Source organism: Protopterus annectens, chromosome 2.part0 (genome assembly GCF_019279795.1).
Source record: "Protopterus annectens isolate FY-2018-M chromosome 2.part0, PAN1.0, whole genome shotgun sequence".
In the NCBI taxonomy this organism is placed as follows: domain Eukaryota; kingdom Metazoa; phylum Chordata; order Ceratodontiformes; family Protopteridae; genus Protopterus; species Protopterus annectens.
This window is the reverse complement of record NC_056728.1, coordinates 1,257,810,428-1,257,954,606: the sequence shown is the minus strand read 5'-3', so window position 1 is coordinate 1,257,954,606 and position 144,179 is coordinate 1,257,810,428. Positions and strand designations below refer to the sequence as shown.

Here is a 144,179-nt window from a genome sequence, read left to right as displayed (position 1 = left end):
CTCAAAGCTACCTTTCCATTTAGCATAGAGGTATGTGCTACTCATTACTTAGTGATCTTACAACCGTGCTGCTCACTACCAAATGTCGTTACAAGCATGATGCTCACTATCGAATATTCTTACAACCGTGCTGCTCACTACCGAGTGTTGTTACAAGCAGCCTGCTCACTATCAAGTATTCTTACAGTGTTCCTCATTATTGAGTGTTGTTACAAGTGTTTTGCTCACTACCGAGTGTTGTTACAAGCATGTTGTTCACTACATATAAGTGTACTGCCCACTATCATGTATTCTTACAAGCATATCATCAAGCTGTCTGGATGCTAGCAAACACGGGGAGTTTTGGTCTGACCTGACTGTCAGTTCAACAGTGTATTAAATAGCAGCACCATAATTTTGAAATGCTTTGCCCTCATATTACTTCACTTTTACGGTGTCACCCTTATCCATGGTGCTTATACCAGTGACTTGTTATCTGAACACATTATCACTATCCAGCACTGCTATGATTCTCCTGTAGAATACAGTTCCCCTTCTACTCCCTGTTACTATCCTGCATGATTTATTTTATTTTAGAATAGCATTCAGTGGAGTTCTTCTTCCTTTCTACTAGCCATGGCCTAAGGTTTTGGCTCTCACAGTGTAATTTAACCCCTCGATGGTTCTGTTCAAGTCTTTCTTCCTGCAATAACTGTTGGTGTTTTAGCTTATTACACCAGTTTATCCTTCCATTTGCAACACATGACTTTCTGTATAGTCTGCACGGATGCCAGAGTACTCTGGTGAGATGGTAAATATCTGGTTCTGTTACTAATACCCAATTGCAACCCTGTTTTGTGACATCCTTCAAGGAAGGCAGGATACTGCACAGATATGGTTTCACAGTCTCAGAGACAGGGAGAATCTTGTAGAGTCACATTCTATACTTGGCAAGACTTTGGCATAGACTGTCCATTTTCACACCAACCCTCACATCTTTTGTCACACAGCATGTTTGAGACCATCTTGTCACATTTCACTGCTGCACATTATTCATGACAGAGAAACTGATTTTCAGTTTTAATTCAGTTTTCTTCTCAGCTGTAAATCTCCATGTCAGCTATTATGGAAGTCTTAATTCCAGTTTTTATTACTCTATCCCTGCTGCTACCTGAGTATTTTGAACTTAGTCCTGGTCCACTGCACCATGTCAGGATGTATGATATCACTGGAGCAACTCTGAGTGCTGTCAGCATTAGAAATGCAATTAAATTCCCTTCTTTCTGGACTTGTAGAAAAACAAGGAAAACCATATGCTGTTTAGAATACCTGCATCATGGTAAAAATATTTAGTGTCATTCTAATTAATATACTGACTGACTTTCAAGTGTTTCAAAGCCAAATAACTGTCTGAAACAATGCTCTCTTAGTCTCCAAAGCAATATCAAGCCAATTTATTTGTACTTCACCTAAACCGAAAACTGATTCAAGCTGCGTGGCTTTTGAATGTCTCAATAGGAACACACTAAAATAATAGGTTAGTTTGCATTCCTTCTCTGTGTACCACATTAATGGTCTTTACCACCCTCCAGTAAATATGTCCACACAATCAAATGCAATGAATGCCATAATCTCAGGTGACTTCAAACTAGATACTTGATAGCAAAGTAAATGTTCCCCTGTGTATCATGCTATGCAATTTGCCATGCTACAATCTGTGGATTGTTCTACAAGACCTAATAACTGATGTAGAATAAAGAGCACTGGTTAGTAGTGCACCTGCTCTTCCTGAACCCATTCTTAATGACCACTGTATTTCAACAGTCCACTTCAGGCCAAGCATCACAAAGCCAGGGCTCATACAGCTGCATCACACTCACTTGAATGCTATGGCCACATGTCAATGATACTTAAGCTTACAGACACAGTCGGTCCTCCTCTGCGATCACTTGCATTAAGTGCAATAATGCATTGCAGTAGTTTGTAGATATGCAAGAAAAGTTGTACCCAAAAGGACTAGAGAAATCAGAGTCAATCATTCTCCATGAATAATTAGTGAAATACATCAATCCAGTGTTAAAAGGAAGCAGAGTTGGTACACTTAAACATCTCTGTCTGTCTGTCTTCATGACTGCACCTCATGGAAGCAGCATTTCAAATTAAGAACTGTAAAACATCATGTAGAAAAGTCAAGACTGTTTAACTATCACATTGCCAGGCCTGATTGTTCCACAACATGGCATTGTTCTGGAGCAAAAATTAGCTAGCGGGTCACATTCAAAGAAGCACTGTTATAACACTGGAAAACAACAACCAGAAATTGACCTTTATATTGGCAATCAAATGCTAAGGCTACTCATTTTAGTTTCACCTTGACATTTGCCACCCCAACCCACAACACCAAATGTCTTTTAACAGACATACTAGACTAGTTTGGATAGTTTTCCTTCAAGGATGACACATTACAACAGGTTAGTCAATGGCTTAAAATATTTTAAGCTACGCACGACTTGGGTCAAGTGATGTGCATTCCAAGTGACACGGGGATTATATACTACATCTATTAGTACACCTCTCCAGCATTTTTTTGCAGTTTGATAAACTGGTAAGTTGGTTAGTCAGCAGACCCTTTTCAGCAGCCCCTCACTACAGAGAAGACACTCCTTTATCTCAGACAGGAAGTTCCTTTATCACTTTGACGCTATTCTCATCATTCCTCGCCCAAATGAAGGTTGACAATACCTCTTGAAGTCACAGTGGCCAATCCCACTGCTCTCTTCATTTGGATAAAATTCTTCTGGAAGGAGATCCATACAATTAAAGAAACATCTGAAAAACATAAAAGAGCACAGCCCCAGAAGTGAGCATAGCCCCTCTACAGCATTACTCTCCCTCTGTGATAATGATACTACATGTCCAGACATTGAGCAGGACCACCTTAAGTCAAACTGCTTATGTATTGATATTTAAAATACCTCCCTACTGCTTTTCATACCGTCTCCCTGTCTGAACTACTGGAGTATAATGCTGACTTGAATGTTGTTGACTGGTTTCAGCATTATTTTAAAAAGCAGCACCTACTGGTTCAGTTTGATGAATCCCTATTAAAACACTACTCATCACATCAAGAGTCCCATATGGTTACTGTAAAGGTCCCCACCCTTTTCTATTTTGCATTTGTTAACCACCATCTACTTATCCTTTCCAAAAATCAGCATGATGCTCAATATCAATGACTTGATCTTTGGAACTTGGTTAAGAAAAAGGGGCCTTTGAACAATCTACAACCACTATTGTATGCCTGTTTTTTTTTTTTTTTGGTTAAAGTAAAACATGTCTCATGTTAACACCTAGAGGACAAGGCACTGCTATTTAGTACACACAAAAGGCAATCTTCCATGGACCAGGAACTCAGCACTGTAGCCCCTTCAGGAAACTGCTGTGTGGCTGGTTTATTTTCTAAATACCTCACTATACATATTAACAGAATAATAAGTCAGAGTCCCTTCTGAGGACAATTTACACTGTCTCCAGTTTTTTGTCCATAGAAGTCGGCAATAGTTGGTAAGTACAGTCTTCTTACTATCCTGGAATATGGACTTCCAATAGTTGTTGGAGTAGCTGCATACAACTACAGGCACTTCAGATTACCCTGCACAAAACCTGTTTGTGCACTACCCTTCCACACAGAGGAGAATATTCCTGCCTCACAAAGTACATTTTCCATCTATCATTCTCAAGGCAGTGTTACATTGCCTGCCTCATTCACAATCTTATACATAAACCATTGTTCGCCCCTTCCAAAAGCACTGCATTTCAGAACTTGCCGCAGACCATTCCGCTCTTCTTCTTCCTCTTCTATAAGCCATGACAACTATGAACTAACTCTTATTTGCATAAGGCTGGCCTTTTATTTTACTGGACCTAAAATCTTGAATTCAATCTATCCCTTCATCAGAGTTTAAACCACTAAAAGCTTTTCACTCCCAACAAAAGTCCCATCCTCCATCTCTTCTCATAACCAAACTGTCAGTGTTGCGGCTTAGACTTTGGCATAGACTGTTAATAATGGGTTATAAAACATTTCTTGTAATAAAAGGAGGATGCTGATTATGCCAAAATTACCAAAAAAATAAGCTTGTTACGTTCTTTCTGATGTATGAAGTTCACTATAACAAGCCAGTTAACGTTAAGTTTATATGACACAGCCTTGTTGTTACTCAGGCTCATGCTGTCAGAGATCAGCCTCCTGACAACTGCACTGAAGAAACCTGACAGCTTTGAAAGCTGTACCACACCTTGTGGTGCCCCTCACAAAAATCAAAAAAGGGTTAGAGTGAAGGGTTTGCTAAACTGAGGTATTCTTTTCTTCTGGCTGTTTGGCAGTGCTAAGTGTGCTACATATTTCTCTCTCTTGCCATCAAGGCATTAGGGCAGCTGAAACTCCTCATGTATTGCAACCAATTATGAGTGAGTCACTGATCTTAATTCTAAATGATATGCCCCTGAAATGGATTCCAATGCCCACTTCTTGAGTGTTGCTTTCAAGGTGAAGTTGCTGGAATCCATTTCTCAAACACAGAATTAAGTGGTTATAATCAGGTACCCATCACAATGCTCTGTGCTTTAATCAAACCAGTGGACGTATTCTTTATTTATTTGTTTTTGTTTACCAGGAAAATCAGATTGGGTTACATTGCCCATTTTCAGACAAGGTCAATGAAGAAAAGCAACAAAAAAATAAAGTTTACACAAAATAACAAAGTTTACACAAAATAAAGTTTACACAAACTCTAAATAAAGGACAGTGTACACAAATAATGAAATTCATTACATATTTGTATGATAATTCCTGTTTATTCTGTTTTAAAGAGTACAGCATTCTAAGAAGTGACATTAAGGCACATTGCAGAATGCCACTCTGACAGGAAATTATCAGCATAAATTTAGCAACATTACAAAGCAGTAAAAAATATCAAAACTGTGGGATTCTGTATTCATCCTATTGTGTTGATAGAACAATCATACATTTCTCACGGGAGGAGTGTAATAAACTCATAAAAAAGACAATTTAAAAAAATATTTAGTAGGTAAGTATGCAGAGGAAATCTGGAGTATCTGAATATTTCTATCCTACAGATTCAGAACAGTTGCAGATTCTAGTATGATTCAGATGTAGTTTGTGGTTGATTTTAAAAGCAAGGAGGTTGTTTATCTGATGGTGAAGGGAACAATGTTCCATAATTTAGTTTGCTTATGGTTTAAAGAATCCCCACCTTAGTTTTTGAATTTTGGGGATTCTATTCAGTGTTGATCCTTTGATCAATTATTCCTTTTTAAGTTTTCATTTTATGTGAGGCATACTGTGCTATTTTATGTGCCATTGTTAGCTGTATATATATATATATATATCTGGAGTGGTAGTTCTGATCACTTCAAGCTCTGTGGGGGAATACAGTGATGGGTTTAGTTTCGAAGGTTGTATATAAATTTACTTATTATATAATAGTACTGTTCAAACTTGTTCATTAGTATATTTGAAGATTTGTGAAAACTGAAGATGCAGGAAGGCCAGTATTCATAGTCCGGATCTTTACAAGAACATAACAGTCATGTACGAACAAAGATACTATCCGGATATGCAAATGAAATAAGGTCAGCGAAATGTATTTGTGATGAATATAGAAAAGTGAAGCAATTTCTAAAAACATGTCCACTTTTTTGCAAAAGATTAAAGGGTATAAAGATTTCAAAACTGTGACTCAGTTCGTAAAATTGTAAGTTTATATGCCTTGGCATATTGCAGACAAGCATGGATGAACCCAGTCACACTCAAAACATTTTAGAAAAGCTGAGGACTGAGCAGCAGCTAAGAGAGTTTTTTTTTTTTTAAAGAAAAGGGGTTATAACTTTTTATATAGGAATATCATTTTGTGGGCACCCTAATTGTTTCATTAAAGAATAGATAGGGGATGATAGGGCAGATTGAAAAACAGGGAGACAAAACAAAGGGGAACACACAAGGGAAACATCAAGATGGTTTGTGCTGGAGGACCTGGGAGAGGGTGGTCACTATATTTATGTCAGGTTATAGACTCCCCCCCCCATTTTTTCATTTTTTTTTTCTCATATGAAGACAGAGTAGGTGGGAATAGGAAAGATTTTGAAGGAAAAATGTTAAGAGAAGAAGGGTTGAAGAAGTGCTAACTGGAATCCCAGTCCACAGAGGCACAAACACATCCACTGCCAGATGGTGTTGCAATGGAGGACCCCGATGTTGAGGAGTAGGGGGCCTGTGTTGGTGCAGTGCTCAGCACTAACTTGAAGAGCATGTCTTCTACATGTTGAGGAGAGGCTTCAACTGGCTGAATTGTCTTATCTACTACCTGTAGTAGTACGTCCTCAACCAAACTCCAAAGCCCCATTTCTGTGAGGCTTGCCAGGCTGCCATGTGCCAGAGTGCCTGCAGGGCAGGTGCTTCCACTCCAGCCCTGTGAGGATGTCTCCAGACATGCAGAGGGTGATCTGTCCCTAACCTGGGAGGTATGTGCCTGGTCTCCTCCTGAGGGATTTGAACCTGTATATAAAAAGAAAGAAAATGGGAGATAAGCAAAACAACAAAAGCAGAAAGAGTTACATAAGCATTAAGCACAACAAATCCACATAATGCTGTTTTAATGCAATTTAACAAGACACTGTTGAAATAGCACTGTAAAACTTCTTTATTGAAGTAAAACTTGTGTGTGGGAAGTGTTTATTCTTACAAGTGGGGTTAGTGATTTGGGATGGGCTTCTGTACTTGTGAAGAATGTAAGAGTAGTGCTTAACGATGAATTAAAGTGGCAAGTGCATTTGTATTTCTGAAGGGTTGTTTGTTTAAATTATGTACTTTCAATAGAGAGTATACAGTACCCAAAAAACATACCAAAAAGAAATCAAGTTATTGCAAGTTAACAAACCAGGTTATTAAGACACTTGATTTAAGTCTTCAGATGAATTTCTTTCAGCTGTGAAGCTATAACAGCATTGTCTACAGGAGTAGCCCAGAAATCAAATTTCAAAAGCATTGCTTTATCGATTTTCCTGCTAGAGATACTGTTATATAATAATCTCTACTACACACTGTTAAAAAAGAAATATCTTTTAGACACTTCCAGAAGACTCAGCCATACAATGCATTCGTCTATTTGCTTGTTAGCGATTGTACTGTATTTCTTCCTCCGCTATCAGTGAAAGACAAAAGGATGATCTTGTTTATTTGTATTTGAATTTCTTCCACATATAAACATAAGTATCTTTTATATTCTCTGTGAACATTTAATTTTTTTTCTTTTCCATTTTATGCATACTCATGAATTATTGCAATACAATATCCCATTGAATTCTGGAGGATACTAGACAAATACGAAACGAGTCTTCAGTTTTGTTTCAAAAAATGCATGAAACTCTTTTCGTCTGGTACAGCTGAAGTGCACAGTCTGAAATATGTAAATTCAAGGAAGTGTGCCTTTCCTTTTCTGCAGAATTGTGTCTGATTTATTGTAATACTGAAGGAAAACAGCATGTTGTCTGAAAACTTCTCTGCTGGTCATTGTCTTAACAAAGTATCCCCCATTCGCCTCCCCCAATATGCAATCTAACTAGAGTCTGTTGAGTGTAATTTCAGTCATGTCGTACATGCAGATAGAAATACGAGTAAGCAAACAGCTAAGTTAAGCAATTGTTTTTAGTTATATTTATGCGTCTCTCACAAAACTGGCTTCAGGTACACATACTAAGCCTAGAGAACTTGATAATAGTTTTCACTCTTACAAACACTGGCTAATGTACAATGTATGTACTGTACCTGTGTACTATGTATGTATTCTACCTATGTTCCAAGCTCTACACCACAAATCTATTAATTACCTTTATTTTTAAATTAATGTTTTCTTGTTTCTTCTCTCCACTATAACTGTTGATGTGCTGCATACCACTGTAAAAACATGTCTATTGTAATTTGTGTGTATACTGATCATGTCTAAATATCGCAATGTATCTGTAATTATTTTTCTGTGTGGAGCTTTTCTCCCCGGGCCTCTGCTGAAAAAGGGCCTCTTCAGATCAGTCAGACACCCCCGGTTAACAATTGTAAATTAAAATAAAATAAAAAAAAATAAATGTAGTATTTGTTAAACTTTTTTCACTGCACTGGTAAAGGAATATAAATCTGCAACTGGAACTTGTATTTCATAACTTTATTAATCAGCATTACTGACACTTGAGCAGTAGTAAGATTTACATAGTTATCTATACAGATTATTATGTTAATACTCTTAAGTAACATTCCTATTTATTATTGTAACCTGTTAACACAGCACCAGTATTCCTCTTCCTTCAAAAGATGGGCATCTGATTACAGATATGTTAGTCATTTTTTATGAATTTCATAATGTCAGTACAAGTAAATATTTTCAGGTGCAGATACCTGAGTCTGCAAGTACACGTAGCTATGTATTTTTTTTTATCCAACTGTTTTATTTTTATATATATATATATATATATATATATATATATATATATATATATATATATATATATCTACCTGAAAACACTGAAAGCGTAAAACACCAATGACATGGCCAACACCACAACACCAATAACCTAAATCTCGACAACGGAATAAAATCATTGAAAAGGAACATAAAATTCCCTTTCTACTGCCCACCCCCCCTCACTACCCCCGTAACTTTAATATACCAACTCCGAGATTGCACTACAGTGCAGGAATGGAAATCTTTCCATTCCGCACTATAGTGAGATGCCAGTTCCACATTGTCAGCATTCCGAATGTCGATCATATGGTGTCTGCATTCTGGAGTGTCGACAATGTCAGGTAGACATATATATATATATATATATATATATATATATATATATATATATATATATATAAATTAAGAAAATAATTTTACTTACTTTAAAACTCTGGTCTTCTCGGCATAAACAAGTAAACCCATTTGGCCAGTTGGTCAGCACTACACTTCTGCAAATTGTCGTACTTATGATGGCACTGCTGACCAGAGCAGGTTATATCTGTCAAAGTTGACAGGTAGTCATGCAACTCCTGCCAAGATATCAATTTTGTTCCATGTACTGTGATGCATGCACACCTGGATCTTCTCCAAATATGTCATGCAGAAGGCAGAGCATGATTAAGGTCTCTTTGTCAGACCAGCTAAAAGTGCAGCCTCGTGCCTTCACAGGTGCTGTCATTATTCGAAGAGCCACAACCAGAATGAGGAAAGTATGGTGATGGATGTATTAAACAGGGTTAGAACCACGCCATGTTGGGTGTGCATCACCTGAATAAACCCTTTTTTGCTAGCATTCTCATTAGAGCAGGTTATTTATACTATTGTAATCAGAACTGCTTTGTCACGTGTCATAAATTATTTTTAAATATATGGAAAGTAACTGTCATTACTGATGCTTATTGATTGAAGTAATTCCGTTTTTTGTTTACTCTAACAATAGTATATGTCATGTAGTGAAGTGGGCCATTTTTTTTTCTATTATTTAATTAAGGTGGGGAAAATAAATGTCAACAGTAATGTGAAAAATCATGTTTATGGCTTTATATGTATCACATGTTAGGGTATGACAGACAATGATGGATGGGCAGACATTAACCTTCAGATTGTTTTCATCCTGACATTCAGATGACTCCATTTTTAATTTTACATCTATATTCTCATTTTGGTTAGTTTAGGGCAGTCTTTGAACCCTCGCAGACATCTTGGCTTGGCTGCAGAGTGCCGTGGAGTTTTCAGTCATCTTCAGTCTGTCTATGTGTCTTTGAAATATGTTCATGTACTCTGGGACATGCATTCACAATGGCAAAATGTAGAAATGTGCCAGTATACCTTGTGACATGTTTGTGTAACAGCATGATTCCTAGACATGCATACAAATAATTTTTTATGTAGTATTATTGTTATTATTACAAATCAGCCTAATTTGCATACTGAATGTGTAGATCAGCCTGAATTTATGCCAATAATTTGAGTATCACCATACTGATTCATAAATAGCTGAGACAGGCAGCAAGTGTCTAAGGATTTCGCAGTTATCTCAAAACCTTAGCAGTTTTATTGGCAACATTTTTGAAAGGGTCATACTAAATATACTAGATGTTCCATTTGGAGGAAAGTATTGTGACATCTGCCAACATAGATTCACTAAAGGAATGTCAACTAAAATTAACCTTGTAAACTTCCATACAGACAGGCATTGATATTAATATACCTACTGATGTATATACTGAGACCTAACAAAAGAGTTTGGCTCTGTACTACTTCAGACAATACTACAGGCCCTGAGAAGCTTGGGAGTTAACTAGTATGCTATCCAATGATTAGTAAATTATTTGGACAATGGATCACAAGAGTTTGTGTACATGGAACCAAGTTAAAACATTTTATTAGTAACAGAGTGGGTACCACAAGGCTCCGTGTTGGGCACACTCTTTTTTCATGCTTTTATATCAACATTCACAGTGATAAGTACGTTTGCTGATGATGAAAAAATAGCTGCCATAGTATCTTCAATAGAAGATCAAATAATCCTTTCAAATGATTTAGTTTGTTTGAATGAACAAAATCAAATAAGGTAGATTTTAACAGCTGAAAATGTAGAATTCTACTTTTAGGATAAAGGAAATCCAGAGTACCCCTATAGTTTGATTTCCACTATTACTGGGGAATGTGCAGCAGATGGTGATTTCGTGGGATAAAATAAATGGTAGGTTAGGTTTTGAAGGTCAAGGAAATAAAATCTTGAGAATGTATTATGTTGTAAGAAGAACACTAGTAAAGACAGTTTCCTCTTGGGATGTCTATGCATTGAGAATACTTTTTAAATATATAATTAGACCAATATTACAACATGTAGTTAGAGTCCATATGCACTCTAAGTCTGATTTCACCAAACTTTAAAAGTGCAAAAATATTTTTCTAGGAAGTTGAAAGGTGTAAGGAATTCAAACTAAGAAGAAATACTTGAAAGTATCTAGTTATTTTTAGCATGCTATAGAATTATGAGGAGGGGTTAATCTTGGATTACAAAAGTCTGAAGAGCTAGACAATGGAATGCATACTGAGTATTTTTTGAGACATGAAAGTAATACTCAAAATTTCCGATTATTGATAAATTTAAATAGTGTGAACATGAAACTAGGTGTAAACTATTTTAGCTTAGGGCTAGACAGAGATATAATTTATTGTCTTTTGTAGTGAGATTAGCTGCTAATTTAAAGTCTTAAAGAAAATTTGGATCAGTTTTGTGGGGATAGGTTCTACTGGACCAAGGCTTCTTGGAGAATGGCTCTTTATGATCATGTAAGAGGCTTCTTTGCCATTCCATAAACATTCTAACACTAAAACGTCATAACAATATATTCAGCAGGCTTGGAAATAAAAGGGATGTTGCAGTTAGTTTGATGTCTTACTCAAATTTAATCTGTCATCTGTGATGACACCCAGGAACTTGGTAGGGATGACTTGTTTTACTCGGGTGTTGCTAGGTAGTACAGTGCTAGGTGACTGGAGGTTGCTGGAAGTAAAGGTGATTAATGTTTTTTTCTGATATACAAAAGTCATCGATTGTTCTAGTCAGGTCTTGCTTGATCATTTGTAATTGGGATAGTGTTGAGAGTGAACAAACTAGTTAGTTATCAGTATATTGTATGATTGTTACATGTTTGGCTGCATTACACGTCATTTATTTAAATAACTGGTATCCTAGAAATGACCCTTGTTTGCACTGGCAGGTGAATAGAGCAGGAGTCCTGACATCTGACAGATTTTGAACAATTGCTGAAGTAACTAAAGAAACATTCAGTGATGGTGCTGCCTAATCCTAGTTGTGAGACCTTGTAGAAGAAATGACGGTGAGACATGGTATCAAATGTTTTACAGAGTTATAGAAATGCATTTCATTTTTGGTTCACTTTGTTTTCAAAATGAAGTAAAGCAGTTTCAGTGCTGTGCTAAGGCCAGGAGCAATGCCGTGAGGAGGAAGTAAATATTTGTCTAATAGCAAATATACAATTTGATGATGAGTACATTGTTCTAGTACTTTAGAGAGTGGAGGAAGTGTTATGATAGGTTTGTCGACACTTGAAACTTTTCAGGCGTGACCCAGGAGCACTGTTCTGTTAACTGACTTGCTCAGTCACACAGTAGGCAAATGAAGGTAGAAGGAATCAAACCATGTAACCTGGCTACAGGAAGCAGTTCATTAACAGTCCAGAGCTTTAGTCCTCTGCATTAACTGCCAGACAGTTCAATGTTCTCTTTTATGTACTGGTATAGTGTAAGAGGTTTTCCATATTGTTGGAATGTATGATTGTTTTAAGGATCTGCTGATTAATATAGAGAATGGCTAGATTACTCTATCTGTCCCTACTTTAAGAAACTCTGACAGAACATTATCTGCTGCTAATATAGTGACTTTTAGCTTGTCCAAGAAATTCTTTGCCAGATTAGTACTATAGTTTTAAGTGAAAGGGGAGTATGTGTACATTCTGCTGGGAGATGTGGGAGGTAGTAGCTGTAAAGTGGTTATTGAACTTACAAGCTATGGTGGCTTTAGTTTGGGAGGGAAAAGGATTATGGATGGGCCTGGCACTTGGCACTAGGAAATTGTTTATAGAAGAACAGAACCATTTAGCACTACTGAAGTATTTTGTCTGTGCTGCTGTGTAATAGTTTTTTTTAACTCCAAAACAACCTGTTTTTCTGTGAGATTTCTTAGGTGTCAATAGTTTTGATACCAGTTTTTTTTTGTCTTTGTTTTACTTTATCTAGTTTTCATTACTTGTTTTGTGTGTGTGTGTGTGTGTGTGTGTGTGTGTTTGTGTGTGTGTTTTAACTGTGTTACAGTTGTCACTATGACCTGTTTATGTCATAGAAGTGCCTGCTGGTTTAAGACTTGTACAAAGTTTGTATTGAAGTATGAGACAGCATCATCTAGTGGGACTGTTTTAGTGGAGTCCATTTCCATTTTTTTCTCAGTGAAAGTGTCCTTGTTAAAGTTGGTATTTGTCAGATTTCTTATAGAGTTTAGATGCTGGTCCTTGATGATTTGTTAAGAAGTCTCTGATTATGTAGGTTGGATAGTGGTTGTTGCTAAGTGTATCACAAAGGAGCAAGAAGGATTTCAGTCTGTTTTATTACTGTCAGTGTTAATAGACAGTATGCAATCCAATAACTTTGCTGGAAGTTTTATCATATCTTGTTGGACATTCAGATTACTTGGTTTAGACCAAACAGATTCATGTTAGTATAAGGATCAGACCAAGCTATGTGAGGTCACCAAGAAGAAAGGCTGCCTGCTTAACATTGCTAGTTATTCAGTTGACTATATTTTAGTTGTATTAATATTGTTTCTGTTTGGAGGTATATATGCAGCTTTTATGCTTATTGTCTTATATGAATTTAACTTAAGATAGGTTATTATTAGCTCTTCACTGTCAATATTGTGGGCTTCTTACAGGGTATGTTGATATTTCTAGGGTGTTACGTGACTTGATACATTAGTCAATATGACCAAATGTCTTCAAGCCAATGTTTACATCACTGAGTGGCTAGCCTTGGCATGGCACGCAGTCTATGATCCATATTATCCTATCCAGAGAATACTATGCACCACAAATTATGCCTAAAGCAGTTGATCCATACAACTCTTCCCCCAATAGGCACCATCTAGAATCTGTATTGCTGCCTTTAATTTTTTTCAATTTGGGGTGAGTTTGAGGTTGAAACATGTAGTTTGCTTTTTGGGAGATGGGAGGAACCCCACCTCTTACCAATGAGTTATAAAAAGTGTAAAATGCAAGAAATCTTAATTAGTCAGTGGGCTATACAATGGTGTTAAAGGTCTTTCTGGGTGATAGGATATACACATTGGGTCAGATGGAGAAATGAGGACATCAGAACAACAGAAAGCAGAATCTGGTGAAGAAGATTTGGGAGAGACATCAAGAAGGCAAGGGGAAATGGGGCTGTCCTTGTCATTGTGCATCCATTGTAAGGCCATTGGCAAGTAAAGAGGTGGATGGACAGCATGAGAGAAGCCTGTGACAGAGAGGTATGACCATCAGAGAAGATAGAGGAGTGGCACTGAATCAAGAAAGATGGTCACAGTTGACACGACACCCTGACTTAATGTCGAAAAGTGGAAAAGGGGGGGTTGATGATTATGAAGGGACACGATATCTACTCCTGCACGTTTAGAGTTTTAGTCCATTCTTATCATGTCATATCCTGGTGGTAATATTTCTTCGTCTTTGCTAGAGGATTCTAACCATGTCCCAGTGAGCAATTTCAGTAATTTTATTGCAGACGCTGTGTGCATTTATGTCAAGTATGTTAAGGCCTGAGCAAGCTACTCTGGTAGGATATTGTTTGTCATCTTTTAGAAGGTCTATTGTAAACAGTAGATGGATGATAACACTGTTGTACATTAACAGTTGAGTTTAGATGGATGGGCTTTGGACTGCTATTTGTAATGAAAGATGTTGGGTCTGGGTGTATACCAGCACATATTGTTAACAGTTGGTGCTGTAGATGTTTTGGATAAATCAGGCATAGAGTTGCTTTTAAAATCTATCTCAAGGTTTATTATAGCTGTCTGGTTGTTTTAAAGGAATAAATTATTTTAAGAGTAAATAGTGGGAGGCACACATTTGATGCTTATAGATGTCAAGTGTAAATCTGAAATCAGTAATGTATTCTTTGCAAACAGCTAAGAGTTATTTTGACAGCTGGTAGGTTGTTATGGTTAACAGTAGGGCAAAGGTGAAGAGTGTGGTTAAGAGATAAGGCAGAGTATTGTGGTTGAAATCTAAAGGATTGACATTTGGTTTTCAAAATTATAAGAGGCTGAATATATTAGTGAGTTTAGAATCTGTTTATAGAGGGTTATTCTAGTAAGGGTGTGTGTTAAGCTTGATTATACAATGACCCCCCATTAATATTCAAAAATGTGCACACTGATTGGTCACCGTGCACGTTGTAAATCAGAGTTATAGCAATGGGAAAAGGTCCAGTCGCCCGGACTTTTTCCATTACTATAACTCTTTTTTTTACAGGAATGGAGAATGCAAGATCTCCGTTGCTTCACACTGTCTCGCTATGTTAAAGGATTTTAACATAGCGAAACAGCTTTAAAAAAAGCAACGGAGATTCTCCATTGCTTTTTTTAAAGCTATCTCGCTATGTTAAACCCATTTAACATAGCGAAACAGTTTGTAAAAACTAACGGAGATCTTGCTTTCTCCATTGCTTTTGCCCACAGTTCTGATGTACTGCGTAGGCATACACATGCGCAGTATATCAGAACTGCCGCAGAATACCAGACATCTGCGCAAGGGCAGCAAGGAAGCATTATACAATGCCATTATTTAAGAAAAGTAATTTTTTTTTCTAAAATAATGTCATTGTATAATAGCAATAACCCACTTCTGGGTGTGGGTAATGCTGGATTTACCCATGGTTGGCTTTGTTTGGCCACTTGGGCTTCGCCCTCGTGACCAAACCACACCAACCAACGGTAAATCCAGCATTATCCACACCCAGGCATGGGTTATTGCTATATTAAACTTAGTTCTATTAGTTGTAGTGCAATGCTTACGGGTAGAATAGGTTAGTAGTCTTAAAAAGGGCTGGTCAAGAGGTATACTAGTTGGGTGAGTTGAATAGGGTGGGATTTTTATAAGAGGAATTACAATTGGCTGGCTGGGGGAGTTAGGAAACAATTACGTATAAAGGAAATGAGCATGGGGGCGGTGAGGGATGGGGTACATTATGGAGGAAAGTGCTGCCAAGCACAGGCTGATAGCATGGAGCAGTCTTACCTTTGGTCAGCAGTCAGATGTTACAAAAAAGGGCTATGGAACAGGTGAGTAAGTGACTGCATTTGTCGATCTATGTGCAACAAATGGAGAGAGTGGACAGCACTGTAAACAAAGGTTAAGGTAGATAAAACATACTGAATAACACTACCTAGCAACTAAAAATATGTCAATATGGTTTGTTTTCATTCATATAAATATATGATTGCCCATTTCGTAAGTGATAATGTTTGTATTTTGTTTAAAAAGCATTACACATATATTTGTGTACTCCGTCCATTTTCTTAAGGTAAACCAGGATTCCTTATTGATTAGAACTGGCGTTGTTTTTTCCTTTCAGTTCTGCCTAATAGTCCAGTACTGCTCCTGTTATTTCCCTTTGGTTTTATTTCAGTTACTTTCCATTCTCTGGCATTAACTATGCAGGACTACGTCTATGCTAGTAGAAGGCTGAGAGGGTGGTTGTAATGGCTGACCCTGAGAGAAATAGAAAAACAGGACACAATTCAGTTCATGTACTGTATCAAACTACTTATTAATTATAGATTTAGTCAAAAGGGCAACAAATGGAAGGCACAAAAGGAAACCCCTGAACTGCCAGACCCTCACACTGTCTCAATTATATTGACATGAGCAGTGCAACGTTCAACTAGTAAAGGAAAAAGTGGATTAGAATTTGAACAGATTCCCCAAATACAGAATTATGTTTGTGCTTTATGTTCACTACTAGAGCTGCAAGGACATGTAAACAGAGCTCTGTAAATAATCACACTCGCATATACTCACAGACTATAGATTCCGGATTTTACAGCTACATTGTTTTTCCTAAGATTTAATAAGAGGAATTTCAGCTTATAAGCATTTTAAAGGTCAACAAGTGACTCCTTCGTGTAGAGCTGACACTGACAGATGACTAAGCAGAAAGTCCATAATTTCCTTTTGAAGTAACAGGACTCCAGTACTGAAATATGGCTATATATTGGCTTAAGAGGTTACTATCCACTTTTTCTCGGGAACCAGAATATAGTCTAAATCAACCTTAGATTAGATAGAGAATGTACATAAAAGACAGATTGTTGGCTTGGATTTGTTAATGTTGGATTTTTTTTTTATTATTTTCCTTTTGATTGTTAGTGCTGTACCTTTGATCAATACATGAGGTTGATATATATGTGAAATTAACCAATGGAAGCATTTTGTATATATTGTATATAATGTGTGAATTTGTAATATGGTTGTGAAAAATAATAAAAAATGATTATTGAAAAAAAAAAAAAAAAGAAATATGGCTATATTAAATTATTACTTTTAAAATACATAGATGACGGTTTTGTCATGCTCCAGGACCACATCTAGCTTGCAGGTTGCAGTTTGACCTCCATGATATAGCACAATACCATTAAGAGTTCATTTACTCCAAGAGCAGTAAGAGTGGTTTGTTTTATTTATTTTTTGATTGACATTTGATTACCAGAAAAAGACCGACTGGGTAGGAGCCCATTTTCAGTGGAGGCCTAGGGAGAAAAGCTCCAATGGTTTAACACTATTAACCAAAAAAGCTGCAGTCTCCAAAATAATTTACACACAGGAAGAAGGTTGCAATGTTGTCACTATTCAGCAATGATTTGTGCACAGTAATAAAAACAGAGTCATCACAATAAAAAGAAAGAAAAAATATAAGTTTTGCTTTAGAATCACATCACATCCTACAGGGAATTATTTTCCCTTTCTCCTGTCATTAGGACAAGTCCATCTAAAAATAAAAATATAAATATAAAAGAACACTGACACAAAAACTTAATGGCATTTCATGATTGAAATGGTTGGTCCAATTATAACTGCTTGGGATTTTTTAAATTATCCGATGCAGATACACATCATTTGTTACTTGATTTTGTCATATCAGTTTCCTGTTTGTTTATAATGAAGTAAGTTAGTGCAAACTGTGTAGGAAGCTGAAATAAAATTCTGTATTTGCTGGTTGTGAGTAATACTGTATTTCTTTAGCAAGTTAAGGGTGTGCACGTGTGCATTTAATGGCAGATAGGGAGAGCTGCTGCTTCAAATTTCTATGACTGGGTCTATATCAGAACATCGAAGTATTAAAACTTCGAATGTTCTGATACTGAACACTATTCAGCAAACACTAAGAATGGCGAAGCTGCCAAACAGCGAATTCTTTCCTCAGGAAAGAATTTGGTTGGCCATTTCTGTGGCTTCACTAGTCTTAGCATTGTGGTGGAAAGTTACGGGTTGGGTTCAGGTAAGTGTACGATTGTTTGTACATTAGGGTTAGGGGCGGGTTAAGTGAGTTAGGGTTAGGGCACAGGTTAGGCGTGTGTGCGATAGTGACAGACTTTAGGGTTAGGGGCAGTTTAAGTGGGTTAGGGCACTGGTTAGGTGAGTGTGCAATAGTGACGGACCTTAGGTTTAGGGTTTGGGTTAAGGTAAGTGGGTAGATAGTAGTGTATGTTTAGTGTAGCGTTAGATGTAGGAATTTAAGTGTATGTGTGTGGTTGCTGTTTGTTTGATGTGCTTGTGTTGTGTGTGTAGTTAGAGCAGCAAATTTTTTCCATGGGAAAAAATTTGCTGTTCTGAATGTTCGATATTTTCATATTTAGATGTTTTGAGGCCGATGAAATAGCGTTCGCTATTTTCATCTTTCGATAACATGATATAAACACCTATGACCTGGGCTTATTTAATGACATGGAATCTAAATGATCAGTGAAGACCATCTCTGGCATACCACCTCCATGTGATTAGCACATGACCCCCTAAACTGGTTCACTAAAATATTAATGTTGCACTTACAGTTAACTTATCTAGGTTAGGTTTATGATTACACTGTGTTTTTCTTTGCTTTTCTCTCGATGTACTCCAAATGGATGTTCTTGAGCTTACCCTATCTGCATAGAATGAATCATTATGTACAGAATTTTACAATTTACTCATTCTATATATATTGGTACGATCCTAATGTATGCTAAAATAGTTCTAAAGTTCGGGTGTTTAAAAGGTGTAAGCTCATGAAAACGTGCACTCTGCATCGGCATCAAGCAAATATAATCAAATACGGAGGGGAAGAAGAAGGTACAATATCATGATCAGAGCATACTGTCCAGTTTTCTTCCCAGTATGGAATAAATGTATCGTACAGACAATTGACAAGCACCAGTCCTGCAGTAAGTGTATGTGCACATGTTGGGATGGGGGCAAATTCTTTCATTAAGTTGTGAATACACTCAAAACATGCTATGCAAGTGACTTGATTCTGTGAATTACAGGGATAGAACCATGCCTATGGCCTTCATAACCTGAGATTAATTAGCATTTTATACACTGAAATCGATGAAGAAGGGAGGATGGAAGTGAGGAGCTTACATCATCTCAGGCACCCTGAGAGGGAGAGTTGGGGGTTCACGTCACTCAATTACACCCATGACAGAGGAAGCTTGAGTGTTTACTGTGGCATTAAGACCAGGAGATATACGTTTGTTGATTCCAAGCCAGAGATGGTAGCTGTCAGGTGATGTGTGTGGGAGTACAGACAAGCTAAGAGAAAAATATAGGTGATATGTGTGCCTTGTTCAGCGATCAAAGCAGGTACCATGCAAAACAGCAAAACTCAATGTAAGTATACATGATGGTTCCACAAGTTTTCAGCTAAGAGATGGAGTGCTGCTCAGTAATGAAGTTGGAATTCTATAGGCACCAGGGAGAAAAAAAACATGCTGTATTTGTCAGATTCCATGCTAGAAGTTTGTCATAATGGTTTCCAGCAAGTAAACATTTGAAATGCCAATACACACTAGTTCAAGCTCCAGAATGCCATGAGTGAATGACAGAATATGCAAACTTACATATATTAAGTCTGAGACTGCTGATCCTTAGAATATTCCCTTTTCTTCAAGGTATGGCAATCTCAGAGTTGGTATAAATAATTTTTGTGGTTGTAATGGCTTGCCCCCAGAATGGGGCATGCTGGGGGACTTGCTCACCTGTGAAAAACTTTAAAGGAGCAAAGCAGTGTTTGACATTCACTGTTCTTCTATGTTTTTAATCTTTTGTTCTGCATTTTGAGGCTTAGGTTCATAGGTGTATACTAGGCTAATGGCCCTGGGGCCTTTACAGCCTTAGCCCATAGGATTACCCTGGCATCGTGCCACCCAACCTTAGTTCCCAATGCCTCTGTAGAGCAGAGCCACTGGAGTGATCCCCATGGTGAATTTTCCATTTCCCATCTACTCATCAAGATTTCTCTTGAAGAGGGCCAGTGAGGTGCTCTGCTTGACATGTATGGAAAGTCTGTTCCATAGCATGGGCAGTCTCTGTGTTATAAACCTGTCCCTCCAGCATGTTCTGTTGATTGTAGTAATGAGGTTGAGGTCTTGGGAGCGTCTGGTGCAGAGGGATTTGGATTTCTTTATATGTAGCATTTCTAACAGAGCTGAGTCAGACATGGCTTTGTAAGTCAAGCAGAGATCGCCTCTAAGTAGGTGATATAAGACAGAGAATAGTTGGAGTTTTTTGCGTCTGTCCATATAGGACAAGTGTTTAGGATACTCTTTGTGAGGCACTTTTGTGGCCTCTCCAGTTGTTGCGGGTGTCTGGTGAGGTGCATGCCAAATGGAGCATTGTACTCGATGATTGGTATGAGTATCACAATTTCAATAGCAAGCCCTTTCAGCATTATCAGATGCTATAAATCTGTATCAAATGACAGCTTCACCAATTAGCAACCATTTTAGCTTTGCATATGCTGTCAAATGGTCGTTGAAAAATATTTTTTCTGTGATTTTAATATATAGTACTGCCATATGATTACAAGCTTCAACACCAAGGTAAATTGCATCAGGTTAATGTCTAATATCTCAGTAGTACCACTTATTGTCCGATTTGCTTTTGACCATATTTTTTTCCATGCCAGAGATCCCCTGAATCTGCTATGCAGCTCATGAATGCTGATACGGCCTTATGACTCTTTTTTGCTGTAGTCTGGACTGGGCTTAAAGAAGATGGCAGCTGCAACTCAGATATTATGTGATTGTCAGGTTCATTTTCAAAATAAGAATGGTAAAGTATAATGGGATCTTAACCTTATTAACCTTTAAACTTTAACCTTAAGAACTACCTTCATCTTAACCAGGAGTTATTATGACTACCTTTACAGCCTGTTTTAATTCCATTTTGTTCCACTTCTGAATGTCATCTGTGACATCTTTCATGGGTTCCAGTAACTACATTGTAGACTCTTCATTGTTCTGCACTGAAGGCCAGCCACCACATTGAGGTCATTTAGCCTTTTTTTAATTCTTCCTTCAACTGTCTGTCTCTCATCCCTTTCAGTCCATTGCAGCTTCTACCACATGCTCTCTACAAACACAGTAATCTAGGTAAACACACCTTGTGTCACATTTCAGATAAAGACATCAAACTACAACACCTCTAATTCTGAGACTTGCAGTATGTTTCTTTTGAATGTTGTACTTCCAGACATGACTCTACCCCTTTGTGATATATATATATACACACACACACACAATAAATATATATATATATATATATATATATATATATATATATATATATATATATATATATATATATGTGTGTGTCTACTTCTCTTGTTCAAAATTACACTTGTTCGAACAAGAGAAGATCGAGACCCAGTTTAGTGAAAGTACACTCAATCTAAAGTGCACTTCCATGAAACTCACTTTACCAATCTCAGACTGCATTCTCGCACTTAGTATATATAAGTAGCAAGAGTCTGGTCTGGAAAACAAAAACACATTTTTAGCAGGGGGACTGCAGCCCCCTGCACCACCCATGTGTGGGGCTGTACCCCCCCACACCCTCATTACTTATATATACAAGATCACACTACAGTGGGGAAAAGGTATATTTCCTTGTCCCCACTCTACTGTGGCTCAGTAAAGTGAGTTTCGCGAAAGTGCACTTTCACTAATTTGGGTTTTGATCTTCCCTTGTTTGAATGAGTGTAATTTCGAATAAAAGAAGTAGACACATATGTGTGTGTACATGTACGTGTATGTATATGGTCCAGGAACTCGAACACCAGGACCATGAAACATCACTGATAAAAGCCAGCTGCATGATATCATAGATGACTACAACCAATATTATTTTTTCAGTACATTTTACAATAATACCCAGCCGCATGTTGCTCTTATAGGAACTGCATTCATGATAGAGTGGTTCCAATTGCATTTCCTGCTGGAAAACTCTTCAGTTAAAACAAATGCTTTCTGAAGTGCTTAGAAAACCCCAGGCTTCCCTTTTTATAGTCCGTATTTTTATCCTGTGTTAAGTGACATTACATCATCTCTGCCTCATAACAGAGGCATCAAATAAATGACCAAGTTAACATAATTACAAGAGTAGCATTCCCGAAATGTTTTCCTGACAATAATTAACATGTTGTTTGCATCATTCCAGCTCTAAAATAGAATTAAAAAAATTCAGCAAATGAATCTGAGCTGCATGCTTCTTTTGCTACAGACAGTTAATAATGTAAGATTATTTATAATAATAATATTATTTATAATTACTTATAATATTATTTACATAGTATTTACAACACTTAAAAATAAGTAGTAGCACATTTACAGATCTGGCAGTCTGGGCATACCATACAGTGTGTTGTTCTCTTATGGAATATTTAAGCAATAACCCATGCCTGGGTGTGGGTAATGCTGGATTTACCCACGGTTGGTGTGGTTTGGTCACGAGGGCGAAGTCCAAGTGGCAAAACAAAGACAACCGTGGGTAAATCCAGCATTACCCACACCCAGAAGTGGGTTGTTGCTATTATACAATGACATTATTTAAGAAAATACTTACTTTTCTTAAATAATGGCATTGTATAATGCCTCTGTGCTGCCCTTCCGCAGCTGTCTGGTATTCTGCGGCAGTTCTGATGTATTGTGCATGCATATGCTTACGCAGTACATCAGAGCTGTGGGTGGAAGCAACTGAGAAAGCAAGATTTCTGTTGCTTTTTACAAAGTGTCTCGCTATGTTAAAGGAGTTTAACATTGTGAGACAGCTTTAAAAAAAGCAATGGAGAAAGGAAGATCTCAGTTACTTTTTTAAAGCTGTCTCGCTATGTTAAACTCCTTTAAATAGCGAGACAGTGTCTTGCATTCTCCATTGCTGTAAAAAAAGACATACTAATGGAAAAAGTCCGAGCGACCAGACCTTTTTCCATTAGTATAAGTCTGATTTACAACGTGCATGCTGACCAATCAGCATGCACGTCTTGGAATATTAATGGGGGGTCATTGCATAATGTGTATATTTTCATTATACTCTTAATTTACTTTTATTAACAAACTAAAAAAAAAACATCTTTATTGGCTGCACAGTACCTCAATGTTAAGCTCTCTCTCTCTCCTGTCTTTAGAGACAATGGTTTTCCATTCCCTGACTTCAAGTCACTGTTTAGAGTTTGCATACTCTTCCCATGTCTGAGTGGGTTTTCTGACAATACTCTAGTTTAAGCCCACCTTCCAAAAGCATGACAGTTAATTAACTACACTAAGCTATCTCAGTCTCTCTTTATATATATATATATATATATATATATATATATATATATATATATATATATATTTATGCATGTGTACACATACACAAACATGTATACACATATCTAACAAAACATCTTTTACAAATGTTTACATTTACAGATTTAAGAAGTGACAGTAGAAAAAAAAAACAGAGGCAGCCATTTAACCCTAAGGACTATTTACCAGACAGATGGTCAGATGCAGAGTATAAGTACGGCTGATAGTATTTTGGTGAGAAAAATACATTTTTGCTATGCAGCAACATCATGCTGAGAGCAATTGAAGAAGTACATGGATGAAATTAAAGTATTGTCATTCCTCTGTGTAATAATTTATTGTCTCAGTGTTTATTTTTACTTGCTGAACAGCTAATTGACTCAACTGTTTTAACTTTAGATACCTTATTTATCCTCATTAGTGGCAAACACCCACCAGTGATGTAACTGAGTACAATTTTCTATCCATTACTTAGAATAACCATGGCTTTTTTAGCCCATACTATGTCCACAACTGTTTAAATTAATGCCTCCAATCAGAGTTTCATACATTGAAAAAATATCTTTTTAACGGTTTTAGAGGGAAAGTGATAGACATTTTTTAAGTGCTGGGAGGTGTTTCAACTATTTTAACTAACAGGTGGGTTGGCAGGCAGCAGTAGGAGCACATAATTGCAAAATTATATTTTCTAGCTACATACCGGGCACCCACTAAAATTTCACTCCTCACTTTCATGATGTTTCTGAAGAAAGAACCCTCCGAGTTGCAATACGCATTCCAACAATATTTTGAAAGCTATATAAGTTGCCTAATGACATTTTCACTCCCTGGCTATGAAATTAATCACAGTTATTAGAGCATTCTTAAAACAAACATTAACACATATTGTTGTATAGCAGTAATTTATATATCAAAGAGCTGAGTAACATGTCTCTATAACTTAGCTTAGAGGTTCACTTAACTTTCTTACTGGCCATCTAATCTCTTGTTAATGAATACATTATGTCCGTTGACTGTGACGTATAACCTTAGGAGCTGTGTGTTTTGCGCCCATTTCCCTCTAGGGTCACCAACAGTGAGCAGGCATGAGCTGAGTTTCCAGACTTACAGACTTTACCTGAAGGAACTTCCACTTTTGCAGCAGAAGAAAGAAGATAATACAGTTTGTTACATGAGGGCACTGCTCATCTGTCACTGGATGTCTATGGCTGCATCCTGGGAAGTGGAAGTTAGTGCATAAAAATGAAAAACAACTCTTGGCAACAATATGATGTCACTCCAGGTATCTCAGTCTCCCCACTGGTCCCAAACTTGGGTTAGAATTATAAGCCTGGGGGGCTGCTTGGAAGGAGAGCCCATTAGACTCCGTGGATGAGGAGACATCCGGGTACAGCTGAATAATTGCTTAACCAAAGCCATTTCAACCAAGATGAATGCAATAAATTAACTAATGTCAAATTGTCATGTAATGCCAAAGTTCCTACACTCAATAAAGGGAGCTATGCCCTCATACCCCCTAAATATTATAACTAAATCCAAAATCATGAAACATCAAAATAAGTTAAACATTTTTCTCAATAGCCTATTTAATTTATTCATATTTAAAAATGGGCTACAGTGAACTAGTCAGTGCCCATAAACAGATACCATAAAAGTCAATTTTGTACTACAGAGGATGTCTCTAACTGTGACTCAGACATCCCAGTATCATCTAGCAACTGAGGAGCTGAAGGAGTCTAAGGAGAAGATTCCGACTGTGCGGTCACACAGGCTTGGCTATAATGCGGAGGTGACAAGTGTGCACAGTGGCCGGTGGTGGTTCAGGTAGGATAGAAAATCTATGCCTCTTACAGATGATATATAGAAAATGGAAACCAGCAGAGGTTGCCACTAACCTGTCCACCCATATAGGACCAACAGTGTGATCCAGTGGAAAATTCAGCTTCTGTGGAAGGAGAAGACCCTGGATGGGATGAGTTGGAACACTAACAGCTGAGGCAGTGGGAGACAATGAATAGGTTAGTAGGGCACAGGTGATGCTGAAGGTCAGGCAGGAGCAGAGAACACAAAATTAAAACAAACAGATGGCATGACATAAATCATGCTCGGTTAAAACAAGTCTCTGTGGTTTTATGCAATGCATATGCTACCTAGGTCTGCTACTATGTTTTTATGTAGTATTCCCTACTACTATTTTTTTTTTGTGCACAAACGTAATAATATTTCCATGGAAAATGTGTTGCTCAAATACATGTCAAGAAGACTGTATTTATATGGGTCATCTATCTTAAGGGATCAGAAAATGATTGGCTTTTGAGCACAAGTAGTAATGCTTATAGCCTTACATAGGGCATGCACTTGCATTTACTACTTAGAATGCTTATTGATCCAGTATTTTCATGAACAACCAGGAAAAATTACAATTAAATAAAACCGGCAACTCCATACTTTATTTTATTTATGATGGAGCTAATCATTTGTAGAGATATACTCAATTAAATGATTACTAGTGAGTAATGGTTGTAATGACAGCAGTTGAAAAGTTTCTTTCTGATATGATTTGTTGCACCGTTGGTGTTGAAATGCTCTATTAAACACAGCACTGATAATTTAAAAGATTTTATTGCAAGAGTTGAATGACGTTGTATGAAGTAATAGCTACAAGTGTCTTATGAAGCATTGGCTAGAATGGATTCAGTACTGTATTATCTCATTAGGTAAATGGGATAAATATTTGTACTAATACGTTTTTAGATCTCCACAAGCACTTCAACACCATTTGGTATGAGGTGGATATATTTAATTTGATCTTGCTATCTCTAACTCTGCGGGATAATTCTTGACAAAAAGCTGAAACTACTTGGCATTTTGAAAAACAACACATTTTGCTAACAACTGGGGAAATCTTCATGTGATAGGGGAAACCTACTTTTCATTTCAAACTGTTTTTCAGTCAGTCTACAATAATGAAGTGTTGATGCACAGACTCATGCAGTAATGTCTTGTTCATTTTATTAACCACCATCATCTCAGTGTCATATCATTTGCTGGCTCCTAAACATGTACTGCTGAATCCCTCTTAGCTCAATTTACAAATATTTGAATCAGCCATCAACCTCCAAAAAAACAGTTATTACTTATGTAGAAATTATGACCACCTAATACCTATTACTGACTAGATATTTGATCATAGAAGTCTAACAGAATTGCATATACTACTGTCAAGTCAGTATCACCGTACATATTGACATGGCACAACCATATTAACAGGCTAATGTGCTTAACAACTAAATTAATTAACATCTATGTTATGAAGCCAGTGCTTAACAGAATGTCCCTCATTTTGGCCCCTTGGTTTTAGCACTTTTGACATGCTTAGATAGGAGCCCATGCATTGCTGATTGCGCTTGTTTAAGATCAGTTCACTAATCCTTTTGTCATTCCTGCATGTCTACCTACCACCTAGCCGCTATCACTATTATCCATTTGCTGTCCATCATTGAAATGAAAGTCATTCTTGTGAAGCTCCCAGCCAATCAGCTTTAATGCGTATTTCTGTATTTGGGCCTAAGTCCTCTCCTTGTGGCTGATGTGAGGATCTGCTATTCCTTACCTGAAGGTCTGTGCATTCCAGCTCATGCCCCATGAAGCCTGCTGTACAGACACTGCTTTGTAGACCCAGGCCCACTTCTTTTACTTAAAGTACTACAAGTCACACACTTTAACCTCCTGTGCCTGACAGCACTACATTTGGCGGGACTACATCTTTATCCCACCTAGATGCTGGCCGCTTACCATCACAATGTTCCAGTTGGCTCCTGCAGCCCTCGAGTCACTAAACAATCCTAGGTTATCTAGGACATAGTCATGGATTCATCCCTCAATGCCATGGAGCTGGGATGTAACTGCTCAGTTTCCTCCTCTGCCTTTACTTAATATGCCCACTGAACCTGGTCAGTCCATCTTTAGTCCCTGCTAATATATCTTATCTGCTGCACTAATATATCTTATCTGCTGCCTAATTTCTACTCAAAACTTACTACTAATTACAATCCTCCCACCTCTCCTAGACCACTAAGCACCTTTTACTTAGCCTTTCTCTAACTTCAATTCTACCTCTACATATTTTTGATAGTATAACTCATCACTAATGTTCAGCCTGTATTTACTTCATAGTCCATGTATTCCTTGTATTTGTTTAATGCCTGATGGATGGTGCTCAAACCAATACTTCATTGTTGTAAACACTAGACCTAGTCACTTGTAATTATGATCCTTATGCATCTATTGATTATTATTTTTTTGTATAATTTTCATGGAACTTTACTTGGATAAATCTTGTAAACTGTCATTTTAAAAAAATTGTTATGTCTGTTTTATGTATAACTTGGAGCTTTTCTCCCCGGGCCTCCACCAAAAATGGGCTTTCACTGGCCCAGTGGAATTTTCCAGTAATCAAATGCCAATCTTCTTCTTTTGGCTTTTCCTGGTTAGGGGTTGCCACATCGGATCACCTTTCCGCTCATGATTGGCAGTGGAGTTTTACGGTGTCAAGTTGCCAGCCCAGCGCCTAACCTTCCACAGAAGGCACACACATGGGCAAAAAAAAAAAAACATGCCTAGGGCAATGGGACTTGATATCTTATGATCATTGTTGTCATTATCTTAGTAAGATAGAATAATGACTTTGGCACAGGTAGTGGACATTCATGGCCTTGGTGACTGTTTCAAGAAGTCGACCAAGTTCAAAAGGCATGATCTTCCCTTGACAAAGCCAAACTGGGTCGGGTCCAATGTCTGCAAGTCCCTATATCTTTGTTTATGAGCTCCATTATGATCCTCTCCATAGCTTTGCAGACTAGACTTGTTAAGCTTATGGGGCGGTAATTACCAGGGTCCGTGAGGCGCCTTTGTGGAGTGGGACCACAGTTGCCGTCGCCACTCCTTGGGCACGTATCCTGTGGTAAGGCTGGATTAACAATCTAGTCAATTTAATCCTCTTTAGCCTGACACATGCGGGGACACCATCCGGTCCCATTGATGCTTGAGCTTTGAAGCACTATACCTCCATTGGCTGCGCCCTGTACACTAGCAGATAGTTTCCTTTAGGAGAGAGATGATTCCTAACCTGGCGGATTTGGCAATGTCTTGGCTCTGATTTTTTATCCTTGGACTGATCTGCCTATTTAGGGCTTTCCACCAGTTCCTAACATAGCTGAAAAATCTTATCTGTGCATTAATCCAAAATTTCTAATTAAAATCCCCTACTGTTTGAGATTAGACTTTTTTAATATGCAGGTATTCCCTTAGATTTTGTCTATATGTCATACTATCCTCCTGTAATATTGTATGCTGGATCCCCTGATTGGTTAATGCCTTTGGAGGAGTCAATATCTTGTTGCTGAACCACAGCCTGGAGGTTTCATTGAAGATCGTAGATCTTTGTATTGGGTTTGAATTCATGGTCGGGGCTTGAAGATCCAAACAGTCTTTAAATAAGTTATGTCTTTATGTACATGGGCTTTTTCCGGCTCACAAAAGGTTATCTCCAGTGAGATTAGTTTCCATAAAAATGCCAATGTCTTTGCTGTCCTGGGAGGGGTCCCCATTTGTACAATTGCTCATATTGCGTCACTTTGGAGTACTTGCTGTTCCATGCTAACCTTCAAGAAGCCAGGAACTGCTGCCAAGTACCGATTAGATGTTCCCATCTAATCGGGTCTTGAAGTCCATAAACGGCTGGAGACATTATACCCAGTGTTCAGAAGCTGTGGGTTCCTGACCTTCGAGGGTACAAGAGCAACTACAATTGTGAGGCAGATCCTAACTGCACCTGGCGTTCAATCAAATGACAATCAAATAACCAGAGATTGAATTCCTTTGACACTGAATACGTTCCATTTGATGTGTCCGTAAGTCAATACACGAATGGGTAAAACCTAATAGTGCCAAGTATCTCAGCTAACCGGGGCAGTAAAGACTGACATCATGTTCTATATTAGAAAGGCTCGAGTTCTGCTTGATTTGACTTATGCATGAGCAAGGCCCTCAGTGTCCCATTTTTGGTTCAGGGAGCTTAGGAAAACTTTGTTCTTAATAGCTTGCGGTGAGAGCTTAAAATATCCGAATTCAAGGGTAAAATGCAAGCCAGTCTCTCAAGACTCCTTGAACACATCCAGCGTAACAAAGTCCATATGAACGACCTTAAACCAATGTAAAGCGACACTTGTCATTACCCATATACTAGTAAAGAGTTCAGAGACTGACTCCCCCTGGGCTTAATAATATGAGAGAACCTCAAGTTCTTCCCTGTAGTCAGGGAGTATTTCCACTGTACACTGAAGTTGCATTGACTTTTGTGGTCGCTTTCTTGTGTCAATTTGGGTTCCTGAGTTGCCATCTGACATCTAGGAAATGCAATGTTTATGAACCATGTATTATTGCAGTACAACTATTTAAAATTTTGATCCTGGGTTAAGGAGAAGCTTACAGAATTTTTAGATTTTATGTAAGGGAGATCTTATCATTTGTTTGGGAATACTACATAGAGTCTGATGACTCTAATGCATTTAGACAATCTGGAATATCAACTGTTGTACGCTAATTTAAGTGAGGTATTATCATATAGCACCATAAGTATTTATTCTAATTTACTGTCTGCTTGATTGTCTACAGTACTCAAAGCCATTCTGATAACTTAATTTATATGACAGCCTGACAGAGCATACGCATACACCTATACTATTCTCTGATGATGATGCAATTACTTAAATCACCTTTAAAAAAATAAAATGCTTGGGTTGTGGTTTCGACTGGCTCAGGGGCCTTGAAGGATACCACACCAGTCTTGAGTAGTGTGAAGTTTGCTTTAGGGAAGGTCTTTACTGTGGTCTTTTGTTTGGGGTGGGGCGGGATATGGATTTCAAGTGAGATTAGTTTATGATCAGATCTCACCAATGAGGACATACCTCCAGTGTGGAGCATTTCTGTCCCCATGTTTGTGACAATGAGATCCAGTATATTTTCTCCTCTCATGGGAACAGTGACTAGCTGTTCCATGGCATTTGAATTTATGAACTCCAGGAAACGTTGGGCTAGAAAGTTAGGCTTGAGTAATGTTCCAGTCCATATTCGGTAGTTGAAGTCACCCAATATGATGGTGTTTGGAGATATATTTATACCTTCCAGTGTCTTCAGGAAGGCTGTGTGGGGTTCCTGAGTTTGAGAGGGTGGCCTGTAGCATGCTACAATTTGTAGAGCAGTTTTGCCTATGGTTAGTTGCACCTGGATGGTTTCCGAGCTTGCGTTGCCATCAACCTGGAGGTGTGGGTATCCTTTATGAATATGGATACACCTCCTTTTGTGGTGTGGTCCGGGTTTTGGGGCCGGAACGCATGATATGAGGTAAAACCTAATAGTGCCGGGGTGCTCTCAGGAGCCTTGAACCAGGTTTCAGTTACAGCACAGACATCGATGTTCTCCATACTGAGAAGGGCCTCGAAAAGCGTGCATTTTGAGATTTAGACTTCTGGCATTGAGCAGCATTACCCTCAGTTTCTTCCCATTTTGTTTTCTAGGGTGGTAGGTTTAGAATTTGAGCCTTGCCTAAAAAGGCACTATGGGGTGGCAAGAGCCTTAGCCAATATCCGGAATCCCAGGGTGACAGGTGCAAGCCGTCCCTTGAAGCAGCGTGGCTTGTCAAGCATGTCATCCCAGGCAGACAGACACTGATCCCCTTTGAATGGCACCAGACATTAAGCCAATTGTTAAAGCTGTTCATCTTGTCTCTATATTGTGGCATCATTCTTGGTGGAGGAAGGATACTGCTCAGGGTCAGGGTCATACCTGCCTGGGCTACATAATCAGAGAGCCCTCATGTCTCTTTTCATGTAGTCCAGGGAGGCACGTCTCAGGTCGTTCACACCAGCATGGACAATGACTGTGTCATATTTGTACTTGCCATGGAGTGACCCGAGTGCTTGTGTTATGTGGTGGATTCTAGCCCGATAGGCAGCTTACTGTGACCCTCTCCTTGTTCAGCCTGGTGAGTGGGACGTCAGTGTGTTTGACTATGGGTCACCTATGACAAGTATATTTGGTGTTGTATTTGGCCTTAAGGGCTGTGACTGCTTTGCACACTGCTTTTGTGGTTTATGTGTTGCTTGTGGGGTGTCTTGAGGTAGCAGTTGTTTGGGTGTCTGCTTTGGAGGCCTCTGCTGTTTAGGTGAATTTTACTCAGAGCCTCCAAGTATGTCTTTGTGTGTTTATGTGTTTGATTCAGTGGAGTGGTAGCATTATGTGAGGCTGGTTTTGTGGTGTGTGTAGTTGCCTTCTCCTCCTGTCTGGTCTTGCCAGTCCTGAGTTGAGAGAGCTCAGCCTCCAGTTTGGCTAAATAGCTGCATCTCCAAGTATTTGTGTTATGTGGGAGGAGGAGGGTTGTCTGTGTACATGAGGCAGTTATAACATTGCCTCAAGATTCCCAGATTTACCAGCTGGACCGGAGAGGAGATTGACAACTGACCTTTGGACATGCTAGAATAATATTGGGAAATCCTTAATTGAAAACAAGAGCCAGTGGGGAGTGAGGGTGTAGTGCTTTTAATTTTTAGTGCTGACTTATATAATTGCTTTATTGAGCAAGTGCCAGGTAACTTGAGTGCAATGTGTTACAAGTAACTAAATGCAAAACGACAAACAGTAACTTTCTTTCAAGTGAAACAAGGAAATAAGTACAGTAAGCAATGCAGATATCACTAGTGATCCACAGAAGCGCTGAGAAGTTGCGTGACAGGGTGGAATTAGCTTCCAGGGAAATAACAGGCAAACAACAACAAGCATATAAACAAAGCTAGATTCAGCAGGCCTGGATCTAGTCTATGCTAGAGCAAACAAGGTGTACCAATTTCAGTAAGATACAGTTCAAATATTCAGGCACTATAAACCCTCAACCAGAAATTCCCAGCTCAGAAGGGCAGAGTTCAGCCTCTTCTCCCACAAGAGTGCAGAACACGAACCTTCTTAATGTAAAATAACTGGCCTGAAGCCCAAGTGCCTAAACCAGAACTAATACACTTGGACACTGGGCTCTCAATCAGCAGTTCCCAACTTAGAAGGATGTAAGCTACCTGTCCTGCCACCACAGTGCTTGCCACAAACCTTCCTAATGTAAAACAACTGGTCTGAAGCCCAAGTGCTTAATCCAAAAACACTTGGAATGATACTTCTTAGAATAGTTATTGATCCAGTATGTTCATGAGCAACCAGGAAAAATTGCAATTAAATAACACCGGCAACTCCATACTTTATTTTATTTATGATGGAGCTAGTCATTTGTATAGATGTACTAAATTAAATGATTAATAGTGAGTAATGGTTGTAATGACAGCAGTTGAAAAGTTTCTTTCTGATATGATTTGTTGCACCGTTGGTGTTGAAATGCTCTATTAAACACAGCACTGATAATTTAAAAGATTTTATTGCAAGAGTTGAATGATGTTGTATGAAGCAATAGCTACAAGTGTCTTATGAAGCATTGGCTAGAATGGATTCAGTACTGTATTATCTCATTAGGTAAATGGGATAAATATTTCTACTAATATGTTTCTAGATCTCCACAAGCACTTCAACACCATTTGGTATGAGGTGGATATATTTAATTTGATCTTGCTATCTCTAACTCTGTGGGATAATTCTTGACAAAAAGTTGAAATTACTTGGCATTTTGAAAAACAACACATTTTGCTAACAACTGGGGAAATCTTCATGTGATAGGGGAAACCTACTTTTCATTTCAAACTGTTTTTCAGTCAGTCTACAATAATGAAGTGTTGATGCACAGACTCATGCAGTAATGTCTTGTTCATTTTATTAACCACCATCATCTCAGTGTCATATCACTTGCTGGCTCCTAAACATGTACTGCTGAATCCCTCTTAGCTCAATTTACAAATATTTGAATCAGCCATCGACCTCCAAAAAAACAGTTATTACTTGTGTAGAAATTATGCCCACCTAATACCTACTACTGACCAGATATTTGATCATAGAAGTCTAACAGAACTGCATATACTACTGTCAAGTCAGTATGACAGTACATATTGACATGGCACAACCATATTAACAGGCTAATGTGCTTAACAACTAAATTAATTAACATCTATGTTATGAAGCCAGTGCTTAACAGAATGTCCCTCATTTTGGCCCCTTGGTTTTAGCACTTTTGACATGCTTAGATAGGAACCCATGCATTGCTGATTGCGCTTGTTTAAGATCAGTTCACTAGTTCTTTTGTCATTCCCGCATGTCTACCTACCACCTAGCCACTATCACTATTATCCATTTGCTGTCCATCATTGAAATGAAAGTCATTCTTGTGAAGCTCCCAGCCAATCAGCATTAATGGGTATTTCTGTATTTGGGCCTAAGTCCTCTCCTTGTGGCTGATGTGAGGATCTGCTATTCCTTACCTGGAGGTCTGTGGATTCCTGCTCATGCCCCATGAAGCCTGCTGTACAGACATGGCTTTGTAGACCCAGGCCCACTTCTTTTACTTAAAGTACTACAAGTCACACACTTTAACCTCCTGTGCCTGACAGCACTACATTTGGCAGGACTACATCTTTACCCCACCTAGATGCTGGCCGCTTACCATCACAATGTCCCAGCTGGCTCCTGCAGCCCTCGAGTCACTAAACAATCCTAGGTTATCTAGGACATAGTCATGGATTCATCCCTCAATGCCATGGAGCTGGGATGTAACTGTTCAGTTTCCTCTTCTGCCTTTACTTAATATGCCCACTGAACTTGGTCAGTCCATCTTTAGTCCCTGCTAATATAGCTTATCTGCTGCACTAATATATATTATCTGCTGCCTAATTTCTACTCAAAACTTACTACTAATTACAATCCTCCCACCTCTCCTAGACCACTAAGCACCTTTTACTTAGCCTTTCTCTAACTTCAATTCTACCTCTACATATTTTTGATAGTATAACTCATCACTAATGTTCAGCCTGTATTTACTTCATAGTCCATGTATTCCTTGTATTTGTTTAATGCCTGATGGATGGTGCTCAAACCAATACTTCATTGTTGTAAACACTAGACCTAGTCACTTGTAATTATGATCCTTATGCATCTATTGATTATTATTTTTTTGTATCATTTTCATGGAACTTTACTTGGATAAATCTTGTAAACTGTCATTTTAAAAAATTTGTTATGTCTGTTTTATGTATAACTTGGAGATTTTCTCCCCGGGCCTCCACCAAAAATGGGCTTTCACTGGCCCAGTGGAATTTCCCAGTAATCAAATGCCAATCTTCTTCTTTTTCTTCTGGCTTTTCCTGGTTAGTGGTTGCCACATCAGATCACCTTTCCGCTCATGATTGGCAGTGGAGTTTTACGGTGTCAAGTTGCCAGCCCAGCGCGTAACCTTCCACAGAAGGCACACACATGCATGCATGCCTAGGGCCAATTTAGTGTGTCCAATCCACGTACAGCATGTCTTTGGGATGTGGGAGGAAACCGGAGCACCTGGAGGAAACCCACATGACCACAGGGAAGACATGCAGACTCTGCACATTAGGCACCCCAGCCGAGGATCGAACAAGAGAACCTCTTGCTGTGAGGCAGCAAATCTAACCATTGCACCACCGCAGCCGCCCAGTAATCAAATGACAATAAATAAATAAGAAATATAAGAACATTGCCACTGAGCATGTGCAATATTGTTGGATCTTGAATTATCACTTGTGCAAATTCATATACACACTGTTGTCATTATCTTAGTAAGTCATATCTAAGTAATCTGCTCTGTTTCTAAGCTGTGGGACATAGAAAAGAGTGAAAATGCCTTACTTATATTTTTATAAATGTAACATTCTGTCTGTGTGACTTTGGTGACTGTATGTATAGATATTGAGCCTGTGGGGACACCCCTCATGGAGGGTGCAGGAGGCACAGCACTCTTGGAAAACATTTGTTCTTTAGTAGTCTGTGCTGTTTTATGGAGTGGTATATTAAATTATTATTTTATAATGTTTAGAAAATGCAACTATGATGATCTACAAGGATCTACCTCACTAGATCAACACAATACAACGTTGACTGCAAAAGGTCAAGATCAGAGATACTGACCCTAAATAATGGATGTGTGAGCAAAATCCTTGTTGCATTCAACCCATAAAAAAACAAAATAACATAGTTTTTGCAGGGACTCACTGCAACCCCCACACCCCCTGTTAATTATATATATGAACTCCAAGATTGCATAATCCTATGAGATAGGGAATATTTCCTCACCTGTGGATTGTCGATCTTGCATAGCCTTTTTGCATATGCCAACCTTTTGTGGTCGACTTTCTTGCTGTCAATATTCTGGTGTGTCGACCTATTGAGGTGTTGCCAGTCTGCATATCATCTAAGGAAGATGCAATGTTTCATGATATACCCATGATAATTAATTGCAGTAACACACTATTGCCTTAAAAAAATTGGATCTGCATCCTGGGTTATAATAAGAGAAACAAGAGAAGTACTTACAAAATGTTTAGATTTTATGTAAGGGAGATCTTATCATTTGTTTGGGAATACTACATAGAGTCTGATGACTCTAATGCATTTAGACAATCTGGAATATCAACTGTTGTACGCTAATTTAAGTGAGGTATTATCATATAGCACCATAAGTATTTATTCTAATTTACTGTCTGCTTGATTGTCTACAGTACTCAAAGCCATTCTGATAACTTAATTTATATGACAGCCTGACAGAGCATACGCATACACCTATACTATTCTCTGATGATCATGCAATTACTTAAATCACCTTAGTAAAATAAAATTGAATACAGATTGATTTATATCCCCAGTACTCATCCACATGCATGTATTTAAAACTGGGTTAGAATGGCAAATAAAGGGGTTTAGTATATTTTGTCTAATACAGGTCTATGTCATATCAGTGAAGAGCTACATTGTTGAACATCTTCTCATTGACAAAGCCCATACCTACCACTAATTATAAATTATCAGCTCAGAGACTGCACTACAGTGGGGAAAAGGGCAAATTTCTTGATCCCTACCATAATGCTACAATGTGCCTTTTCACTGATATGACATAGACCCGTCCAATACAACAACATACTTCACAAATTTTATGAGATTACTTCAAATATTATTTGCAGATTAGACTTCAGACATGGATCAAAGTGCAAATAAACCAGGCGCATTAAGTAGTTGACCATATGTATGAATATCTAAAATTTGTGATTTCACTTGTTAGGAAAAGTGAAAGAAATAGTTTATTAAGCCTCCTGATCCTCTCACACTGATAAAAAGACAACCAAAGCATCTGACCATTTCAAATAACAATTCCATTCAATGGCAAATGCAATAGTTTAAGGCACAAGTCAATAGTTACCAAATCAAGGCTTTCTATAAAGCATAGGTAAAATGCTAACTGATTTCCAACTTTAATTCTGTAGACTCTGTAAGAAATTATCTGAATTGTTTCTGTTGAATTAGTACTATTCTTACTATAACTGGAGGTTAATATAAATTAATTGAAGTACTTGTCCAATAACAAGCAAGCCTTTCTAATTTGGTGGGGATGAATAAAGCAATGCAGATGTCAAAGAACAAAAGGCAACAGCTACATAGGTTCATAGTTTAGTACTAGGCTAACTGCCCTTATGGGCCATTTTAAGACTAGGCAATTACCCATTGTGAGAATCAAACCCTGCACCTTGTGATTATAAGGTAAACACCATAACCATTATACCAACCTCCCACTCATGCAGTTAGTCCCACAATGGTAGCAAGTAATATTTCTCGCACACTCCCTCTGCATCGATATACAGACACACACACACGCATGCACACACACATGCTCAAGCATAAGTGCATTACTGGCCTTAGGCACCTGTGAAAACCACAACAGTGGAGAGCCTCCATTCATCCTTGTCTACAATGGAACCCCGCAAATGTTGCAGCTGCTAACAAAAAAAAAAACAAAAAAGACTCTCCTGACTCATTCTCCAATCGCTTTTCTTAGAATTGCAGTATATGCAAATGATTGGAAAATGAATGAAAGATTTCTTATCAAGAAACTAGGAAGAGCAAATGCTGTAGATCTCGGATGTTTTCTCACTTGAAGAGGTTTTCTTAAGTGCTGTCAGGACACCAAATAAATGTGTGCAAGGGTAACAATGTAGACTATCAACATAAGCATTCCTTTTTCTGTTTCTTACATCATCAGGATTGATAACAGGACAATTTTAAACATTACTGTATTTCACTCAAAAAGCTAATATAACGATAAGTTTTGCTATAACATGCATGATGTGTGAAACATTAATGTCTAATCCTCATTCTTCAGCACATTGCAAGAAAAATCAAAAGTAGTATGAGGGCTATTACAAAAATAAGAGGCAAAAACATCGATGTTGTGTAAATCAATGACAGTTGAGAGCACATCTAACTGCCCCTGATATTGGCTAAAACTTTGCTCTACCCCATTAATTCCTCCCCATACTGATGATTTAGGGACAAAAGGTGTTGCATTTCATTTTATAAAGAATGACAATCACTAGAATTATATAATTCTTTTACTTCAGTAAATGCATTTTAATTCACATTCCCTTACTTTATCAATTTTTCCAATTAATAGTTTTAAAATTTTAAGAAATATCACTGATTTGGTGCATTTATCCCAGTTATTTCTGGATTGTTCCCTGATTCTGAAGATAACACAGCTATGGTTGACGTATGTGGATGAGCATGGCAGTGACTCACAGCAGCATATTGAAATACATTAATGTAGCTATTAGTTCTTTCATTTTCTTTGCAATCACACATCAGACATGATTTCTGGGGGAAGGAGCCAACCTGTGTGCTTGTAAAAAATAAATACACAGAAGGTGGCTGTTGGGGGTAGTAAAAAGCAATGTAACTGTCTTGATGAACAAGCTGAAGTTGCCATTATGTCTCACTTTTTCACATCTACAAAAAAAGTGTGTGCAGAAGGTGGCTATCTTTTTTTGCAGAGGATGTGTGAAAGTAACGGGTCATAAGGATGGCTTTTTAGTGTGTGTGTGTGTGTGTGTGTGTGTGTGTGTGTGTGTGTGTGTGTGTGTGTGTGTGTGTGTGTGCGTGTGTGTGCATGCATGTGTACATGCACAAGTGGGTTCAGTACAGGGGACTGCAAAGGGTTTCAGTGTATATGGGCTGAAATAATATTATTGTAGCCACTATTTATTTTACACACACACACACACACACACATTTTTGCACGTGTGTGTGTGTGTGTGTGTGTGTGTGTGTGTGTGTGTGTGTGTGTGTGTGTGTGTGTGTATCTATCTAATTTTATAGGGATGTAGCAGCACTGGGATCTTTCAAATCTGCTTCATAGAAAAGTTGACTTGATTGGTTATAGCATTTTGTTGGCTTCTACTTCTGAAATGTTTACTTCTTACTGTCCTAGCTCAGGAATCAGGGGACAACACCAGACAGAAGAGGAATGTGGATCTTTCAACTGTCTTAATTTTGCAGAAAGTCCTTCATTTTGCTGCATATTTTGCCTTGTACCTCAGACATTTTTTTTGATTTTCTAGTAAATCACTGAGGGCTGCAGTCATTCAGTTAGTAATGACAGCTACTAGTGTTTCATGCTTCTTACTCTTCTATTAACTTCTTAAGTGAATTAGTAATATTTAAAAATTGTCCCTGATTTGTGGACTTTGTCCTCCTATTATTTGTGGCTTTGTCTAAAATTATTTAGCAAAGATTCTGAGAGATATAAAGGAATGTTCCTCATTTTGAATCCTAAAAAGTCCATTCTCTCTGTTGATCCTCACTGAAAGAGTCCCTCAATCAGTCATTGCTAAGATTTTTTTTACAAATATCCCTGGTAAATATTACTTAATTGTATTTTTTCATCAAAATAACTTTTTGCAGGCAGGAAAAACAGTGATTAACCATGCTTTAACCTTCCTAGGTGAAGTCAATAGTAAGTGTTCCACACATTACACATTGTAAAGAGCAGTGTTCCACATTTTGGATACAGAAGATTGGTTTAATGGTTATTTGACTGCATTACTGAGTGGTCCTAATTTATTTATTTAGTTTTGTTTTTATGAGATTCAGACATTATAGGGAGATGTCTGTAGAAGAAGATAACTAATTGCTAATGTTTGCACATTATTTTGGCTTTAAAGGAGTAATGTAATTTGTGTAAAGCAAATTGGAATACTTGAATCTGTTGCTACTGTCTGTGTGGAACTTAGCTAAAATGCATTATATATATCTTTTTTACTATAATTCAACATCTTAAGTGTAAAGAAGTGGCTATAACTGCTGAGTGGTGAGACTTTCATTGTGAATAAAAATAACTGACCCTCTTGTCATTTGCTCAGTTTAAAAAGTCAATAATCTGTTTTTCAGGACAACTGTACACTTGTATGCAGTAAGGTGGAGTGCTTTACTGTGATTACTGGGTATCTGTACAAAGTAGTTGTGAATTATTGAGACATTTATTAGTATTCTTTTTACCACAATCAGGCTTCTAGGGTTTGCACAGTAAAGTGGCTGTAACTAATGGGCACCGAGCCATTGTGAATAAAAGTGACTTAACGCTGCTGTTCTTTGATCACTGTAAAGCAACAGCTACTGATCGCGTGTTAGTAGTAGTATCACACACTGTACTACTTTTGCTGTAAACAATCTAAAACTAGTATTGCTATGGCATACGTTTGTGTGTATATATATATATATATATATATATATATATATATATATATATATATATGTGTGTGTGTGCTTGTGTAAACTATCTGTGATGATTACCTACAAACACTTTTAATAATGCTGGGCACATGCATAACTATTTTGGACAGCATTAAAAACATGCATGTTAATTAGTTATTATAGCTCAAAAATATATTATATATATGTTCGTCACCATATGATCGAAGTTTGAAACTTCGAATATATAATAAAACATCAAAAAATAAATATAACTTACCTTAATGCTTCGAGAAAAGGGGCAAGCCCCCCTGCACCCCCACACCTCCCTACTTAAATATACCAACTCCAAGATCGCACTTCAGTGCAGAAAAGGGAAATTCTCCCATTCTGCACCGTACGGTGCCTTTACATTTAGCCTTCAAACTTTTCAAAGTTCAATCATGTGGTGTCGACCATATGACATTCGAACTTTGAAAAGTTCGTTCATGTAATAGGAACCCCAAAAATAAAACATAGAATGCATTAGATAACATCTAGACTCTTAAAGCTTCTAGTGGCTTGGCAGCTCCCACACCCTAGACTGTATAAATGAATTTTTATATGAATTCAATGATGGCCTTGACCCACAACCACATCTATTCTAAAACTTGCTCTGCTCAGAGATATTCACTGAAACCTGCAGTAGGTTATGCAAGGGACCAGTAATGGCATGGACATTATTTCTTTAATTTTCTTCATAAACTGCAGAGGTCTGCACATACGGTCACTATAGCTTTTGTGAAGGGCTGTAGACAGTATATTTGTTATTTCTTTAGTTTCCTCACAAACCACAAATGTTTACATTGTAGGTCACTAAGCTTGTATTGGGACAGGGTGCAGTGGGGTCATTATTTCTTTTGCTTTTATCTCTGACCTTACAGGTGTGCAAAGAATGTCACTATAGCTTGTGTAGGAGCAGTGTACTGTGTGGGAGCAACAAGTTGGAATACAGTGCTGTGATTATTATTTTCTTCACTTTCCTCACAATCAAACATCAGACGTATACAGGTGAGCAAGGTCCTAAAACTCCACATCTGGTAGACCAGTCTGTGTTATCCACACTGCACGTTATATTTTCTGAAGTGCTGATCCAACTAGATTTCCTAAAACTGGATAGAATGAAGCAATAATCTCCATGGTGATTTTTGCAACAATGCTCCTCCCTTCATGAGGAATAACAAGCATATCTAATTAGAAAAGATCTTACGTATTTATACACTGATGGATGTGTCCTTATTTTAATAACTTAATAATTGTATTCCCCCCTTGTTATAAGTACTTTATTAGGAGGAAGGAGTCAGAAAGGCTGTAGCAGTTGTGTAGATGTTGTTTCCAGATTGGTGGTTCGAAATACACATTATTTGAATAGAAATGAGGGTAGACAACATGCTTTTGTTCTTTCTGATCCTCACCTTTCCAGATTACTAGTGAATTTATGGTGGGCTTAAAGCTTAAGATCTGAAAATTGCAAATGAAACTAAGGCTCTTATTGTTCACTTATCTATATATAAATAAGATGAAGAAACATTAGAAATAGAAAAAAAACATAAAAAAGTGGGTGATGCTCTCACAGAAGTTGCTTCCATGAGCAGATGGGCACCAACATTTGAGTTTCAACATTATTGGGTCAGTGGTTGGCTCGTCAGTGAATGTCACTAGTTATATATTCCAGCCATGCAACAACATAATTAGAGGGTATCCAACACACACACACACACACACACACACACACACACACACACACACACACACACACACACACACACACACACACACACACACACACACTTATACATATTCTTTTAATAACAAATGACCCTGTACTTAATGCCGGCAGTGTCAGTATTTTCATCTTTCTTTCATTCATTCTTTCTTTCTGTCTTTCATTTGTTCTCATGTTGTCCTTGCCTGTCACCATTCTGATGCATAGGGAAACAATTAAAGACTGCATTCTGGTGAAGCTGTATGACTTCTTAGATGCTCAGGGGCTCTTCTCTACAGCTTTGTACTGCTAATGACACTTTCGCTAACCTTATTATTTGAGGATAGGTACAGAGAGTGCTCTTAATATGTCTATGAAATAGTTGGCTGCTCAAAATACATCTTCCCAATTTTCTGCATTCAAATGCTTTGTTTAATAATGTAACAAATAAAGGACAAATAGTTGAACTGTGACCAATAAACTGAGTTAATAATCAGCTCCCAGAAGGAAAGAAGGAAGGAAGAAACAAGTAGGAACCTGGGAATCACAGAACATGGCAATAAAAATAGCTGGAGATAGTGCCACTTTACAGATGCTATAAATAGGTACATTTAGAGTGAGCTTTAAGATGAAGTGGGTACCACAAACGAAGGCAGTAAGTCCACTTCTGGTGCCAATCAGGAGCAGAAAAGCAGAAGAAAGAGATACTTTAGAAAAAGAAAACAACTAAAAGAATGGGAAAGCAACTGAATTCCAACTTCAGCGGTAATGTCCAGGTGAGTAGCAGTGCTCAGCTTCATGTCTAAAACATAGAAAAATGAAATATTACAAATATACTAAATTGTTCTGCATTCATCTACATCTTTTGACAGCAGGTTTGAAGGCGAGGATTGACCTGGGTGCTATTTTGCTTACGTTTTTCAGCAAATTTAAGCAGCTTATACCAGATTTATTTTACAAAAAGGTACCTCTAGTGCCATGCCTTACTTGTCAGAACTCATGCTGAGTGCATTACCTGCAACCTTCAGCAGAGCAGACAGAATATATTTCCATCATTTTACTTTTGCACACTGCAGATAAATAAAGAACAGAATAGCAACAATGGAAAAATAATGGCCTGCATAACAGCATTCAGCCATCAGCCCAGATTTAGAACTTTAAAATGTTCACCGAAGTGTGTCAGTTTACTTTGGTAACTAAGCAGTGTGAGTTAACCATAAACTAATGTAAAATGTGTGAGTATTTCAGTGGGCTTATGAAGCAGAGTGGATATTTTTATGCCTATAAGTAGGCAGATGCAGTTTTTTGAGTATTCTAAGCTTGATAGGGTAAGTCCAGATCTGTGGAACATCTACAAATGTGAAAATTATGTACTGTACTATTGCAAGTCCTTTATATTTTTAAGATTTCCTTCATCTGCAGACTAACATAATTACTCATATTTGCAAGTTATAGAGGTAGTAATCTGGTAGTTGGAGGCTTATTGTTTGGAAGTCCCTTCCACATTCCAGCAAAATGTTTTGCAGATTATTTGACAGGATATTCTTTATAGTCTGCATATGCAGTCTCAGGATAATGAATGTTCAGACACAGAAAAAAAAATGATATTGAAATGCATTCATAGATTGCACATTTGACATTCAGTACTAGCACCAGATCTGAAAAACAAAGAGAGAGAATGCCAAAAGGAAGATAGTAATACAGTTAAGTCACTCTTTAGTTGCACATTTTATTAAGGCAAACTATAGTACCTGAGGCCCATTTTCAGGCGTAACTTGTTCCATTACATTTTAAGTAAAATAGAATACTATTTAAAAACCACCCCTAATTTTTGGGCGTTTGTCTCCGCATTATTTTTCTCTTTGTCCAGAATTCTCAAAAAAAAATTTGAGAGGTATGAAACTGAGGCAAGTGATGATACACAGAAGTCAAATCTACAAATCTGGGTTTGCAGCACTCAATACATACTGTGATTGTCTGATCTGTATTTTAAATGTTGGCAAGGAAACACTACTGGAACAATAGCTATGCCTACAAATGCCTTGGTACAAACAGCAGTTCTTCAGGGCAGGCTTGAGCTAACTGTAGTTTAATCATCATGAAATTGATGGCAGAAAATGAAACTACACCTTACAAAATTGCAGAGTAACTTCCATCATTGTTAAAGAACAAGATCTAAAACAGTATAGCCAGTTTGCGGTGGGGTTGGGCAGGCAGCTTCAGTTCAACAGTTTTCTTTTACTTTCTAGCAACATACTGTACTTTTGCCTAGATCCCTCATGTTTTCTAACACATTCTCTTATTTTTTTACCACAATAATATTCATAAATATATATAGAGCCTCTCATCATATTAATACAGTAATTGTCTTACTGAATATATATATTTTCCACATGCTTGGCCTCTTTACCTGCTAGAAGCATGCTCCTTTATGGTCACCTCCTTTAATTTCCTGAGCTTGTTTTTTTTCTTCACTAGATAGAGTTGGAAACATTGCTGGGGAGCAGGGATTCATTGTTAGGTCAGCGTAATACAATTTTAAAACTTTTGCTATTCTTGTAATAGGTGCCATCCATAATATTACAGAATAAGAGGAATTCAAGTGAAGGAAAGAGTTGAGCACCAGCATTTAGAGATACCTGAAATGTATCCCTCTCTGCCTCTTTACTGTTTTAAGTACTTCAGGTGATTGCAGCAACTGTTTTTGTTTCCTGTCTCATGCAGCTTGAGTATTAACAAATATTGCCTCAGCAAGGCCTGTACATACATAGGGCATACATTTCTTATCTGTGTTTTTACTGATGCAGCCTCCCTCTACTTTGGCTGCTTTCATGTTTAAGTATCCTTGAGCACCCAGTGTTACATCAGTGCAGTTTTACTGCTCTCCATTCTCCAGGGTTTGTCCTATCACTAGTTTACAGTGGTGTACCTTCACTTTCAGTTTCTGTCATTTAACATCCACAGCAAAACTCTGCCTCAGATCATTTGTTTACCTTTGCTGGGCTAAGTGTGAAGAAGCACTGGGTTTGAGAAGGCCCGGACTGATTGTCTCCCACATTAGTGGGAGGTGTGACTCGCTTTGCTTCCTCCCACCTCCAAATCCCCAGTCACCCCCAGAGCTACACATTTAATGACACTATAAATCTGTTAAAGACTCGGCTACATATCAGAATCATTTTCACACATTCATCCATCCATTTTTCTCTAGAAAAAACAAAAGTACAATTTCTAGATACTTTCGCCTATCAGTCACTCACATCTCACTGGTATCTCACAATAACCTCCAATAAATCCTACAAACAATACATTACATAACAATGATATACCCACATCGAATCTTTGTACTACTCCTCACCAAACTTCAACATGGAAATAACTATCAAACTTGCATCTCTCCAAAAGGCAAATCACTCACCTACCCACACCTCCATAAGCTACTCACAACGGCACCTTCCTTTTTCAGTTCATCACAAATATAACCAACAAATTCTTACAACCTCTTTAGCAAGAAATATGCAAAAACTAACCCAAAAATAAATTACCACCTCCTTATAAACAAATCCTAATCTAAATGGTATTTCCATCTCTATCACTCAGTCACTCATGTGAAACTCAGAGAAGATGCCCATCCAAACCCAGGCCTATTACTATGTCACAAACATCATCATTATCCTCCACAAGTGCAACACTTCTAGCTACAAAGAAATCTGTCAGAATACTACTTAATATTAATCTTAGAAGCATTTGCAATAAACTTCAAGAATTCCAAGCATGCCTAGCATTTTACAACCCTGATATAGCTGTAGTCATAGAAACCTGACTAAAACTTCACATAAAAGACAATGAAATACTACCTCCTGAGTTATAACATATTCAGACCTATCAGTACAAACAAATTAGGTAGAGGAATAGCAATTATATACAAAAATTCCTTAGAACTTAGCCTTTACCAACATTTAACAATGTTGAATACCTCATAGCACATCTCAGACTTAACAGAAAAGCCATCTACATCACCAGGCTTTAAATCCCATCAGGACAAAATAGTAACATAGCAGAGCACCTTCTACACTGGCTATGTAAAAATATACCTCACAAATCTGTAATAATGGGTGACCGTAACATAAACCGGGACCCTAGATCCACAAATACCTCATCAATGTATCTATTTGGTTTCTCACAAATAATGAAAGATACAACCAGGATACATAAACGCAGAAACAAAGAATCCATCTTAAACTGAATTATTATATACAAACCAAATAACATAAAGTCCTCTAGTTACCTTGGTGACAGTATCAGTGATCATCTACCAACTTATTCGGTCAGAAACCATCCCAACATATGAAAACAGGTAGCCTACAAATGGGTGTGAAATATAAAATACTGATTCAAGCAACATCATGTACATAATCAAACTCTACAACTGGAATACCCTAAAGACCCTGCCACTAGATGGTGCTGTAACCCATTTCAATAATACTTTCCTAAACATCGTCAATAGTCGCATACCACTAAGAACTAACAAAGACAGGTCAAACCCTGCATCCTGGATAACAAAAGACACCAGTCAAATTCTTCTTCAAGGAGACAAAGCATGGAAAATATGATCCCAAACAAAACCCAATCCAACTGCCAATACTTTAAACACTTAAAAAAAGAAATTTTGCAAAAAAGTTAATAAACAATGACAAAACAAATCGTACTTCAACTACCTTCAGTCAACACACCAAAACAATCCTAAGCTATTTTGGTCCTCAATAAACAAACTACTACACTCTGGCCAAACAACTACTCCCACACCAATAACAACTCAAACAATATAGCCACTCAGTTCAGTTCTCACTTTATAAAATGAGTACTCTCTCTTACTAAACAAAGTTCTCCCACCACCCCAGCCTCATCTAATAACAATACTATATCCTTCTCTTTCTGACCAGTCCCAACTAACAACATAAAAATACCTACAAAAACTAAAACCAACAAACTTAGCAGCAGACAAACTACCTTCAATGTACCTAAAGCTTGCTTCTGAAACTCTAGCCTTTCCTGTTTCTATACTAATTAACTAATCCATAACAAAACATCATGTCTCAGTCATCTGGAAGAAATCTTTCATAATTCCAGTCCACAAAGGTGGAAATTCAACTATATATCTATAACCGGCTATAACTCTATACAAATATAGACCCAAAACTATACTACCACCGCCATCAAAAATATTAGAAAATGTATCCACTTCCAGCTCCTCAAATATCTAACCCAACACAGTCTTTTCTCCATAACACAGCTTCTGCCCCAGTCATAGCACAATTACTGCTCAGATTAGCTTTACCAATGCTATCAACCAGAATAGAAATAATGCCAACCACACATCAGCACTCTTTTTGGATCTGTCAAAGGCCTTTGACAGTTTCCTATCAAACATTTCTCTGTGAACTCTCCTCCCTAGGTGTAAATAAAATCATCTCTCACCTGGTTTCATAGCTATTTCACAAAAGGACAACGATCGGTAAAATGGAAACAAGAATTCTCTCTTTTCCTTCCTATCACAGTTAGCATCCCAAGAGGACCAGTACTGAGCTCTCTTCTGTTAAATATATTTGTAAAGAAACTATATACCGCCACAAAAAAAAAAAGGCAAATGCAGTTTTGTACGCCGATGATGCTACCCTCATTTGTTCTGCCACAGCACTACAACTCCTCTAGGAACACACACACATCTGTCATATCCTGGTTGTGTACTGCAGACCTACTTCTAAATGCAAAAAAGATTAAACTCATGCTCTTTTTACAAAAACAGTTTAATATTCAAAAACACAATTTCCATACTGTCTCATCTGACAATACAAAAATTGAAACCATGACAGAAAACAAATTACCTGGAGTACTCCTAGATGACACAGATATGCCCAACATATTCTCCAAACTATCAAAAATACACATAAAACTAGGCTCCTTGTATAGAGCAAATTGATATCTTGCATTATCCACAAAAAAAAAAATCAGTAACAGCAACCTGCCTACTCCGATCTGTATTACATGTATCACCAATCTTCATTAATCTCAACAATACCCTCAAGTCCAAATTTGATGCATGCTATAATAAAATAAAAAGATTTGCCACATATTCATCTCATACAATCCACCACTGCATAGCCCTAAAGGACTTAAATTGGACAAGACTCCGAAATCAGATAACTTACTCTCAACTCACCACTACCAACAAACTTATCTAAAAGTCAGATATTTGCCACTATCTAAAAGCATATTACTACTATACAGCAATAGCAACACCACTCTCCAATAACAAATCTCTCTGAGCTGTAACTAACTCAAAAACTATGCGAGAAACTCATTCTATTCTCAGTGTTTCTCAAAACTGTGGAATGCCATCTCACTAGAGTTAAAGATTACAGAAAACAACAAATGTTTTAAAAGTCTGCTAAAACAGCATCTGCAAGGTACTTGGCTCTGCTCTTGCTCTACATTCAGATAATTTCTAATCCTGAAGAAAATACAAGCTGCAGTACCTCTAACAAAATGACAGCTTCTCTGTATTAAATTCTCATGTGGTGATTATTACACTTTCCATTCTATCTACTACTGTAAACATTAAACTCGTTATATTTCTTAACTACCATCTCCTACTTGTTCTCCTTCATCATACCACTCCTTACTAATTTCAACCCAAATGTCAATCTTTGTCTCCCTTTCTTTTTTTTGTTTGTATTTCTGTTGGCTACATCCTTATACAAATGCATAGGTAAGCTCTGATTTTCTCTTTTTCCTATAGTCACAAATCGTGTGATACAAGGTTATCATTAATCACCTCTTGCATCTAATTATGCATGCAAAAATGTATATGTAACCAAGATAAAAATATTACATACTGTATATTACATACTGTATATTTCCTATGTATGTGAATATTGGGGGTGTAGGACTAATGCTCGACGACACGCTTCCACGAATCGGAAATGGCCGAGCACAGTCATGTGAAAGTGTTTTTTCACTGAAAAAAGCACTTTTGCGAAACTACTGGAAAAAAAAAAAAAAAAAAAAAAAAACAAGAAAAAATGTCTGTTGCTGAGATCGTGGCACAGTGGGGATAAGGGAATATTCCCTTTTCCCCACTGTAGTGTAATCTCGGAGTGAGAATATAAAAGTAGGGGGCTGTGGGGGGGCTTGCTCCCCTGCATAAATATGATTACTTATTGTTTTTTTTTTTTTTTTTTTTTTTAATGTTGTTAGGTGCTTTTTTTTTTACTTGAGTTTTGCGAAAGTGCTTTTTCAACTCTGCCGTTTCCGATTCATGGAAATGTGTCTTCAAGCATTGGTCCTAGATACAAATATTGGAGCTTTTCTCCCCGGGGCCTCTGCTGAAAACAAGGTATCTATTCCAGTCAACAAAGATAAATAAATAAGAAATAAATAGCTTGGGAATGGAAGTATTTGAGGTATGGGTGAACACTGATGTGTCTTATCCTGAATTTATGAATTTTTGCACCAAAATGCCATCAGGGTGAAAAGTAAGAATTATTGGAATGTTTTGAAAAAGTAAAATAGTAAAGAAAGGTAAAAGATCGCAACATGAATTTGGCTGAAGTTGGAGATCAGTGACACTTAAAATGAGTAACAGATGACATCCAGAACTGAGGTGTTCATGCTGGAATGGATATCCCCATATCATTAGACAGTCTATGTACAGGTACGTCAAGGAAAGGCCTGCCCGTTAGAAGCTAACACTACTCTGATCAATAGTTTGTGATGGCAAATGAATACAAGATGATAAATAATACAGAAAATGGGCACAGAGGCTCAGCATGTAGGATTTTTTGTGTAAATGTGAAACCCAACTAGTGCTTTCAACTCAACAGCTGGGAGCAGCATACAAAGTGTATGGACAGGCAGCGGTTATATATATTCTGCTTTAGGACCTAAGCACTATGCCAAATAAAACCACATATACAGGTCAAGGTACAGATTAAAAAACATTATAATATGAACATACTATCAAACATGTGCATACTTGCATAGCACCGTTTCTAGTTACAGTAGCAGCATTCACTATAAAAACATTCATATAATATAAAAAGCAAATCATACAGTATTGTACCGTACACATATCATTCGCCACAAAATATTTATACTATAACTGTGCTTTTTAGTCATCGGTGCCATTGAGGTGTGTATGAACTGGCAAAGTGAATTATGCAACATCATATCTTAGTTAATTAAGGACATGTGAATAACCCTCGAACAGTAGGTCCTGTTTGCATAAGCAATGCCTGTTCCAGTAAATCTCCATTAGTGCACTCAGCCAATCAAACAAAACTGACATTAGAGTTTTTAACTTACACTGGGGCTGTGTGACTTTGCAGCAGGCTTTAATAGCTGAGTGGATGAAGATGATGAAACACCTGCTTGGAGAGCATGAAAGGCTTCCCCCATGGTCACTCCTTTGATCTTGTTTGATCTATCAGTTGTACTCAACAAGGTTTCACTTCAACTAGGGTTACCACCTGTCTCACTTTGAGAGACAGTCCCTCTTTGGACAGTTGTGTCCTGAAAAAAAATTGCAAAAATGGCAAATGTCCTGAGATTTTAGGACAAAATTATTTCCAATATTTTATGTAATAGTTGCATAAAACAGTTTTTCTGTATCTGAAACGCCTAACTGTTATACAAAACAGAATAAGCAACTAAAATGCTACAAGAATAAGCTTTTATTTAGGCAAAAAAGTGAAGTTTTGTCCTTTGTACTGGCTGTGGGTATGTTTTGGCCTGCAAAATCTGACGTTCGTACCAAAAATGTCCCACTTTGGGCATTTGAAAAGGTGGCAACCCTAACTTCAACTGGCATAGTTACATAAACAGCATTTCCAAACAATGCTAGGCAGTGCGATTCAGTAATAAAGTAGTATAGTGAATGCAAAAGCTGTTCAACATGCAAACAGTTATGAGCGATGACCCATTAACAAGTTGTGTCATGAGACAGGAGTTTGATTCCCTGAAATTCCATTTTCTGCTATGTTACTCTAAAAAAGTCACTTAACCAGTCATTGCTCCTGTGCTGAGTCTCAAAAAGACCTATGAGGATCTGTGTTTTACCCCAGTTAAAAAATGCATGCAAACAAACAAATAAATAAAATGAGAGGTACTCATACCTCTCAACCTCTTAGCACAAGAAATCTGGGCACATCCAAACACAGCAGGGGGAGAAATTACCAGAAATAGGGACGCATTTTATATATTCTTCTTATAAACTTGGAAAGTTGCTAGAAAGGATATGAAATCTGAAATCGAAATGTCTGTCATTATTTAATGATTTCCTTCTTCAGTGATTTCCCAGAAAACCCCAAATTTTATGAATAACAGGCTAAAGTGTGAGTCAGAAATCTGGACATACTGCAAAAAATCTGGACAGTTGAGAGTTATGATGGTGATACACATATATAAATATTCTATTATTTAAGAAATAAAAAATGCATGGAAGTTATTTCTTCATACATCTTATACATTATTTATTTAGTTACTGCATTGTGTTTATCAGGATGGTCCAACTAGGCACTCAAGCCCATGTTCAGCACAGGCCCTGGGAGAAAAGCTCCAACATTCCAACTGAAATTTAATGTTCTATACATGAACAACTTTAAGTACATGACAGTAAGGTACTATGACATGATACAAAAAATAAGCAGAATCCAAGCCAAAAGTACTGGTAACCACCTACACAAGCCAGGTAAAATGAAGCAGGATATCCCAAAAAATGGTTCTTTATTGAGCCGAAGTCGAATGGTTTTATGACGAAAACGCACTTGTATGTGTTTAAGGCGTTTATGGTGTGCTTTTAGTGTCGTGGCTCAATAAAGAACCATTTTTTGGGATATCCTGCTTCGTTTTTCCTGGCTTGTGTAGGTGGTTACTATGACATGATAGCTACTCAGCTGTCCTTTTATTTGTCTAGCAGTGAGTAGCATTACTTTAATTTATCATTTGTATTTCCTCTGTAAATGTGCATGATATGGGGAAAAATAAATTCCCCATTTGTTAAACAAAAGGACAAATAAAAATAATGTTAAAACCACTTTAAAATGGGCCTCATAAAAACATTGCAGAAAATATATAAAATAGTAATATAATAACCTTGAAAGGATATCAGTCTGAAAGCAGTATTTTGTGAGAGCAAGAGGATTGCCTTCACTCCTTAAAGTCACCCCATTATTTAATATAATCATAACCAAAGTTGGCATTACACTAAATGAAAACTTTTTTTTTTTTTTCAAAAAATATCAAGTATCTGTCAGTCTCCTTTCCTTGCTACCTGTGCAAGAAGAAAGTGCCTTTGAAACTTCTTACTCTGAGGTCACATGAAGTTGGAGAGAATATATTTGGAAATCAGGGGTATGTAATTATGTCTGCTCAAAGTCGAGTACACAAACTAGCATTGAGATGTGAACAATTTTCATACAAGCAGCTGGAATAAGGCCAGCTAATGCAGAAACTTTGCCTTAAGGAGATCATTCAGTCATAAATCTTTGCTGGCTTTATAACTGCATTAAGGCATTTTTTTTAACTTTGCTACTGCAGAAACCCTGATAACAGAAACATGTTGCTCTTTGTAGATAACATTATCATATATCAATCGGGGGTTTATTTAACAATTATCTGTGATTTAATTCAACAGCAATATTAAGTAGTTATGCCAAGATGGAGTTCAAATTCAGTTTAGTTAAGACCAAATACTTTTCAAAACTTAGGGTCACAAAAGGCAAAAAGAAAATGGTTCCTCACTGGCCAATATGGAAAACAGTTTAAAGCTATACAAATCTCAGCTCCTTTAGACACCTTATTCAACCAAAGCCTGAGCACTGGCTTTATCCCAGCTGAATGGAGGACAGCCACTGTCATCCCTCTAGACAAAGGTGGAGCGTCCACTGACCCAGGCAATTATAGGCCCATCAGCCTAACTAGCCTGATCTGCAAGGCCATGGAACGCATTATCATAGACATTACAAACAAGGATATTGGCAACCTCCAAACACTTGACCCCACACAGTTTGGTTTTGTCAAATGGAGATCATGCCTGTTAAACATGGTCGACTTCTTTGAAACAGTCACCAAAGCCATGGACAAAGGGAACATGGTGCACACCACCTACCTTGACCTAGCCAAAGTCTTTGACACTATTCATGACTCAGGCATAATAGATAAACTCTCCCAGCTAGGCATCTGGTAACATACGGGTAGCTAACTGGCTCACTGATAGAATTGCACTCAGTCAAAGTAGAGGAAGCCACTTCTAGTAGTAGACCCGTAACGAGCAGTGTACCCCAAGGATTGGTCTTGGGGCCTGTACTGTTTGAGATATACTTTTCTGAGGTGCAAGCCAAAACCAGTGGTCTGTGGCTGACCAAGTTTGCAGATGACTGCAAGCTGGATGCTGTCTTAAATTCCCCTAGTGATGTGAACATCCTCCAAGAGGGCTTTACCCAAACTACTGACAAGTGCCAGAAGCATGGCCTCAAACTGAATGCCAAGAAATGCATCATTATCTCATTTGGGGAAAATGTTATTCTCACCAATTATCACATTAATAACAAAGTACTAAGCATGCAATCAGTCGTGAGGGACTTAGGCACCCAGTTTGATAGCAACCTGACTTTTGACCACCACGTTGCCTCCGTTGTATGGAAGGCTTTCTACATGGTCCACCTCATAAATAAGCATATTTCATCCAGGAACAAGGAGGTTATAACATCCCTGTACTCCTCCCTTATCAGACCCATTATGAAGTACAATGCCCCCTTCGGCATGTACCTTGCCAAGCACATGCAGCAGTTGGAAAGACCACAGAGGTTCCTGACCGGGAAAATCCAGAGTCTCAAACATCTATCCTATACAGATAGGCTAAAAGCCCTATCCCTCTACTCAGTCTCATACAGACTGCTCATAGGTGACCTGTATCTGACAATACAAGGCCATTTCAGAACCAGCCCAGAGAGAGTTGATGCATATCCTTAAGACAAACTCCACTCAAGCAACCCACACAGAAGGCCTTAAACTGGTCCGTGACATTAATAGAACTTGTTGGCAGGATAGATTTGTGTCCCAAAGACTCTCCTGTCTGTGGAATAGACTCCCTCTCCATGTCAAGCAGAGTACCTCTCTAGCCCTCTTTAAGAGGAACCTGGACGACTAGATGGGAAACAGAGAATATAACCCTGGGATCCCACCTGTGTCCCTGCTGGACAGGGGACACAGGTGCTGACTTTGAGGGAACATGGGCGAAATTCTTGGCTAGGTTTATATGGGCCTCTGGGCCAATAGCCTAGTAACATCCTATGAACCTATGTTCAGTGTGATCTTCAAAATACCCCTCCTGTCTCTATCTAATCTATCTTATTTACCCAAAGTTGCATGTAACCTTCAAATCTTCACCTATGGGTAGGAATCTGAAATGATTTACATGCAGTGTAGATTGTTATACCCTGTGTGGGTTATATCTAGTGGTATTCACAAACACCTTACACATTTTAAGTATTCACACAGTGGGTAAGTGGGTAGGGAAAGTAAATGTTGCTATATAAAAAAAGGGATCAGAGGCAGAAAACATGATACACATTTTATGCCTAGGTACACTGTCATAGTGCTGATTTGTGACATGGATTTACAACCAGAATACTTATCCCTAAATTAATTGCAACAGTACATTTTGGAACAATTGGGGAATTCTGAGACAAAGGCTCTTAGATAAAGCACTCTGCTTCACATAATAGCACAGAGTGACATTATATATTTATTAGTTTGGATGATATTTGTGGTGATAAAATATGTGCATGATTCAGACACACATATCACTTAAAAATGTATGCATTACACGATGGTCTAACAATAGCTACAAAGAGAGTAGCCACCCAAAAATGGCAGAGCTGATTGTGCAGGTTAGTTATGAGTGAAGGAAAAATGGGAAAGGAGTAACAAAAAAGGGCAGGTTTTAAATGCCGTGAATATGCCCACATATATGTTAAGAGTTATTGATAAGACTGCTAAGGGGCATTTCTGGCTCACTAGAGAAAGTGTATAATGGTTCTACTATGAAACATCAGTCTCCACAATGTCAAGAAGCTGAAACACTGAAAAATAATTGCCAAAACACAAAAGAACAAAAAAATAATAACTTTAAGCATTTTTGCAGAAGGCAAGCCCCCATGCAGACAGCAATGTGGGGGGAAGCCCAACCATGTACACCCGGTGAATTTATATATACCAGTTCCATGTGGTGCTGCGGTAGCGTTGTCGCCTCACAGTAAGATGTTGTCCTGTTCGATTCTCAGCTAAAGCGTCTTCTGTGTGGAGACATGCGTGAATGGGCATAGCTTTGTTGAAGGTTGTGCGTCAGGGCTGGCAACTCGGTACGTAAAAATCTACTGCCAATCATAAGCGGACCGGAGTTCCGCTGTGGCGACCCCTAACTGGGAAAAGATGAAAGATACAACAACAACAAGTTCCATGTTCACACCACTCAAAGGAGGAAGAAATCTCCCACAAGCAGAGAAGTTTTCACAACATGCATTTACATATCAGACTGACAATAATTTTTTATGGAAAATATCAATTGACTTCATGATCTCATGCCTTTTTATTTCTTCAGGCTCCTGACACTTGAGGAATTTCACCTCTGTCAGCTGTAGAGGAGCTGTTTTTAAGTTCCCTTTTGCCATAGAAATTTCTCCAGGATCATATTGGGTGAAGGGGATGGATACCCCATTAACAAGCTGTTAGGGTGCACAATCTGATCAACAATGCAGAACTGAAGTACTGTCAGTGCACTGTCAACATTCAGTGAGAATTACAACTTGGCATTCTGTTCATTTACCAGTCAAGGTTGTGTGGCTGCTAAAAATGAAATTAATGAATGATGTAATATAGTGAAAGACAAATGAAAAATAATATTTTGTCCTGCTCTTTAATTTAATTAATTTATTTATGTATTTATTTTTGCTCCTGAGCTTTAGTTTGTTGGGTGTACCAATATGGGGACTGCACAGGGTGCAAATCTAGTTAGTTAGTTCTCTATCTTGGCAGAGAGTTAAAGGACATTCCTGAATAAGGAATTTAGTACTATTGGACTTCATAGTATAGCTGACATAAGTCTAAAAGGGACATGCAACAGCACTAATGAACTGGCTTCTAATTAGAAATGCCTTCTGAGGTTTCCATACTTGCCAACATTTGTTAGCAGATTCTGTGTGTGTCTATATCTTATGTTTCCTGTTATCTGCCATCTTGTTTCCTGAAGTCCATGAATTATCTTCAAAGAATTGTAAAGATTTTCTAACTGTTAAGTTAGTAGGTAAAAGCAAACTTGATGAGTGCAGTAATCCTTCTCTATCCCAAACGATTGTTTCTGCTGCAATGGAGGATAATAATATATCATCCCCTATATTTAATTGCAAGGTATGGTATATCATACCTTGCATTGCATTTGGTACTGACCTTAAGTTCGGAACATTTACATGTGGTAAAGGCAATCTTTGTTTTTTTTTTTTTTTCATACTCCAACACCATAGCCATGAACAGACGGCGTACATACACACACACACACACACACACACACACACACACACACACACACACACACACACACACACACACACACACACACACAATATTATCAATGGGAGATTCAGAAAGAGCCCACCGCCTCTTTAAGGGCTGTGATAAAAATAAAGTGTTTCCATCAAGCAGTATTTTGTGATTCAGAGACACCTTAGCTGCTATGAAGAAATCCCTCATTATCATCTAATTTGTATGTCCTTGAAGCACTGTTAACTACCACAAGTGCAGGGCAGCACTTCCTGTGGTAGGTTAACAGTGGTGGGCACAACATCACGTTAACACAGTCACCCCTTCATTCACTCTTCCGCACACCGTAGACACATTGAAGCACACATATGCAAAAATACTTACACACACCCAAAACACCCAAGCCATCTGTGTCCATGTGTTGTCCGAACATCTTCCATATCTCCTTTTCCTGCTCTCGTCAGGCATGGATGATTTCAATCATAATGCCAGACATTAGAGTTTCACATTTCATATCCTTCAGTAAATCCATAGTAGTGCATAAGCTGTTAAACTATCAACTTTCAAAGTTTGTAGGAAGCATAATTAAAAATCATCCCTGATTTTTGTCCTGCCTTGCACTACACATCTGAGAGGAATGCCTACTGTTACCTGTCCAAATCTTTCATGTGACAATAACTGTTGCAGGCATGGTATAATATGCAAGATCCTCAATATATGTTAAAAAATACTGTACTAACTTATCAGTTAAGTTTCCTGTGGCAAAGGTACAGGGTTTAAATCCCCCTTTGTAGTTGTTTTTTTTTTTTAAACATGACATCCCTGTTGTTTAGTGGTGCTACAGAGGAGGGAGGGTACATGGTTGGAATCCCTTTTAGTGCCTGTAAGGCATCCCTGGTGTCTTGTAATTCCATGCACCACATTGTATTTTATTGTTTTTAATTAAGTGTCCTTAAGGCATGCTATATAGACTAACCCTGGTATTTAGTGTTTCCCCCTCATTCCCATTATGTGTAAGTGTCTATAATAGTATGAGAGGCAATTCCTGGTGTCTATTGTATCCCCCCAGTCCCGGTTATATGTAAATACTGTTTATGGCACAAAAGGTTATCCCTGGTGTCTACAGTATCCCCATTCCTGTTGTGTTGTTATGGCATGAGAGGCTATTTCTAGTGTAACCTCCATTCCCATTATGTTTAAGTGCTGATGTCTAGTGTTCTTCCTATCCACATAATGTGTACAAGCCATTACAATGTGAAGTTATCTCTGGTGTCTAGTGCTACCCTGTGACCAAGTTCTGTAAGGTTATCCCTAGTGTCTAGTGATCTCCCCAAACCAATGTTCAGGCTTTGCTATTTAGTCTTGGGGTATGTGGAAGCATGACAGCCACCCAAACCCTGGCCTCAACAGACACATGCACACATTCATTCCATATACAAACACACACCCACACACACATACACGTTCATTCCATACCCCCCCACACACACACACACATAGGCATACATGCACGGGCGCGTGCACAGACACACACACACACACACACACACACACACACACACACACACACACACACACACACACACGCACACAGCTCCTCCCTACCCAATCAAATTCACTCACCCATTAACCTGTGCATACACACACACCTTACCTAACCCCTCACTAACAACTCCCCCCATTGCTGCCTCCCAGGGTGACTCATGCTTACACATACATTCACACATGTAACCCCTTACATACACACACTCACACCAGACAGCAGGACTTACACTCTAATGTGCCATAATGGCACTAACAGTAGTATAAGGATTGATAGGAACCACTAGACCACCAGAACTGACTCTTTAAAGTGCAGTAATGGTGCCAACAGCATAACAAGGATGATGGGATACAGTAGACCACCAGGGCCAAAGACATATATGCTGTAATGGCATTAAGGTGGTGGGGGGAACCACAGGATGGTAGGGACAGGTACAGACACGGTGTGTGTGTGTGTGTGTGTGTGTGTGTGTGTGTGTGTGTGTGTGTGTGTGTGTGTGTGTGTGTGTGTGTGTGTGTGTGTGTGTGTGTGCATGTGTTTATGTGATTGTGTACATAGGTTTGACAGAATGACTGGAGGGAGGATTCCACTACCTACACAGTCAGCAGGGTACTACCTTGACATGCTGAAACATACAAATTATTAGCCAGTGCTAAGGTTTTACCTCATTGTGATTAGCATATTCCTGAATCACAAATGGGCACATCATGCTGGAAGGGCTTGCTCATGGTATGGCTCTTAATGAATTCCCGGGTTAATGATTAAAAAAAGTAGCATTTATGTAACAGAGTTGCATCCTATTAGCATGAAACTATTTCTGTTGTAAATATATGCATCAGCCATGTTCAAGCTACAGCTTTTAATGGTGTGTTCTTTCCTTGTGGGGAACAGCAAGGTCAGAAGTTTTGTCAAGGCTAAAAACAGAATACTTATATAATTAGGTCTGAAAATTCTTAATATATAAGCATTTGCTTATTTAGTCATAAAAGGGGGCATCCAGTCAGGGCATGTATCAAGTTATTTCCCTATAATTTGCAAGGATAGAAACTTGTAATGCTTCCTTTACTAAGTCTATTTTTCAATAGTAATCTTACTGGGCTTCAAACTTATATATCATGTATGTACTCCTTAGCTTTCAACTTTTTAAATTATTTAGGCAATTTTACTTACCGCAGTGTCCCATTTTTTTTCCTGCAAAAATAAAAACTTTGTTTTTATAATGTCTAATTCTTTGTTCTACTAAGCTATTTGAGTGTTAAAAAACTTTCCATAATCAGGTTTCTCCATTTATATTCTAGTCTTACTTTAGAGCCTTGCCCAAACAATTATACAATCTGAAGTAGTTAACTTCATTCTTTCTGCACATATGGGTATTCGGATCTGAGCCGGCAAACTTTTCAAGCATCAACTCCGAGCTCCAAGCTCCTCCTCTTCTTACCTATTACCTTCCCTCCTCCAGCCTATTTATCTCTCACTTTCACCCTCTGAGTCACCATCTGAAGCTCTAAGCTCTAAGCAAGGTTTTTGGTCTTGGTCTTATTAGTGGTTGTAGCTGGGTGTGAATTTCTTTTCCTTTTTTTTCCCTTTTTCTTCTTGGTTTTGATGTTTTAGTTGTAAAAAAAAAAAATAAATAGTTTAGTGTTTAGTCTTGTTTGTTTTGTAGTCTGGTTTCCCTCCTTTCTTTCCCCTGTGTGTGTGTGTGTGTGTGTGTGTGTGTGTGTGTGTGTGTGTGTGTGTGTGTGTGTGTGTGTGTGTGTGTGTGTGTGTGTGTGTGTGCACTTGGCCAAGCTTACTATTATGCACCTTATAAGAAAAGCACTTTCAAGAATGGCTGCTTCTGTGGTGGCTACCTTGTGTGTCAGCTGTGTGTCAGCCATGGCTGCACTCTTCAATGTTTATTTGTTCAGGCTTCATCGTTCAGGGCAGCTTTTGATCAGCTTTTAACTGTGGCTTAGGTCCTGAAGTCTGTTAAGCTAAGCTCTAGCTGAGTCTGCAGCCCAGCTTGCCTACTGTGCAGCCAGTGACAGTTCATCCCCAGCCAGTCAATCTCAGCGTGGTAGGGACTCAATCTCCCGCCACAAGAGCAACAGAGAGAAGTCAGACAAAGAGAGAGAGAGTGGGACAGGAAAAGAAAAGAGGAACAGAGAGAGAGTCCTTTGGAAGAATTCTTCACCAGGGTCCCTTCTCCTCTTCTTCACAGGTCTCCTGTCTCTTCATTCGACTTCGAGCCCCAGCCACAGAGCCAGGCCCTCCCCCCAATCCAGCCAGTTCCTCCCGTCAGATCCAGTCCAGGGCAGTGCTGGGTCGGAGGTGGGCTCAGTGGACAGGTTGATGTGGAGGTTCATCCAGAAGAAGATGAATCTGACCAGGGAGATTCAGGGGTCTCTCTCCTGAGAGGGACTCCATACCCAGTGTTCCCTCTATGTCCCCTCCAATTTCTCCTACACTTCATTGTTGAGTTCCCCTGAAGCTGTTGCTTCTCAGTGGTTGGGAGGGTTTCTCTTTTTTCACTGCATCCACCATCATTTCCTTTTCATCGATCGATGATCCTCCAGGAGACTCTCGGCTCGGATCCGGTGGGAGTGAGACCGGACGGGGTCGACTGGTGAGAGTCATCTTTAGTGCCATCCCCTCCCTTCCCCATCCTCGCCCGCTGCTTCAGACCAGATCCAGGCCTTCTCCCTGCTGAGCTATCAGGGAGGGCATTGACATTCTGCCAGGGGGGTGCTCCCAGGCTCAGTGGGAGGTCTCTCTCAGGCCAGGGTTGAGGTTCAGTCAAGGTCCCAGCCTGGTCCCCCCTGATTCTTGGATTCTGCTCTCCCCATTTCCCTGTCTCAATTCTCTCCCAAGGGATCCCCTGCAAGCCCATTGATGTCGGGAACCCCCGGAGGCTTACTAATCCTCAGTCTGGGAGTCCCCCCACTGGGGAACCCCTCTGCAGAGGAACCTCATGGCAGCACTGGACTCCCCTGAGTCCCGGACCACCCCTGAGTCCATTACCAGTCCCTGACCACCTGGATGAACTTGGCAGTCCTGAGATGATTATATGTAGAGGTGGAGAGGGTGCAGGAGGAGGAGAGGCCCCTAAACTCCGAGTGAGAATGGTTCATTCCTGGTGGAGTCCGCCTTCCCCCTCTACTAATCCTTTCCTGCCCCTCTAAGCCTTGGATTGTTCCTGGATTTTCACTTCCTATAGCCCTTTGGGATCCTCCCGTGAGGGAGAGCCAAAGGCCAGACAGAACTTTTTCCCTTCTTGAAGACAGGCAGGCATGGTCAAAGGGACAGGCAGGTGGGGTCCGTCAGAGCTGCAAGGTTGTTGCAGCAGCCAGGCTGGTGTGAGGGCCATCCACCAGGAGGTTCATCAGGTTCATCCACCAGGTGTGGTGTCCTCGTTCATCCACCAGACATGTTATATATGTCCTTCAGTGTCTATTTTCATTAAGGTGGCCACATTGCCCAGCGATCCCACTTACTGTCAGACCGAAGTATCTTTAGCAGCCTCGTGAGCTGCGAGTTCTTCTTCGGAAGCACTACACTGCAGAAGATGACCTTAGATGACTACACAAAAAATCCCTTCACTGATGCTTCTGACGTCTCTGGAGTTTGCTGCCTCCTCTCGGCTACTGGAAGGATCTCTCTGTCAGAGCCTCTTTCCTTGCTTTATCCTTGCCCTCTAGGTGGATACTTTCATCCCTATTTGGAAAGCACTAGACGGACTAACTAACTCCAAGACTTTGTCAGCCCCAGAGGTCCTAGAAGACAACCAAAGGAGGTCGAGATCAGAGGTCTCTGGAAAAGACAGTTTTTTCCAAATCTCAGAGGCCGACAGACAACAGTGGACAGAGGGGGACAGACAGGCAGACCAGCACTCAGAGGGGGCCAAGACCAAGACGCAGGTCTAGGAGACCAGGGAAGAAACTTTTTCCAGTCTAGACCACTTTTTCCGACAGACCCACCTTACACCCACTGGAGGCAGGAGGGATCTACACTGACCACTGTCCGTTAGCGGAGGAGTCAGTCGGAGACCATACTGCCTTTATTCATTTACCCCAGGGGAGTCCCGCCTCCCTTCATGTCCCATACATTCTCTGGAGGCTGCTTGTCCCCCCCACCAGCTGCCACAAAGGCTGCAGCTCCAGAGGTTTCAAAGTTCTAGAACTTTCAGCATCCGCCAGGTCCAAAGATTCAATCCTATCAGATCAATACTCCAGGTTCTTTTAGTGCCAAAGAAGAAGAAGGAAATCATCGACTAGTTGAAATTCTCTCAGGCAACCATCACTCAGGCATCTACTCCTAGAGAAACAAAAAAATAAAGTGTCATTCTACAGTCCATTCTACCATTTACTGGATGCACACTGGGATGCCTTCAGGATTCTTACCACACTTTACTACAGGGCCAAGCACAACTTCAGCCCAGGAGAGGGCTGGGGCCCTTCACCATCAAGGTTAGCATGGCCTCAAGTCACAGCACAGGTTCCTCACCTTCCACAGCAGTGCAGCCAGGTAGCTGGCTACAAATCATCTTGCTCACCTATTACCCCACCTAGGGCTCTTGGCCCTTCCCTCCACCACCTCTTCACTTGTGTCAGGCCCTACACTACTTCCTCAGTCTGGCTCATCTTGTGCATCACGATCAACCTCAAAGTCCAACGGGCCTGGTTCTGATCATCTCATTCAAATCACCTCTCACATCGGTTGTTCATAATCAGGGTCTTGATCAGAAGTCCCACCTGAAATAAATTCCAAATCATGCAACCATGTCATGATCATCTGGGATTGAACAGCAGCCCAATCTCTATCCCCCATCAGGTGATGTTCTGACACTGAGTCTATCAGCCCTCTTCTATCACCCCTTGGTCCTGGCAGCCAGTGGAATCTAGGTTTTCACTGGTCACAAAGCCTACACTCAATGAGTCAGTCAGTCCGAATCAATATCACATACAAGATTGGAATCATGGTGTTCACAATTCCTTCACAGGACTACAGAAGATTTCACTGGTCTCCTCGCTTGGCTTCCAGCACGACCTCCAGAAAACGCTCAGCACATGGGGCACTTCTCACAGGAACGGTCCAAGGCATGTGGTCCCTTCCAGAGACAATCACAGTTCAGAGATCCCCTGCATGAGGCAGTGCTTCTAGAGTTGAGAGAACTTCCACCACAGAGATGAGTAGCATGGTCTATATATGGGAAGACAGGAGTGCTTGTAGTCCTACCCCCTTGTCCTGAGGGAGAGGGCCCTGGGCATGGAGTGGAGCCCATATCCGCCACATGGGTGAGGGAGGGCCATATCCCCCTTTCCAACATCTCTGTATGTCCCTTTGTTAGGGCACATTCCACAACTAGCAGGGAGTCTCATCTCACTTCCGCCTTCTGGAGTGGTCTCTTCAACAATCAGTGGCAGAGGCCTTGCTCCTTGTCTCAGCAACAACCTTCTGCCTTGATCTGGCATCAACTTCTTTGCTCTGATTCAGGCTCCAGGGGATGTCTCAGGGACTCCTCCCTACATGCGAGGTCTTCCCAGCCTCAGTGGTCTTTGGTCTCTTCTTGCTGCTTATATCCTCCCCCTCAGATCTCTCTCTGCAGTAAGTTCCCTCAAGTGCAGCTGCTCCTTCATCCCCCAAACCTCTTCTCCCCAGACTTCTTATTCAAGTTCCTTTGTGGGTCTATTTCCCCATCTAGTCATTAGTCGGCATTTCCTTAGCTCCTACCGGATCTCTGCCTGCGTTTTTCATTTGTCGCTGTCCTGGGACTGGCCCTCCTCCAATCTCTCTAGATTCATTTCCAGACTTCATTTCCTTCCGTCCTGGTTCTGGACTTCTGTCCCAATTGATCTATTTCTGGTCCTTCTACTTAAGTCCCGATGTTTTGAGACCCTGTTCCCCTAAGCATAATCGTCTGAAATTGAGCCCCCAGTCATCACTCTAGATTTTGGCGATCTCTTTCTATCAGAAAGTGTGCTTCCACCATCAAGGTTCTCTCAGCACTCTTTATTTTTTTTTTTCATGTAGGTCCTTTGGGGATTGCTTCTAATTCTCATCTTGGCTAAAGCTTCCTGAGCTACTGCTTATGCTGACTCTAATTTTATCATTTCAGTGAACCTTTTTTCAGTGTTTCTTGCTAAAGACAAAACCTTTAGCAATTTGGTGACTCTATGTAGTTCAGCTAAACTTGTTCCACTTTTGAGCAACTGGTGGAAGATATCCCCCTGGCTACTTAGTTTTAGAGTTCTTGGTTGCCATCAAGCCCCCTTTTGTGATTTTCTTTCCCCAATCTTGGGTTTGTTGTTGCAACTCACATGTTTAGCTGCACAAGAAACAGGTAATCTTGCAGTCTATAAATTTGCCTTTTCTGCCGGTCCTATTTGATAAATCAGCCTAATCTTCTTCCCTAATTTCCCAAATAGCTTCCTAAATTTCCATCCATGGAAGCCACCCTAAGCTTCATTCCAACCTCTTGTCTTCTTTTCTAAAACCATTTTTTTACAAAAGTGTCTCTAAGCTTCATATACTTTGTTGTGGATCACAAATTTCCAAGCTGGGGTTGGGACTTGGTTTCTATTTTTTCCTGGTGTTTGAGCAGTGATTTTTTTAGGTCAGCTGACGCTTTGTTAGCTTTCTCCTCAAGGCAATGGTCATTAGGTTTTGAAAGTGTTTTTGGCAAGGGGCCCAATTTATGTCCTTTCTGTCTCTTCTTATTTCTTGGGGCTTATTTTTAGAGGAGAGCAGTTTTTGGCATATCGGTGCTCAGAAATAAGGCTCCTCTGGGCCTCAGAAATACTGGTAGCTCTCTGATCTCCCATTAGATCTACATTCAAGAATGAATATAAATTTGGGTCTCAAAGAAGATATGACTTCATCATAATGTTGCAGAAAAGTAATATCCTTCTCATGGGCCTAGAATCCCTGTTTCTGTCCCCTCATCCTTGTCCTTTGTGTCAGGAAAAGTTTGAATTATGTTACCAGAATGTTCCTGCTTACTTATGTTAAGTTTATGAGTGTAGTAGGTAGATGTAATAGTTCTTGTCCACCTTCCTTCGATCTCATCTTTGTCCCGAGGATTGTTGTGTTGATGTTGCTCCTAGGGATGTGCATAAAAGAAGCAGACTTCTAGAAAGGGCATGGAGCGAGTATATAATCTCAGCCGTTCTATTTTCACTCTGTGTCTTACAGATCAATTTTGACATCAACAATTGTCCATAAGATAGCATTATTTCTTTCATCAGCTTTTGATTTTGCAGTGATCTTATTCATATCTATATTTTTGTGATACTTCTATATATCCATTTTACAAAATATTTGATGTCAAAGAAGACTTGTATTTATTTAAATTCTATTGAGGAGAATTTCATTAAATTCATGTAAGACTTGGCACTTATGTTTCTCAATGCCATCAGACATTATTTTTCACAACCTACTGATTAACAGCATTTCATTTAATTTCCTGTAAATCTAGCTTTTCATAGGATCATAGGAGATTACTAGGCTATTGACCCAGAGGTAATTTCAAGCCTAGCTGTTCCATCCCAATGTAATAACATAGAAATGTTATTTAATACCCAAGATTGCATTTAATAATGGCCGTCAATGTCCAGGAGGGTTGTAGGCACTATCCCCGGTAAGAATTTACAGTGTCCTATCCATTCGTCTGGGTTCCTCTTGAGCAATGTCACAGAGGTGCCCTGTTTCACATGAATAGGTCACCTATTCCAAAGATGTGACAGTTGCTGGGAGATACATCTTTCCCTCCAGCATGTCGTGTTTAACTCACAGGTCATGTTTAGGTCCCTGGAACAGGCAGCCCTTGTCCCATTAGATTTACAACTATGCAGCATGTTTATTAGATTTGGGTCTGAGATTGCTCTGTAAGCCAGGCATAAGTCTCCCCTAAGAAGTCTATACGACACAGACTATAGTGATAGGGGCTTTAGTCAGTCTGTGTAAAGCACATGCTAGAGTCCCTTGATCTTCTTTGGTAGAAACCTCTAAGGTTTTCCAATTGCTGCAGGTGCTTTATATGGTACATGTTGAATGGGGTGTTATACTCAATTATGGGCCAGATTAGTGCTGAGTATAGAGGGGTTATAACCTCTTTTGCTCTCAAGACAATGCGTTTACTAATTATGGCTGCTATGTAGAAAGGCTTATTTACTACAACAGACACATGGTGGTTGAAGTTAAGATCACAATTAACTTGTGATCCCAGGTCCCTTACCACTTTCTGGGTATTGTTGTTGATTTGATATTGTGAAGGAACATTGTTTGTGCCAAAGGGAATGATGATGCATTTCTTTGCATTCATTTTGAGACTGTGAATAATGCACCAGTCGTTGGTCTGCGTGAGACCCTCCTGGGGTACACTGACATCATTTGGGGATTCAATAATTGCACCCAGTTTTCAGTCATCTGCAAACTTGGTCAGATACGCCCCTTTAGTTTTGACCTAAACTTCTGAGAAGTATACCCCAAACAGTAGGGGGGGCTAGCACTGACCCCTGTGGCACCCCTCTGGTAACAGGTCTGCTGGTTGATGTGCAGTCACCCACTTTGATAGTGTGTGTCCAGCTTGTGAGCCAGTTGGCAATCTATCTTACAATAAAGGGGTTTACATTCAGTTTGCTAAGTTTATCAGTAATGCCTGACTGTGGAATTGTGTTGAAAGCCTTTGCCAAGTTGAGATATGCTGTGGGCCCAAATTTGCCCTCATCAATGGCCCTGGTCACATTTTTGAAAAATTCCACATTTAACAGGCAGGATCTGCCCTTGACAAAGCTAAATTGGGTAGGATCCAGGGTTTAGAGGTCACCTATGTCCTTATTTATGAGGTCCATAATGATACATTTTATAGTCTTACAGATGAGGCTAGTCAGGCTTATGGGTTTGTAATTCCTTGGGTCTGTTGCTGTTTCACCTTTGTGGAGGGGAATAGCTGTTGCTGTTCTCTGTTGTGCAGGAACAAAGCCTGTGGTTAGATTATAATTGAAAAAGTTACTTAATGGTGATGCTAGTTCATGTTTTAGCCTGTTTAGAAGACAGCCTTGGATGCTGTTTGGTCCCATAGAGGCTGTGTTTTTGCCTAGGACAAGGATTTGATGACTTGTTCTTCAGATATGTACGGTGGGGGGGGGGTTTGGGGGAATGATTATGATAGGTTTGGAGGGAGTGACATTTTCACGAAACCTATCTGCTAGTAGGTTTGCTATCTCTGTGGGGTCAGTGTGTGTAATACCTTTGGTCACTAGTTCTGCACATGCTTGGGTGCTACCTTTTAGGCTATGTACATAGCTGTAAAAGACCTTATGGTTATCCTTGGCTGTGTTTGCTAAGTTTTTCTCAAAGAAGCCCTTACAGCATTTGACAAGTTGCCTTATTTGCCTGTTAAGGCTGAAGAGGGTGCTTTTCCACTGCTGGGGTCTCACCTTTGTTTCCTTGAACAGCAACGTTTTGCATTTATTGCAGTTTGTTCATGCTTGATGTCCACCATGGAGACTTGTTTTTACTTGGGGCTTTGGCTTTGATCCTTTCTGGTACAGCCAAGTCTATATACTTACGCAAGTGATTGTACAGGGTTTTAGTTTAAGCTTCAGTGTAGTTACCACTTGGTGTGGCTTGGAATGCATTTGTGCCTTCACCTAGGAGGGTACAGCTTGCTTTGGTGAAGTTTTTTAGTCTGACCTCACCCTTTGTGAGTTCTGGTGTTAGTGTCAGATTGAAGGTGATTGATTTGTGGTCAGTTTTAACTTTGATGAGGGTCCGACAGATGCAGCTTGACATGTTAGTGAAGACCAGATCTAGTATGTTTGTTCCTCTTGTCAGGGTATAAACAATTTGTTCCAGGGCATCTGAGTTAACTAAGTCAAGGAACTTTTGTGCTAGCAAGTTAAGGCTAGTATAGGTTTCCCACTTGATGGTGGGATAATTGAAATCCCCATAACCATAGTGTTTGGTAATATTTGAATTGTCTCCAGTTTGGTCAAGTAGGCTTGTGTACATCATGACCCATGGAGTGGGATCTATAACTGGCTATGACTTGAATGGGGGTCTTACCGACAGTAACCTGAACTTGGAGTAACTTCATGGAATTGTCCAGTCAAACTAGACAGGAGGTGAATTTATCTCTACTATAGATAGGAACATCATCTTCTTTGATTCTCACATGTACATTTTGCAGTTTAAAGGTATGAAATGCATTGTAGCCTTGCAAGGCTGGGATACTCTCTGAGGCCTTGAACCAGGTTTCTGTGACTGCAGACATCTACATTTTCCAGTGCTCCCAGGGTGTGCAGTTTTTGGTTTAAGCTCCTAGCGTTTAGCAGCATGACTCTTATTTTCTATGATTGGCAAATTTCACATCAGTAAGTTAGACCTTGCCTAAAAAAGGTACTATGGAGGAGGCAAGAGCCTTTGCCAGCAGCTGAAAGCCTAGAGGTGACAGGTACAAACCATCTCTTGGCTTCCCAGGCTGACAGGAACTGGATCACCTTTTAATGACACCAAAAACTAAGCCAGTTATTGAAATCAGTCATTTTTTGTTTATACTGTGGCATCATTCTCAGTGATGGTAGTATGCAGCTCAGGGTTGGAACATACCTGCCTGGGACACATACCCAGAGAGCTCGGTCATTTCTCTCTTCATATAGTCCACTGAGGTACATCTCAGGTCATTTACTCCAACATTAGCTATGACAGAGTCATACTTGCTGCTGTGAGACTTGAGTGCACGCGTGATCTGATGAATCCTGGTACCAGACAGGCAGCTGACTGTGACGTTCTCCTTGTCCAACCTGCTAAGTGGGACATCTGTGTGTCTCACTAATGAGTTTCTAATGACTAGAAAATTTGGTTTAGGAATTTTACGCCTTAAGGGCTTGTTGGGTGAGACACTGGTGTTGCTATGTGTCTTGGGTGCTGTGGGAACTGTGTTAGTTGTAGTAGTCTTGTGTTTTGGAGGTCTCTGGTGTGTCGGTAGTTTTTTGGAGAGAACTTCCGCTTATGTTGATTTTTGTGTTAGATGCGTACTATGTGTATAAGTAGTAGTATTATGTGCATATGTAGTGGTGGGTTGGTTGACAACCTCTTCCATGCTACTATTTTGAGTGCAAGAGAGCATGGATTAAAGATTCTTGGTGTAGATACATCTTTCACACTTTGTACTAGAGTGAGTTATTAGTAGATGGTTGTCGGTGTACATGAGGCAATTGTTACATTGCCTTACTTCATATTTTTGAAACTCAATTCCATTTTATTTGATTATAAATCCTAATTTGCATGGGTCTATGGATATGGTGATTCTTGACACCCTTAATCTTAAACTGGAGTGGAAAATGATCACTCTCAGGTCTGGTCTTTATCTCTAAACCAAAAAAGACTTAATACTTTATATTTATAAAATACTCAAGTTGCTCAATGTCTGTTCTTGCTTAGAAATATAAGATCATGTTTCAAAAGTGTCAAGCCCTTCCATTTATTAATGCTAAATCATTAGTTATAACAAATTGGAACACATGCACAATTTGTCTATTTACCTTTTTGTCTAAGGACTTTTATGTCAAGTTCCTTTTTATTTCTTAAATTAACTTTTGATCTTTCTATATGGACCTGCACTTGCATCAAAGTTACAGAAATGGTTATATTTTCTCTACATTTTTGGTTCTCTGTGATACAATTTTCACTGTCAATCTATAACCAACCTAAACTTGTTTTGAATTTCATCATCCTTTCAAAGAATAGAATCATTAATTAGAAGTTTTGTATTTCATATAGTAACTTATCTTGATATTGTATCATTAGTTTGATTTATCAGTTTTTGGATTTAACCATTTATCTAAATTAAATACTTTATATTTACAAAATACTCAAGTTGCTCAATGTCTGTTCTTGCTTAGAAATATAAGATCATGTTTCAAAAGTGTCATGCCCTTCCATTTATTAATGCTAAATCATTAGTTATAACAAATTGGAACACATGCACAATTTGTCTATTTACCTTTTTGTCTAAGGACTTTTATGTCAAGTTCCTTTTTATTTCTTAAATTAACTTTTGATCTTTCTATATGGACCTGCACTTGCATAAAAGTTACAGAAATGGTTATATTTTCTCTACATTTTTGGTTCTCTGTGATACAATTTTCACTGTCAATCTATAACCAACCTAAACTTGTTTTGAATTTCATCATCCTTTCAAAGAATAGAATCATTAATTAGAAGTTTTGTATTTCATATAGTAACTTATCTTGATATTGTATCATTAGTTTGATTTATCAGTTTTTGGATTTAACTATTTATCTAAATTAACAAGTGCAAAAAGAAGCCCAACACAAATATGTCATCTTTTACTGCCAACTGACCGAAAGTTCAAAATCTTGCAATTTAAATTCAGTTATAACCTATAAGCATGATTAATGTATGTAAATGATATCAGTATTATGAAGCAGTTCTTATCAAAAATCATTGTCATCCTGCTTACTTGTTCTGAAACATTGCATGATAATATTCTTAATTCTTTTTACAAGAGATGTTATTGTTATTCTTTGCTTTTAACAGTCACAAATAATCTTCACCTGGAATTAAATTTCCTTTTCTCCACTCTTCACAAAAAATGTCTAACCTGAATTACAAGTATTATTTCCGATAATTTTAAATGATGCCACTGAGCTCCAAAGATCAATTAAAAGTTGTTTATTTTATCCTGTTGAGCCACTTCATGACTATCATATCCAATTGCTTTCCCAACACTATCATAAACAGTATTTTTTAGTTTTCTCAAAGTTGTCACAGACTATCCCTGGAGTTTAGAAAAGGCTACCACAAGGAGTAAGCCATAGCCAACCTGTCACATATATCTTTTCTGATTTACTAACAGGCCCACCACAGTGATTCTAGACACTTAATAGAATCACCACTATGGGATATCACCATGGCTGTGCTTAATGCTAATAAGACATTCCATGGAAGAGGCTAATGCTAACTAGCCATGTCCTGTCTCACATGAATGTCTGTGGGAAGGATGGTATGCACAGAATCATTAGCTGAGTAAATCAGCATGCTCTGCCATGTTAAAGAATACAGCCAAAATGCTGCATTTGCCCCATTATATCCAATGGGGAGACTGCATTTCAGGTAAGATAAGGTAAGGTGAAGCATGTGTATATGTCCGCAGGGTTATGAGTGGTCTTGGATGACCATGTGTGTGAGAGTGCATGTCTACCTTGCTAATTACAACAGGGGATTAAGTAAGGAAATGATTTTGTAGGGTGTGTGTGTGTGTGTGTGTGTGTGTGTGTGTGTGTGTGTGTGTGTGTGTGTGTATATGTGTGTGTGTGTGTGTGTGTGTGTGTGTGTGTGTGGGGGGGGGCTTAAATAGAATCGGTCAGTATCTGATCATCATGCACAGTGTTGTTGAGTACATGGCCTTTCCTAAGTTCTCTGTCAGTTTGTCAGTTCTGTTTATGCAATAGCTATCAGACTTTTATATGCCATGCTGTCCAGTTTCCTGCCATTACTACAGAATCTAATGCTTCCATCAGGTTTAGAAACATGCACTGTGGTGATCCCTTATTTATTCTGTAATTTTTTCTCCTCAAGCTTACATTTATTTTGAACTTCTCTTACAAACTGATTTTCTGTCTACAGTACTCTGTAAGGTGCCAGTGTAAACTTTATTCCAAGTATTTTTTTTACCTATGTTTTTTTTTCTTTCAGTTTAGTTCTCCTAATAATTTAACAATTTAAAAAAATACTCTTTTACTTTTAACAAAAATACTTTTCCTTTTGACAAGGCTTCCTTAACTAACTGCATTTCAGGTAGAGTTTTTTTTCTTCTGCCCTGTATGAACTTCAGCTTACAAGCTGACTGCAAAATTGACTACTACTTTCCATGGCTTAAGTTCCCTAATGCATTAGATCTATAGTTCTCTTTCCTGACTGTCTAGCTTTGTAATTTAGTGCATTTATTATTTTAATCACCTAAAATGTCTCATGCCACTTAGTCAAAATGTTGTTCTCTATGGCGGGCACTAGCATCAATAATTCTCAAAATCAGGCATTTTATTTAAACTCATTGCTGGATTTTCTGCCCTCCCTTTGTCCTCTTTTTCTAAGAGCATCACTGGCATTAATTTATCCTGCAAGTAAACATTGTTTTTATTACATTTTTAAATGCTGCTTTCTCTTCTTTCCAAGTTTCATTAACAGGGTAAAGCAGTCCTCTGGGATGTCTGCCATGCAATTATTAGATAATTATAAATACAATAAAATATAGTAAATATGCACATCTTTGAAGACTTGTTTTGTGAAATATAAGGGCTAATAATTACATTAGGAATGCAGGGCTAGGCTTCTAAAGATGTTCACAGATCAATAGCCTAGTAAATATCAACTGGAATAGACCCAGCTGAAGCCTGTAGTACATCTCTGATTGCAAAAAGTAGAATAATAAAAATGTCCCAGTTCATGCTGTGTGTGTCAATAATTTTCTTCCCATGGATATCCATGTTTATTGAATCTATACTTATCCAATATGCATTCTTCAGTTGCTTAATTTTAAAGCAGTGGCATAAGTGATTTGATGCCCTTGAAATAAAGAGAATACCTTGATCGGTAAGTATTCTTTTAGGAATGTCCCCTTGGTAGAATAACGGTAGCATTTTTAACAACAGCCTAAAAATTTGCTGTGTGTAATGGCGCTGAGACTGAGAATTTTGTAGCATAGTCCATTATTACTACTATAAACTAATACCTTTTTTAGAATTTCAAAACAAAGGGTGTCATCCAGGAATACAAATAAAAGGCCCCAGATAAACCAGACTCTTCATGTGTTATACCTTAAACCTTTTTTGTAGGGCCACACAGGATATATTTAAATGCTCCAATTCAAAGGTTTCTAAATTTTGATTTTTTTTTTTAACTTTTTAAAATGTTTTAATGGTGTATTCAGGCTTTTGAAGCCAACCCACACTAGCTAGTTTAATAATTATCTGTTAAATATCAGTTTATATAGCCACTTCAGTTCTTAACATTAGTCATTACAAAATATCCTTAACAAAAATCAAAACAAAAGATACAAGTGGTACAAACGCTTCACAATACAGCCAAAAAAGCCGTCAGCAAACACAAAGATCACAGATAAATAAGACTTTTCACACTGTAATTCCTTAGAACCTCAGTTGAAGGAGCCCATGGCTAAATGCAAATTACTCTTAAGAAGCATACAAGTGTTCCATGTCTAAGTTTTCTGAATGCCCACTGAATGCATTATTAAAGGCTTCAAAAAGTAAAAAAAATATATATATTGTCAAAGACTCTAAAAAGGTAAAAAAGTAAAAGTCGGTAAGCATTATTCTTCTGTTTATTTATCTAGTGAGGAAACATGTTGTGGACATTGCTTCCATCATGCTATTTATTTCTTTGTCTTCTGAAAATATTTTACTGAACTTTAAATATAGAACAAGACAGTTATAGCAACAATACAAATACTTGTGCATAATTTTGGATTATTTCCAAAACAAAATTAGCATGCACTCATTATATTGAAAAGAAGAGAATTTTAGATCCCAAAATATAAGAATAATGAGTAAACCATAGTGAATCTTTATCTTGTAGTATTATAAAATCATTCAAATTTGAATCATCTTGGAGATGCATTAAAAGGCAGAGCATAAGCTATACAGCTCATGCTAAAAAGGCTCATTTCCCATGATGTGCTCATTTCTGATTCAGATGCATGTTAGCTGTGACAAGGTAAGACCTCATTATTGGCTAATTTGCATGTCTCTGAATAACATTTACTTCCACAATGTGCAGATTATTATCTATCTGCGCATTGTGTTAGTGAACTAATGTTCATGTAAGTAGTGACATTCCCCCAGTCAATCTCACAGACCTGCAAGTACACACAGAGACACACACCCCAGCCCCAGTACCTGAGCCTAATCTGACTACAATCCCATGGTTCTCTGAACCCTGTAGTAGTTGAAATGCATTATAGCACCTATATATTATGTCCTTGCGGCCTAATGGTTCACCCCCTCCATCCCAGTACTACTGTTGATGTCATTACAGCACTTGAAAAGTAATACCTGGTGGCCTAGTGCATCCCAAACCCCCTGACCTCCATACCACAGTCATGGTTTGTAGATGAACATGATCTTTAGGCCATGTTTAATAGCCCAACATGGTGGAGATGACCATGCTGATCTACATGGCTGAGTTATGTCTTATATTGCCGTGCCTTATGAACATCTTCCATGTGGTGATTCTGGGGAGGGAGCTAATTTGCATATGTTTCTACCCAGAATGTTGCATGAGCATTCAGGACAGTTGTGGGGCCAGCTTTACATGGTGCTGCATGTGTTCATGGTAGAGGAACACAGCACAGTGTGAGGGCAGGTGCTGAATCAGGAAAAAGGTGCAGCAATGTGTACATGGAGGTGCATACATCATAGTACCTTAATGAATCCTAGCCTATGAGTACAGTTTTTAGCATTTAGCACTTTTGTTGCTGAGCTAGCACTTTGTATCTGAAATACATTTGTAGTCTCCTGCTGTAACTAGAAATTCTTCCTATTGACAACATATTTAATATTTTTTTTCTTGCAATTTTCACACCTACTTTTGCAATTCTAAAACATTCTTTAAAGGCATACAACTGTTATTATAACTGAATAAATACAATTATAGTAATTTTGCTATAATGAAAATATTTTCTTCACTTGTCTCCCCCTTCGCTCTCTGAAGCCTTTTAAAGGGGCCTGCCACAGTCGCTCAGGTGCTAGCAGGTTCTGATACTCCTGCTCATGGCCACTTGCTTGAAGAAGCAAATGATCTAACTCTCACTAGCTCTATCTTCTCATCCTACATATTTCTCCATATGCCAGATTCCATGTAGCCTCACCAGAACCTAAATCCTAAACTTAAATCTCCCACTAGTTCTAGGCCTAGTAAGTCCCTAAACCTAAAATGCCCACTCCACTAGTTAAACCTAAAAATACCCAATTGCTCCTTAAGCCCAAAACCCTCTTCTTGCTTCCTAAACCTAGAAGTCCATGATCACCCACTAGATCTAAACTCCTGCTCCCTAAACCTAAAAGTCCTTGATTGCTTCCTAAATCTAAACCCCCCTTCCCACTTCCTAATTTTTAAAACTCCCCACTCACTCCATAATGCTAAATTCCCTTCCTGCTCCCTAAACATAAACATCCATCATGTTCCCTAAACCTAAAGCACCCTCTAGGTCATTAAGTAAACCAAGCCTCACTCCCACCCCACTGTCAGTGTACTAACAATGGTTGAACTCAAATACTATGTTCAAACAAAGTGTACCAGCTGTACTCCTTCCTCGCAGCTTCAGCACCTCGCTTGAACAAAGTATTCAAATTCGGTCATGGCCAGATAGCTATACAAGGTACCAGTGCCAGTCACTTTAATTCCAGGCTGCAGGCAGGTAGAAGTCAAGCTTCTGGAACTTGAGCAGCTATATTACAGCCCTTTTAAAATGTCTTCCTACACAGACTATTGAATAAAGCTTATATAAAGCATTAGTATGAAATGAGTGTGTAACTAAATAATTAGAACTATGTTGTGTTTCTAAGACAATGATAATATATGAGGGAATACACAAAATGGATTCGTAATGAAAAAGGAGAAAAGGTGAATACTTTTAATAATACATTATAAGGAAACATGAAACCATGGGAGTGACATATACTATCAAACAGATTTCTTTAATATGAGTGTGGATAATGTGGAAATGCAGAAGCACATATTGCCAGGAAGAGTACAGTACGTTTATATGTGTTTGTTTTCTCCAACATTGTATAAATAATAATCTCTAAAGTAATATACGGGGCCTAATGTGAGCATTTTATTTCTAATTACTGTCACCCTGCAATAATGAATATCTTGTATACATTGTACAAAATATATAACTTAAAAAAATCAAGACATTACTGTCAAATATAATTTTTATATTTAAATGAGCTTTTGTGCTAAACTGGTATATGCAGTACGTTATTTTAGACTTAGTTTTTATAATTACAATTTTCTCACCCCCATAACTATGTCTGTCATTTCTTTCATTATTCTGTTCATATATTGCATGTGTCTTGTGTTAAGCAACTACTTTTGTCAACTTGCCAATATCAGTGACCTTACAACCTCAAAAACCTAGAAAGGTAGACTTTTCAATAAAAGATGGCTTCAAAACATATATGTTAATGCGGTTTCTGTTGTATAACACTGTGCTCTCATAAAGAAATGTCTCCATATGTAGTTTTGAAGTAACTCACAGTATGATGAAATTGGCAGCACAGCCATCACGGTTAAGAACCATCTAAATGTAGACAAATGAGTCTTCCAATAAAATCTGTCCCCCACTGGACAGCTATTTCATTACATAAATCTGCATACTAGAGCCTAACATTAAAGAATTCACCTCCTGTGGAATAACTTTATGCATAAATGTTTTCTAAACAGTATTGAATTCAGATTGTCTATAGTCAGGTCCAGGTGCTCCAGTATCAAAACCATACTGTAAAACTAAATGGTATTACTTCGTATTGGACAGACATCCAGTCTCTAATTTGATCCTGGGGTATTAAGATAATATTTGTTAGTCTTACATCTGCAATACAAAATCTCCAACAAAGTTTCATAATATGCAGGTGGTAACTAGGAGAGTCACATAGACATTATACAGTTGGATTGCTCCCAGTTGTATGATAAACATCACCAACATTTAAAAATATTCCAGCTGAACTGGACATCAACAAGCAAATCTATCAGAAAAGTTCAAAAAGAAAACTCTTCAGACCTCCTACTTATAAAATAATCAAAGCAGCAGTCTTGAGAGATTGAAAGTGTTTTCAGTAGGCCGGGTGGAATAGGATCTTTTTCATTCTGAAAAGGGGTGAGAAATGCAACAAAATAAATACAGGTTAATGAACATCTGCTCACTTTCCCTTTAGGAAAACTCATTGAAACTCATAGTAGTCTTGTAATCTACCAATGCTGTTATAAATCAACACCTTAAACAAGTTGGTCAAATTGTTCCCTTCCCCACATCTTCAAGAATTATAGCAGGCAAGAGATGTCATCACTGCAAAGAAATTAGACACCAAATAAATAAACACAATGTCACTCACAAGTAATTCCAAATGTAGGATAAGGGAGTCCACTGAAACAGACCAAAATCACAAATCTGACATTTTTTGAACTCCGCCTACTGAACGTAGATTATAACCTGCATATTGTTTTATTTTTTTGTAATTTTCAGTTAAACTTTGACTGCTTTTTGTTTATGAAGACATCTGGATAGTTGTTAGTAAGATAAATGGTTTAACTGCAGTCATATCCCTCACAGTGAGTAATTCAGTGCAAGTTGCCGTGACTAATAATCTAAATGCTTCTGCAAGCTATTAGTAGTATAAACTTTGTTAGCTGGTGGAGGCATGAACATTTAGTTAGCAAAGTTCTTTTGAAATGAAAGTCTGCCCTACTATTAAATATGCAAAAAATACATTTAGTTATTTATTTTTTATTTTTATTATAAACATTAAGTCCTGTTGGTTCAAATGTTGCAACTAGGTGTGCAGTCCAAAAAATCAACACAAGCCTAATTCAGTTCTTCAGTTACCTCACAGCACTGTCTGCTTAAGCAACTTGCTCATGGTTACACGGTATACAAATGGAGGCTGGGGGAATCAAACCATGCACCCCAAGAAGCAGCTTGTTAACAACACATAGCCTAAATCATCTGCACAAACTGCCAGGCTAAGTGTTAATGAACATATTAACATAGTAAAATATGAATGGAATTCCTGAAAACCTAACAAAATGTGTAAAAAAACAGTTAAAAGAAAAAGTGGTAAGAGCATATTACTTAATTATTATAACATTATTAAAAATTACCTTTGTTTAAATTGTGGACAAAATATGGAAATATGTTAATAAAGACAGACTTATCTTGAAGAAGTGACTACTGAAAAGTTATTTCCACAGCACACGTTTTTAGAGATCTATAAACATTCAGGTTTTGATCTGAGAGACATTACCTCCATTAAACGGGTCTATATAAGTTCACCGAAACGGCTGAAGTTCGAACACCATATGTTGGAACTTCTAACCACGAACTGCAAAAACATCAAAGTCTTAGAACAGCAATTTTTTTCCAAGGGAAAAAAATAGCTGTTCCAAGAAACACACACACAACACAAGCATACCAAAAAAACAGCAATCCACACACATACACTTAAAATCCTACATCTAACCCTACACTAAACTGTACATACACTACTATCTATCCACTTAACTTAACCCAAACCCTAACCCTAAGGTGCATCATTATCGCACACTCACCTGACCCACGCCCTAACCCTAACTCACCTATCCTGCCCTAACCCTAAAGTCTCTCACTATCGCACACCCACCTCACCCGCGCCCTAATCCTAACTCACCTAACCTGCACCCTAACCCCAACGTTCACACAATCACACTTACCTGAACCTGACCTGTAACTTCTCACCACAGTCCTGATAATTGCAAAGCCACAGAAACGGCACACTGAATTCTTTCCCTGGGAAAGAATTCGGTGTCCCGCAGCTTCACTATAATCAGTGTTTGAACTTCACAGTTCAAACATCTGGTATTCGATCGTCAGCTGTTTCGACAGATTGATATAGACCCCATTAAACTTAGTGATGAGAAAAATACTCTTGTAGTAAAACATTTGAGGATGCATAAATAAATGCTTAAAGAATATGTAACAAAAATATAGACTTTAGTTTTTAAGTGTAAAATAAAAACAGAAAGGTTTCTGTAATAATTTTGTTTCTAGATGCTGAGTTATTTTCCAGGGTTCTGTTTTTTATTTTTTGTTGTTTTTTTTTTTTTTTTTTTTTTTGTTAAGGATGAATACAAATAGTCAACAATTTATTATATTTGATGGAGGACAAAGACTTTTCCAAGATATTAAATGGTCTCTGTCCAGATGATAAAATAGCTTAATTATTGTATAATAGATAATGTATGCTTGTTGGTTGTCCATTTCTTTTTTGAATGTTTTATACAGCCATCGCTATTGCATTTAATTAAATTTAACGAGCTTTAATAGGTACATTCCTCAGGCTGTTTTTAATAATAGTTCTTTATTTATGAAGGACATGAATTTAACAACTATGGCTCTGGTTGGAGAATTACATTTGGATGAAAGCTTATTCATGGGGCTATATGCTGTTTCTATATCAATTTGCAACCCTTCCAATGAAGTTAAAACCTTAGGAAACAACAAAGTGAAATGTGAAAACGTGTTAAATTTCCATTTTTGTTTCAGAAATTCTAAAAATTCTTAGATTATTTCTTCTGGGATTGTTTTCTTCTTCTAGTGGTTTATTGTTTTTTTTCTTTCCACAAGAACACTTTGCTTATTTTATCTTCCTTTATACTCCCATCTGCATCACTTGGTGAAATTTTGCTTTTTTTATTTTTTAACCATGTTGTATAAAGTGTCATTTTTTCTGAAGTTTGAGGAAGTTGTTTTCATTGTGCTTATTTTCCAACAGAATATCTAGCTAGTGATGTACAGGAAAATGATGTCAAATTGGAATAAATAATGAAATAGCTGTGAAAATTCTTTGCTGCCCAGTACAATAAAGACTTTTGATGAAATATTTTTGTGATGGCATTGAATATTCCTGAAGTGTTGAGTAGTTTGTGGCCATCTTAGCTAGAACCCTTTGGTTGTGCTTTGTAGAATGTATGCATTAAGCAGTATTATAAGAACTTATGATACTCTACAAGAAAGTGAAGCATAAATTCCACTTCAATGTATTTCAAAGAATAAAGTGCATATAACTTGATGAAGATTGCTCAAACTGCTGTAACAAATACTAAGAATATTTGTCAGATTTAGAATATTTTATAAACAAACTTTTAAACAATTTTCCCATACAGAATGGTGGGAAGACTGCTTTTATTATACCAAGAGATTTCTATTTCTACCCCTCTTTGTCAGTGAGGGTTCAACGAACTAAGGTAAGTAAAAATTCTTGGCTTTTTATTTTCATAATATGAAAGTTGCTGAAAAAGTTATTTGTACTACCCATTAACTAGTTATTTTGGAACAGCTAAGGAAAGATCATTATAACAGACTCTTATCTGATATAGCCAACTGATCGGGTGTTTTAATAACTGATCGGGTGTTTTAATATCGTTTCTCTTAGATTGCTGGTCTCCTCTTGATGCTCTTTCTGTCTTCTCTCGTTGAATGTGTGAACACAAAGAAGAGAGGAAAACAGCTATGCATTGTTCTTGATAACAGTTCTACAACTGAGAGATCATCTAAAGTACCACCTTCAGGCAGTAATGCGAAGGGACGATCTCTTTCTCCTTGGAATACTACGTAGGTTCAAAGAGTGCACAGTGTGAATTTGAGATACTATCGTTATCTTGATTGTGCTTGTAGTGGGAGAGGAGAATAGAGGTGTTTGATTGGATGTGATGAAACGCAAAATAATATTAACATGTACCAAGAATTTATCATTAGAGCTAAACATTTTATTTGATCTGCTTAACAAATTTACCTAACATCTTTCATTTCACTGCAAAATCCTTCATTTCAGTCCTGTGCAGACAGGAAAATAATGCTATTGTAAATGAAATGGTAAATATATCAGTTCACATAACTGATTTCAAAAAGTACAACACGGAAGACTGTTTTCTAAATTTAAGATAACCGTGAAACTATTACTGGAGGCTAGTCTGAGCTAATGAAATATGTAGTTCATAATGTAAAACAAGGATGCAATATGTGGCTTATGACATATGCAAGGCACTCTCTGAAACTGAAAATGTAACCTTTCTGTAGATTGGTTATGACATATGAACCTTGTTGTAACAAGTCTGCTACAGCAAGGTTAATTCATTAGGACCATGTTATGACTGAGGTTCATGTTGATACACAGGCAGTCACCACTGCAGAACTGCATTAGAGAATCTTTCTAACAGATGCGAAAGCTGTCACACAGTTTGCACTGCTACTCAAACAACATAATTATTGCAGAAAAAAGTTATCATCTGCTAAAGCTGTTTGTGGCTTAAACTGCTATTTGTGTGGCAGGGTAATATGTGTAACTGCTTTTAAAGCTGTCAAATGCTTTCACCTCCTATATATTTTAGAAGCTTTTAGTACATACAGCAGCAAAATCTCCCTATGCATTAAAAATATATGTTCATATCACTAATCATAACTATTCCTTAACATATTTTCAGAATGCATTTAAGAAATTCATCTTTCGTGCTTTGCTTGCACTGCGATGGTGGTGCTTCGGTAGCGTTGTCACCTCACAGTAAGACGTTGTCCTGTTCGTTTCTCAGCTAGAGCGTCTTCTGTGTGGAGACATGCGTGAATGGGCATACCTTCGTTGAAGGTTGTGCGTCAGAGCTGGCAACTCGGCACATAATGCCAACCATTAGTGGACCGGAGTTCTGCTGTGGCGACCCCTAACCGGGAAAAGCCGAAAGACACAACAACAACCTTTCAAGCTTTGCTTCATTCTGCGTTTCAACTGAACATCTTTAATCTTTAATCCAGTTCATGAATATTTAAAGAAAACTGGTGTTGATTAGTAACCCTTTCCTTACTATCATCTATTATCCAATAAAAGGTTATTTATATTCTAATGCATTCATGCTGATTGGACAGCACAACCAGCATGCACATTGTAAACTGAGCATTCCTTAGAGGAAAAAATGTAGCTGCTAAGCAGATATTTATCAGATGGATACTCTAAAAGTGAAAATGACAAATGAAAAAGAAATCCATGGCTGTTACCGATTTATATGCAGTTAGGGCAAAGTAAACAAAGGTAGAAAACGTCTAACTTCCAAATTGAACAGAAAACAATTAACATAATGCAAAGTAAATGCAATACCATTCAAATAACCACTTTTTAGTATGTGGAGTAAATTAAAAAAAAGTTTACCAAATGTAAAAAGTAATAAAGTGTTGATAACTGTAATATTCCTTTTGCTGTACACAATCTGTCCAGGTGATCAGCTCACAATGTAAACAGCGTGCTAACAAAGAGCAGTCCAGAGGCAGGTCTAGACGTTACAGGGTGCTATCCCATCCAGTCCTATGAAATCATATTATTTGATCTTTGCAGGATGCTTCTTATCTTTCAAAGCAGTATTTCACTTGTGGAAAATTCCAATAGAATGGAATAAAAGTTTTGAGACTATTGGACTTATACAGAAAGTAAATCAAACTAAAGTCACAGATGTTAGAGGAGTATTTGTTAAATGTAACAAGGTTTATTATATACCCTAACATATGGTGAGCTGAACTTTGTATATATGTAAAGAGGTGGTTGATTGAATTTATTGGTTATTTTGATATTTTTTAATATTTATGTGTCTATGTTACTATTACAGCATAATAAAGCATTCAAATAAAATCAGGCAGTTCAGTACTATGCTCAGAGGGAGACAGCGAGAGACAGAGAAAAGGACAGAAAGAGAGAGAGCGAGACAGAGATCAATCTCGCATACATGTAACCCAGTCCATTTGCCCCACCCTTTCTCCAGCTTATCGGCACAACCTATAAAAAGAGGTTTAAATTATGTATATATTAAAGCAAGAACCATTCAAGATAAATGAAGTATAAGCTTGTAAGTTTGAGAAATTGTTTACTGCCCTGTAATGTAGAGAACACAAACCTTTGCACATGTATATTAAAGAAAGAGGTACACAAGATTACACAAAACTAACAGAATTATATAATAGGAATACATCATGGCTATGTATAAGTAATGGTAAATTTACCAAAAGCTGGCTTTAATTGGTAACAGAAAGCTTCACCATAGTGACCAAACCCCACCAGCATTGGATAAAGCAAGCATTATCCACACAAAACCCTTGGTTTATTGTTAAATTACACGGGATGAAGATTCAATCTACTATAACCATCCAAGCAGAATATTGATAAAACATTTCTGTGAAGTATGTTAATGAGTAACTTACTTGCATGACATTCAAAGCTCAAAACCTTTTACCAAATGCATTTCTCTGTCAGTGTATTTTTACATAGCTCGTAGAGAAGCACTTGGATGCTGGTGCTCCTTAGAAAATGTCCAACATCTGCTTTCTTTAAGTGGTGAAGCTAATCATAATGGGCGTACCACTATGCATACTCAGTTTATTACATTCATTAATGTAAAGGGCAAGCAGCAATGTTCCAAAGCATAAAAAATAACAAAAAATGGATATTAAATGCACTTGAAAGATTTGAAACATCTTGACAGCTCTACGTACATACATCTAAGTGGGTAAATGAACTAGTATAAAGCTGTTGACTAACTGTATACTTAATGTACCATAGTTTCATGGTTAAGCATGTAGAGATATTTATTATAATATCAGTCTGTTTTCACCTGTTTCACTGTTGGATGTGGCACTACACAATGCCAGGCTGATTCATTCAGAGTTTAAATTCACTTTCACTAATTAGAAGCTTAACAAATGTACTGGGAGATCTTTTAAATATTTTATTTTAAAATGCTATGGATTATGATGAGTCAGCATGAATCTTCTCTCAGCAAAGCACAAATCAACAAGTCACATGACGAAGAATAGAAACATGAGTTTTATTTACAAATGGCAGTCATCACACTTGTAAATAAAGTCTGTGTCATTACAGGTTCTTTCCGAGATTACTTGCATTGCCAGCTATGGAAAGTAAAAGATGAAATGTTCATAAAGTACTTATTTCCTTTGTTCTTCTTGCACAGCTGTAATTCCTTAGTTACAGCTCTGTGTACCATGCCTAAAATTATTCCTCCAATAGGAAGTGACATCTCAAACAAAAGAAACTCTTGTTACTCTGAGTTTCTTTCTGACTGGCTTTTGAGCTGGTGCTGTACATATCATGAACTTTTCAGCACTTTAATCTCTCTACTATGCCACTTCCATGGTGAGTTGATTCATTCCCAATGACTACTTACATTCATTCATCTCAGCATAACACCATTCAACGAATAATAAAAAGCATAACATTTTACTACAGATATAGCAAATGTGATAAAAGACATTGTGCAAAAGGTATCCATCCATAACCCCCCTTTTCCCATTTTTTACACATGAGTCTGAGCCAAGATTTATACTGCTGTATGGCTAGCCCTGATAGGCTGAAAATCCTGAATATTTTGGTGTCACAAGAACAATCTCCATACTCGATTATTGCTATCATCATAGGATGGATAAAAGAAATTACAGAAAGTGACTGATTATGGTGGTGCGTTTGCCAAGAGAAACGTGTACTACAGCTGTAAAAATGTACTGGCTACCAATAATGACCACATTCACCAACTTTTTAAGAACATGCAGTAGCTTTGGTAGTGCACAATGGAGACTCACTTAAGATAAAATTAGTATTTAATGGAATACTACTTAGGTGAAGGAGTCTGACATTTGCATTATAACCTATGTAAGGTACAAAATGTGGGTGTCTTTTAATATGATGTTATGTCAACAAGTCCTACTTTAAGGAATTAGATTCTATAAATATCAATTACAGAAAAACATAATTTGAAGGGTGGAAGTACAAATGATTTCCATGTAGTTTGTAAAACAAGCTTGCAAATGTCTGCTTGTGTGGTTATATGTATTTTTGTTGCATGTTTCTGAGTATATTTTACATTTTCTCTAAAAAAATTACTGCACCCAGTTCTCAGGTCTCATTGCACCCAGCTATTACCAATAGCTTTAACTACATATGTTGTATATTATGCTAGTGGCTTAGCAGATAGCTTATCTGCCCTTGGTTCTGGAAGATTATAAGGTTTTGGGTTATATTCCCACAAGAGATGCTTTGCTTCATTTTCCATTACTGGTATTTAATATATCATAAAGAAGGGAAGTGCTGCCTTTTGGATGAGACTTTAAATAAAGGTCCCATCTTCCCGAGTTATAGGAAGTTCAGGCAGGTGTAAGAAATCCTATGGCAGTTATCTAAAAGATTAGGAAGTTTCTTAACGTATTCTTAAAAATGATTCATGCTTTTCCATGCAGTATTTACACATCATCAAAAAGAAAAGATCAACAAACACACTTGCCATTATTAAAAAGAAAATACAAGAACAATACTTTTTTTTTTCAAAAATAGCAGAACAATCCAGCAATAAACCATATAAAGGGATAATATTGCCTGGTTAATCTGCTCACCTGTCTGATTTATTTGCTTTTTTTCTCTCCACTCTGACCAGGTTACCTTTGTCTCTCACCAGTAAACACCACCTTCTACAACCCTCAAAAAGTGGTGCATAGATGGAAATATTTATATGGTGGTTTAGTTTTCTTAAGCAAGATAAATGTAATATACTGTAGGAACTGTAGTCTGTTCCCTTCTCTATTGCTATTAAAGCTTAGAGGATTGAAGAGAGCAAGACTACAATTTCCATAATGCATTGCCATTGTGATAGTAGTAGCTGTCAACTATCCCTGATTTACCTCAAGTTTTGCTGTTCCTTGTAAAGTTTTTGATTGCCTGATAAAACACTGAGAATCAGTGAGACAGTAATGGCAGACATATATTCTGATTCATCTTATTTGTTTACAAAATGGATGTTAATGCAGTTCCTGTTCTACTAACTTTAAAGTGAATTACAGTAATAGTTTAAAAAGTTGTTCCTGATTCAGCCTTTGTCCACTCCCCCACACTCCCACCCCCAATATTTTGGCTTTGTTCAGAGTTCTAGAGCAAAGCAGCCGAGAGCTTAAGCAAACTGTTATGATACAGGAGATTGATAGAGGCTGGGGAGTTATATATATAAGAGGTAAGTTATCCATACGTAGAAATCCCCAACCCCTGTCTATCTTGTAAAAAGAAAGTTCCATATCAAAATAGTGTGCAGCAATGTGCACATATGAGCAACTGATGCCTCCTTAACCCAGAAGTTCAGTAGCCCACATCACACTGATGTAGGGAGTAAACTGCAGACTGCAGCAATTGTGAACTATGAATTAGATGTTGTGACGTATTTTGCTTATATACCATTACTCCTTTTATTTTTCAGTTCCATGTGTATTCTGTCAGTGGTACTAAAATGTTATAGACCAACTGTTAATCTTTCAAACTGATCATATTCAGTCTCACTATTGGCATAATGCACAGTAGTATAAATGAATAAATTGAAATTACAAATTCATTAACTTACTGTCTGTTTCTCTACTTTATACATAATTGGGAGTTTCCAGCACAATGTTTCCATTATATTTATTCTCATTTAATGAAAATTTGGTAGAAGATATCCTATGAACAGCTAATGATTTTATACTGTTTAGCAAAAGTATTTTTGTTCAGCATTTTAAATCATTTGTCATGCCAGAGTGCCTGTAGTTCTTGTTTACTACATTGTATGTAAATCAGAATGTCAACACAAATATTCCTTCTGAATTGCCTGCCATGTTTTTTTTTATTGCCATATGTAACAAGTAATCAGAAAAAACAAAGAAACCCACCAATGTCTTCACTGGAATTGTTGATTCTGGTAGTTTTGTTATTACTAGTTTATTTGTGACAAGCCCAGACTGTGCTTCAGTGCTTTGGTGCTACTGGCATATGCAACTCCTAATACATTCCTTTCAATATATCTTCAGACCCAGATGTCAGGAACCTGCTCTGCATAAGGGCATTTGGATATCTCTGTGTGCAGATGTCTACCACTAACTTTAACTCCTTGTCTTTTTGTGGGTTGTATCATTAAAATGACCATTGAACACTATGGTGCATGACCTTTCTGAGCTAGGATACTTAAAGGGACCACACAGTACTCTACTACATCACCCCCCCTCGATCTCCCCCCCAGTGTGCATGCAACATTTGGCTCAGTCTTCAGTAGATGGACAATTTGCCCAGGACAGCTCATCTACAGTCAGGTGTCTGGTCTGCCAGATACATGATCTTCAAACTGAAAGTTTTTTTTTTTTTTTTTTTTTTTTTTTTGCGATCAGGGCAAAGTTTCTCCCCATTTGGTAATGTTTCACTTTATGGTAAACCCTTTCTTAACTACATCTTTCATTAATGAGCTTCCTACTAAAACAGCAGATGGGGTATTCCTTTCCATTTAGAATCTAAGAGAAGACTGCTCCTATGCCTTCATCTCAGCATCTGTGTCTATAGTAGAAATTGTTCTGAAAAGTTAAAGGATATGAGTGCAGACTGTAAGCGTGGTATAGTCTTCATATCTTAAAGGCTTGTTTTATAACCTTTCTCCACTTTACTTTCAGTGAAGCCTTTCCTTTTTTCAGGTCAGTCTAGAGCATGCAACTTCAGCAAAATCTCAAGCAAACTTCACGTAAAAGCTATACAGCTCCCAAAAAGCTTCACTTCTTTGTTTGTGGCTGTTGTGGGCCACTTCTGCACTGCTTCCATTTTTTGTAGTCTTTTTTTTCAGAAGCCTTTGTCCTGTTACATAGCCTGATTATCAGTCTGTTACCATTCCTAACTCACACTTAACTGGATTTGCCATCAATCCAGCCTAATGCAGAGAGCCTAAAATGGCTTGAACTTTGGGCAAATGTCTTTCCCAATCCAGGAACTACTACAATGTCATTCACATAGACTGTCAAATATATGGTGTGAGGGGGGTCTAAGAATTTTATCTGTTGGGAATGTTAAAGGTGTTAAATGGAGATTAAAAGGCTACTGTTTATAAAGGAAAATCCCATTAAGTGTTGAAAGAGCCATTTTTTCATTAAAATGGGATTTGTCAGTAGCTTTGATTAAATCTAAAATGGGCAGAAACCCGGCCTTGTCCACATTTTCAGTTCATCCACTCAGGACATTGGAAATTAATCAAATGTAGATATGCAGTTTAGCTTTCTGAAGTTGTTATAAAACATTATAGACCCATCAGCCTTGAGAATCAGTTTAATGTGAATATTCCACTCATGCTTGGATTCTTCAATAACCCCCAAGTTTAAGAATTATTTTGTACTTCATCCTCTTGAAATTAAAGCTCTGGCATTTGGTATTGTTTTAAGTGTACTTTCTCTCTGGGTACCGTTTCTCTTTTGGGCTGCACTGAATTAAACTAGTTTTACCAGGCAACTCTGAACTGATTTCTGAATACAAATTCTTTCATTTCCATTTTCTGAGATGTTAATATTGTTTCTCACATTTTGACTTCAGGACAAGCCACTGGAGTCTTAATTTTTCCTATTAAGATACTCATTACAGACAATTCAGTAGTAGTTTCTTTCCACAGCTTCAGGGCATTTACAGCTCTATGGCTTTCCCTTTCCCAAGTAGGCATAACTTATATTTCACTTCACATACTTTCCTCTATCACGTCTAAAGGGGCTTGCAACTGTTTTCAGCAGTGAGTACTAATATAAGTATCCGATCTCCTGCTTTTACATCTTTCAGACAAATATTTCTCTTATATTTTCTCTCTCTCTTGTGTCTGCCCACATATGCTCTTTACCAGGATCACAATTCTTATCCTGTCATGCACATCCAAAAAATGTCCTATCATACTTTTAATTGTGGTATTTTTTTCCTTCCATGTTTGTTTTGATATGTCTAGTAACCTAAGGCAATGTCTGCCATATAGGGATTCAAACAATGCAAATACATTTGAGGCTCAGGGCACTTCTCTAACAGGAAAAGAAGATATACCAGCTGCTGATCCCAGCTTTTCCATCTATCTTTAAAGCATTTCATAAAATAAACTTTAAAGTTTTGTTAAAGCATTTAATAGTCCAGCTATTTGAGGGTTTGTGCATCACTCTGGACATGTATAGGTGCCCTAGTCAGTAAAAATTAATCAGGCAGTTTCCACTACAGGTATATACCTGATCTGTAATATTTTCAAATTTCAAGTCAAGAACAATATTTCTTTGTATTTGGTTACAATTTTATCTGGTAGTTGGGGTTCTGGAAAAATAGCTAGCAAAAATAAATGAACATGTCTTTCAGAGACAGTACAAAAGCAGCTTTCTTTTTAGTTCCACCAACATGGATAAACCAAAATATCTTCTCCTTCTACCCAGTCATGGGTAAATCTATCTGTTATTTCTATTAAAGGGTTTCAGCTCCCTTTCTTCACATATATATACCCTCTGGAGGTCCTTGGTTAACTCTAGTATCAATGTTGTTCTGACTTGATATCCTTAAATGGATTACCTACCACTAAGCTACTTCTTCAGATCTAGTACATTTAAAGATTTAAAGATAACCACTATATTGCAAATATACTATGCTCTCTCTCTCTCTGTATGTGTGTATATATATATATATATATATATATATATATATATATATATATATATATATATATATATATATATATATATATATATATATATATATATATATATATATATATATATATAGTCTAATGTCTTCCTGTCCGATTGTGGTAATTTATTGTGTTGTTAATATTTTAATTATTACTGTATGTGTATTAGTCTTACTGTCACTCAGACTATGTGTTCATTGTTATGTCTTGCACAGGGACCAAAGCAACATAATTTCATTCAGCTTGCACTGCTGTGTATATCTGATCGACAATAAAGTTTACTTTAACTTTGATATATATGTGTACATATGGGTCTACTTTGGAAGCTCGAAGTTTCAAAACTTTTAACTTCATATGGTTGAGACCATAACATCAATGTTTTGAAACTTCAAACAGTTTAAATGGAGATTCACTGTACAGCATGAAATGGGAAATTTACTGTTCTCTTCACTATAGTGTGATCTCTGAGTTAGTATATTTAATTAGCAGTGGGTGTGGGGGTGCATGGGGCGCTTGCTCCCCTGCATAAACGTAAAAATATTTTTGTTTTTATTTTTTTTTTAATTGAAGTTTCTAACTTTCACTTGACATGCTTTCAAGAAACTATTGCAGCTAGGTGCTGAAACAGAGTTTTGGAACAGGTGGGATTTGGTACTACCCTAAAATATCCCCATAAAGCAGTAAACCTGCCTCACCAACCAGTTAATTATAGCTAACTTCAAAGTCATAAAGACTTGGAGTAAATTAGGATTTCTAAAGGTCCATTTGATAAGCTGGTTGTGATGGAATGGAAAATGCTCACTAACCAGATAACTGAATACCTTGCCAAAACAGTAAATAAACAAACATGCACACAAATAATAATAATGGTTTGTGTATTTATGCATTTGAGTATTTTAAACCATTTGTTGCTGTATAACTGATTCTCTTCTTTTGTTTCTTTTTTGGATGGGTGGGGGTGGTCTGTCACTGAGATCCCCTTCAGTCTCTATTCTTTCTCTGGCAACTAGCTGGCTTACCTGTGTTGCATCAAGGCCCTGCAGCCAGGGAAACCTTAGTGTAAATGACCAAGGAAGTGGGTGAAATGGGGTCTATATCATATGAGCGACTCGCACAAATTGCGAATGCTCATAATATCAAATGTACCAGACCTTGAACTTCCTGTTGTGGGAGGGGTGTGCCCCCCACACCCCCCACTAAATATATATTCCAACTTTGAGATCACACTACAGTGAGGAAAGGGCAGATATCCCATTCTTCATGGTACTGCAATCTCAGAAAAAGCACTTTGCAGTCCGGTACGTTCGATATTATGAGCGTTCGCAATTTGTGTGATTTACTCATATGATATAGACCAGGTGAAACATATGTCATGGCATATTTCCTAAACTTTTTGTCTGCCATAAGTTTATCACAGGCTTCTAAATCTGTCCTGTCATGAATGAATGTTAGCCATGGAATGCATGAAGTCAAACTTCAGTTGCATTCTGTGTTTTACAATACCCTTTTGTCTAGACTGGATATATGGGTAGAGCCAATGTTATTTTTTTCTAATCATATCAGCCAGTTGGTTAATTATAGTTCTGGAACTATAGGTTGTATAAAAAACATTTATAAAGTCTAGCACATCAGAAATGATGAAGTCATTGTTTGTTAGTTGCAGCTGACCCAAATTTGAAAATGGAATAACAATATGGAAACCTTATGAGAAAATAAGGATGAGTAAACTGGAAAGAGTACAGCAGAAATATACCTGAGACATCCATGGATGTGATAATTTAAGTCATTATGAAAGACTAAAATATCTGAACTAGTACACTGTCTCATAGAGATATTTAAGAGGAGACATTATTCAGGTATATAGGGCATTTAGAGACAACTAACTCTGGGAATGTTTGGGATTATCAAAACGTAGTAGAGAATCATCAGACAACCCATATAGATGATTCTATAGGAATGAGAAGTGTACTAATTGGTTCTCTGAGAGAGCAGCTGATACATAAAATAGACTACCAAATTACATTAAAGCAAGCACTAGTTTAGATATATTTAAGAGCAGTCTGGACACTTATTAAGGGAACAACTGATCTAAAGTTGTTGGTTTTCATTTGGTCTTCAACCTATCGGACTCAGATCCAGCATGGATCTGACTCGGCTGCATACTCCAGCATTGAAGCTGAAATCTGACCTCCTCCCCTACCCATAATGCCCCACTCTCACTCTTTCCCTCAGATCTCATTTGCCACTTGTCTGAACAGCATGGATCACCATTTCCGAGCTCCTCCAAGTTGTTTTACTGTTGGGATTTGTCTAGTAGGTCTTGTTTTTTGAGTTTTTCTATCACCTTTCCTACCCTAGCCCTATTCTCTCCTAATTGGTGCAACTCGTCTAAAAAAAAAAAAAAAAAAAAAGGTTTCTTTTCTATCTCTTGCTTCCTTTCTTTCTTTTCCTGTCCAGTATGTGTGTGTGTGTGTGTGTGTGTGTGTGTGTGTGTGTGTGTGTGTGTGTGTGTGTGTGTATGTGTGTGTGTGTGTGTGTTTTTCTTGTTCCCATGGCCAATATTTCTAAGCCGGGATTCAAGAAATGTATGGAGTGTAGGCATAATTCCTCCATCTGATGCCCACACTCTGTGTGTGGTGTGCTTGGGGGTTCCCCATCTGGACTCCTCCTGCCCGATTTGCCTGGACTTTAACCCTCATGCACTTATTTACATGAGGAACAAACTGATTTTGAAGGGCCTGTTGGCCCCTTCCTCGGAGGCTTCTTCTTCCCTTCCACCTGCTTCTGGGATTCAAACTTCCACCAAGAAGTCTAGGGAGGGAGACAGGGCCAGGCACAAAGAGCGGGATCAATACAGGAAGCAGTCTTCTGACTGGTCTTTCTGGGCCGAGCCTCCCTCTAAGTCTAGCTCTATCCTGGCCTTGGGTTCTCCTCAGCTCTTTTTGCCTCTTTTCTCCCCAGAGCCATAGAGTTCACGAGACAAGTCTCCTGCCTCTCCCTCTCCTGTAAACCATTCCAGGCCAGAGTTGATTGCTTCCTCTGCCTGGTCTACTAGCAGCCTGTCTGAAGCTGAGGTGGACTAGATGATGATGAAGTTTCTCTGGGCTCAGATACAGCTTGGGGTCTTGCCTGCTCTCCCCTCTGGAGCCGTGAGCATGCAACCTGCCTTCACACTGATTTCTCCTTCTCCAATCTGACCTTTGGCTTTGGAGTTTGTGGTTCCAAGGTTTCCCAGTGTTGATGTGTTGGTCTAGATGGCCCCATGTACCTCCACCCCAACAGTTACCTTGAGTGGTTCGACTCCAATGTCTTTGGATCTTACTGGCTCTCCAAGCTGTAGCTTCTGTGTTGGTTCTGAGAGTCTGGAATTGGCTGTGAGGTTTTCAGAGCTATCCTTTCCCCTTGGTTCCAGTATTGTGAAGCTCGGCTCCAACTCTTCCTTCAGTGCTGAGGTGACAATCTGGGAGGCTCCAACGCCAACATCTTCAGCTCCGGTGGTACTGCCTTCTGGGGACCATTCAACTTAGGCCTTCAAAGTGGTAGAGAGGGTCCTCTCAGCTCCTTTGAGGGTCTTGACACTCTCCTCCTTGGAACCTACCATTGCTCCTGCTGTTTCTGGGCTGAAGTCATCCATCCTGCCCACTCTGGGGCAGCCTGTTGCAAGACCACCCCAAAATGTTCCTACTAAGGATTCCCTTGATGCTTCCAGGTCCTCCCCTCAAGTCTCTCCCCATGGAGGTGCCTCAGTAGCACACTTGCAAAAGGAGGCACTTAGGTTCCCCTCCAGAATCTCTTACAGAAGATAAGGATTTGGATGAGGAGGAAAGTTCCACCTGACCACCCCCTGAGGATGTCTCATTCAGAGACATCATGGAGATCCTGCATCAGAAAAGTGGGTGGTCTTCCCTTAAACCCAATCCTGATAAATCCATTTTCCTGGAAGCTTTTGGCATAGGGCCTTCTACATCTTGGGTGCCCCTCCCGCAGACTTTTTGGTGGACCTCATCTCTAGCAGGGCATGGAAGCAACTGGAAACAGTTGAGCCCATTCCTAAGTAGCTGGACAAGGTTCTTAGTGCCACTTCGGACAGGTCCCATTGGTCCAAGGGTTTCCCGGTCGATGCCATGACAGTGGTGGCTACCAAGAAGGAGCTGGCTCAGGAGAGCTCCTCAGTCCATATTCCAGACAGGGAGTCTAGGGTGGTGGACTATTTTGGGAAGCGAGTGTATGCTTCACCCACCTTTGATTTGTGTCCACTGAACTACTTGGCCCATGTTACCAGACTGCAGAGAGACCTGGTTAATCTCTATGTCTGCCCCAGGGTCCATTTCAGAAGAGGAAAAGAAGGCCTTCTCTTCCTGATTGGCCACTCTATCTGCCATATCAAACACGTCCATGAGGCTTCTTTCCCATGCAACTGAGGGTGCTTCTAGGTTTGCCAGGATGGGCATTGCCATTAGGCGGCATGCCTGGCTCTGGCTTTGTGTTTTTTCAGAACCCTTTAAGACATTGTTCACAAATGCCCCTTTGAAACTGCCAGCCCAGCTATCTGGAATTTTGTAAATAATCATATGTCATTTGTGAATATCAACATGATTCATATGCTTGTTTTACAAATGTAAAAGAACTATATGTTATGTGTATATTAAATTACTGGCACAGAAGTATGTGTTGAACAGTGTTTGTACGGTACTGAGCTTCAAGAATGTAACCACAGCATGCCCTGCTGGAACATAAAAGATTAACTTACAAAACATCAAGAAAATAAGTTCCAATTAAGTGCTTTATGGTGTGCTATAAAAGGTAGTTAATGCAGCAAGGAGACAGGATGTCTATAGCTAGAAGTTTCTTTATATTGTCTGGAGAAAATTAATTATTAGGTTTAAAATGTAAACTGTTGTATTGCTTTATGACTTGCTAGCTGCTGCACATCTGAGAGATATGTATTTTTAACACAGAGATATTATTTTGTAGTTTAGCTTGGGAACTAAAGTCAGGTGACAAAAAGTGATGTCATTCAAGCAAACCCAGCAGTAATATGTGATACTGATTTAAGAACTCACTCAGAGAGATACTTTGCATTTTGTGTTTTGTGTTGGACCTAGAAAGAACATCCACTCATCTGCATTTGCCTTGCTCTGTAAGTAAGTTATTTAGGGCATAGTATCTTTTAGATATAGATAGGAATACAGTAAAGATTAGTTTATATGTTTTCTGTATTTATTTGAGACAGTCCTGCAATGTTGTTTTAAAATATTTACTGTGATTCTGTACTCTTTAGTTGCTTTGTTGATTGAGTATTGTCTTTTTCTTTTATTATTTATTATTAAATCTATTTTAACCTATCTTTGTGGCTGATATTTCTGAGACATATTTATGCTCTTAGAGTACTTGCATATGTATTTGGTGACACTGTACAGGCCACTCCTAAATAGCCTTGCAAGTCTTCGTCACACTTGCCATTTGGAGTAATAGTAACATTACACAGTAGGATTGATCACCCATTGTAAGGGCCTTCTAGTAGCTGATAAGGAGGGGTTGGTGGCAGTGATAACTACTTTATAGTCTGGGCAGAAGGGGGCATAGCTAGTAAACCTGTGTCAGCCTTCCCCAGGTGTGTGTGTGTGTGTGTGTGTGTGTGTGTGTGTGTGTGTGTGTGTGTGTGTATTTGTATATAAATCAAATCTCAAAGTGTGTGTGTGTGTGTGTGTGTGTGTGTGTGTGTGTGTGTGTGTGTGTGTGTGTGAGTGTGTGTGTGTGTGTGTGTGTGTGTGTGTGTGTGTGTGTGTGTGTGTGTGTGTGTGTGTGTGTGTGTGTGTGTGTTTCAGCTACTTGGGCAGGGACAAGAAACACTGGTTGGACAGAGAGGGTGCTGGAGGTCTTGGCTTGAACTCTCAGCTGAGATATTAACCCTATAGCTGTGCCAGTGGGGAGACCTATTGGGGATCTGGAGAAAGAGGGAGAAACCAGCCCCAGACTGACTGTGATCTCTGTGTGCTCTTAAGGGAAATTGCACTTTACTGTGTGTGTACTTGTCATCCTCCCAGTTTGTACATCCCCTAGCTGTTGCCAGTAGTGAGGATTGAGGCTCCTTGATTACTGGGCCAGTGCAGGGTTGTCACATATTAATTGGTGGCAGTGGTGGGATAGCCACATCACATATTAATTGGCTTGTAGTGGTGTGGATATTGAATTCCTATAGTCTGTGTACAGTGGTCACTGAAGGTGTTTGTACTCTCTATCAGCCACACAGTGAACATTCAGAATTCAGTTTCATTTTTTGTTAGCTTAGTTAGTTAGGGAGAGAAGGCAAGCATGTCAGCAGAGGAGTATGGTAAGCTGACCAGGAGCCAATTGGCTGAAATGTGCCACGCTAAAGGACTGGTGCATGCCAACCTGACTAAAGCTAACATGACTGCAGCTTTAGTCACAGCTCCATCACAGAACTGCAACCAGGAGGACAATCAAACTGGCTGTGGAGATGTACAACTCTCAGAAAATGGACAGTTCAACCTTTCCACAGAGGACTTAAAAATCCATCTGGAGTTAAAGACACTTGAGCTGGAGGCCAAGCATTTGCAAATAGATGAGTGGGAGGGTGAGTATGAATCCTGCAAGGAGTCTGTTGTGGCATATGTCATAAACCTCAGGACAAGGCTCAGAGAATTCATGGGCTAGACACAGGAAAGCCTGGCAGATGCCCAACAGCAGTAAAATGTCTGGTATGACAGGAGTTCTTGAGCTATATAGTATGCTGTAGGGCAGTAGGCAATGGATCTCATTCCTGTCAGTCACAACAAGCTACAGGCAGCCTGGGATGGACCCTACAATGCAGTAAAGAAGGTCAGTGATGCTAACTATATGATAGAACTGCTAGGCAAGTGCCCAAATTGTACCATGTTAACATGATGAAACCTTACCATGATAGGGAAGCACTTGTGCTGGGTATTTACAGTGGATAGCAGGAGGAGTCTGAAGGGGATATGATGACTGATCTCCTCAGTGAGACTCGAACTGACACCTCAGTGAAAGGGGTAGCAATGTTTCTGCAGCTACCCCCTACCCAGGTTCTAGAAATTCGAGCAGTGTTACAGGAGTTTGAGGACATGTTCTCTGGGAAACCAGGGTCCACCCACTTGGTGCAGCACCATGTGGTTACAGGACCCCAAAAGCCTATTAAGCAGGCCCCTAATAGGGTGCCTGAGACAGTCAAACAGACTCTGGGGGAGGAGATACAGGAAATGTAGGAACTAGTGGTAATGCATGAGTCCAGCAGTCCCTGGGTCTCCTCAGTGGTGCTGGTTCCAAAGAAGGATGGCAACACCAGGTTCTGTGTGGACTTCAGGAAATTAAATTGTCACAGAGTCAGATGCTTACCTCATGCCTAGGACAGATGAAGCACTAGAGTAGCTGGGTGGGGCTAAGTATCTTACCACTATTGATCTTACCAAGGGTTACTGGCAGGTGCCCTTGACTCCCAGTGCTAACGAGAGGTCAGCCTTTGTGACTCCATTTGACTTATTTGAATTCATGAAGTTGCCCTTTGGGAGGAAAAATGCCCCAGCAACTTTCCAGTGGCTGGTAGATCATATCCTAGCAGGAGCAGGAGATTTTGCCCTTGCTTACCTAGATGATATTTCCATCTACAGCCATTCCTGGCAAGAGCACCTTCAGCATGTCATGGAGGTGCTGGGATAACTACAGAGGGCAGAGTTGACCATTAATCCCATCAAATATCAGGTGGGTATGGCAGAGGTTTCCTACCTGGGATATAGAGTGGGGAGTGGTAAGATCAGGCCAGAACCTGCCAGAGTGAAAGCCATTCAGATATGGCCTGCACCTGTATCGAAAAAAAGATGAGGGGATTCTTAGGTACAGCAGGGTATTGCAGAACATTTGCCCCCAATTATAGTACCTTAGCTGCTCCCCTCAGTGACCTGACAAGGAAAAACAAGCCAGATCAGGTAGTGTGGACCCCGGCATGTGAGCAGCCATTTCAGAAACTTAAAGGAGCTTTGGGAGGACCCCTGTGTTAGCCTGTCCAGATTACAGCAAATAATTTAATGTCAGTAGATGCTTCAAACCATGGGGTGGGGGATGTACTTAGCCAGGTTTCCTCAGAGGGAGAAGAGCAGCCAATGGTATATCTCAGTCATAGGCTCCAACCCAGGGAAGAGTGCTATGCAGCTGTAGAAAAGGAATGCCTAGCCATAGTGTGGGCACTGCAGAAATGTCAGCATTATCTATATGGAAGGAAATTCACTGTAGTTACAGAACATGGCTACGTTGAACCAGCCAGCAAAATGCCAAGTTACTAAGGTGAAGCCTAGGGTTGCAAGCAACATAACAGTGCAGCACCACAGTGGGGTTAGCAATGCCAACAGAGATAGGGTCACAAGACAGGGAATGGAGTAAGGTATTCCCAGATGGGCTCAACCCACTCAAGCAACATTTCTTAAGGGTCATTTGAAATACTACCTCAAGTTTTCAGGGGGGGGATTGTGACACTGCCAGCCCAGCTGTCTGGAATTTTGTAAATAATTATAGGTCATTTGTGAATATTAACATGATTCATATGCTTGTCTTATAAATATAAGAGAACTATATATTATGTATCTATTAAACTACTGGTACAGAAGTGTGTGTGTTGAACAGCGTTTGCACAGTACTGAGCTTCAAGAATATAACCACAGCATACTGTGCTGGAACACAGAAGATTAACTTACAAAACATCAAAAAAATAAGTTGAAATTAAGTGCTTTACAATGAGCTATAAAAGATAGTTAATGCAGCAAGGAGACAAGATGTCTAGAACTAGAAGTTTCTTTCTATTGTCTTGGAGAAAAGTAATTACTAGGTTTAAAATGTAAACTGTTGTATTGCTTTATGACTTGCTAGCAGCTGGAGATGAGAATGATGCTTCTGGCATTTCAATTCTTTAAGGCCTTTTTTCCTAGTGGGACTATTGTCATCCAGATGGACATGTCCTTAGTCTGGTACATCAACAAATGGGGGGACCAGATCTTATCCCCTTTGCCACAAGGTCATGAGATTGTGGGAGTGAGCGATCTCTTTCAACCAGTTTCTGGTGGCAATGTACATTACAGGGAAGTCCAACATTTTAGCGGACAGGCTCAACAGAACCATTCTGATGTCCTATGAGTGGTCTCTGAATCCTTCAGTGGCAGACATGATCTTTCGAAAGTGGGGTCAGCTTTGCTGCAATTTCTTCGCCTCTCATTCCAATGCAAAGTACAATAAGTTTTTTGCCCTGATCCCTACACTGGTGGAGACACCCAGAAATGCACTAGTCCATGCTTGGCCCTCTGGTCTACTTTACGGTTACCCTCCTTGACTACTAATTCCCAAGTTTCTTCAGAAAACACAATGGTTGAAGAGCAAGGTTATTCTCATTACCCTTTTCTGGCCTTACCAAGTTTGGTTCCCCACTCTGTGGTCTCATCTGGTGTGTCCACCCTGGACTCTGGATCCTGTTCTGGATCTCATCTCTCATCCATCAGGGTTCCACATCCAGACTTAGTCAGCCTGAAGCTCTCCGCTTGGCTGCTTCAGTTCCTTTGATGGTTAGGACTCCCGTGCTGTCGTCACCAGTCAAAAAGATTTTGGTTGCAGCACACAAGGCCTCTACTAGGAAAATCTACTCCAGTAAATGGAAACATTTTTCCATCTCGGTGTCACAGCATAAACTGGATCCTTTTACAGTACCTGCTCCTGCCATTTTAGACGTCCTAGCCCATACTTTCCACAATGGGGCTAGTTTTTCTACAATTATAGTACACTTGCCAGCCATCTCAAATTTCCATGTGGGGGAAAATGTTGCCTCCGTGGCTTCTTCTAAACTATGCAAAGCCTTTTTGAAGGGCACATTCCTCCTCAGGCCACCAATCAAGGTCTCCACACTGCCTTGGGATCCCATTTTGGTTTTACAGGCTTTAGTCTTGCCTCCTTTCGAACCAGCTGCCACTGTGGATTTACAATTTTTATCTTGGAAGACAGCTTTCTTGGTGGCTATCACTTCTGCCAAGTGGGTATCTGAATTTTAGATGTTGTCAATTAAACCTTCTTATCTTGTCTTCCATAAGGACAGAGTGACTCTTCATACCATCCAATCATTTATGCCAAAGGTGGCCAAAAAAGCTGACATCTATCAAGTGATTAATTTGCCAGTTTTCTTCCCAAATTATCAGAACAGAGCGGAATACAAGTTATATTTGCTTGATGTTCACAGACAGTTGTGCTTTTACTTGGATAGAACCAAAATTTTTCAATATTCATATCAACTTTTTATATCTTTTTCTACGCCCATTTGGGAAGACCTATCGTTAATGTCGCATTTGCTCATTGGATTTCCAGCTGCATCTGTACAGCTTATTGTTCCAAAGGTTTACCTTTTCCTGGCCCTGTCTGGTTGCATTGTACTAGGTCAAAATCTACCTCTGTGGCCTTTTGGTCCAGGCTTCCTGTTGACGACATTTGTTCAGCTGCCACTTGGTCCTATTCACATACAATTATCTCCCATTACAAGTTGGACACACTCTCCAGGAGCAGGACCTTTTTTGGCTCTGCTGTAGTCGGGAACATCCTTCCATGAAGGCCTCCCAAGGTTTTTGGTAGCTAGAGACTCTGTCCCATAGGTTGAAGACCAACTGAAAAACAACTTCAGATAAAAAAGTTATGTACTTACCATAACGTTCCATCTGCATTGTTGCTTTTCATTTGTCTTCAGTCATCCCTATCTCCTTCCCCCTGCCTTTGGGCTGTGTTGTGGACTGGACAGATGCAGGTGCAGGCTTCTTCTTGGCCCAGGTTGAGTCGTGTGTGTGTCTGTCCCTTTAATGGTCAGAGATTAAGTTTGTTTTTCTGCTGTGGGTTGGATGGTGCCGTCCTGCAGCAAACTCGATCTGAGGGGAAGAGGGAGAGCGAGACATTATGGGTAGGGAAGGAGCTTGGATTTTGGCTCCAATGCTGGAGTATGTGGCGGACTCAGATCTGTGCCAGATCTGAGTCCCGTAGGCTGAAGACAAATGAAAAGCAACAACTCAGAAGGAACATTATGGTAAGTACATAACTTCTTTTTTTGTTTATTGACGAGGCTAGAAGGGCATTAATGCCAGTGCTTGAAATGTTTGTATGTATGTATGTATGTACATTTTCAGAACACTGGCCTGTCTCACAACTTGGAGTTTATTCATTTGCCTGCCTGGTTAGAAAAAAGACACTACTGATGAAAAGGGAACCATGAATGGAGAATTGTCAATTGTCTTTCAAGACACAGCTGTCATGCACACATCTTTATGTACTGCTGATATCTGTGATCTGTTTGTAGTCATTGGAAAAGTATGTTATGAGGGGAACCGTTGTAGACTGACTATTTTGTCCTTTTTCACAATTAAACAAATAGACATTGATAAAATGAATAAATGCCACCAGCCAAATACCATTATATTCAACAGAAATCAGCATACAAACTTTATGTATCATTGTATGGCTGTAGGAAAATATAGTATATGATAGAAAGATGCAGCTGAACACCTGTCTTACATCACTATGCCAAAGTCATGGAACACACTGCAATAATCTTTAGAAATTAAACACTGTTAAGTTACTTTTATTGCATATTCCTGACCTTGCCATTACTGAAGAAAACTTATTCCATCTCACTTAATGCTTTCATCTTTTATGTTACAAGTATCTGTAAAAAGAAGAAACACAAATCCTGAAATTAGTCCTAACAAAATATAGGACACAAGAAGAACAACTGAAAACTGAATCACCATACCACATATCACTGTCCATTATACTGGCTGGCTGGTAGGGCAACAATAAAGGATTTCCACTTCTGTCTGTCTTGGGAGAGTTTCTGTACAGTGCCCCTGCTGTGGTTCTGGGTCTTCAGGTCTGTTTCCACTGTTTACCTCCTGATATTCTTTGGCCTGCCTCTCCTCAGTTTGCCTTCTTGGGTCCAGTGGAGAGCTATTTTTGTGATGGAGTCTTGTTCTCTTCTGATGGTATGTCCACTCCATCTCCATCTTCTCATAATGATGGTGTCCATGCTCTTTTGCCTGCATCTGGTGAGATTGTTTACCACCAGAAAATGTGCAGGTTTCTTCTCAGGTTATTGGTGTGGAAGGATGACATTTTGATGATGTCACCTTTTGTCATCTATCAGCATTCTGATCCATACAAGAGTGTAGACAGTGCACAGCTTTGGTAAAACTTCAGCTTGCTGTTGCTGCTGTACTGAGAAGACCTCCACACACTATTTATCATCCTGAAGGCATTCCTGCCCTTTTTCAGTCTGGTCTTGATGTCACTTTTAGCCCTATATCATGTCTGACAGTGCTACCTAGGTAGGTGAATTCTTCTGCCATGGCTATGTCCTCTCCATCCACTTTAATTGGTGAAGAGTTTGGGATGTTGAGTGACGTGACTTCTGATTTCTTCATGCTGATATTCAGGCTCACTTGCTGTGCATATGTGTTGAGGTAAGACATCTTTTCCTGCTTGTGCTGGTGTGTGTGACAGAGAGTAAGGCAAGGTCTTCTACATAGTCAGTGTTATCCAGCATAGGGAATAAATTCCATCTGATGCCTCTGGCTTGGTCTTCTGTTGTGCATCACAGTATCCAGTCAATGACCAGATTGAATAGCAATGCAGAAATTACACATCTCACCTCATAATGGTCTTGACTTCAAAGCTGTACTTACTTTTGCCTACCTTGCAGGAATATTTGTCATAGAAGCTTTTGATGAGGAGAACTACCTGCAGGTGTATGCTGCAGGGTCTCAGTATGTACCAGAAGCAGTCAAGGTGAATTCTGTCAAAGGTTTTTTCTAAATCAATGAAGTTGATATCTGTCTCTCTCTGTCACTCTGTGCACTATTCTATGATGAACTGGGGGTAAATTATCACCCCCATTAGCCTGATGAGTCTGATATGTAAGGCTACGGCGCATCATCATGGATCTAATTAACAAGGATATAGGGAATCTCCAAACTCTAGATCCCATGCAGTTTGGTTTTGTGAAAGGTAGATCATGCCTGCTCAACCTGGTTGATTTCTTTGAGTCATTCACCAGAGATGTGGATGAGGGCAAGGCAGTTCATACAGCCTACCTCAATCTGGCCAAAGGCTTTGATAACATTCCCCACTCAGGAATTATTGATAAACTCACCAAACTAGGCATCAACCCCTATATCACTAGGTGGGTTGCAAATTGGCTCACAGATAGAAACCACAGTGTGAAAGTAGCAGACTTCAAGTCAGACTGTCAACCAGTCATGAGTGGAGTCCCAGATGGATTTGTCCTGAGTCCTCTCTTGTTTGGCATCTACTTCTCAGAAGTGCAGGCCAACATGGAGGGAATCTGGCTGACCAAGTTCACAGATGACTGCAAGCTGGGAGCCATTATTAACTCCCCATGTGATGTAAAACATCCTACAGAAAGGCCTCACTGAGACCAATGACTGGTGTCGAAACCATGGCTTTAAGCTTAATGCCAACAAATGCATCATCATCCCCTTTGGGAAAAACTCAGTTCCCACTAATTACCACATCAATGGGAGCCCACTGAACAGTGAAGGTGTTATAAGAGATCTGGGGACACAGGTTGACAGTAACCTCTCCTACGACGACCAGATTGCCACAGTGGTCAGAAAGTACTTCTATGTGGCACATCTCATTGCCAAGGGTTTTGCATCCAGGAAGAAAGAGGTCATCATCTCTCTCTACTCTTCCCCATTAGGCCAGTCATCGAGTATAATGCCCCATTTGGCATGTACCTCACTAGACACATGCAACAGCTGGAAAGGCCACAAAAGTACCTCACAAAGAGGATCCTAGGCCTTAAACATGTCCTACATGGACAGACTCAAAAAAATTCCAGCTATTCTCTGTCTCATACCGTCTACTAAGAGGTGATCTCTGCTTGGCTTACAAAGCTATGTCTGATCCAGCTCTGTTAGAAATGCTACATCTAAAGAAATCCCAATCCCTCTGTACCACATGCTCCAGAGACCTCAACCTCACTACCACAATCAACAGAACATTCTGGAGGGACAGGTTCATAACCCAAAGACTGCCCATGCTCTGGAATAGACATCCCATACATGTCAAGCAGAGCACCTCACTGGCCCTCTTCAAGAAGAATCTTGATGAGTGGATGGGAAATTGAAAGTTCACTCTGGGGGACCACTCCAGTGGCTCTACTTGATAGAGGTACTGGGAACTAGCGTCCGGCAGCACGATGCCAGGACACTTCTATGGGCTAGGCTTGTAAAGGCTCCAGGGCCATTAGCCTAGTACCCACCTATGAACCTATGTTGTCTATAGTAAAGATCTGATCAACATATCCTCTACTCTTGTGGAATTCACACTGTTCTTTTCACAACTGCTTGCCTACAGCTTCAGAGATATGCTGCATATTGCTTTTTCCATGATTTTACTCAGGACTGGCAGAAGAGTGATTATAGTTATTATAGTCGGTTAGTGATCACTTTTTTTGGAGTCTTGACAATGATGGCTCTCTCCTGTTGTCCAATACTTACTTACTTTCTTTCTCTCTAAGATTTATGGAAACAATGGTTGGAGGATCTTGGCTGATTTTTTATGGTCAAATTTTGAGTATTTTGGCATTCAAGTTGTCTTAATCAGAAGCTTTTCAATCCAAGACAGGGATGTCAGATGGCTGTGACAATTTCATCTTTTTGTACTAGGTCAGTATTCAAATCCAAGCCTGTCTCTGCTTCTTGGATATCCAGTTCACTTGTTGGTGCTGGTTTGTTCAAGGCTTCTTTGCAGTGCTTGCCCCAGTGTGCTTCCTGCTCTTTCTCTGTTTTGAGTGGTCTGCCTTACTTGTCCATAATAAAGGTGCTATATGTTTCACAAAATTTACCACAGACTATCTTCATGATCTTGGAGACCTTCCCTGTGTTCTCCTAGTCTTTTGTATATCATGTTAGAAAGTGTGTATAAAGAGAAGTTTTACAATAAATAAAATATGCTATTTCATGACGGTACTAAATGGAAAAAAATATTTTTCAGATGACTTAATGGTGTATCTTGGTGTTTGGTGGTTCAGTCATTAAATACGCCATGATGGAATGCTAAAGCATTGACCACTCAGCTTAAAACAACTATCTCCTTCATTTTCATGATTTGCAAACATCTTCTTAGTTGAAACAGCCTTCCATTTAGATGCGTCCGATGGTAAGAAATTATTTGAATTTTCTTACAGTACAGCAAACCATTGTCATACATCAAGAATACTCTAGCAATAATTGATGACTGGGTGTGTGCATCTCAGTACTCAATGACTGGGTGTGGGTAATGCAGGATTTACCCATAGTTGGAACTGGTTTGATTATGAGGACAAAGCCTGAGTGAATAATAAAGCTGACTGTGGTAAATCCTGCATTACCGCCACACAGAAGTGAATTATTGCAATTATACAAAGACATTATTAAGAAAAGAAGTCTTCATCTTTGTAGATAATGTCATTATAGAAACATACTTTAGTGCTCTTCCCCTGTCATGTGTTACTCTTGGCCATGTAGGACATGTACTGCACATGCACTAAGCCTATACCTTTGAATGCCTTTGCAGTACATTGAAGTTTCTTTTTCTTTTTTTTTTTTCTTTTTTCAGATCTAGTGATGAGCCCACTGCAGTGCCTTCTGTGTTCTATCATTAAATTAATTTTATATTAACTTGTTGTGGAGTCCTTTGAGGTGCCTTCTGTGCAAAGTCTACATTTCTGTTTTTTTTTTGTTTGTTTATCTTGCACTCTTCCCATATACCTACAAACTATATTCAAAGCAGTAAATTCCATTTGTGACCATCTAACTGTAGCACAATTTTAAACCCAGAAAACCTTAACTTTTACACATCAGCTCTGTCTCTGTGTACTCTAACAGTGAATAAATGTCTCATAAAAATAATATCTGAAGCACTGTCCTCATAGTCTCCCAAACTATGGAATGCCTTACGACCTTCTATCATGGGCAAAAATAGCATTTCCACATTCATAAAAAAGATGCATTTTTCTGTTCCATGGTGCAATTTAATGGTTTATAACAGTCCCAAGCCCAAATAAATGGGGAAGGTTGTGGCAGGAAGTGCATCCAGCATAAAAACTTTGCTAAATAATACATGTGGACAACACTACAGATATACATACGGATCGGTCGAGGCCCGGGTTAACAACGACCGCCACCAGTACTGATGGCCAACAGGGTGCTGGCAGAAATTGGGCTACTGTTGGCCGAAAGAGGAGAAGAGGGGGAAGGCATGCCCGAAGGCAGGTAAAGGCTAGGACTGTGGTAGTGAGGGTCAGAACTTTGAAAGTTGGCAGTATGACTGGCATAGGGAGAGAGCTAGTTGATATGATGGACAAACGGAAGGTTGGTATATTGTGTGTGCAAGATGGAAGGGGAACAAGGCTAGGTGTATTGGAGGTGGGTTCAAAGTTTTTATTATGGTGTGGATGGGAGGAGAAATGGCGTAGGGGTTATCCTGAAGGAACAGTATGCTAAGAGTATTTTGGAGATGAAAAGAGTGTTGGGTAGAGTTATGTTTATGAAGCTGGAAATGGATGGTGTAATGATGAATGTGGTTAGTGCATATGCTCCACAAGTTGGGTGTGTGATGGATGAAAAAGAAAAATTTTGGAGTGAGTTGGATGAAGTGGTGATGACTGTACCCAAGGGTGAGAGAGTGGTGATTGGAGCAGATTTCAATGGGCATGTTGGTGAAGGGAACAGAGGGGATGAGGAAGTGATGGGTAGGTATGGTGTTAAGCAAAGGAATGCAGAAGGTCAGATGGTAGTGGATTTTGCAAAAAGGATGGATATGGCTGTGGTGAATACATATTTTAACAAGAGAGAGGAGCATAGGGTAACATAAAAGAGTGGAGGAAGATGCACACAGGTGGATTATATCTTATGTAGAAGGGCTAGTCTGAAGGAGATTGGAGACTGTAAAGTGGTGGCTGGGGAAAGTGCAGTTAGGCAGCATAGGATGGTGGTTTGTAGGATGACATTGGTGATCAAGAAGAGGAGGAGGAGTGTGAGGGCAGCACCAAGGATCAAATGGTGGAAATTGAAAAATGGTAATTGTAAGGTGGAGTTCAGGGAAGAGTTAAGACAGGCACTGGGTGGCAGTGAAGAGTTACCAAATAGCTGGGTAACTACAGCAGAGTTCGTAAGGGAGACTGATAGAGAGGTGCTTGGTGTGACATCTGAACAGCGGAAGGATGACAAGAAGACATGGTGGTGGAATGAGGAAGTACAGGAGAGTATACAGAGAAAGAGGTTGGCGAAGAAGAAGTGGGATTGTCAGAGAGATGAAGAAAGTAGACAGGAATATAAGGAGATGAGGTGCATGGCAAAGAGAGAGGTGGCGAAGGCTAAGGATAAGGCGTATAAAGAGTTGAATGAAAGGTTGGACACTAAGGAGGGACAAAACTTGGCTAGACAGAGGGACCGAGCTAGGAAAGATGTGCAGCAGGTAAGGGTGATAAAGGATAATGAGGGAAACATTCTTACAAGCGAGGAGAGTGTGTTGAGCAGATGGAAAGAGTACTTTGAGGGGCTGATGAATGAAGAGAATGAGAGGGAGAGAAGGTTGGATGATGTGCAGATAGTGAATCATGAAGTGCAGTGGATTAGCAAGGTGGAAGTAAGGATAGCTATGAAGCAGATGAAGAATGGAAAGGCTGTTGGCCCAGATGACATACCTGTGGAAGAAGAATGGAAAGGCTGTTGGTCCAGATGATATACCTGTGGAAGCATGGAGGTGTTTAGGTGAAATGGCAGTGGGGTTTTTAACCAGATTGTTTAATGAAATCTTGGAAAGTGAGAGGATGCCTGAGGAATGCAGAAAAAGTGTTTTGGTACCGATTTTTAAGAATAAGGGTGATGTGCAGAGTTGTAGTAACTACAGATGGATTAAATTGATCAGTCACAGCATGAAGTTATGGGAAAGAGTAGTGGAAGCTAGGTTAAGAAGGGAGGTGATGATTATTGATCAGCAGTATGGTTTCATGCCAGGAAAGAGCACTACAGATGCGATGTTTGCTCTGAGAGTGTTGCTGGAGAAGTACAGAGAAGGTCAGAAGGAGTTGCATTGTGTCTTTGTGGACTTAGAGAAAGCATATGACAGGGTGTCTAGAGAGGAGTTGTGGTATTGTATGAGGAAGTCGGGAGTGTCAGAGAAGTATGTAAGAGTGGTACAGGATATGTACAAGGGTAGTGTGACAGTGGTGAGGTTTGCGGTGGGATGCGTTTAAGGTGGAGGTGGGATTACATCAAGAATCAGTTCTGAGCCCTTTCTTATTTGCAATGGTGATGGGCAGGTTGACAGACGAGATCAGACAGCCGTCCCCATGGACGATGATGTTTGCAGATGACATTATGATCTGTAGTGAGAGTGGGGAGCAAGTGGAGGAGACCCTGGAGAGGTGGAGATCTGCTCTAGAGAGAAGAGGAATGAAGGTCAGCAGAACTAAGACAGAATATATGTGTGTGAATGAGAGGGAGGACAGAGGAATGGTGAGGATGCAGGGAGTAGAGGTGGTGAAGGTGGATGAGTTTACTTGGGATCAACAGTTCAGAGTAATGGTGAGTGTGGAAGAGAGGTGAAGAAGAGAGTACAGGCAGGATGGAGTGGGTGGAGAAGAGTGTCAGGAGTGATTTGTGACAGTACCAGTAAGAATGAAAGGGAAGGTCTACAAGAGGGTAATGAGACCAGCTATATTATATGGGTTGGAGACAGTGGCATTGACAAAAAAGCAGGAGTCAGAGCTGGACGTGGCAGAGTTAAAGATGTTAAGATTTGCAATGGGTGTGACAAGGGTGGACAGGATTAGGAATAAGTATATTAGAGGGTCAGCCCCGATTGGATGATTTGGAGACAAAGCCAGAGAGGCAAGATTAAGTTGGTTTAGATATGTGCTGAGGAGGGATGCAAAGTATATTGGGGAAAAGATGCTAAGGATGAAGCTGCCAGATAACAGGAAAAGAGGAAGGCCTATGATAAGGTTTATGGATGTGGTGAGAAAGGACATGCAGGTGGTTGGTGTGACAGAGCAAGATACAGAGGACAGAAAGAAATGGAAACAGATGATCCGCTGTGTCAACTCCTAATGGGAGCAGCCAAAAGAAGAGGAAGACTGGTATAGAGAAAATGACTTGAAAGAAAGGACCTTTTTCCATTGGGGAAAGCTTGATTTACAATAGGCATGCTGACCAGTCTAACCAATAAACATGCACATTTTTGAATCTTTTATTGTATAATTTTTAATAAGGCTGGATCTGTTCATTGTAATAAAGCCATGACTATGACTATGACAATTCAGGTTTGATTAGTGGCCTTAGTGCTAGCTGAGGCATGCAGAGAGGAATGATAGGTCAGATGCCTGCTCACCTCTGTTAAGGTAGAAAATGACATGCTGGCAGTGTAACCTGAATAGTTACTGATAGAGACCTGAAGTGCATGACATGTTTGCTGGTAACAATGTGGGGAGTAGTGCAAGAAGAGATGGACACAATTTACTCACTAAGCGTCCCTATATGCCCACAAGAAGTACATCACAAGTATATTCAGGGAAAAGTTATAGCCATCAACCACTCTAAGAAGTCAACTGCCATCCTCAGTATGATGGCTTCCATGTTCTTAGTCTACTCTTAGAATGCCAAGCAGTATGTAACCTAATAGCATGAGTGTCTCTTCACTGGAAAGTGAGAACTCACCCAGTAAAAGGTTATCTCTGAGGTAGGCCTTAGTAGTGCTCACCCTGCAGGGAATTAGGTACGGTAGAAGCTTAGTGACACTAATGTCAGCCTTAGCTAATGGCAGAAATCTAAGTTAGATCACTAAATACGATTGCAAAAAATGCTATTACCTGTACGCTTGTAAAATAAAATGTTAATCATTATTGATTTCATTCCATTTAAACTATATTTTTGTTGTTAATTGTATATATTTTCTGAATTTGTGGTTTAAGATACTGATAATTATTACCAGATGAAGTCTGTTTATGTAGCTGTTGTTTTCAGCATTTTATGTTTGATATTTTATATGTTAGGTAAAAATAGCCTATAGTCTGTTTTGCTGTTTGTATTTTACTCCACCCTCTCATGTTATACCTGGTGCCTGTTTTTCCTAGACTGCCTTTTACTTGGATGTGAGGAAGCAGAGTGTGTATGTACCACCTCTGACTTCTGACTTTATATCCCTCTATTGTTGTCTATTATAGACTCATTCATTTCACTGGTTATATTACTCACTTATGAAAGATCTCAGAACTACAGCAATTTCACACTCTTTCTCACAGAACCCTTATAGGTTACACTTTTGAGTCACAACTCAAAACATGTCAGAACATCTAAAATAAATATTGGTTTATGTTTTCTTTTCCCTTACCTTGCTGGTAACAGCAGACGATCTATTTGTAAATGTGTAAGTGAAAATCTGAAGTGAAAGTGTGCACAAGAGTTCAATGTAAAACATATTACAAACTGTGTGAAGGCCCAATAATGCATCAGAAAGTATTTAATAATTTCTTTAGAATCTGAAAGTGCAACTCACAGAATCATAGCATTCTGCTTGGGTTTTTCTCATAGATTTTAATAAGCTGGAGTGCCTACAATTATTTTCACCTGATATCAGTTTTTCCTCCTAGATAGGTTCATAGGTAGGTACTAGGCTATTGGCCCTAGGGCCTATATAAGCCTAGCCAAAAATGTACACTGGCTTTTGCCACCCAAGAAAATTATTTTCCTGTGCCCCTGTCGAACAGAGCCACAAAAGTGACCCCTGGGGTGAATTTCCTATTTCCCATCCAATCATCAAGATTTTTCTTGAAGAGTGCTAATGAGGAGCTCTGTTTGACATAGATAGGTAGTCTATTCCAGAGTATGGGAAGTCTCTGGGACAGGAATCTATCCATCCAGCATGTTCTGTTTATTGTAGTGACAAGGTTTAGGTCCCTAGAGCGTGTAGCTCAGAGGGATTGGGATTTCTTTAAGTGGAGCATGTACAACAGCTCTGGGTTTGGCATAACTTTGTATGTTAGGTGCTGTTTGCCTCTGAGAAGGCGATATGTGACAGAGTAAAGCTGAAGTTATTTTAGACAGTTTGCGTAGGGCATCTGTTTGAGGCCAGTAATACTCTTTGTGAGGTATTTCTGTGGCTTTTCCAGTTGTTGTAGAAAAAGAGGTACATACCAAAAGGGGCGTTGTACTCTATAATGGGTCTAATGAGTGATGAGTAGAGGGGAACAATGACCTCTTTTTTTCTGGATGAGAAACCTTTTGTGATGAGGTGAGCCACATAGAAGGATTTCCTGACCACTGTGGCAATGTGATTATCAAAGGAGAGACTACTGTTCACCTGTGTCCCAAGGTCTCTTATCACATTTTCGGCATTAAGTAGACTACCAGCTATGTGGTAGTTCATGGATACAGAGTTTTTACCAAAGGGGATGACAATACACTTTTTGGCATTGAGCTTCAGGCCATGGCTTTGACACCAGGCATCTGTCTCAGTGAGGCCCTTTTATAATATGTCCACATCATTAGGAGTTTCTATTATGGCTCCTAGTTTGCAGTCATCTGCAAACTTTGTTAGCCAAAGACCTTCTGTGTTAGCCTGTACTTCAGAGAAGTAGATACCAAACAGGAGAGGACCCAGGACTGAACCCTGTGGTACTCCACTTGTCACTGGTCTGAAGTCAGATTCGGACTCTGCTACTTTCACAGTGTGGGTTCTGTCCGTGAGCCAGTTGACAACCCATCTTGTGACATAGGGATTTATACCTAGTTTAGTGAGCTTATCTATAACTCTAGAGTAGGGGATGGTGTCGAAAGCCTTGGCTTGATCTAGATAAGCTGTGTGAACCACCTTACCCTCATCTATGGCTTTGGTGACTGCTTCAAAGAAGTCAGTCAGATTTAGGAGACATGATCTGCCTTTTACAAATCCGAACTGGGTAGGGTCCAGAGTTTGGAGATTACCAATGTCTTTGTTTATGAGTTCCATGATAATATGTTCCATGGCCTTGCAGACCAGGCTCGTCAGACTAATGGGGTGGTAGTTCCTGGGGTCCGTCATGACTCCCCCTTTGTGGAGTGGGATAACTGTCGTGGTGCGCCATTCGGTGGGCACAAAGCCTGAGGTGAGGCTATGATTGAACATAGTGCTTAGGTGGGGTGCCAGTTCATTCTGTAGTTCATGTAGAACACAGCCTGGAATATTGTCAGGTCCCATGGATGCTGTGTTCTTGGCTTTGGAGAGTGTGTTTTTTACCTGTGCAGCCATGATTACAGGAACTTTGCATTCTTCCAGTATAGAGATAGGTTCAGTGCTAATGTTACCCCCCTCTCACCCCCTAGATGGCCTATCTGCCAGGATGTTGGCAATATCAGTTGGTTCTGTATATTTAGTGCCATTGTGCTGTTACTCAGAGCAGATCTGAGTGTTGCCATTGAGATTATTGACATAGCTATAGAATGCTTTGTGGTTGTCTTTAGAGTCAGATCTACTAAATGCAGATACATTTCTTCCAATCAGGTCACCAAGACAATCATTACTGAAACTATTAAACTGCATGGTAACATGCCAACTAGACTGCTTAATTATTTTAATTGTCCAAATGTCAACTAGAAAAACTTTTTAAATCAAATTTTTGAAGCGTCTTGGTTCCAGCAGTTTTGCCCTGCTAGTTAATTCTTCTTAATGGTCTCATGTGATTCTTACAAATTGTTCTTGATTGGTACCCAGTATTCAAACCTTAGACTCTTTAGACAATTGTGACTACATGACCACTGAATTCACAATGCTAAATATGGGTCATACACTTCAGTAATTGACTTGTCCGATTACAGTCGTATGAATTAACTACAATGAAGCATAATACAGATTCTGTGAACTAGACTGATATGTATACCAGCAGTACTACTTAAGGATTGTCAGAATTAGTAGTTATATATAGTTAGATACTGCAAACAAATGCATTAAAATATCAGTTTAACACAACCAACATGGCAAAACAGTAAAATGAAGCAAGCAGTGAGTAAAATATAAACACAATTATAGGATGTCTAAAATGCTCAAAACAGCTGTAAATATGAAATACTTCAACTCAGCATCAAGGAAAAGTGCTTTAGTACTTGAGATACACCCAGCTCCTCTGAAAGATAACAAGGAAAGTGTCTACAAATATGTCTGCCATCAGATTAAGAGCTACTCTTGGGATGATCCTTTAATTAATAATAACTCCATTATCAGTGAAGCATTAATTCTTGACATCAATTTTATTGAGTATTTTCCAGGGATGATTACTTCTGATAGTTCTATGTCTACTAATTGGAGATTTTATATGACTATGGTTAACTGTTAAGTTGTCATTGAGAACCCACTCAAGCTTTTGCTTCCTAAGATAAGAGGGCAGTGTGTGAATGTGTCTACAATTAGGATATTTGAAATTCTACATCTATGAATTCTTAGTTGTTTCAGAAACCATCCTGTTTAATTCTTTGTTACTTCATGGAAACGTGCCACTTGATTGGAAGGCTGTAACTCTTGTACCTGTAAGTAAAGGAGGTTGTGCTGATACTCTTCAAAACTTCTATCCCAATAGCTTTATATCAATCCATGGTAAATATTTTGTAAATTCTGACTAGACTACTAACAGATTATAAAGTATGAACAACAATGACTGATCTTAACCAGGGTGGATTTATTGAGGGCAGATAGCACTTACTAGCAAGGCTGACTGTTTTGTGTACTCCAGATTTAGTTCTGAGAATGCTCATAATTTATCTTGGTCTCGCTAAGGCTTTTGATAACCTGCCTTATGCATTATCATGTCTTATTATTATTATTATTATTATTATTACCTGACTTATTATGGAATTATTAACAGTTTACAAATGAGAAAAATCTCCTTACATTGTAAAACGGATTCATTGTTGGCTGGCAAATCGACATCAAAGGGTTTTTCTTCAAGGTAATACATTAAAGTAGATTCCAACTTTTATTTTTGAATCAAAGGGCTCAGTGTTGGGTCACATTATTCTTAATATAGTCCTTTCTTGATTACCAAAAAAACTTTCTCACATTGGCTATCTAAATAAGTAGAAAATAAGATAGGTTTAGTAATTTCTTCCAACAATAATTTGAACTTTATCAAGTTCAACTTCAAGTTTATTTAAGGGCTTGAACAAAGTAGTGTACATATTACTTAATAATACTAAAAGCAAATATGAGACAAACAAGTGAAAATAATAAAATAGTTACTAAGTAATACATACAATAATATCAGTATACATTAAAGTGGTATGATACAAAAAAATATGAACCATACGCAAATTCAGATGAGTGTGATTTAATCCATTCTTAAAGTCCATGGCAGCCTGTAAAACAGTATCAGAATGCCATACACAACTGGTTAAAACATCAAGGCCTGAGACTTGAATATTTCCAGTGTAAAGTAATGTAAATTGGTTCAGTAAAGATAAATGAATAAATTGTGCTTGACAACATATCTGTCAGTAAGGTGCCGGTTATGAAAAGATCAAAGATATTCATAATAATAATAAATTGTCATTCAATGAGATTACATAAAAGTCATGAAATAAAATTGTTCACATTATGGGGTTAATATTTAAAACCATTTCCACAAGGGACCATGGTATTCCAATCAGCTTGTATATGTCCTATGCAGACAGGCTCAAATCACTATCACTCTACTTGGTATCATACAGATTGTTCAGGTGTGATCTGTGTCTCGCCTACAAGGCAATCTCGAACCCTGCCCTACTAGAGATGCTCCATATCCATAAGTCTAACTCCTCATTCACTATCCACTCAAAAAGCCTGAATCTAATATGCAACATCAACAAAACCTGCTGTAGAGACAGGTTTGTCTCCCAGAGGCTGCCCCATCTCTGGAATAGACTTCCCATACACATCAAACAGAGCACCTCGCTGACCCTCTTCAAGCGCAACCTTGATGAGTGGGTGAGAAACCACAAATTTGTCACAGGGCTTCCACCTGTGTCCCTCATTGACAGGGGTGACAGGTGCTGACTGAGGTTTCTTTTTGGGGATAAATTCTTGGCTAGGCTTGGAAGGGCCCCAGGGCCATTAGCTTAGTAACCTCCTATGATCCAATGATCCTGTGATCCTATGTTATATATTATAGCAGTCCAACAGTATAATCCTCCATTTTGTAGTTTCAGGGACTATGCAGTATCAACTACAGATAGGTAACTATCTTGACTTGGCCAAGGCCCTTCAACACTATTCCACATTCGAGCATCATTGACAAACTAACCCAGTTGAATATCGACCCCTATGTTGTCAGGTGGGTTGAAATCTGGCTCACAGATTGACAATACTAAGTCAAAGTGGGAGACTTTACCTCTACATGCAGACCTGTCACTAGTGGGGTCCCACATGGGTCAATACTGGGCCCCTCTTGTTTGGCATATACTTCTCAGAAGTCCAGGCCAAAACAGAAGGGCTGTGGTAAACCGAGTTTGTGGATTACTGCAAATTAGGTGCTATCATTGAATCCCCAAGCGATGTCAGCGTACTTCAAATGAGGCTAACACAGACCACTGATTGGTGCCAAAGCCATGGTCTTAAACTAAATTCTAAAAAATGCATCATCATTTCCTTTGGTAAAAACAATGTCCCTGCTGATTATAAAATACCTATTAGCCTGATGAGCCTGGTCTGCAAGGCCATGGAACGTATCATTATGGAACTCATAAACAAAGACATTGGTAACCTCCACAACTCTGGATCCCACCCAGTTTGGGTTTGTGAAAGGCAGATCATGCCTCCTGAACCTGATCGACTTCTTTGAGGCAGTCACCAAAGCTGTAGATGAGGGTAAGGTGGTTCACACAAGCTATCTTGACCTCACCAAGGCTTTCAACACCATCCCCCATTCTGGAATTATAGCTAAACTCACTAAACTAGGTATAAATCCCTACGTCAGAAGATGGGTTGCCAACTGGCTCACTGACAGAACCCACACTGTAAAAGTTGCAAACTCCAAATCTGACCTCAAAGCAGTGACAAGTGGAGCACCAAAGGGTTCCGTCCTGAGACCTCTCCTGTTTGATATCTACTTCTCTGAAGTACAGGCTAACACAGAAGGCCTTTGGCTAATGAAGTTTGCAGATGACTGCAAACTAGGAGCCATAGTCAAGTCCCCAAATGATGTGGACATCCTACAGAAGGGCCTCACTGAGACAGATGCCTGGTGTCAGAGCCATGGCCTCAAGCTCAATGCCAAAATGTGCAGTGTCATCCCCTTTGGTAAAAACTCTGTACCCATGAACTACCACATAGGCAGCAATCTACTTAACACCAAATGTGTGATAAAAGACCTTGGGACCCAGGTGGACAGTAGTCTCTCCTTTGATAGTCACATCACCACAGTAGTCAGGAAGTCCTTCTACATGGCACACCTCATCATAAAAGGGTTCTCATCCAGGGAAAAAGAGGTCATTGGTCCCCTCTACTTGACACTCATTAGACCTATTATAGAGTACAATGCCCCTTTTGGAATGTACCTCACAAGACATCTGCAGCAGCTGGAAAGGCCACAGAAGTACCTCACAAAGAGGATTATTGGCCTCAAACAAATGCCTTACACTGACTGCCTCAAAAAACTCCAGCTTTACTTCGTAGTATATAGGTTCATAGGTTCATACTAGGCTATCTGCCCTAGGGCATTTATAAGCCTAGCCAGAGTGTGTGTGGCTTTCACCACCCCTTAGGATGAGAATACTATACCCATTAGTTTGCTGTGCCTCTGTCCAGCAGTGACACAGAGATGATTGATCTCCCATCCACTCGTCAAGATTTCTCTTGAACAGAGTCAGTGAGGGGTTCTGCCTCACATGGACTGGGATTCTGTTCCATAGTGTAGGGAGTCTCTGGGTGATGAATCTGTCCCTCCAGCACATCCTATTTATATCCGTGTTGAGGTTTAATTCTCTTGCTCTCATGGCTCTGGTGGATTTGGATTTTTTGAGGTGGAGCATGCCCATTAATTCCGGGTTGGACATGGCCTTGTATGTCAGGCACAGATCACCTCTGAGCAGACGGTATGCAAATGAATAGAGCTGGAGTTTCTTCAGTCATGACATGTTTGAGCCCCTTTATCCTTTTGGTGAGGAACTTTTGGGGTCTTTCCAACTGCTGCAGGTGTCGGGTAAGGTACATTCCGAATGGGGCGTTGTACTCAATCATTGGTCTGATAAGTGAAGAGTACAGGGGTACAATGACCTCTCCTGATCTGGATGTGAATCCCTTCATGATCAGGTGGGTGATGTAGAAGGTCTTCCTAACCACTTTGGCAATGTGAGTGTCAAAAGAGAGGTTACTGTCAACTTGGGTCCCCAGGTCCTGATAACTTCTTCCGTGTTTAATGGATTACCACCTATGTGGTAATTAGGGGTTACCTTGTTTTTCCCAAAGGGTATGACTATACATTTTTTGGCATTTAGCTTAAGGCCATGGCTCTGGCACCAGTTATCCATTTCTATGAGACCTCTCTGGAGGATGTCTGTGTCTGATGGAGTGTCAATTATGGTGCCCAGTTTGCAGTCATCTGCAAATTTTGTCAGCCACAATCCCCTATGTTTGCCTGCACTTCAGAAAAATAAATGCCGAACAAGAGGGCCCAGGACTGAGCCCTGTGGGACACCGCTCGTGACCGGCTTAGAGTCTGACATGGCACCAGCAACTCTAACCCTGTGGGTTCTGTCCTTGAGCCAGTTTGCAACCCATCTTGTGACATATGGGTTTACATCTAAGCTGGTGAGATTTTCTATGATGCCTGAGTGGGGTATTGTGTCGAACGCTTTTGCTAGGTCAAGGTAGGCTGTGTGAACTGCCTTACCCTCATCAATGGCCTTAGTGACTGTTTCGAAAAAGTCGACCAAGTTCAAGAGGCAGGATCTGCCCTTGACAAAGCCAAATTGGGTAGGATCCAGTGTCTGTAGGTCCCCAATGTCTTTATTTATGAGTTCCATTATGATCCTCTCCATGGCTTTGCAGACAAGGCTCGTCAAGCTTATGTGGCGGTAATTTCCAGGGTCCGTAGAAGCACCGCCTTTGTGGAGTGGGACCACAGTTGCCGTACGCCATTCTTTGGGTACGTATCCTGTAGTAAGGCTAAGATTAAACAGCAGCCTTATGTGTGGGTTTAGTTCCTCATTGAGTTCATGTAGCACACAGCCGGGGACACCGTCCGGTCCCATTGATGCTGTGTTTTTGCTTTAGAGAGCAGCTCTCACCTGGGCATCTGAGATGTTTGGGAGGCTAGACTCAGGTGGGATAGATATTTCTCCTTTTGGGGGGGAGGGGAGAAATTTGCACTGAACCTGTCTGCCAGTATGTTGGCAATGTCTGTGGGTTCAGTGATTTTTGTATCATTTTGGACTAATTCTGAGCATATCTGGGAGTTTCCACCCAGGTTTCTAACATAGCTAAAGAAGGCCTTATGGATTGTCTTTTGTGTCTTTAGCGATTTTTCTCTCAAAGTTGGACTTGGATGATTTTATGAGTGATCGTAGTTTTTTGCTAGTATTGATCAGAGATGCCTTCCCTTTTAGGGATTTTGCTCTGTCATGTAGTAGCTTTCTCCTCTTGTTGTAGAGTTTGTTTATGGCTGGGGTCCACCAGACCGGGTGCCTGCCTTTGGTGGAAAGGGTCTTGATTTTATTAGGGATTGCTTGATCCATACATTCCTGGAAGTGCTCGTAGAAGGCATTTGTAAGGGTTTCAGCAGCATGGGTTGTGGTTTCCACTGGCTCAGGGGCCTTGAAGGATACCACTCCAGTCTTAAAGTGTGAAGTTTGCTTTTGAGAAGTTCTTCACTGTGGTCTTTTGCTGGGGTTGGGGCGGGATGTGGATCTCCGGTGAGATTAATTTATGGTCTGATCTCACCAATGAGGGATATACTTCGGTGTGGAGCATTTTGTCCCCATGTTTGTGATGATCAGGTCTAATATATTTTCTCCTCTTGTGGGAATGGTGACTAGTTGTTCCATAGCATTTGAGTTTATGAACTCCAGGAACCTTTGGGCTAGGGTGTTGGGGCTTGAGTAATGTTCCCAGTCTATGTTTGGGTAGTTGAAGTCACCCAATATGATGGTGTTTGGAGAGACATTCATACTCTCCAGTGTCTTCAGGAAGGCTGTGTGGGTTTCCTGAGTTTGAGAGGGTGGTCTGTAGCATGCTACAAACTGTAGAGCAGTTTTACCTATGGTTAATTGCACCTGGATGGTCTCCGATGCTTCGTGCATTGCCACTAACCTGGAGGTGTGGGTATCCTTTATGAATATGGATACTCCCCCTCCTTTTGTGGTTCAGTCCGGATTTTGGGGCGGGCATGATATGAGGTATAACCTGATAGTGCTGGGGTGCTCTCAGGAGCCTTGAACCAGGTTTCAGTCACAGCACAGACATCGATGTTCTCCATACTGAGGAGGGCTTCAAGGGCGTGCATCTTGAGTTTTAGACTTCTGGCATTGAGCAGTATTCCCCTTAGTTTTTTTTCCATTTTTGTTTTCTAGGGCGGTAGGTTTATCATTTGAGCCTTGCCTAAAAAAGGCACTATGGGGGTGGCAAGAGCCTTTGCCAATATCCAGAAGCCCAGGGGTGACAGGTGCAAGCCGTCCCTTGTGAAGCAGCGTGGCTTGTCAAGCATGTCATCCCAGGCAGACAGACATTGGATCCCCTTAGAATGACACCAGTAATTAAGCCAATTATTAAAGCTGATCATTTTGTCTCTGTATTGTGGCATCATTCTTGGTGAGGGTAGGATACTGCTCAGGGTCAGGGTCATACCGGCCTGGGCTACATAATCTGAGAGCTCCTCTATGTCTCTTTTCATGTAGTCCAGGGAGGTACGTCTCAGGTCATTCACACCGGCATGGACAATGACTGAGTCATACTTGTACTTGCTGTGGAGTGACCTGAGTGCTTGTGTTATGTGGTGGATTCTAGCGCCCGACAATATTGCCTACTCCAAGGTGATCTCTGCCTAACATATAAAGCTATGTCAAACTCAGAGCTGTTGGACATGCTACACCTAAAGAAATCCCAATCCCTCCAAGCTACACGCTCTAAGGACCTAAACCTTGTCACCACAATAAACAGGACATGCTGGAGGGATAGATTCCTGTCCCAGAGACTTCCCATCCTCTGGACCAGGCTACCCATCTATTTCAAGCAAAGTTCTTCATTAGCACTCTTCAAGAAAAATCTTGATGAGTGGATGGGAAATAGGAAATACACCCCGGGGATCACTTCTGTGTCTCTGCTCAACAGTGACACAGGAAAATAACTTTCTTGGGTGGCATAAGCCAGGGAACCTTGTTGGTTAGGCTTATGTAGGCCCTTGGGCCGATAGTCTAGTACCTACCTATGAACCTATAATATCCTAAGTACCAGTTCAGTAGCGAGAGACCTGGGAACACAAGTTGACTGTGACCTCAACTTTGACCACCATGTGTTTACTGTGGTGAGGAAGGCATTCTACATCACTCACCTGATTAGCAAAGACATCGCCTCAAGAGAAAAAGAGGTTATAACTTCCCTGTACTCGTCCCTCATCAGGTTCATTATTGAATGTAATGCTCCCTTTGGTATGTACTGCACCAGGCACCTGCAGCAACTTGAAAGACCTCAGAGATTTCTAACTAAGAAAATTCAGGGTCTCCAGCACATTTTCTTATATGGGCAGACTGACATCACTCTCACTGTACTCACTAGCGTATAGACTATGTAGAGGTGACTTATGTCTGGTTTACAGGGCTATCTCTGACCCATCTAATGGAGATGTTGTACATCCATAAGTCAAATGGGACTAGAGTCACCCATTCCAGGGACCTCAATCTAGCCTGCAAGATAAACAGGACCTACTGGAAAGACAGATGCATCTCTCAGATTGCCACTCCTCTGGAATAGGCTTCTAATCCATGTCAAGCAGAGCACCTCCATGACCCTGTTTAAGCGCAACCTGGACATCTGGATGGGAAATGTACATTTTTTTTTTTCAAAGCTTTATTTTACTTTTGTTTCATTATTTTGGTACAACGTTTACAAAAACATTTTACTGAAACTGGTCAGCATACAGAGACAAATAAGGCCAATAAACATTCACATAACCAACCAAAACATTTAAAGCTTACTTTCTTAATATGGCAGGAGAGACTATACTATTAAAAGATACATGACATTCTTGACTCAAGTAATTCAAACTATTGTTACTGGCATAAAATTGAAAAATCAGTAGTTAATAAAGAAGATAATATGAAAACATCACATATACAACTTTTTACATACAGTGCTACATTCTTACACTATTATTATTACTATATTTACACTTTGAAGTAACTATAAAGAAATTGAATGAGTTAAATCCTTTAGAGGGAAGGACTAGCCATAGTACTAGTATAGGAGTGTAGGTGTAAAGCCATTTTATATTACTTCAGGATACAGTCTAAGGTTGTACTCTAGAAGTTAAGGTATTTCATGCGTTTGCTAATATTTTCCATATTTAGTTTATGGGATAGAATATACTTGGATGCCATCTTTGTAAAATTTTCCCAGTTTGTTTTAGAATGGCCCAACCAGTTGTGTGCTATATAAAGCTTAATTAGCATAAAGAGAGCAATCTGGATTCTCACTTCATTAGTGGGAAGGCCCTTTTGACCCACATGCAATATAGCAAATTCCCATGAAAGGGTGGATTTCCCGTAACCCATTTTTTCCAGTTTAATCCTAAGTGAGTTCCATAAGCTCTGGCATATTTACAGTACCACAGGATATGCAGGAGATCAGCTGTCACTGTGGGGCAGAAGGGGCAGAGAGGTGAAGTATTTAGAAAGAAGCTATTAAGATGCTCCGGGGTGTAATATGCATTATTATTTACCATTAATTGTGTATATATTGTAATTTCTTGAACGGGGCAAACCTGGTTGTATTATTTATTGCTTGGGAGAAGTAAACCTCTGTCAGTTCTGAGTTTTTGTTTCTCCAATACTGTGCAAATGTAATAGAAGATTGATATTTAATGGTTGAGATAAAGCTGTATGTAATTGATAACATTTTCTTTTTAATTTTTAGACACTTCAGGAGGGATAGGGTAATGTTTATTTCTTCCTGAACCTCATTAGGGAACTTAACCAAAGTAGATACTAACTCTTTGATTTGTCTCAGAATTATTGTATATTAATTATTAAGTTCAAATTTTATTTTTATGTCCTTTAGAGAGTTATCCTTAATGGCACAGAAATCCCAGACATTTAAGTTTTTAATTTGGGGAAATTGGTCAAGATTTATCATTTTATTACCCAGTTTTAGATTTGGATTTAAATGAATGGGTTGCAAAAGAATAAGTGTGTTTGTTAGACCTAGTGAAGAGAAGAGCTTCTGGAATAGATTTATTTTATATTTGATTAGTTTATGTAGTTTCATGTCTTTTAATACAGGTTTATTTATGAAAGGTATTGATTTGGGATTTATGTTGCACAGCTTTATATGTGCATGCCACAGACCAACCCATTGGGGGAAATGAGTAGAGCTAATTGGATTATGGTCTGCAATTAACATGAGTCTGTTGGCACAAACTATTTCATAGAATAATCTAAAATCTGGTATTCCCAGTCCCCCTTTATTTTTTGGAAGCATTAAATTTGGTAGGGGGATTCATGGGTCTTAGGAAACCAAATGAATTCAGTTGAAGTTGTGTTTATCTTTTTGAAGAAGTTTAAAGGAATGTTGCTGTTTGTTGCATTAAATTGGTATAATAACCTGGGTGGGATGTTCATTTTATAATTGCTACTTTAGTTAAAAAGGGGAAATTCATATTCTTCCACCTGTCTATATCATTTTAAATATTTGTCCATGATTTGGCAAGATTATTTTGTAAGGAGTTATTATGGTTATGGTCAAATGTTATCCCTGGGTACTTAAAAGTATATTTCAACTTAATTTGGGTTATAGGAAAGAGAGGCTCTTTATGATTATTTGGGTTAATTGGAAAAATAAGAGATACCGAAGGATTAATTTCATAATTGGAAGTTTTCAAGAAGGTTTCGATAGTGTTTTGAATTTTTTTAAGTCCGTATTAGGTATCTGGAAATATATGATGAAGTCATCAGCAAAGGCTGAAAATACCAGATTTGTCCCTAAAATATTGGAAATGTGGTGAAATGTCTTTTGTGTTAAGTATATAAATAGGGGGTCGATATATATGTCAAAGAGGTAGTGTGAGAGGGGACAGCCCTGTCTTGTTCCATTATTTAATTTTATTTTAGAAGAACATAGTTTATTAATATACAGAGTGGTAAAAGAGGAATTATATAATATTTTGATTGTATTTAAAAAATTAGTTGGAAAGTTAAATTGCTTTAGAGTCAGCAACAAGAATTCATGATTGACTCTATCGAAGGCTTTTCTGGCATCGAGTGCCATAAGATATTAGGGAAGTTTATGGTTTGCAGAAAGTTTTATGGCAGCATCTAAAGTGAGTGTGTTGTCCCAGGTTTGTCTACCCTTTATGAAGCCTGATTGCTGTGGAGAAATGATTGTGTGGAGGACTTTTTTAAGTCTATTTTGCTAGAGCCATAGTCATGATTTTAATGTCTGTGTAATAAGAAAAATTGGTCTGTAGTTAGATGGGTTAGATTTGTCCATATTTGGTTTGTGAATAAAGATAGTTTGAGAATTGTTTAGGTATAGGTCCCTAAATCCAAATTTACTAATATATTCGAAGGTTTTAAGAAGAATAGGAGATATTTTAGAAGCAATTTTTTTTATAAAAATTAGAAGTGAAGCCATCCAGACCTGGGGCTTTGTTGTTTTTTAGACTTTTAATTGCTTCCATAATTTCTTCTGCTCTTAAAGGAGCTTCCAGGAATTCAGTTTGGTGTTTTTCAATTTGTTGAAATGAGATACTGGAGAAAAAATCATTATAGGACTCTGGGTGTATTGCATCCTGCGGACCATATAGATTACTGTATATTTTTTCGAAAATGGTCAGAATATCTTGGTTATTCGTATGTAGTTCATTATTATATTTAATTTGTAGAATCCTAGGGGGGGGTCTTCAATGTTTATGAGATAATAGTTTGGATGGTTGTTGGGTCCATTCAGAATAGTTAGCAAGGAGTTTCATTTATCAGAATGAGAGATTTTGTACATAGTATAGTTCTTTCTGTTGATTAATTAGTTGGGCTTTTAAATCAGGACTAAAATTTTCTTGGAGTGATTTTTCAATGTCTTGGATTTTCTGCTTAATTTTAAATTCTTTCTCTCTTGTTAGTTTTTTAAAGTAGGAGGCTTTTTGAATTAGGAGATCCCTAACTTTAGTTTTAGTGGCCGCCCATAAAATGTCTAGTGGCATATTTGAGGTTAAGAGATTGGCTCTGAGCTCATCTAGTACATTGTTAATTTCTTTTATTATTTCTTCTTTGTCAAGAAGATTAGGGTTTAGGGACCATGTCTGTAAGTTTTTTTGATTTTGTGTGTTTTTTAAGAGGATAAGTTTCAGTGTTATTTTAGAGTGGTCTGATAAAAATCTCGGACTGGTTGAGTATATTGTTTTTTCATTTAGAAGAGATAATGATATCAGAAAAAAATAAATCCTGGACCCCAACTTATGGCATGGGGAGTAGAACATAAACTTATCCCCTTGGTTGAGCTGGTTATTCAAGAGAACAGGATCAGATAGGGAGAATTCTAATACTAGTTCCTCTAAGGCAAGTATCGCTTGTTTATTACATTTATTATTCATGTTGGATCTGTCATTTAAGGGATCAATAACCATGTTCCAATCACCCCCCCACCACATATTCGTGACTAGGGAATTTTGACAGAATATTATATACTTATATACTTGTATTATGAAATCCTGTTGGTTTGAACAAGGCCCATATATATTGAGAAACAGTGTAGGCTTCTAAGATAAAGGATTTAGGCAACCATTTAGGCAACTAAAATAACACCATCTTCCAATATTGTCCATACCACATTCAATAATTCCCTCTTTAAATGATTTCTTAATCAAAATAGCTACTCCTTTTGAATTAGTTTTACTGCCAGAAGCAATAATTGAGTTTAGCCAGGGTCTCTCTCTATCCTTATTCCAATCCTCATTTAGCAGGTGCGTATCTTGAAGAAATATGATATTTGCCTGTGATTGATATATTAGGTGTAGCACTAATTTATTTTTCTTAACATCCTGCAAGCCCTTCACATTCCATAAATCTATCCCCTACAGCATTCAATCATGAGATGAGTAGTCAGCATTGTTAAAAAAGGCTTTGAAAGTCCTTTCCTCATCATGTATCCAAAAAGATTTAAATAGAAATGTACCATACTTGGTTGTTTTGTAGCACTTAAAACTCTTAGAACTACCCCTGTGCCTAACCACATAGCTACCCAATCTAAGAGAAGGAATAGCCAGATAAGTGATAGGTCTTGAATAAACCAAACTATTGCAATATAAGTCAGATATGAATAACTATTAAGTCGATACAATACAAACAAACATATCAAACCTCTATATACATTAAGTACAAATAACATTGAGCACAAGATGTGCAACCCCACACACTCAAAACATATCCCTACTGTGCCCCATTTTTGAGCAGATCTTTAGAAACACTTCATAAACTAAAGCAGTTATAATGTCATATGTCAAGTGTAATCTTCTCTTACTTGGGACTTACTTTGTCTTACCCTATTGGCTATATGTATTTATATTGCAAACAAGTTAGATTTCTACATATATAGCTTCTTAATAGCATTTTCCTTATCTTTGAACTACAACAATACCCTGTCCTGAACATGTCATTGCAGTGTTTCTCATTTACAATTACTACTTATTTCAATCACTAGGGTCTATATAAAGAGAGAAAAATAAAACTAGCAATATATTTTTATAAAGATCAGTTTATCTAAGTTGTGGTTTGCAATACTAGTATTTACATTTTGGAAGCTAGCTAGTTAACATGCTAAACTACATTAACAATTGTAACATCTAGTATAATAGTAACTATGCTACAATAAACTCAGTTTGCGCAAGTTAGAGCAGCTATAGCTTGCCATTAGGTTATGTCATTTCTGCCCTCCAAACCTTGCATTTTCGGTTCTTGCATATCAGTCCTTCGATTTCTTTGCCTAACCCACGAACCCAATATGAATTCTTGATGCAATGCCTTATTTCTTCATATTTTTAATCCCAAAGTACAAGCTAACTGAAGGAAATTTACCCAGTTCCCAGTCAGGCTTTGCTATGAGGAAGTAAACAGGGTAGTGCCACTGCTTAATGTGTCCCTCTAGTAGCAGGAAGAGGAAAAGAGGAACAAAAAATCTAGGTGAGATGATATATGCTGTGACCATCTTTTGCTTAGACTGTTGCACTGGAGCTCTTGGCCTGTTCTTTGAATCCATTACTGTTAAAAACAGATTTATGATGTAGGAATGCAGCAAAATCTGCGGCGATTCATTAGAGGCATTTTTGGAGCTTGTTTTTCATATTTAACTGACATACACAGCATACAGGTAAGCCTTTTCTTGTTTTAGGCTGTAAATAGGGAAAAACAATTTTTAGAGCTTGGGAAGTTCTCCAAATACCTTGATAAAGGCAGTTTTCGCTTCTGACTTGTTTTTTATTAAGTATTTTTGCTCTTTATTTGTGAATGAGAGCATGCTTGGGTATTTTATTTGGAATTTTATTTTCTTTGAGATGAGAAAAGCACAATAAGGAGCCAGCTTTCTTGTTTAATAGGTATTGGTAAATCCTGTGCAAGTGATATGCTGTAACCCTGCCATAAAAGAGTACCTTTTTGTTTTGCTGCTTGAAGGATTGCTTGTACATGTTGGTAGTTCAGGATTTTTGCATAGACCTGACGTGGATTATTAGGGTTTTGTGATCTTTGGAGAGCTCTGTGAGCTTTTTCTATCACAATATTCTTGGAAGTAGTGTGATTTTCCAACAGTGTGGTAAAGATACTTTTTAAGGTATCATGAAGTTGAGGTTGTTCATATTTTTCTGGAATTCCTCATATAAGGATGTTCTTTCTTCTGCTGCATGCCTCCAAGTCTGTGATTTTTTGCTGCATTTCTTCTAGGACAGATTTATTATTTATTAGTTGTTTTTGGAGTTCTTCTATTTTTATTTCATTTGCTGCAGATTTAGCTTCAGCATGTTCTAGGCGAGACACAATTTGTTCCAATGAAGTTCCAAATTTTGTCATTTGATCTGAAAAGTTTTGGATGGCAGACTGTATGGGCATTAAAGCTGATTTCAGATCATCCATGGAGTAGGCCCCCTCAGGCTTTGCTTTAGAAGTGGATTTCACAGTTTCTTTTTGATTTTGAGTATGCTGCTTTTTGGAAAAAGTATCTTTTTCAGGCGAAAGAAGTTGTGATAGTTTGGTTTTAGTTGTTTGTGAGTCCATTTGATCTTGGTCGTTAGGCATATTAAGGTGGATTTTTAAGAGCAGCACTTTGTTGAAAACTGACTGTATTGCCGTTAATACAAGACCTCAGGCTACCATGTGGTCTGCTGCAGCAGTATACAGGATTCAAAATAATAAGTTAGTGGGATATATACCAGAAAACTTTTCCAAAATCTTTAATCCAGAAGATTAGTTGAAGCTATTCTTGTCCATGCTGGTCAGATATTGGTGATTGACGAGACTTGATTACAAAGATTCAGTCTGATATTTAAGGAGCTGTAGGGATAGAGTGTTTACCAGTCATCCACCATCTTGGAATGGGAAATGTAAATTTCTGCTGGGGATTGCCCCAGCTTCTCTCCTGGACATGGGTAGTCCTTGCTAGAAAAATCTTGTGCATAGATGATATCGCTCATCTGGTGTTATATTGGGATTTAACAGCAACTCTTGTAAAGACCCTTGGGTCAATAGCCTAGTAATATCCTATGAACCTTAAGATTCAGATAATATCTGACATCTAAGACATTTTACTGCCCACCTTTCAGAGTTTTCTAGGATTAGATTTATATTATAGTGGAAGAACCTTGAAGGATAATAAACATATATTTCTCATTGTCTGTAAGAACAAGTGAGGAGAGAAGATTTATGAGCCAGTTGGTAACTATCATTTGGAATAAACTTTCTTTAAATATCAATCCCACATCCTTCAGTACCTTCAAAACTCAACTTGATCATTTGGAAAGTAGTATATATTTATACCATATGTAATAGTGTTTATTTTCTGAGATGATCCTTAAGACCTGAAAGATGATAAATACCAGACCTACAAAACATATGAAAGTGTTTCACATTTCTGAATCTTTAGCCACTTTGAAACTGCCTGTGAGGTGCAATCACGTCATGCAACACTGACTAAATCCAAAAAGGAGTTTGATGTTTATTAAAAGGTACTAATAGTTCTAGTACAGAGAGGTAGGTGACTTTAATTTTAGTTGTCACTGGCTGCAAGGAATTCTGAAGTACTAAGCAAAACCCTTGGTGTGATTTCAACATGACTCTTGAACTAATGTAGAATTTACAGCCTTTCATCTGCACATGTACATGGGAAATAAAGTAGTTTGGGAGGGGGGTTGTTAAACAGCATTATCTATAAATTAATATTTAAATATATGTGAAATGAGAGAAAATGTGCTACAAGGAGTAAAGAGTGAGGGAAGATCATCTAGCATATCAAATTACCTTAAAATGTAAACCAGTTTAGCAAAGAAATAATGTGTGATGCAAGGAAAACACAGTGAAGCATGGTTTCATAACATGAATATTGGTGAATAAAATATTTAAGAAAAATGTAAAGGATTCCCTTTTGTACCTAAAATATAGTAAATCTTTCTAAAATGATCTCAGTCAAGGTGGCAGCAGTACATGCAAAAAAACACTTTAACAAAAAGTTTTGTGTGCAGGTGTGTGTGCACGCACATGTATGCATTCATGTGTGGGTGCCATGCATGTGTGTGTGTGTGTGTGTGTGTGTGTGTGTGTGTGTGTGTGTGTGTGTGTGTGTTTGTGTGTGTGTGTGTGTGTGTGTGTGTGTGTGTGTGTGTGTGTGTGTGTGTGTGTGTGTGTGTGTGTGTGTGTGTGTGTGTGTGTGTGTGTGTGTGTGTGTGTGTGTGTGTGTGTGTGTGTGTGTGTGTGTTCAAGTGTGCATGTAGGCTATGATAATGTCATTGATTAATGCATTCATCACTGGCTGCACCTACCACTCACAAACTAATGGTATTTATTTACTCTTTAGGATAAACAATGATCCTAACAGATATCCCAGCAGCATTGTGGAAGCAAATTGCTTATACAGTGGATGTATCACCACTGAAGGACAGGAAGACAAGAACCTCATCTCATACCCGATCATGCAAGAAATACTTGTTATCATTCGCATCAAAAAGCATCGCTACAGACTTGAAAAGATAAAGGTCATTGTGGGCTGCACTTGCATTTATCCAGTAATTATCAGGGATCTACCCATGTGATGAAATGTAGAGAGCTGTAATGTAGTTCAAAGCCTGTGCTGAAAATGTATATGTAATGGAATAAATGGCTTTGAGAAAAGTGTTTGGGTGTGTATGCGCACTGAATGACTGGTTAGGTCACAATTGGCCTTAACTGTGGCAACATGCCAGTAATCTCTGTCTGATGCCATTTAAAACATCTATGCTCTGCCAATTGTAAGGCTCAAAAGCAGGGACACCTTGAGTGTGAGATTTGGGCAGTGTTGAATGTGGCTCATTTTTAGGAAAGTAAAACGTGCAATGGATGTGTGGGTGATTCTATAAATCATTCTTCCAAAAAAGTAAAGCAGTTGGGGGTGCAAATAATACACTTGGCTGACATGATGAAACATTTTTACCATAATAATCATGACTGAAAGGTGTACATAAATGTATACAAATATCCTAGGACCCTGTCCATGACTGATAATTTACAAGTTATCCTTTTCTCAGAGATCAGTTGGTACATAATGAATAACAGCATCTTTAACAAGACAGTGATGCAAAGGCACCCATTAACATACAATCATGCCACAAATGAAGAACAGTGATCTCCCTAATCTGATAAAAAAGATATTAATAGTCCCTTTTATAGCAACTCTTTCTCCATTGTTACTAGATTCTACCTATCTTGAGGCCTTTACCCTTCTATGGTCCATCACTCTGCCAGTGAGATCAAGAGTCATACTATCCATCCCATGCAAAAATACAATATACTAGCCCTAAGCTTTCAAAGATTCATTTATCATTCATGTCATCCTCTAACCTACTTTTCTATTCTTTATATTTTTTTTATCTGTTAGCCTTCCAACAAGGACTCTCACTGCCTGTCTCACTGTTCTATTTCTGTTTTAATCCAGTGGTAACATGTCTGTGTTGCTAGACTGTGGTTATAAGGTAAAGCTGTTCCTCTCACCCTTTTTGACATAACTCTGCATATCTACTTAGTAGATGCCATTAATGACTTTCCCAGTACTCCTTGTTGTGGTTCCTTAGTTACCTGTCTGGAAGGCAGCAAGAGATTAAATAGCAACAAACCTACTCATCCTTTCAACAGGTAACTACAGGTGTTCCTTAGGGCTCTATCCTGGCTCCTCTACTATTTAATATATTTATTAATAACCTCCACACCTCCACTCACCTTGCCAGTTTAGTTCACTAAGCAGATGACTGAGCATTAATATGTGCAGCTTCAACAATAAATAAGCTCCAAGACATTACACAAAAAATCTTTCTTCTTTGTAGACACCTGGCTCAAAGAATCAAACCTCCTACTCAATCTGAAGAAAACTAAGTTAATGCTTTTCACCTCAAAAAGTCACCAAAATCAAAAGTAATCTTTTACCAAAAAGTCAGCAAATAATACTTTCATTGAAACTGTAACTCACAGTAAACATCTGGGCGTTATAATAGAGGACAATTTCAAAAATCACATCCATATACTGCACACCATAAAATCTTCACACCAGAAACTAGGCTCCCTTTATAGGATCAATGAATTCTTTACGGGTACTGCAAGAAAAACTCTAGCCACCACCTTCTTATTGTCGACTCTCTTATATGCCGCTCCCATCCTAACAAATTTAAACAATACTCAAAGAAAGAAACTTGCCTCCTGCTACAATAAAATAGCTAAATTTGTCACCAGTCTCCCTCATAGGACCCACCATTGTCTTAACTAAACTGACTTGAAGTGCACAACTACCTAACATATTCACAACTAAATATAGCACACAAACTCATTCATCAGCCAGAAAAATAGCCTGCACTACATAACTTATTACTGCCCTACTGTCCAGCAAGGGACCTCCGCTCTAGTAACAAATTCTTATTACTTACAAATAAGTCTAATAATCTTGCAGGAGACTCGCTCTACTCCCAGTGCATTGCTAAACTCTGGAATAGTATCTTTATGTAAATAAAACTCTCCGACAGACTGAGTAGTTTTAAATGACTGCTTAAACGTCTTAACCAATCCTGGTCCTGCACATGCTCATCACAGGGTTAAACCTTTTTCACTGTACAATACTATAAAAATACCCTCCTTAAATGTAATATTCTCAACCTCTTACTGAAATGACAAAACAATTTTTATACATAACTGCTGTCTGTACAATCCATTAAGTTGCATGAGTGCTTTCTTTTTAGTAACTTCCACCTCTGTAAAATCTTAGAATGTATATGTATAAATGTATTGTTTGTGCATAAATGAAAAAAGAAATGCAACTACTATGTGTTTGACTGAAACTTAGTATAATGCAATGTATGCAAGTAACACTTTTCTCTCCAGGTCTCTGCTGAAAATGTGTATTACCCAGTCGGACTTTCCTAGTAAACAAAGACAAATAAATAATAAATAAATAAATGAGAGCCCATAACTTCAAATGAGATGCAAACAAAGGGAGTATCCTGAGATCTATGGCCCATGAGTGGATATTTGTGAATATAAATCTTGCGTCTTTTTTGCTTTGGTCACCAGATTGACTATAATGTCTTCTTCATCCACATTCCCGCCTACACTTCTATGATCCTATCATTCCTGGGATTATCAAATAATAAATTTAGGATACACACAGAACTGAAAAGTAAAGACTAAAAAATTAGAGATATTTCAGGTTGTGGAATTACTGCCAGAACTCCTGAAACAGATCAAATGTTATGAAATTACCATAAAATGTTGATAGTTATCATCATTTTTAAATATGTTTTCAGTTTATATTTTTAATTTAATTGATTTATTAACTGAGTAAATAAAGTGGTCAATTTAGACCTATTTCATCCACAACTATAGCCATAATGACAAGGGTGAATGTAAATATATATTTACATTTTAGACCAATCAACTAGCATGTTTCTTTGGAAAGCAATTGAAGGAAAATGTACCCAGAGAAAAGCTGAACAGACAAGAGGAGAATAATAAAAAAAAAAACTCCAAAGAAGCAGTAACTGGACATTGGGATTAAACTCAGGACTCTGAATCAATAAGATGGAGATCTCGACCTGTAGTAAGCACTCATTTTCTTAAATATCTTACCTAACTTACAATAGTCGCTCTACCTGAATGCAATATATTCATTAAAAAGTTCTGTACATTTGCCCTCTTCTATAGTTCTTTGTGAATGATGCATTCTATAGGTTTCTAGTATAAAAGAAATGCCTTGTCAGGGGTGGGACTATAAAATGTAAACTACAAAAATGTCTTCCATTAAAAGTAAATCATAACTGCAATTGAGATGCCAAAAAGCCACAGTACATGGAGAAACATAAAGAGAAATAAATAGAAACTTCCATTGTGATTCTAAATTCAAGCATACATTTTCATTATGACATTATGACTCAAAACACTGAAACAGTGAAAGTTAGCTCCACATCCTTGGGACTCATTTAATCTGCACTCAGAAATATATTTAACTGTAGCATTATTATATTTATCATTATGTTTGATAAGTTCAGACATCCATTATTTTATAGCCTTTTAAGACTTTCAAATATTAAAGGCAATGGAACAGTAAGCAACCATGTGTACTTCATACAAAGAGGAGTATATAAAGAACTGTTGTTATTTGTATACTTTTCTTAATGTGGAATGTATAATGTGATCCATTTTTTCAATATATTTATAATAATGAAGTAATTTCACAATGACAGTGTAATATGGAAACTCATACATCTCAAAGGCAGAATTCCAGATTCAGCATACTTCTTTTACAACTTAAGCAGCAATAATTATGCTGAGAATGTCTTAATCCCTTGAAATGTAGTTTATAAATGAAAGGCTTGATAGAATTAATTTTATATAGATAGATGAAGAGAGCACATGTCAAAATGATTCACTATGCTGGCATTTTTAATAAAGATTTCATTTATTTATTTATATTTGTTTTGTGTTGAGACTGCGGTGGTATTTCTTGTCAGGCAGTCAGTTGTGACACCAGGAGAGCTGGTATGCTCACTCTCCTGAGGTGCTGTGCAATTTGTGTATATATTGTAGAGTGTGAATTACATAATCCATATTGTGGAGCAGGAGGCTGGAGATAACTGTGAAATCAGGGCTTCGTGTTTGGCAGTCTGTCTGGCTTCAGGTACTGCCTCTCTCTCTCTTTCTTTCTGTCTCTCTCTCTCTCCTTTTTTTATTTACTTTAGTTTGCATGAATTAGTTTTGTAAAGGTCTCTTCATATATTTGTAGAAATATCCAATGTACAGTATCCTGAATGGTTTAAGCTACTTTTGATTTGTATCATTGTTAATAACAAATCTGACTTTCTAACACAGTATAATTTTGTTTATATTGATATGAATTCTCTGAGATCCATTTCCTTTATTATTTTGACATCTAATCTATTTATTTCACAAGTGTAACATTTTTTAGACTTATTTTTAGATCTGGTTTTATTGTGCTGCCCTCCATCCAGCTGCTAAACCTGCTTTCATTATGTTCATTACATTGTTCACATTACTCCTGGATAAAACTGGATTTATCTTCTAATGGAAACTACATGGGCATCACCCATGAGCCCCAGGCTGCACATCACTATCTCAGGTCTGAACTCTATCTGGCCACATGCTTTGTCTAGACAGTAATGACAAAGGATACGTAGTTGCTCAACAGAAGGCAGCAGAAGGCCATTAAATGAGTATGGGTGTGTGGGAGATAGTGTAGAACACCTTCCCCCTACATTCACAGTAGCAAAATCCACCTAAATAATGCCAGCAGTGCAACTGATAAATGATCATATTGGCGTGTCACACATACTTATTGAATATTCATTTCCTACTACTATTACCAGGGTCACTTAGTGCATATTTTTATATTTTCTCAGTCGGGTTCCTTTTGGAAATTTGTAATATGTCTTCCTACAGCATGCCACTTTTTAAATATTACTGTATTACTTAAAAAGTTAACAGAACAACAGGGTTGGTTTGTGCCAACATGCATTTTCAGAACAATAAGAAGCAGTACCACCAGCTAGATCATCTGGCGCCCTTTGAAGATCCACAAACTAGTATTACTCCTCAACTCAATGTTGGGTAAGAAATTAATAAATAAAATAAAACCATAAAGAAATGTTTTCTGTGCCGCTGTAACTGTAGCAAACTGCTTGGCAAAAATGTAACGATACTCAGCTGTGACCACAAATGCCGTACGGACATTCTTGAGTGAAGCCACATTATCTTTGCAGTTTCGTACATCATTTCCAGTACTGCCCTTTCAAAATATCGGCACCTGCTAATCATACCTGCTGACAGCTTACAGCTTCATCCTTACTGAGTGACAGTATTGATAAGGAGTATGAAACTCTAATATATGGCATTATGGACTAACAATCCACAGTAATTTATCAGAAAATGAAGTATTTTTAAAAGGATAGGACAAGAATATTTATTCAAATCATAGACATTCTGTGGAAAAAAAAGACAGCTGAGATGTATACTTTGAAGTACTTTTTACTGTTTGTGTTCCTCACCGCACTTCTGCTGAGAATGTGTGCATGGCATGGCAACAATAGTACCCCTGAAATGAGGCAAAAAGTTTAAATGTCCTGTCTTATGCTGTATTTTATTATTATTCAGCAGTGATCCTATGCATACTTTTCAATGTCTTAGCACAAGAAAATGGACAAAGCCTAAAATAATGAGGGGACAAAGGCTAAAAAATAGGGAGAGATTTTAAAAACTGCACTTATAAACTTAGAAAGTTGCTAGAATAACACAGCTTGTGTTAGCATGCATTTTATGAAGGATGTGAAGTCTGAAACTCGATTGAATGACATTATTCAGAGATTTCGGTCCTTAGTGATTTGTCAGAAAACTACAAATTTTATGGGGAACAGACCAAAAATATGAGGCAAAAATCTGGACATTCTGACAAAATCTGGACAGTTGAGAGGTATGATTGACACTTTTCACTGTTACCTCTTATTATGAGGCAGTTGTCAAAAGGAAGGGGTACTGCCACAAGGATCTGAGCTAAGCAGTACTTCTGTTTGTTTGACTATATCTATTGTAGTTAATGTTTTGGCTGACTAGGAGTATTGCTTTATGAATATTCATTAAGTACTGGCATTAATAAATATTCATAAACTACCCCCCTCCTCCCAAAAGTGACAAATCCATTACCTCAATCAAGTTAAATTATGCAGGATGTAATGGATTTGCACATGTCAGTCATGTTAGGAATACTAAAACCTGAGCAAATTGAATGGGTGGTAATGCTCTACACTTAACCAGTGAGTGGAGAGGGTGCGTTATGAAAATATGTATGAAGAGACTAGGGAGAAGCGATAAGTTTGCTGGACAGAAGAGAATAGGAGGACATGATGGAAATCTCTGTGGGGTCAGCATGATGATCTTGGCATAGAAATAATCATAATGGCAAAGAGGAACAAATGGGCAAGAGTAGCGTCTGGAAGGTGGAATGCCTCATTCTGACTTAAGAAGGCAATCTCATACAGAAAAAGTGGTGGGGTAGGGAATAACCACCTAGAAAATATTTTAAGACGAAATGCAAATAATGAAGTCATATGAACTTAGGACGTGTACAGAGGAGAGAAGAGAAGTAGATGGGGAGGTCAGTCATATGAGATATAACCATAACAATTAAGTGGGCCTTGTACAACACTGGCATTTTTCCACTAACTTCAAAGAGATTTTGCTTGTTGGTTTCTGACTGCATCTGTTTATATAAGCATTTTTATTTCACTCTCAAAAGCAATATTGTAGATCATGCCAACAATTCTTCCAAGTCGTTTTTTTTTTATCCTTTCTGTATCATCTTGTGCATGAACCTTGTTTAGACAAAAATGTTGTATGTTTATGCATTTTGATCAAACTGTCTGTACAAGCGGAAGAAAGCAAGCTGTAACTGAAATGTGGCTAACAACTTTATGTTAGTATACCTTCTATTATACTATGGCTGATTAAAAATGGACAATGTTGAGAAAAAATACATTATTTAGCAATTTTTTTTTTGAGTTTTGCATCTGGGGCTCTAACATTGCTGAAAGAGGTGTTTTAACATCCTCACTTTTTCACTTGATATCCATTTGCACAGCAACCAATAGTAAATTGTTTTCTGGCTAGTACTCCAACTGACTTAATTATTTCTAAGTTGCACTCAGATTTGTTGCTGAATAAAATTGAAAATAGCTAACTTTTGAAATGTTTTGTGTTTTTATTATGTTAATTTGAAAAGTCTCTGACTATCCATAGAGCCACATTCCATACAGCTCTGACACATTATTGAGCGGCAGATTTGAAAATGGGCATAATAAGTCACAACACGAACCTACATTAACCTTATTTTTCTTGGGAATTAGACCACAGCCTGTCTTGCTGTTATTACTTTTTCACTAACAATTACAAATGAGATTTTGTTTTGAGTATCCTAATGTCTAAAATTATTTTACAACATTATTCTGGAAAGGTATTACTTCTATTAAATATTTTGGTCTTTTATGTTTTTTTTTTTTAATTAATCTGCTTCTAATACAGAGATCAGAATTTGATTTCTGCATAATAACTGGCACAAGAGTAATTCCTGATAAGAAACAGAAAAATGTCCTTATAGATTACTAGTCAGGAACACTGCTGGAGCTCGAATCCCAATAGGTGAAAAATCATTGTCTCAAAAACAGGGACTTGAGTGCAACCTGCTCTTCAAGCTCAAACCTGAATGTGTTCGGGCAAGTAACTGTGTAGAGAGAGGGAGGGGATTTTAGGGTTAGGGAACAGGAAGGCAGTTTTAGGTTAGGTTGTGATAAGGGAGTTTTAGGGCTAAGGACTGGGAAGGGAGTTTTAGGTTTAGCGAGTTGGAGAGTGGTTTTAGAGTTAGGCTTGTTATCTATGAAAGTGACTATATCTCTAACTGTATCAGCTTTGAAGGGTTGTTGTCAATATAGTTGGTGCAGGGGTGTACCTGCTTTCCAAAAAGTGCTATGTTGTATTGTTTTACAGGAATAATTTTGCACACAAGGGCTTTTTGAAGCTATGACCATTCTGAAAAATATGGGTTTCATTTAGAGAGTTAATAATCACACTGAGTTTACAGTCATCATTGAATGTTGACAGCCAGAGTCCCTTGGCATCAGCTTGGACAAAAGACATATGCAAAACAATACAGCATAGCACCTGTCCCCTCTAGGCTTTTGAATAGTGGCTAAAACTTTATCCACTCCATAGAACCTTTTTTAGGCAATGCCAAACTGACAAACCCACCGACATAGTAAGATTGACTCAACTGAACCTCGAGGTGCTAGTGCTCACTGCCAGGAAAACTATACTAACTCAAAGTCCTCCTCTTCCTCAAGAATATAACCATCTGTGCAGTTACCGGCACATGGTTTAAAGGCACAGAAAGTACTCCAGCAGTGCAAGGTTTCAGTGTCTTCAACACCTTTAGACCAGTAGCTTCACAGAGAGGGGCTAAAGGTAGAGGTGTCTTGATATACATCAATAACAAGCACACCTCTAGATTGTTTAAACAGGATGACATGCTGGAGTTTCTCCCCATGGAGATCATCATAGATAAAATCCTGTACCATATCCTAGCTAGGTATAGGTCAGCTTCCATGTCCCAAGAAACTGACAGCACATTCTTAGACCTACTGAAGATAACATCCTACTTATGGGGGACTTTAATCACCCCTCTATAGACTGGGAATCTTACGTGACCTCAAATCTGCATGCGCAGAGATTTTGTACTTTGTAAATGCAAGCAACATTAACCAGTTAGTGCATATGACCACTAGGAGCTCCAACATACTGTACCTCACACTCATAAATATGGCAGAATGTTGCACCCCCCCCCCCCAATATCACATCCTCCCTGGTAAGGTTTTCTTCGATATCAAAATCAACTTGGCAACCCCAGTAAACCCAGTAACAGTTAGGAACTATTCAAAGGCAAACTACCATTTATTAAGAGACAGTTTGTCAGAATTCAGTCTCCCTCAAAATCCAGAGAACACAGCAGCTTATGCAAAATTGTTCATGGAAACCCTGTACAACCATGTCAATGGCTGCATAGCGGCTGCTGTACCTACCAAAAGTAATCCTAAAACTAACTCCAAAAACCATCTGCCCTGGTAGTATCCCAAATTAAACAGGATATACAACATTAAAAAAAACATGGATTAAATCAGGAAGTGTAACCCCCACAAAGATAAGACATTTGTCACCAAACTAAGCAGGCAACTAAGGAGGTTCATTAAGTCCATTAAAGCCAATTTCAAGGTTAAGCTAACCTCCAAGGCAGAAGACAACCATAAGACCTTCTTCATCTATGTCAGTAACCTCAAAAGCAGCACACATCAGTGTGCTGAACTGGAGAATAATGGTGCCACATTCACTGAGCTGGGACAATATAGCAAATCTGCTGGCTCGCAAATTCAGTTCCAACTTTACCTCCCACTCACACCCACCCATCCCCCAAGTAAATACTCTCAAACATAACCCATCCAACTATAAAAGAGAGAACATGTCCTGGCTGCACCCACTAAGGCCAAGAACATGGCCTCAGTGGGCTCCAATAATACCCATGGATAACAACTGAATAGTCTGATAGATGGCTTATCATAGCCACTGGAGTCACTATTTCACTGTAGTCTTAAAACAGCCTATATGTCAAGAGAATGGAGGACTGCAGAGGTCATATCCCCTCATAAGGGCAGACTATCAACAGATTCTGGAAAATACAGACCAATTAGTCTGACCTGTCTTATTTGCAAAGCCATGGAAAGAATTATCATGGAAATGTTCACCAAAGACATTTGAGACCTCTAGACACTGGATACATCCCAGTATGGCTTCATCAAAGGAAAGTCATGCCTACTGAACCTAGCAAACTTATTTGAAAAAAAATCACCAAGGCAATGGATAAGAGTAAAACAGTGGATACTGCCTACATTGATCTGGCCAAGGCAATTGATACAATACCCACTCAGCCATAGTTAAGAGTTACAGAATTAGGCATAAACCCCTATATAATGTGCTGGATAGCCAGCTGGCTCATGGATAAGACCCAGGAGGTTAGTATCATTTGAGACCTCCACCACAAAGAGGCCGGTCACCAGTGGAGTCCCTCAGAGCACTGTGCTGAGTCCACTTCTGTTTGGCATCTATTTCTTGGAAGTCAAAGTCAATGTAAAAAGCCTCTGGTTGACCAAGTTCACAGATGATCACAAACTGGGAGCAGTTATAGAATTCTCTTCAAGATGCAAAGACTACAGGAAGTTCTAACACTGACAAATGGCTGGTGCCAAAGCCATGGCTTAAAATTCAGTGCCAGGAAATGCATTATAGTATATTTTGGGATGTTGGCCACCCCGGAAAACTATGTCATTGATGAAACACTCCTAAGAGTCAACTCACTAGTCAGGGATCTGGGAACACATGGAAATAGTAATGCAGCCTTCGACCAATATGTGTCCAAGGTAGTAAGAAAATCATTCTGCATTGCTCAACTTATAAGGAAGTGCATGGCATCTAGGTCCAGGGAAGTCATTTTACTACTATACTCTGACCTCAGTAGAGCCATCATAGAGTATAATGCCACTTCAGCATGTATAGGACCAGGCACATGCAGCAACTGGAACATTCACAAAGGTTCCTTACAAAAAGAATACAGAGCATAAACACAATGTCCTGTGTTGATTGCCTCAAAGCCCTATCTCTACACTCAGTCTCCTACAGACTACTGAGAGGCAGTCTATGCCTGCTTACAGGACATCTTTGGACTCCTGTCCGATGAACCTTTTGCACATTTGCAAAACAAACAGCATCAGGACTACTAGATCCAAATGCCTACATTTTTGATTGGTATCTAAATAGGACATGTTGGAGACACAGACATATTTCTCAGAGAATTCCCATTTTTTGGAATAGTCTCCCCATCCATGTGAAACAAGCATCTCCATGACCCTATTTAATTTAGACTATTGGCTGGGAAATTGGAAATTCTCCTCTGGTCTGGTGTCTATGTCTCTGATGGACAGAGACAGCCAGCAAATCATGTCATAACCAAAAATCACCTCCTATATAAATGTCTAAAACCTAAAACTTGTGGGCCACATTTGGGTTGCACAGTTAGGCTTATAAAGGCCCTAGTGGCTGTTAGTCTAGTATATGCCTACAAACCTATAACCCAAACAGGAGTGTCCTCAGCACATAACCATAGGGCATATCACTTGCAATGTGCCTTTTTTGAGGAAGGTATGCCAATAACTCTCACTATATGTATTCTTTTGTTTGAGTCAGTTTGCAGTTCATCAGGTTATCAAGGGTATGATATGTAGTCTGTTGATCTTATTTATGATACCAGAATGTGGGATAGTGCTGAAGGTAGCATGCACGAACATATCAACAGGTTAACGAACATATCAACAAGTTAACAAACATATCAACAGATTAACAAACATAACAGGTTAAATCATCTCCTTGAAAAGTTCCACCATGTTCAATAGACAACACCTACCCCTCACACAGCTGAATATGTTGGGATCAAGGAACTGTGGGTTCCTTAATATCATTATTTATGAGCTCCAATAAAATTTGCTCTATTATTTTGAAAATAATACTGGAAACACTAATACACATTTACCTCCCAGGGTCTATGTTACAAGCTTCAGTCACATATGTTGAGATTAAATAAGTATGTTGAGATTAAATAAGTATATGAGGGGATGAGTTATGCTGTGTTTAACGCTGACTGTAAGATATTCAGGCACATTGCCATGTCCCATGGAGCTCAGCTAGTATTTTTTTTTTGTTTTGGAGAAAACATGTAGGATTTGCTCTGCTGTAATTTTGGATACTGTCAGAATGGCATTTGTGAAAGACGTAAGTAGAGAGGGGACAGTGGGCTGAAAATGGAGCTAAATTAATCTGAACATAGACAGGAAAGGCTTTCTGAGTTTGAAAAAGTTGTATCATTATCGGGCAGCTCAGTGTAGTATTGGGCATTGTTAAAGAGACTCTTAACATAACTAAAGAATGCTTTATGATTATCTGCACGAGATTGTAATATTTAGTTTGCACTATGCTTTTCAGGATTTGATATTTCTTCAGAGCTTTTAACAGACCCTTTTAAGGTTACTATTAGAGGGAAGAAATTTAAGTTTGTTCATTGGGGTAAGTGTTTCATTCTTTTGTTGTACAAATTGTTTATAGCAGGATTGCTAGATCCCATCATAATGGCTTATATTTGGATTTACCATCATGTTAATGGTGGATGATGACAGATGCCTCTGTGCAGGAATTCAGATGGGAACAGAAATCTGTAGTATAAACATCTGTGTTGATGATTGGGCATCTAAGAGGAGGAGAGTTTTTAAATGCCATAATGTTATTTAATCGTCAGGTAGACTGACACTAGAAAAAACCTGAAAACAGTGGTGTTGAGCACAGGCTTGGGGTGGGTTCTAGGGGAAAATGTGAGGTACAGTGGTCTGATTTGCATATAGAAAGAGTTTTTTTTTTTTTGGTACAGATAGATACATGTGCATTATCTGATCTATGGAAATGAAGTTAATAAGGTATAATTTTTTTGTTGGTGGTATATAGTCACCAATTAATAAATAGGTAGTTGAACTTACCCAGAATGAATGTTTTGGGCTCACTGGTTAAGGACTCAGGTTGGACTAGGTAGATATTGCTGGTATGGGACACAAGGACACATAGATGGGGCTCTGTGATTACAGTGATATGGTGTTTGATTTCTTTTCTCACACTACGATATCTACGAGTTCAGTGCCATTATCATGCTTGATTTATCATGATGGCTTCAGATGAATATGCATACTTTTCCACCGATCACTAAAGCACCTAAAGAGGTGATGAGTGCTAAACACAAGTAAAGCGGAGTGTTGCTACAAGACAGGAAGCAGTTTTGGTGATTATACAAATATGCTTGTGATTCAAGGATGGTAAGGCCTCAAGCTCAGGCCATGTCTTGCTTAGACTCCCAGTGCAGAGCTGCACCAACTTACGTAGATTTGATACAGATTTATTCATTTGGAAGAACTAAGACTGACTTTGCCAAAAAATGATAATATGGTGCTTTATCCAATATAGAAAATTCCTGTGGGAAGAGGTATAGACCATCTCTTAGCAAAACAGGCAGGACTATCTACCATCTCCTGCCATGCTGACACACATTGGATTCCCTTCAGTGACACCGATTGTATAACCAGCTGGTGAAGTCAAGTACGTTCTGTGTATTTTCTGGCATATTATATGATGATAGCATTATCTTAGGTGGCAGAATATTTGGTTTTCCTTAAAAGCTCGGATATGTTACTGCAGTGACCCTTGTTTGGGGAGGGATTTGTGTATGCAGATCAATGTGTAAGGTGTTACAGATAGTGGAAGTAGGTGAGGAGTCAGGGATATGAATATGAGCCTGAGGTTGCCATTTGCTTGTGAGATCTCTAGGCAGTTTCAGGAGGCATTTATTCAGGACATCGTCATCTGTGGGTTTTAATATAGTGTACAGTAACAAAATAACTCCAGCAGCAAGGTTCCATAAAGGATCCAACACACCATGTATAAGGCACCAAACAGCTTATCAAGTGTTTTTATCACCAGATAAAAACGGGACTTCATCAGAATTGAATTAATCCTGGTGTTATTTTGTTGCTGTTTATTAGTTTTTATTTAATGCCATGTGCTCTTCACTTTGTGGTTTTAATATAGTGTTCAGCAGTGAAGAAGTAAGAATATGCTGCACACTAATATTTTTCACAAAGCGTTGTGCTTACAGTTTGAGTAAATGTGTGCACTTCACAAAAATGGTCTGTGAGTAGGATAACAGAAAATCATTGTCATCATACATAACAACAGTCGCACTGCTTCAAGGTGCCTAGTGCTGGCAGCCTGGCGACAGATGAAGGGATTTCAGACTGTGGTTATACGTTGTCTGAAATTTGACATAGAGCAAAGGAAGGAAGGAAGATATTCTATTAAAATAAAGAGCTAGATGGATGTAAACTATATGGAGTTACCCTCGGACAGACCTGAAAGGATTACACCAAGATCAACTTTGAGCAATTAGGGACTTAAAGGGGGGAACACCAACTGTAATGGTAAAGCTACACAATACAGACAATATGTCTAAATTACAGAATCCAAAGGACTCATGCAAAATCCCAGAGTACTGGCTATGCAAACCTAGCTATGATAAAACAGGTTACTAGGGTATAAGGGAGAGCAGAACTAAACACAGTCACAAAGAAGTGGTTATACAAGGATACAGGATTTCACTTACCAGGATATTTCTCAGGGTTACAAGTCACACATTGAGAATGCTACCCTTAAACAATACAACAGCAACTAAAGTAGATTTTGGTGATTACACAAATAAAACACACTGCAGTACCTTAATACAAGCCTTCTTGGCACTCTGTACAGCTACACTGCACAATCAAGTGCAAAGCTAGCAACGTAATACAATGATAGCAGACAGATCACAACCAAATGTTGCACTGCAACATATTCAGGTGACTTAAAATTCAGCACAATGCAATCAGTGCCCATGTAGCAGCTGTGCATATGCTATTAAACTCTATTCAGGGCAGTGAGATAAACTAATATGAGGTGCACTCTACAGTAATTGTGCACAATCCTGCAAAAGCTAAATTCAAGTCTGATGCAACAAAACAGCAGCTTTGTTCACTCAAGTACAGAGTTGAGCTAGTCTGTGAAGGATTCAAATTTTAGGGCTACATTGAGTGAGGAACTCCACAAAAGTGCACGCCTGTTATTATCTAGTACAGTGCTCAAACTCATTTTGTTGCAGAGCACAGCACTTTTGAGTTGTTGTTTGTCTTTCGGCTTTTCCCAGTTAGGGGTCGCCACAGCGGAACTCTGGTCCGCTAATGATTGGCAGTTGGTTTTCATGGTGTCGAGTTGCCAGCCCAATGCCCAACCTTCAACGAAGGCACATCCATTCAACGCATGTCTTTCGAACACCCACTCGACTGAGGGGAGGGCATGCAGACTCCACACAGAAAGCACTCCCAACCCAAGCCGAGAATCGACCGGGAGAACCTCTTGCTGTGAGGCATCAATGCTACCACTGCACCACCGCGGAAGTCTAATGGACATAATTACAAGGACAAATGCAATGGCAGTGGTGTAAGTCCAGTCCAGTAATAGTGTTGCACAGCACAGTGCAGTCCTGGCAGATAGATCACAAGGCCATGCAAGGACCTGTAATTTAAAAATAAGCTAAAACACAAAT

General features: G+C 38.8%; 1 protein-coding gene across 1 annotated transcript; it reads left to right on the top strand.

Moving 5' to 3' along the window:
* The first annotated feature begins 42,687 nt into the window (after positions 1-42,687).
* LOC122792834 (interleukin-17A-like) lies at positions 42,688-128,967 on the top strand. Its single transcript, XM_044060394.1, has 4 exons — positions 42,688-42,729; positions 80,031-80,111; positions 80,300-80,478; positions 128,691-128,967. The coding sequence occupies exons 1-4, from the start codon at positions 42,688-42,690 to the stop codon at positions 128,923-128,925; spliced, it is 537 nt and encodes a 178-aa protein (XP_043916329.1). The 3' UTR covers positions 128,926-128,967.
* The last annotated feature ends 15,212 nt before the right edge of the window (positions 128,968-144,179 follow it).

Bases quoted from the DNA above. Each gene is read 5' to 3' on its own strand.
- LOC122792834 (XM_044060394.1), top strand. From the start codon at position 42,688: ATGGGAAAGCAACTGAATTCCAACTTCAGCGGTAATGTCCAG. The intron at 80,112-80,299 runs GTAAGTAAAAAT...CGTTTCTCTTAG, and splicing joins TGAGGGTTCAACGAACTAAG to ATTGCTGGTCTCCTCTTGAT. The intron at 80,479-128,690 runs GTAGGTTCAAAG...TTTACTCTTTAG, and splicing joins CTTTCTCCTTGGAATACTAC to GATAAACAATGATCCTAACA.